This window comes from Triturus cristatus, chromosome 7, assembly GCF_964204655.1.
Source record: "Triturus cristatus chromosome 7, aTriCri1.1, whole genome shotgun sequence".
Lineage (NCBI taxonomy): Eukaryota > Metazoa > Chordata > Amphibia > Caudata > Salamandridae > Triturus > Triturus cristatus.
The window spans coordinates 480866946-481011124 of record NC_140590.1 but is presented as its reverse complement, the minus strand read 5'-3'; the positions used below and the strand labels follow the sequence as shown (position 1 = coordinate 481011124).

Genomic DNA, 144179 nt, shown 5'->3' with positions numbered 1-144179 from the left:
AAGGATGGCGCAGCGTGCTCCCATTCCCTACCAGAGGATCTGCTAATCTCCCTTGGGTAGGGTGGCACCAAAGAGGCAGATTCCAGTTTTGTGTTAATCCCTGGAAATACATTTTAAAATCCTGGTGACCTGAGCCTCTCCCCTCGCTCTAGCAAGCTACCTTAGTCAACCCCAAGCCTATCTTTGGCTTACCTATGCCAAGGCTAGTCAGGCAGTTAACACTTTCCTTTTTTGCTTAGAAGTTGGCAATACTTGCATCTTCTGCACTAAATGGCCATATGTTGCTATTTGGCAAGCAACACCTGCGGCATACACAAGATTTATAAGAGATGAATAATATCTCTAATCTTTCTCAACTCGAATGGGACATAGCTATGTGCCCATCCCAAGACTGCCCCAAAAGTATTGTCATATATTATTTGTTATGTGATTTGCCTTCATCTAGCCCACACACCTGTTGATGCAAATTTATTTAACACATCAGCAAAATTGTTTCCGATAAATGCTAACCAATTGGTTACAAGACCAAATCCTTTTGTGACAAAATAAATCCATGGGAAAAACAAATCTAAACACTGCCATGAAGATCGAATTGCAATAATGCCCAAATAATTTGCATTGAACAACTATCAAGACATGATAAAAAAATCAATTATGAGCAAAACACAGATTTGTAGCAAGAGTACATCATTTACTGGCAAAAAAGACACTTTGCTCCCTGAGTCACTCTGTTTTGTGACAAATATATTTTGGCTTGTATCCAAAATGAAAAGCCTTTTGACATAAAATGAACATGCAACCTGTAACTCGAAATATGGAAAAGATTACAGCCAAATTATTACGGCAAATTGACAATTTGTGGAGGCCTGGGCCCTATTTACAAATAATTTCCCCTCTACTAATAATCGGACAACATAGATTTATACTTTTGTGAGGCACCAAAACCTTCGCCATGAACTCCCTACTAGATTATGGCTGAATTAGGCCTGCGTAGCCAAGGTAGTGGCATACTCATACTGACTAACTCTCTGCGCATTGATTCTGCTGATCACAGGCGGCCACAGACCAGCTCTGGAGCAATGCTGCATGTGTGTGAAGTCTGCAGATGGACCAAAACTGCAAACTGAATGTGGGGATTAATATCAATATTATTTTGGGGAAACTTATAGTTTATAAAATAAAAAAATACTTAGCATATGAAGGATGCGGAAATAACACTAAAAGCTCACATTGGCATTCTGGCGAAAGAATATTTTTTTACATATACCCAGTGCAGCGTACGCTCTCTGTGTTTGCCACTGTGACGTTGTCGTACATGATGTTAGCGGACTAGCTCCGCGGGGACGAACGCAGTCTTTCCTCGCTGTTCGCCTGCCCTCCTGACGTCACAGCCAATCGCACTTCGAGGTCGGCCGTGACGTCAGCGGGGGCGCGGCGGATCGGCAGACGGGAGCTGAATTCTTCTCTAGCGGTTGTCTCCCCGCCTGCTCCTCGTGGGCCGCTGTACTGAGCACGAGTGGAATAAAGTGCTTTTCTCTCCAACTACACGTGTCTCGCCTCCCTCACTCTGCCACTACAAATGGCGACGAGGGTAATTTGATGCTGTGCGGCCCACGTGGGGTATCCGGTGCCCTGAGCCCCTCGTGCTCCTCCATTGCTGCGGTGCTGCCCCCTGCTGGTCCTCCTGCAACCACGTGGGCATCCTGACGACGCTTGGTCCGTTCTGCTGCTGGCTGGATGCTGCGTGTCCCTTCTGGTCCCCGGCGGTACAGTTTGCTGCTTGCTGAGGGGGCTGGAGTGCTGGCCCTGGCTGTCTCGTGTGCCCAGGAGGTGTGCTGTGAGGATCATCCTTCCCTGTCCCACCCAGTGTGCTCCGGTGGGCGTGGGGCCCTAATTGCAGGTTCTTCTGCAGGCGTGGTCCAGTCCTGCGTGCTGAGGTTCCAGGTCGTGCTGCCAGCCGTGCCTGTCCGGTGGCTGTACTTGTGGTCGTCGTCCTCCTGCTGCGGTCCCTGACCTCTGACGATGGCTCAGCCGGTCAACATCTGCGTACCTCCTCTGTTCCTTGATTCTCCTGGTTAGCCGTGCATGAAATGGAAGGGGTGGCTACGTGCGTTTGAGAACTATATCGTTTCCATAGACGGCGAGGGGTATAGCCCCGAGCGCAAGAAGGCGCTATTGTTCGGACTGCTGGGGAAGGCCGGCCAGGAAGTTTTTGACAGTCTGCCAGTGTTCGTGGACCCCCCCGGGGCTCCCGCTCCTCTGAATGTGTATCAGGAGGCGGTTAAGCGGCTTGAACTGCAATATGCCGAGGAAGGTAACATCATGGTGGGGCGCCATAAGTTTACTCTGCGGCGATAGGAGGAAGGAGAGACTATTGAGGAGTACATTGCCTGCTTACGCGTTCTGGCGCAAAACTGTGAATATGCGGAGATGACCGATACTTACATCAGAGATCAGGTGGTGTTCTATTGCCACTCTAAGAAGGTGCAGGAGAGATTGCTGTCATGTAGAAACCCTTCCCTTAAGGATGTGGTGGCCATTGCGAAGGCCGTTGAGCGCTCCATGGTGTCCACTAGGGAGCTTGCATGCGCAAGTCAGGCTTCGACGGTGTGCTACGTGCAGGACAAAAGTAAAAGTGTGTCAAGGACTCCCGACAAAGCAGCAAGTGATAGAGGGGGTGGCAGGAGGCCGTTCACCTGTTTTAGATGTGGGGCGCGGGACCACTTGGCTGATAGCAGGTCTTGCCCGGCTCTGACCAAGAGCTGCACGAAATGCAGGAAGGTGGGCCATTTTGCAGCTGTGTGCAAGACAAGGAAACCGGGTGGGGGCATGAAAGTGAGCTCGGTGAGTGATAGCGATGCGGAGGCGAGTGCGGACATAGTGTTGTCCATTGATGCCGAGATGGCAGAGTGAAGGGGCCTATTGGCTCCGTTCTGATTGGTGCTGTAGAGCTGCAGTTTACGGCTGATTCTGGTTCGCCTATAACCCTGATATCTGACACCACGTTTGATGCAAAGTGGCAGGGAGTGCGGTTGCGTGAGACTGATGTGAATCCCAAGGCCTTTGGGGAACAGGACATTGTGATGAAAGGGTTTTTCTGCGATACACTCACCTTTCGAGGGCGCACTGTGATGACGAAGGTCTATGTGGCTGAGAAAGGGAGAAGCCTTGTGGGGTGGAAGGACCTGGCGAAGCTGGGTGTGATGCTAGTCCCGTGAGCCGACGATCCCATTATTCTGCTTGATGACTGGGTCGGCTACATACAACCTGGCGAAGTGCATGGGGGATTGGCTGAGGTCATTGGCGAATTTGAGTCTGTTTTTAGGAATGAGGTGGGGCGTGTGAGAGGGTTTGTACACGCCATACAGTTGAAAGAAGGGGCAATACCGATAAAGCATAAGGTCTGGACGGTCCCTCTCTCTGTCAGAGGGGAACTGAAGAAGGTCCTCGATAAGTTAAAGCAGGAAGGCGTGATAGAGGAGGCAGGCGCATCAGAATGGGTGTCCGCGATAGTGGTGTCCAAGAAGAAGAGGACAGGGGACATTCGTCTATGTGTGGACCTGCGGTCCTTGAATAAGAATATCCTAGTGAACTGCCATCCGCTGCCCAACATCCAAGAAATTCTGTCGTCCACTTCAGGGTCCAAGTTCTTCACCCTGATAGACCTGAAGTCTGCATACCACCAGGTGTGTCTCACGGAGGAGTCCAAAAAACTGACCACCTTCATTACCCCGTTCGGAGCGTACAGGTACGTCCGGCTCCCCTTCGGCCTTGCATCAGCGTCGGGTGTCTTCCAGAAGTTGATGGACTTGCTTTTCTGCGACATGAAGGGCGTCAAAGCATTCCAGGATGACATCCTGATCCACACGGAGGATGAGAAGGGGCACCTGGAGCTGCTGGGCACGGTGCTGGAGATCCTGCGGGAGAAAGGGATGACGGTCTCCAAAGACAAGTGCAAGTTCATGGAGGGCAGAATAGAATATCTGGGGCACGTTCTGACTCTGGATGGTATTGCGCCCAAGGAGGACTTGGTGAAGGCCATTCGAGAGGCCCCATGTCCCGGAGATAAGGACGCCTTGCGGTCGTTCCTGGGGCTCAGCGAGTACTACTCGAAGTTCATGCAGGGTTACGCACTCACAGTGGAGCCTCTTAGGAAACTGCTGCGGAAGAACGAAAAGTACGTATGGGCGCAGGAACAACGAGCTGCCTTCGAATCAGTTAAGCTGGCCATTGTTGCGGCTCCAGTGTTACAGCCTTATAACAAGGATCACCGGAATGTCATCACTGTCGATGCCAGCGCCAAAGGCATCGGGGCAGTGTTCTGCCAATTCCAGGGGAAGAAGGAAAGCACCATCGCGTTCATATCCCGGTCGCTGAGCGACGCGGAGAAACACTATAGCACTATCGAGCGGGAGACGCTCGCGTGCGTCTGGGCAGTGGAGAAACTGAAGAACTATTTGTGGGGCAAAGAGTTCGAGCTAGTCACGGATCACAAACCGTTGATTTATATGATGGACGGCGAAGGCCACGGTAATGGAAAAGCCAGCTCGAGACTCCTGCGCTTGCTGTCCAAATTGCAGGAATACCACTTCACCATCAGACACATCAAGTGGGGCCTCAACAGCAGGGCGGATTGCCTATCGCGCTTGCCTATCGCCGGCGAGGAAGAAGGTTCCCTGGACGACACGGAGTGTGTGGTGGCGATGGTAGACGCGACGGCCATCTGCGAGGGGCTATCTCTGAGGAAGAGTGGCTGGCTGCCCAGGAAAAAGACGTGACCATCCGAAGGGTAGTGGACCACATGACGACTCATTGGCCTCCAGTCCGGAACTTGCACGGAGCACTCAGGTGTTTCCAGCAGATAAGCGCGGAACTTACGATTGAAGATGGTTTCCTGAAGAGGCATGAACTGTTTGTGCCCCCGAAAGGTCTGAGGGACAAGCTGATCAGGATTGCTCACAGGGGGCACCCGGGGAGTACAGCCACCAAAAACCTCCTCAAGCAGTACTACTGGTGGCCGGGGATGTGCAGCGACGTCTGTGGCTTCATTGACAGATGCGGGCCGTGTTTGAGAGCCGACAAGCATTGGAAGACGGCCAAGGGGGAACTGCAGATGGTGGACATTCCGGTCGGACCATGGTGCAAGATTGCCATAGATTTCGCAGGCCCGTTTACCATACTGCCGGATGACTGCAGGCATCTCATTGTCCTTACGGACTACTTCTCAAAGTGGATCCACTACAAGTTTGTTAGGGAGGTTACTACTGACCGGGTGATCAAGGTGCTGAAGAAAATCTTCGCGACGGAGGGGCAGCCGAAGATCATGGTTTCCGACAATGGTACCCAGTTGGTATCCCGGCAGATGACGGATTTCCTGGCCAAGCTAGGAATCAAGCAGGAGAAGACCCCACTGTACAGTCCGAAGAGCAATGGGCAGGTCGAGCGGATGAACAGGTTCCTTAAAGAAGGTATCCAACAGGCTGTTGCGTCTCAAATGAACGTGAAGGCGTTTTTGGCTGATAAGGTGCACACTTTCCATAACACGCCTAATGAAGTCACAGGACATACGCCGTTCTATTTGATGAGAGGGAGACGGTGCATGAGCGAGCTTACCCCCAAATTCAACAAGTGGTATGACATGAGGGATGGAACGGAGGATATACAGGAAGAGGGGTTGAGAGTCAAGGAGCGCATAGTGGCTAAGCAAGAGAGCAACAAACTGTATGCTGACATGGTTAACAGAGCCAAACCGAAGGAAATTGCGCAGGGAGATTGGGTACTGGTGAAGAAGCCCTACAAAGTAATGAAGGGGGAATCTGTATTTCAAACCCCATTGCGGGTACACGGAGCAACCAGAGGGGCCGTGTGTCTGGAAGGTGGGGGATGGCGTAGCAAGGACGACATAGTTAAGCTCAAAGCTGGGCAAGAGGAAATCATCATGAAAAGTGGTCACATGCGTGAGTCCGAGAGCGATGATAGTGTGCTTGAATGGCAAGACAATGAGGTCACTGGCGGAAGTATGTGCGATGATGAGGTTGGGGGCAATTCCCCCGCACAGGGCTGGGCCGGATGCAGAAGCGCACTTACGAGCGGGAGCACATGGCATGGCACGGGAGGTGTTGAGAGGCAGATGGGCGCAGGCCCCAGACCAGGGAGGTGTGACAGTCGCAGCATGGGGAGCCCGGGCCAAAGCGGTACAGGTGTTGGTGGGGTGGCACAAATCCCGTATGTTACCCCTTGCAGGCCGACACGGCATGTCAAAGCACCCCGGAGATTTGATGACTTTGTTATGAGATGATAATGTGTTCTATTCATTTTTTCTGTTGATAAGGGAGATGTCGTACATGATGTTAGCGGACTAGCTCCACGGGGACGAACGCAGTCTTTCCTCGCTGTTCGCCTGCCCTCCTGACATCACGGCCAATCGCACTTCGAGGTCGTCCGTGACGTCAGCGGGGGCGCGGCGGATCGGCAGACGGGAGCTGAATTCTTCTCTAGCGGTTGTCTCCCCGCCTGCTCCTCGTGGGCCGCTGTACTGAGCACGAGTGGAATAAAGTGCTTTTCTCTCCAACTACACGTGTCTCGCCTCCCTCACTCTGTCACTACAGACGTGCAGCGGAGATAGGTCCACAATCAACTCTTGCCTGCGCTACTTTCCAAATTAAGCAGTGGCAAACACACATTATTATTACTTGAGTAGCCCGGCAATCGGGATTGTACGGCAGGTCACTTACATGAAGACAAGAGCGCGCAACAAATGAAAGGTGCCCTTTTCCGCGCACGCTGCTTCATACTACAGTACTAGCGCATGTTACAATGAAAACAGTACTTACTTTGCCTTTTGGATTTAATAAGAGGCCTGCTGCTTGTTAGAGTCATCGGACACACGCTGCTTACTTCTTGAGATGACTCAACTGATTAGCCTACTGCAGCTGCGCAGTACGCTCTGGCGGGCGAAAAGTGAAGACATTTGTGTGATCTGTGTTCGTCCGACTCCGAGAGGAAAGACAATTCAATGCTAAGGAGGCATGGAAGGGGCCTCACCCAGACAGTTTAAAGTGGAAGGCCGCGATTTCAAATTTAAATATTTTAGGCGCAAATCCATATTGCGTGTAGACCCGGCCCTATGAAATAAGTGCCAGTGCTAAGCACCGGAAAGCACCGGCACAAATTAAGCACTTGACTCTACGTACTAACACTATTGTCCCAGTGATTTACGTATGAGGAATGCCAAAGCTGATCTAGCCAAGTCACTATTACAGTCATAAACTCAACTTTTAATAGTGAAGAATAAAGTAATAGTGAATTTCAGTCTTAAAAAACTGATGCCAATACTTTTTGACAAGAACTATTTTCCCCCAATCCCACTCCTTGAATTTTGTAATGTTTCAGAAAGGTGTGAGGAGTTTCATAGGTTCCTGCTGGACAGATCTCTGATAGGATACCACTTTAAAGTTAGTCAAAGGGGCAACTACACGTCTTGTGGACCTAGTCTTAATATTCATCTGTGAAGTAACAAGTTTTGCGACACACCACAGAATAACACAGTACGATATTTGATCAGTATACAAGCACAGCATGGTAGCAAAATTCAGACATCATTAGTGTATAACATTGCTTTGCCAAATTGATAGGCCATAATATTCACACCATTTCCCCCATATACGCTCATGTTTCTTTGGACAGCTACGGGCCTCAAAAATTGGCTACTCTTGATGGGCACACCAGTCCACCCCCGCACACAAGCCTCTAACAGTCGGTGGCTTTTGTTGTTTCCAGACTCGTGTCACATCCTGCTTGGCAACCAAACAAGCTGTCCCTAAAAAGGCACACTCAGCCCTAGGAGCCACCACCTCTGCCATGAGCCATAGTAACACAACACTGGGCTTCAACTCCAGGGGCCAGCCTAAGACAGCAGATAGTATTAGACCCACCTCCTCCCAAAAAGTCCTCCGCACCGGACACTCCCAATCAACGTGGAAAACATCTACCATGGGAAGTGCGCAGCCAGTGCACACAGCTTGCGCATCGGAGCATACATGTTGTAAGCATCTCAGGGTGAGGTACGTCACGTGTAAGTAGTTGAACTGTACCCTACGCAGCCGTGCCGAAATCGCCAGTTCCCTAGGCACCATGCAAGCCTCCCTCAAGTTGTCCTCATTCATGTCTCCCGCCCGGGAGCTTGTGAGCTAACAAGGCATGGCACATTTGGATATTTTGAAAGAACTGCGAATTAGACAGTGAGTATTTAGCTTTTAATTCCTGAAATGACATAATGTCCCCCCCACTCGTAGATATCTCCCAGGTATGAGACCTCAATGCGATCCCAAGGCAGGAAACCCTCCAGCGTTGAAAGGTGACCATCCATGTTCCGCGCCATAAATAGGTCATCTCGGTTAGGTGACGGTCCCAACAAGTGAGGCGAAGGTCCGCCCTCCAGCAGATGAAGGATACCCTTGTGCAGGAAGATAATATACCTAGCAAATGTGCCCCCTATTGGAGATCGAACAAACCATCTATACACAGTGAGTATATTTACAACTGATATGCTGGGTCATCCCAATTCCCAGTGAACCAGTCATTAATCAGCACCATGTGTGCTGCAAGATAGTATAGGTATAGATCTGATAAACCCAATGCGCTGTTGAAAGATTTACGCAGTGAATGAAATGCCACCTTGTGCCAACCCCGAGCCCACACAAAGTTAGTAATTTTAGTGGTCACAGAGTGAAACCATTAGCAGGGAATGCAATACGGATAATTGCCCAACACAAACAAATAACGTGGGAGGCACAATATTTTGAAAAGGGCTGTGCGCCCAATAGGATTCAATGGCAGAGTGGACCAGTGGCCATGATCCTGATCAAGGAAATTTAGGGCCCAGGCCAGATCCGGCATGAGAGACACGTGTACCCATAAATATTTAAAGGAGTTTTGCCGATTAAGAATGTTGGGGCACCAGAGCTGCCCTAGAGCATCCCCCTTAACTGCCACCAAACAGGACTTGCCTTCATTAACCTGGAGGGCAGATGCCTTGCCATACAGCCGAAGGAGTGTCAGGCAGGCGGGCCTGAACGTTGTTGATCTCTTAAGAACAGGAGCATGTTGTCCTCATATAGTGCCACGCGGCCTTCAAAGTCAGTCCCCCATTGCCAGCCTGCAATCTGAGCATCACAGTGTATCAGCCATGCCAGAGGTCCCATCACCAATGCAAAGAGCATTGGGAACAGTGGGCACCCCTGGGACGTGACCCGCTCAGTGAGAAATACAGGAGACGACCCCATTCACCCGAACTTGAGCAGTCGGAGAATGGTAGAGAAGCTGCACCATACGACGGAACCCCTCCCCCATGCCAGCCCGACAAAGAAATCCATCCATAAAGGCCCATGACACTGTATCAAATGCTTTTGTGAAATTGGCTAGCAAGAGGGACAGCGTGCAATCAGGCTCTAATGCCCGGGACAGCCCTACATGGACCCTCCTAATACAGTGACGTGTGCTACGGCCTAACATGAATCCACAAGGTGAGGTAAGGCCTGACCCAGCCGCTCAGCTAACACTTTTGCATAGATCTTGATATCAGTGTTGATCAGCGAAATTGGGCGATAGGTGGAACATTGGCCCCTTAGGAGACCTTCCTTGGGCAGGACGACGGTGGTGGTGCAGTCTTATTCTGGTGGAAAGGACCCCTGCTGCAAGGCAGTTGTATAGTGATTCAGAAGGTGGGGACATATGAGCTCATGGAAGCATTTGTAATACTTAATAGGATACTCGTCTGGGCCGGACGTTCTCCCAGCTTGCAAACTTGATAACGTGGCACTCCATTTCTCAAGCATTAGGGCTTGGTCCAACTCTTGGGTCAAGACATGGGTATAGTCGGCAGCGGTATGGTATCCAAAAGGGGGTTGGTGACCTCAGCCAGTGGAAGAGGACACCATGAGTATAACCCCCAGTAAAAATCAGCAAAGGTCTGGGCAATGACGGGAAGCTCCCCTTTGAGACAACCCATTAAGTCCCGAAACACCGGAACCACTCGAGCAGAGACACCGCAGGTGGCCAGCCAGTACAATAATTTGCCAGATGTGTCCCCCGAGGCATATACCCTCTGTGCGGAGGTTCTCCAACACTGTTGTGCTTCCTCCAAGGAAACCTGCTGCAATTCAGTGTGGGCTATGGCTAGGAGATGATGGGAATGCTCTGTGTCCTGGCGGCAAAGAGCTGCTTCCATATTGTGAGAAGTTGGCCTGGCATATCCTGGTCACTAGTTAAAGTGGCCACCTTGCACCAGTCCAATTCGACTCTCATGGTAGATAGGTTTAAGACAACCTTTTAAAGAAAGCTATCCTAGTGGTAGATGTGGAGAGCAGCCTTCAGGCTAAGTCTCAGAGGAATGTAAAGCAGCTTGTTTTACCTAATAATCTCTTGAATTACCAAATGAAAGGACACCACACAGGTATATATATCAAATATATATGTATTTATTACTACACACACTCTACTAATCTCTTTATGAGATTAGAAGTCAGGAACATATGCAAATTTCAACGTTTCACAATAAGTTAAGCACAAATATGGCTGGGGCCCTAGGGGCGTACCAGACCATATGCAAAAAAAGAGGTTTGGGAATGTCAACTTGCAAGGGGACAAGGCCTAGGGCCTGTAGAATCGCTGGGGCCTCACTAATCCACCCACGGGAGACGCGTGCAGTGTGAGAACACAGCCGCGGGTTCCCTATTGATTTCAATGGAGCAAGTCGCGGATGGAATTTTAAAGTTTTACGGTACTTCTAGAGAGTCTACAAGCAAGCCACTTACAAGGTAAGTGGTTCAAGGGCCAACACCCACAGGAGCACCGGAGTGCACGAGTTACCTCACCCAGGGAAGCCGGGTGCATAGGTGTCTTTTGGTGTCGGGTGGCGTCATCGTTTTCAATGGAAGCCGAAGAAGTTTTGCTGCTTGTGAAGACTGGAGAAGTGTCCGGTGGAATCCAAGGCTGGATTCAGGATGAAGAAGACCTGAAAGCAGAAGGGACAGTGTTCACAGTCACTTGCCAGTGACCCGGGCCAGGAAGATGGATGCCCACGGAAGTCGGGTGATTTCAGGTGATCAAGGGTGTTTTGACTCTTCAGCCACGAGGTCCAGGAGGCGTCGACGATGACCAGGAGCTGGATTCGGAGTGTCCAATGAAGTCTGCAGCTTACTGAGGTGTCGGCAACCGGATTGGAGCCAACAAGCCTTGGCAACAGCAAGTCTCGTGGAAAGTGAAGAAAGTCAGCGGTGCAGACCAGCAAGGTCTGAGGGACTCACCCAGCAAGGGTAAGTCAGGGCAGACCTGGGGTAACTAGGGGAGCCCTTTGGTTTGATGAAGAAGTCTTCAGGGGATCCACAAGCCAACCGGCAAGGGATCGCAAAGACGCCTCATGAGGATTTGCTTCACAGGAGCCCACGGTCACTCAGGACGAGGTAGGCCTCTGATTTTCGAGGGAAATTTGCAGGAGGCTTGGACCACACGTGGTCCAATGCACAAGTTCGTAGAACGTCGTGAAGGGGTTGCACTCGACAATAGTGCACGGTACCCGGGTATTGCTGTTCCTTGTCACTCGTGGGGTTCACTCGCCTCAGGTTTGCTGGGGACTCACAATGGCTGTCGAGAAGTCAGGAAATCTGCTTCCGGGGCTGCAGGGACTTCGGACTCCAGCAGGAGCGGGAACTTTTGCGACCGCTGATTCAAAGATTTGGTGCCTGCCAAGCAGGGAAGTCACTCCTTGACTCCAAGGGAGATTCTTCAGCCTTCCAAAGGTAGTGGAACGTCGAAGGTCCAGGATTCTTCTTGTAGAGCGTTGTCCAGAGATATATGATTTGCAATGGCAAGGTTTCCCTATCTTATACTAAAGGAAAGGGAGGGACTAGCTCTATGACCACTCCTATGGGGGGGTCAGGGGAGTGGGTGGTTACACCCACTTCCCTTTGTCCAGTTTCACGCCAGAGCAGGGGTAGGTAGCCCCTGAACCGGTTTGAGCTGGTATATGCACAGAGGAGCCCACTGCTCCCCAGTGCAGGACTTCAAAGCACTCTAGGAGTGCACCCACCCAGCCCCAATACACTAATTCCTGTCTGGAAGGTGGTTACACCTCCCTGTGACAGGATGCCTATTGTTGGGCCTCCTCCACTGCGAGTTTCAGTCAGCAGCAGGAGGGCAGCCCAGTGTCTGTGCTGGTGGCATCCATTTTGTGATGCCAGGGCTCTTTCAGATTTCCACAGTAGGTACATGTCTTCCCCTCTAGAAGGGTGGGATCATACTTCCACACCAGTTACTGGTGTGGGGGCATGATTCCAAGTTGTTTGACACCAAACACAACATGTTTTGATGCAGTCATTCCAAAGTTAGCATTTACCGCTAGGTTATAATGCACTTAAGAGTATATGGTTTAACCGCATCCACAAACAGCCACAGAGAATAGACTCTGCCAGCTGCAGAGGGGCCCTGCTCAGGCAGAGGCACCCCCTCACATTGTAAACCAAGCACTCTGCCCTCAGGATTGATAGGGCCTGCGTTAGGGGTGACTGATAGGTTTATATGTGTGTGTAAGGTGAGATATAGGGAACCTATACCTCAGTGAGGAGTGCCAACACTACCTCACCCAGGCTGCAGTAGCAGGCTTGTGGTGTCAGATTTAGTCTGCTTCCCAGGGGTGGCATAATACATGCTTCAGCCCCTGGTAGGCTTGTGAAGTACCTATGCCCTTGGTACCTAAGGTACCATATACTAGGGGCTCCTAAGGTACCACAGTATCCAATCACTAGTGCATCTAATATGCACTGCACGTTGTTTAGAGAGAACAGAGAGACTGGGGCCCTGATTAGCAGGGACCCAGCCAGACTATAGCCAGAAACCATTGTTAACATCAGAAAAAAAGTGGGGGCAACATAAGTACAGATCCTACTCTCCTACACATATGCAATATATGGGTTTGCAAGTCGGTCAGCCGTGCCAGACAGAGTGCCTCGGCCTGCCAAATTTAACCTTTAATGTGGCCTCTTAAAAAGGCTTACTTGCTGCCCATAGCGTCGCCACCGATAACACAGAGCATACATTCAGCTTGAAAAACTGACGTAATTCCTCCTCGACAAAGGTCTCACACTCAGAGCTCTGCAAGTGCCATGCATTGAATCTCCAGGCCGGCAGCAAGACAGTGGATTGAGTTCCCTATGATAACAGCAACAAAGCATGATATGAGATACCGCGCGAAAGGAAAGCACAATAATTGCGCAGCCGGTAACCACATCAAGCCTATGCGGAATTCTGCTGCATGCGAGGCAGACTGATTTAGGCTAACCATTGTTATCTGCCTCATTGCCACTATTAATCAGGAGGAAAAAAACACTGGTATACCAAAACAGTCAGAGAAATAAACTAGACTTGAGAGCCCAGTTAAATTACCCTACCCCAACATCCCCCCTCCCCACACTTCACCCCAGGAAGCATCTGCCGCCCTAACTAATTACCCCCAAACCTCCAACTAGGGGGAGTGATAACCTCTGTGGTTCATAGGCGCCCATGCAACAGGATCCAACGCCTGACAATGAAATATACCACATCGGAGTGAATTTGCCTTCATTACCCGGCAGAAGTAATACCCAGAGCAAAAAGAGAGCCATATGGGCCAAGACCCCCAACAAGAAGGGGGGGAGCAAGCACACACACCCTCTTCAGCAAACATTCCTAGCCCACCCCCGCAACTTAACCAGCATTAGAACTAGAGAGGAAGCATCCAGGTCAGGGCGGACCAGAGAGCTGAGATGAGGAGCTCAAGTCAACCTTCACAGAACGGAAAACCAGTGGAGTATCCGAGAGGTTCTCGACCTCCCTCGGTGACGCCAGGTCCAGGGAAAGTTCCTCTCGAGCAAAGCCCGAGCCCTCCTCATCGGCCCCACGCTCGGTCCGGGGCTTCTGAGAGCTGGAGCACCCCCCCCCCCCCCCCCCTGCCGCCGACGAAAAAGTGACCCAGTACGCTCCTTTGTACTCCCGATCGGTTTAGTTCAGGCGGCTTTGCAGCAGCCGGCTCTCGGCTGCCCACTCCCAGGCCTGATCCAGTGTATCGAAGAAAAAAGTACGAGACTGGAAAAAGACCTAGAAACGGGCGGGAAACAGCGGCATGTAGTGTAGTCTAAGGCTCGGAGCTTCTGCTTCACTTCGACAAATGAGCGCCGCTGCACCACCTTTGAGTAGTCTGGAAATAAGAGAACCTTTACGTTGTCAAACCGCCGAAGAGGATGAGTACAAGCCTCTTGAAGTATTGTGTCTCGGACTCTCGGTCCTTAAAATTACACAGCCTCAGGATCAAAGGCCGCAGGGAGGCCCCAGGCCAAGGAGTGGTGTGCTCTTTCAATGACAAACAAGCATTGAAAATGCAATAGGGCTCGCCTTTGATTAAGTTAAAGCCATTTGCTTTGCTAATGGTATTGTATAGCAAAGCAAATGGCTTTAACTTAATGAAAGGCAAGACCTATTGCATTTCATCTCGCTATGGTTACTGCATCTGTGTTTTGTAGGGGTGGTGGGGCGGGCAAGTAGTATTGTGGGAGGGATAGGAGGTGGGGAGAGAGAGGGCACAGCCAATCAGTTAGCCCTTTTCCACTGTATCCTCCCTGCAAGCTGTGGACTTGGGAGATGGAGATCCGTGTTTGAGCCTCAGTCCGCGCTCCAATAAATGGACTGCTGTTCATGTTTTTGTTTTCAAGGACGTCTGAATATTTAATCCCGTTGAAATCATAACATCTCAAAATAACAACTTTTCACAGTCCCCACACACATTATACTTGTTTTGCAATAAAAACTAAAACAAATTATCACAGAAGTTTGCTCACGCACAGCGGTTTTCAAGGACGTCTGAATATTTGATCCTGTCGAAAGCATAACATCTCCCACAAGCAACTTTTCACAGTCCTCACACGCATCATACTTGTTCTGGAATAAAAACGAAAATAAATGATGAAAGAAGTTTGCTCACGCGCAGCAGTTTGGAAATCAGCAGCCCCACAGGCGGTTACGTTTTGAACATGCCTTTGTATGTCGAAGGGGTTAAATGAGAAGGTGCTGTCGGGGGTAAGAAGAGGTGTAAAATCTGTCTTACCGGTGCGAAGGACGTCCAATTGCATTCTCTTGGAGAGGGGCCGCATTGCTAGGTGGCCGCCCGGCTCGGCTTTAGAGGAGTCCCCATGAAGCAGGATCTGACAGAGCTGAAGCGGCAGCCCGTGCAGCGGCGGCGGCGTCAGCAGCAGCCCCAGACACTGTCCTCGCATAACCCTTCTCAGCTGCCGCATGGAGTGCAGTAACGGCGAGGAAAGAGCTCACGCTCTCTCAGATCCAAGAGCGGACCCTTGGAGCCAGACTCCCACCGCTGGCCATCAGGAAAAGTGCAGCCGTGCCCTCTTTCTGCTGCCCCTCACTACCCGACCCCACCCACTCGCTTCTCGGTCTACGATTTTGGAACACTGCTGACCAAACCCTGCGAATTTAATTCAAGAAGTCTTTCACACAACACGCGATGAAACTTAAAAAAAATAACAAATATAGTGCTTGCGGCCCCGAAAATGAGTAACTTACAAATAATAACAAATATAGTGCTCGCGGTCCCAAAAATGAAAGCGGACCGCGCATGTAACTTACAAAAAATACAAAATATAGTGCTTACCGTGTAATTGAGGGAGGCCGTGTCCCTCCGCAAGTAAAAGATCCAGTCCTGGTGGGCGGGGCTTACAGCGGACAGAGCGGTAACAAGGAGGGATTAAAAAGCATCCTTCACAATAGAAAGGCTGCGTTTAGCATAAGCTATGACGCAAGCCAATGGAAAGAAGGGGCGAGGCTTCAAGTCCCCTTCGGAAACCGTATTGATTCCAAGAGGCCTTCGCATGGCGAGGGTAGCGCATGCGTGCTGCTAACGCCAGGTGAGACCTAAAAAAGGGGGACAGTTTATCTTCAGGCACCCATGTTTTAAACCAGTCCTCAAGCACTCTGGCAAGCCAACGAGTCGGAGATTATTGCGCCAAGACCTATTTTCAGCGTCTTCTGCCCTCTCTGTTAGGGAGTATACTGAGGCGGACTGCTTGGACATCTGGCTCTTGAGGGATGAAATTTCATCCTCGGCAGAAGAGACGCTGTTTTCAAACTCTGTGGTTCTGTCTACCACATTGGACTGATCTTGGCGCAGCAGGGAGAGATCAACTCGTAGGTCATCTACTTTAGAATCTACAATGTCCCGTGAGTCCTGTATGGCCTTAAAGATCACTCCCAAGTCCGCAGCCCCCTGCCGCCCAGATTCAGGCGTCTGATCAGTCGATCCCTCTCCATGCTCATGGGAGGTGGTCGCGGTACTGTATAATCATCCATCTTCATTTGGGATGGGATTTGCGGTGGTACATTCCCCGTCCCATCCTCCACAGTTGGAAGCCTGCGATGTAGATAAGCAGGGAGCAAGAGTACCTCCAGAGGCAAGGCCGAGGGCACCTCAAGGGACAAGGCAACCAATCGGGCCCCAGACAGCGGGTCTCCAGAAAGCAAATATCAGAGAGGCTGTGGAAGCATGCTGGGGAGGGGCAAATAATGTCCATGAAGTCTGCAGATGGTGGCGTTGTAAAAGTAGCCCCAGGCTCAGGTCACCAGTCTGAGCCTTAATCACCAGAGCTCCTCAACACCCCCCAACAGCCAAAAGGCAACTGTCCACACACTTCCACCCCAAGCCCCACACCTGGGCTCCCAAGTCAAGCTGAAGGCGAGGGGTCACCAACACTCGCAGTCACCGCAGGCACCGGAGGCCAAGCAGCATGCCACTATTACAGGGCCCACGCGCAACCTCCCAGGACCCAGGAGAGGGGGCTCCCCAGCTGTAAAGGATCCAGACAAGCTGGAGCTATTACCCTTGCCACTACCTCAAAACTGACTGTCAGTAAAGCGTCCTGCCAGTCACCGATGCCGCTGCCTCAGCCTCGGCACACCGTTTTGCGAGATTTGCCCTCCACTCTCCAAGGGTAGGTTCAGGCCCAGCGGCCAAATTCAGCAGGCCGACAGCGCTGCTCCTCCCCCGATGCCTCACGATCCTCTATACCGCTGATCCCCTCTACCGAGGTGCCCAGGCAGCCACGCGTATTGGCCAGGCTGGACCCGGGTGAAAATGGGCGGTAGAAAAGAGAGAAGAAGTGCAAGACCTTCTGCCAGGCGGCAACGGGAACAGGCAGCCCTCACCTGCGGGCCGGGGTGCCCTCCAATGTATCACCGCCTCCTTCCAACACGACTACACAGGGCGCCGTGGTGATCAGCTCCACCATTCCGGGAGGCATCCCCGCTACAAATCAATAAAGGGGGATCCTCCACCCCTTCGTATGTCTCCGGCTCTCAGGGCTGACCCTCACCCCCGGATCCACGACACGCCGCTTGTCACCGCTGAGCCTCAAGTCTCATTCGCCCACCAGGCTAAGGCCAGCGCCAGGACAAAGCTCTTCCCCGTGGCCACTCTAGCTCTCTACATCCACCAGGTACCGTGGGGAGCGATCCGGGAGACCCCGCCAGCCCCAGGAGCTCCGCGTGTAGGCTGCGTCCCCAAAGTGACTCTGCAGTGCGGCAGGTCTCCTCTGCACCGCAGCGATCCAATGGCCCAGACTGGAGCACAAAAGGGGGTTTATTAGGAGCCACAGAGCCCCGTGAAGAGCCCTGGTGCCCCGAGGTTCAAGAGGGATGTCCCTGTCAGACAGGATGGCGACAGATGTCTCTCGGGCTACGGGGGCACCAGTAAGGCTCAATCGCCATCTTGGCTGCCCAGCCCATGCCCCCTCGATGAAGAAACATTTGAAGACTCATAAGCTATTGAAATAGCTTATCAAATCCACCTACTTATAGTAATGCTAGAAGTTTTACATCCCTGGTTGACACTTCCAAAGGTAGCAAAAACGTATCTATTTTCCTGAAGCTCTTGGTAAAAGTTACGTAGACCAAGATCGCCCTCTTCACATCCAGAGAATAAAGAAGGGTTTTAACATGTGAAGAGGGGTTAGGAAAAAAATGAAGGAAGAAAAATGTCCTGGTCCGTGTGGCCCAAAGAGGGCATCTTTGATAGGAAACCTGGGTCAGTCTCAAAATTATTCCATCTTCCAAAGCCCTCAAACCTGGAGGTATACACAAGAAGGCCCCTAATTCACCAATCCTCCTGGCTGATGAGGCTACCACCAGAAATACCACCTTTAATGTGGGCCATTTAAGCTCTACCATAGATAAAGGTTTGAAAGGGAAACTTTGCAAGGCTTTACGGACCAAGGGTAAATCCCAAGGAGGAACAAGCATTGGCATAGCCAATAGGTCTCGCCTTTGGGACCTTATAAGTGTTTAGCCATGCAACAGTTAGTGTTGTTGCACCAAGGATATTGTGCTGCATAACTAAATACTTATAAGGTTCCTAAAGCGAGACCTATTGGCTATGCCAATGCTTTTGGTACATTATGGAAACATTTGGGGTGCCCTTGGGGCACACCATTTCTGAATGCAGAGATGTGGCACGCTTGAAGTATGTCGCATGTTGTTCCAAATACTGGAGAAATGTAGAAAGAAAGTCCAATCATAGGGGAAGTGGTGGAACACCAGTGAGATGAACCGAGAGACCAGGTATTCGTTCTACGTGCTTATTTTTAGTTTTGAAGTTTTGCTGACAATTTTGTGCATTATAGTTTTTGAAGCTCCATGCATGTTTTGATGGATGTTACTGTAGTGCTTAATGTGCTCCGCTGGCTGCAGGAGGGACTCACTGGCGCTCATTTTTCGGGACACGGGTTTACTTTTCATCATCGGACTGACTCTAAGCAAGAGAAAAAGGCAGAGAAGTGGAAAAGAAGTAGAAGAAAGTGAAAGGAAAACAGTCACAAAGGCAGAGAGCAGGGGGTATAAAACATGCAAGATTGAGATGTGGGGGCCGAGAGTGTTTGGCGATGGATAAAAGAGGAGACTGGACTAGACAGCCTTGGAATTCAGCAACACCAATATTTGGCAGCGGCAGATTTCTGGAGAAACTTTGGGCTCTGGCATTTATGCTTCTGCAAATTATGCACTGAGTTGAAGGGTATAGTTCTTTTCTCTGGTGGGGATCGTTTTCAAGGGTCATATAAATGTAAACATTTACCATTTATCCGTAATTTGGAAGTGTTACAACCCTTTTCCACTCTGAAAACGGATGCATATGATGAAATAAATGGCAAAATTATTTTCTGCTGCAAAAAGGTTTGCGAACTCCCACAAACGTCCAAGTACATTTGCAGGTGCCCCGACCCTTGCTGTGCCCACAACATGCAACTGTGAGTACATTTACTGACACACATCATAACATCCTCCTGATGTTACTTACCATGAGTAAAGTCATGTAGGAGTGCAAATCTGACTTGCATGCCTAAATGTTGCTATGTGCATATCTAAATGCCACAAAGGTGTGAAATCGTAAACCATAGTAAATAGATACAACAGATCTGTGAACTTGTGCAGTTTAATTTGGCTCTGGGCTCAATTTGCTACTAGCAGAGTGTGGTGGCTGAATGGAATGATGCATCCTGTTGAGGAATTGGTGCTCGACCTCATGGACGCAGGTCTGAATCTCGATAGGTCTACTCAGCCTTTCATTCTGCCGAGGCTGATAAAACGAGTACTGTTAAGTTGGGTAACAAACATCTGTTATTCAGCGCCAAGATGCTCTACAAAGTGAATGGTATGTTGTGACTTTATATGAGCTTTTCATATCCCTAAATGCAGCAGTCACTTTTCCAGCCACAAGAATCTAATGAAATAACTGTTTTATCACTTCCGGCAACGAGGACATCCACAAAAATAACATTACATTTGAATTACAAACTATTTTTCAGCTTACAAGCATCTCAAAGCTACAAAGTAAGAGTTTCATACAAGCACAGAAAACAAGGATACAAGTGGAGAAGGTGTTAGGTGCAAAACTAGGATTATATTTACTATTTTAAGAACCAAGTTCTGCACATAGGCAGAGATGGGCCCCGGCTCGCTGTGTTTATCCAGGGACAGCTGCTGCTTGTTTAGGCTGTCGGCTTCTGGCAGAACTTTCTCGCAAGACACCTGCACAAGCTGAAAAGATGTCCGAGGTCTGAATTACACTTGCTCGAAACAAAGGGACGGGTTTTTATAAGTAAATTGTAGTCTTACGTCAGTATTAGAGACGTGGGAACTTGTCAAACTGTTGACTAAAAATGGGGGTGAAGTCGGGCGTTTAAGATGTGATACCAATACCGTTAAGGTGAACGGAGAATCCGTTTTTCGGAGAGCGATGGAAAGAAGGCGACTTCTTATGGGGCATTTTGTGTGACCGGAGAGTGAGCATAAGTGAGAAAAAAATTACACCTGCCGAATGACGGCGAGTTGACAGACAGGTGTGCATGTTGTGTTCCATGGAAGACATGCTGGGGTAGCAGAAGGGTTCAGGGGTTTTCAGGACTTACGTTTTTAATATGCCTTCTTGTACTGAAGGACGGTGTAAGTGAAATAGTACATACCAGAAATAGCAAGGTATCGGAGGCATAACAGTTTTACAGCAACAAAAAAGCCACTTTTAGTTTATTTTTATATTATTTTGTGAAACTGGGCTCTAACGTTCAGTAGACTGTATTGTGTTATATTGAACAACATCAAGGCAGCAAAATAATGACAAAATTATGCAGGAAAGTACAGACTGGCATGGTTAAACAAGCATTGAAAGCGTGCGTCATCGCGATCGCTCTGAAAGCGAAAGTGATCGCGATCGCGCACGAGTTTTCAAAGTGCTGCTGAAGGCAAGCGGTTCGCGCGTGCACGGTCGCGTGAACGCCAGCACTAGGCCAGCCAGCAGCACTTTGAAAACTCATATACAAAATGTCTCTTCGAGCCAGCGCATGCACTGGGCTCAGCGAGACCTAAAAAAGGAGGAATCACAGGCCTACAGATGGAGAAACTTCTCAGACGTCTAACACCTAAGACTCTTTAGAAAACCCTCCTCGAGTTCTTTTAAGGCTTTCATAGCCGCCTACTGTGTTCTCAACGTTACCACTGATAAACCCTTATTAAAACCATCAAACAGAAAGTTCTGTGCTAATCTCACAATCCATTGCAGAGCTCTGACTCTATAAACACCAGTTTTGGAAATTCCTCCAATGTCTAGGATATGATGACCAGGGCCAGCTTTACGGTAGAGAGACCTGTGCGGCTGCACAGGGTGCTGACCTGGAAGGGGGGCACTGACCTCAGGGGGGCGTTGTGTTTAGCAATAACATACAATTTAAAAGCACCTGCTGCAGAGCTCCTTGTACGTCCAGCTTTCAGCAATCATAAAAATTTCATGATAACTCCTATGATTATTGTTCCTGCTAAAGAGAGAGCGGTCAGAGTTTTGCCTAGTGGCAGTTTTAACTGGCCATAAAATAGCTCAGAGGGTTAATATGCCTACTGCAAAGCACAGAGCTGCATTTTATAGCTGAGTGGAAAAATAAAGCCAGCTCTTACCAGCGCTTTATAAGATATGAAATGTATTTGAGAGTGGGGCTGATGAGGTGCACTTTTGCCTACGTGGTAATGAGCTAAAGCCAGCCCTGATGATGACAATATTGAAGGGCATCTATACTGCTGAATTACTGAGTCTAAAGGAACACATCTACTCTTTAGCCGCCCCTCTCCTTTTAACCTCCAAACTGAAAGAGATAAGGAGCTAGTGGAAGGGATCATTGGTTCACTAGAGGAGGAGGAGGAGACATTTGAATTTTCCAATGAGGAACTGAGACATTGAGAGAAGCAGAAGGATCCAGGAGCTTCTTGACCAGAAAGGAACCACCACCACTGCTCTCTCTAAATTCTCAGTAGCAAGAGGAAAGGCATATAAAAGTTGTGGGGCCAATATATAGTTAGAGCATCCACCCCCTAACCGTCGGAGTTGGAGTATGAGTGTAAAACCTCTTCAGCTTTTTGTTATTGGGGGGTGAAAATAGGTCTAAAAATGTTTCCAAGAATCTGCAGCATATCTCCTTGGATGTCTATTGTGAAAGGCACAGGTCCTAAAAGAGTACAAACTGTCGACTCATGTAGTTCGCTTCATGGTTGTTTTCCACCCTTGATAACTGGTTGTCAGGAATAAAACAAATTCTCTTGCCAAATCCCTATTCTCACTGCTACCAGATTCAAGGAGGTTAATTTTAACTTCTCCTCCCCCAAGCCTGTTGATGTACTTCATTGCCTCTCAATTGCAATACATGGTTCTGTTTGAGATTGCTGTGGAAAGTTTTCAAGGCTTTCCAGAATAGCTGGATTTTCTCTCCAATTCGAAGAAGGGTAGTTCTGTTTCTATGACCATCTTCTTTGCGCTATGAAACTTCCCTGTATTACTCCCTGTCTTGCTAGACTGGCATTCATCATTAGAATGAGAGGGTGATTGGGATTCAATGGAAATCCTTTGTTCAAAGAGGAGCTCTTGAGCCGCCACACATCATGCATCGAGACTTTTTTTGAAAGATGAACCTTCTTCTCGAAATTCAATGAAGTTGGTCTTCAGAATTTGAACAGATGTGCCAATAGAGGTCTCATATGCATATGCAATCCTGGCCAGGGAGCTAGGAAGGCACATGAGACCATGTGACCTTGAACCCTTAATCAAAGCCTCGCTTAGGGTTGTCCTCTTTGAGCAGCTGGCATAAGGTCTGTGGAAACCTCTCCTCTCGGTCTTGTGGAAGACTGACCACACCCCCTAGAGTATGAAAGAGAGCTCCTATGAAAATCTTCTTTAGGGAAGAAATACATTTGCACTTTCATAATTCAAGACAAGACGATGATATTTTAGACACTTCTCTAGGAGTTTGAATCCCTTTAGAGTCTCCTGCTGTGTTTGGGCCACCAGAAGCCAATCCTCCAGATATGGAAAAATAAGCTGAACTTGAAGATGTAGAGAGGGTACTAGGGGAGGCAATCTTTGTGGAATACCCTGGGAAAGATTTGTTTCCAAACTGAAACTGATAGTTTATGCCAAAAACAGAAAGGCCCAGATGTACGACCCTCAGTGTTTGCGATTCACAATTTGCATTATTTTGCGAGTCACAAACACTGATGTACAACAGGATTTGAGACACTGTTTGTGATTGCCATAAGGGTCGCAAAGGACCTGCCTCATGTTTATGAGGCAGGTCGCCTTTTGCGACCCAAGAGAAATGGCCGGCACTCACAAAGATGGTGGCCTGCTTGGATTAGCAGACCACCATGTCTGTGACTGCTTTTTCAATAAAGAAGTTGTTTGTAAAAATGCAGCCCGTTTTCTTTAAATAAAAAAATGGTGCATGTAAAAAACTAAAAAACAAACGTTTCAGTTTCATTTTTTAAGAGCAGGCGGTGGTCCGTGGGATCACTGCCTGATTTTAAAAACATTTTCGCTGCCACTCACAAAGTTTGCGACTGGCTTATAAGCAATTTGAAATTAGTGGTAAATGTGATTGTTTTGCGACTGCATTTGTGGTCACAAAATAATCTTACATCCTACTGCAACTCGCTATTAGGAATGGACGTTCTAGTCACGCCCCTTCCTAATAGCGACTCGCAAAATCTATTGTGTAAGTCAGTAACAGGTTACCGACTCCAAAATAGGTTTGGTACATGCTACAACCCTTTTTAGCGGTCACAAACGGCTCGATTTCCCATTTGTAATCGCTAACAACGGTCGTACATCTGGTCCAAAGTCTTTAACATTTCTAGTTCTTGACTACTAGAGGAATGCAGAAATAAGCATCCATAAGTATATAGTAATCATGCAGGGAACCATAGGAATTATCTTTTGGGTTGTTTCCATCTTGAAATATATATTTTTTATCCATTTGTTTATGATTTTGAGGTCTATCCCTAGATGATGGTCCCCCATCACCTTTGGAATCAGAAATATTCTAGAATAGCTTCCTTTGACTTGTTGATGACCTGGAACCAGATTTATGGCATACCTGGTGAGTGATGATTTCAACTTGTCCACATCCTATGGATTTCGAGTATGTATGGTCCCAGTGTATGCTGGAGTAGAAAGGAATTCTATCCTGTTACCATATTCCCCTATTTGAAGGACCCATACGTTAGAAGTGGATTGCTTCCATGTTTCCAGGAAATGAACACTCCTTCCTACTAATGGCCCGTCTCGGCCATTTACTGCATAGTCATGACCTCTGTCTCTAACTTCCTGAAGGCGACCCTGCATTGGTATCAACTTGTGGGTCGAAAGATTTCTTTTTGTACTCTGATAATATTGATGCCACAAAGGTTTTCTAAAAGATGTATTTGTTTTTGTTCCCGTCACTGAAGTTTGAGATGGCCTGCATGAAGGTGAATGTTTTTCACTTTAAACATTTGATGCAGTCGCTCATCCAATTCAGGACCAAAAAGTTTAGTACCCTCAAACGGCATTTAAAAGCTGCATATTTCAGAGCATTTTCAGTACGCAAGTCTCTGAGAAAAACGTTCCTTTCTAGCAGCAATTGCTGCCCCTTCTAGCAAATCTGCTACTTTCGCAACATTGAAAGAGATGTCAGATAAATCTCAGTTTGTTTTTCCAGACTCTCAATATAAACCGAAAACTACTTCTCCTCCTGGACAGTTTTAAATACTTCCCTGAAATCAGCAAGCATAGACTGACTGGTGTAAGCTCCATATATTCCTGCACACTTTGTTAAATTGTCACCTGCATAAGCTTTCTTTAGTGCAGAATCAGTCTTTTTATCTGTAGGAATGTGAGACTGTGGTGAAGTTTGACAATGTATTTTATCTTACTCTATTTCGAATGCACAACAACATTTTGCGCTCTCATTTTGTGCCTTTTTGCTGTTTCAGAGTACGATGTTTTAATTTCTTCTTAGCACAGAGAAAAACAGCCTTGCTGGAACAGAACGTGTGGGATGTGCGTTTGAAAGTGTGAGACTCTGCCTCAAGTCAAAACAGGGAGGGCTGGCCAGCTTCCGTCTTGATCTTGAAACAGACCAGTATGGTCAGCCTTGGTTTTGCAATAGATGAAGGGAGGGGGAACGTCTAGAAGTCTCTCTCCGTGTTAGTAAAGGTATTAAAGAAAGGAAGTTTTTGCGCTCCCACAGAAGCTCACTTGTGAGGTGGACGCATCATCATGAGAACATTTTGTTGTCCCATTTAGACTTCTGGCGGCTGAAAGGGCTTCCCAGTCAAGCTGACCAGAATGTTGTGCTGTCCTCAATGGTGATGTATGAGCTATGAGTTTCTGTGATGTTTTCATGTTGGGTATATATATTCTTTATATTTGTGTCTTTCATTTGACAGTGCTTGTTTCTTGCATTGGACATCCATTATTATCTGCTTCCATTATCATTATCTTCCTATGTTTTGCTCCTTTGCATTTTACTTGTGAATGTTCTATTATTATTTGACTTGTGAGTGTTTCATTATTATTATTATTTGCGTGTGTTTTACCATTATTATCTGCTTGTGTTTTATCTCATGCATTTGAACTTATGAGTATTTTATTATTATTTGTTCGCACATATATACATCTATATACATTTGTATATTGTTTTACCTGTGTCATTTGACATCTGGGAAAGTCTTTCTGTTAGAGAGTGTTGCATTAATAAAACCCCACGCTTTATTTGGAACTTGCCTTTTTAATTTGCCTCATTTGGTGAGTGTCCTTGCCAGGTGTTTTTTCTTGTTTTACCAAGTGCCTCTTCTTGGGAGTGCTGAATTTATTTATTTGGGAGTATAAAGCAAGACACCAACTAAACTGGTGTTGCAGCAGGATTTGCATAGTGCAGATCTTCGGTGCAAACTCAAGTACAAGCTGCACTCGAGTGAATGTACCTTTCTTCCCACACTGAGGCATGGCTTAAAAAATCAACAATACTTGAAGTACATGAAGGTTTATTAGCAGATTAACAACGTTACAAAGACAAATCATTTAATGTTGTAAAAAATCGGTAGTCAATGCATGAATATACCAGTTATTGTAATTCAAATCAATTCAAAATAACAAATACAAAATGTTCCAAGTTGTCATAAAGCAAATCAAGCAAACTCAGCTTTACATGAAGGGAAAGAGATAAGCTAAAGAAAATACGAACATTTGTGAGAAGTCAAGCAGGAGGTGTCAGCAGGTAAAGCCTCTAAAAGGCAGAATCAAATAAAGATTCAGTCAAGTAAGTGACCATGGATTTGCCCAGGAGTCTAACTATTTCAAGCAGGAGCAAAGGAGCTTCTCCTCAAAGAAGAATGGACAGGGCATCTGAAACCAACTAACTCAGCAATGCACAATTAAATCTAGTCTCTAGTGCTGACAGCTTGGGTGCAGGCCACATGTCTGTTGGGCACCCTGTGGGCCATCTTTTCCCTTCTTAATGTATCTACCCCCCTCTTTTCGCTTATGGGGGTCGTTTGGCAGCAGCTGCGTTGTCCTGAGGTCACCTTTAAAAATCTTTCAGTGCAATGAATATCTGTTGTACTAGTGAAACAGTCCCAAAAGTTAAAGAAATATCCTTTTTTTAAATTTTGAAGACTTAGCCTTTATCAAAGTTTTAAATGATGGTTTTTGTACGATTTACACATACATGCCAACAGACTCGATTTAGGCGGGAGACTCCCAATAATTTTTAAGACAAATATGGCTTTTATTTAGCTGACTACTGCCAGACGTTTTCTTTCCTTGAATAGACGGCAAAGGGGAAATTACATTTGTTTTCAAGATCTGCCACTTTCCTGTTTTAAAAAGTTGGCATGTATGGATTTACATGGCACACATTTTCAGAGCTTGACTCGTGCATGGGCTCTTAAGAGCCAAGCCAGAGACCCATGCCTGGCTCTCCCGGTTAATTTCATGGGTCGAACACCTCTAATGTAATTTCTTGTGACATGACATAAAATACACATTACAGGGGTTACGTACATTCTCATTCTGCCTGGTGCTCCAAAAAATCCTAGAACTGTCCTTGTTAGGTGGGCTATTACTAACACTCGGTAGAAAAATAGGCAGATAAGACAAAGCTATCTTAATAACATGCCAATATTTGTACCAGAGTCATCATTAGAAAGCTGCAACGTACCTGGCTCAAAACAAATGCCAAACAAGACAAACTTCACCTACAGAAAATTAACAGATTATAATAGTCAGCTTACAAAAAAGCTAAGAAAAGGTACTATTCAGACAGAATTCAAAATGCTAAATATGCAAATAAAGAATTCCATAAAATACTTAATGAATGCAAACCAAATTGCCTAGAAGGAACTCATCCTGTTACTCAAGATTTCACAGACAAACTGGCAAATCATTACATGGACAAAGCAGACTCATTGGACTCGTACTTAAAACAGAAACAAAGCGCCAGCACTAACCCTTGTACAAAACAACAATCCAAGCATACTCTAACCCAGCCTCTCCGTTCCTTCCAATATATCTCACACAATGAATTTATGGACCTGGTCAAAGCACTGCTGGCAGCCCTTCTGACCCCTGTCCACCACAAACTTTCAAGACAATTCTTTTAACAACCTCTGCTGCCACTCGAGTAAGAAGAATCATCAATGATTCCTTAACTACCAGAATATTACCAGAAGAACTCAAAAAGTCACTCATACGCCCTTTACTGAAGAAAACAAACTTGGACCAGCTGAACCCTGATGACTACAGACCCATTACAAATGGACCTTTCCTGGGCAACCTGATAGAAAGAGCAGCGTTCGCCCAGATGTCACAATTCATTGAAGAGAATGACATACTTTCAGACTTCGAAACAGGATTCCGTCCAGGAAGAGGCACTGAATCTGCCCTCCGTGCCATCTGGGATGACCTGAAGAATACAGTAGACCGCAACAGGGTTGCTGCGTTACTTCACTTGGACCTCTCGGCTGCCTTTGACACGGTTGACCATGACACTCTGAAGCAAAGACTCTATGAAGCCGGCATAGAGGGAACTGCCCTAGACTGGATCGCGTCTTCCTTCGAAACAGAACTAATGTCATTCATACCCTACCTTTCTCGTCCAAGCCATACTCCACAAAAGCAGGGGTCCCTCAAGGCTCTATCATCTCACCCATGTTTTTCAACATCTACATGAAGTCATTACCGGTACTGATCAATCAATTTCACCTCACGTGCTATGACTATGCAGATGACACACAAATACTCCTTCAACTGGAATGCCCCAAAGACATTGGAAAATCCCCAATCTTCAGTTGTCTCAGAGCCGTGGATCAGTGGACGACTTGGAGTCATCTCAAATTGAATACTCCCAAAACGGAAATACTAACGTGTGGCGATTGGAAACATTATGACATGCTTGCCGCCTGGCCTGATAAACTGCGATCACCGCCTAATTGAAGGAAATAAGAAACCTCGGAAGGACCATGGACTCCAAGCTGTCGATGAATGCCCAAGTGGACAAACTAGCAAGATCAAGCTTTGTCACTATAAAAACGCTGCAACTAATTTTTCCTCAATTGGGATTTCCACACAAGGTCCAAGCTACTATCTCCCTTGTTCCGTTCAAACTCGATTATGCCAATAGCCTCTACCACGGATCACCTTTAACAACCATGAAAAGACTACAACGGATTCTTAACTCGGCTGCCAGACTACTCTTGCATATCAAACCGCGAGACCACATCTCACCGGCCTTGAAAGCCCTGCATTGGTTACCAGTTGCCAGTAGATCCATATTCAAGCTGCTTTGTATCACCCACAAAGCAATACATGGAATGGTACTGCTCTTCATCCGGAATAAAATCACCAAACACATTCAACAAAGGAACCTCCGCTCTAAAGGGGCATCTCGCCTCAAAATACCACGATACAAGAAAAACAAGCATTTGCAATGCAATAGGTCTCGCATTTGCAAAATTTTAAGCTATTGGCATTGTCAAAGACAATGCCTTTTATTTATGTTTTCAAAACCAACACATACATAAAAGGTTTGTGATTTACAATGCCAGTAGCTCAAAGCCTCGCAAAGGCGAGACCTATTGCATTGCAAATGCTTGTTTGCTAATGCTGTGCAGTATCGGTTGGTAACAATGTGCAGCATATTTTTATAAATAATTTTTTTTAATTGTGACGCGCCCGCCGAGCCACATCATTTTGCAGCTGTGCGCAATGCCGTATGCACACACCTTTTGAAATTACTAATTATATTTTATTTTTTATGTGTATCGAATTGAGATGGTTAGGTATATGTAAAGAAAATAGAAATAATACCGCGAAAGCGCTTTATGTTGTTTGGGGGGGCAGAGAGTGGATTGGGGAGGAGGGAGCAACACGGAGTGGGGATGAGCCAACAGTACCACACCGGAAAACATTAAAATAAATTTAGAAATGTATCTGTCACAACGTGAGCAGTGGAGAGACGACGGTGGACAGAGAAATAGAAATCATAGCATTAAGCGCTTTGTGTTGTGTGGGGGACAGGAACCGGATTGGGGGGTAGCAACATTGGGTGGAACGGAGGATGGGGCAACAGTGCCACTGCGGAAAACAGTAAAAATAAATGAACAAGGGAAAGTGGGGGAGCGCCATGCACGCGTTGTAGGCGCGCTGTGAGCGTGCACATCGGCGTGGCCTGCGGCTCGTGGCCAGTGGTGGCGCCTGCAGAGTTCGCCGTACTGGAATGGGTGCTGTGCAGCTCGTGCGGCCCAGGGAGGGGGCCGCCAGGGCGCCCAAGGCGGGGACACATGGCAGCTGAGTTGGAATTGCTAGCTGCTCTTGCGCTGGATCACGGGGAGCTGTCACCTGTATTACCGTCATAACCGCTCCGCCGAACCCAGACGCCTTTCTTCCACCCTGCGCACCAGCTAGGCTCGGGGACATGGAGAATATGAAGCTTGAGTTTCCACCCCTGCCGCGGTTTGAAGAGGACTCGGAGGTAAGAACACCAGAGGTGATGCTGCTGATCAGGGGTGTTGTGGGTACTTGCGAATGATGCCAAGGTGTGCTGTGATTGCCGGAGAGGAGCACTACCTTCGGTGTACGTTGACGGGCCTGCAACGGGAGGCTACCATAGCCTCGGTCATTGACCCCTGTTACGTTTGACACTTTCAGCAGACATTGACGCGTGCTTTGTATATGTTTAACATGTAGGTACAAGAATCTCCTGGGAGTACTTAAGACTTGTAGGCACTGAGTTATGGTCTTCATATTACAGAGACCAATTTGAAAAGCTGTCTCCGTGGAGCCGACGGGGGAAGGGAAAGTGAAAGTAACGCCTGAAAGTGATGCTGCATGAGGCTTGCGAGTACGGAAGGGGGACAGGAGATATGCACACCGCGTGACTGAACGTGCGCGTACACAAGCTCCAATCCCCTGTGCGTGCCCATCTCCTGTCCCACTTCCGAGGCAAGTCAGCAACAATAGATCTCGCTGGCAACAGCGCTTTCACGCTGCGTTCGCCAGGCAAGACCTAAAAACAAAAACAGCTTGTGGGGTTTGGAGGTTTTGAACCAACATGAGGGTGGAGGGTGGGAAAGCACTATAGGGTGGGGGTTGGGTGAAGCATTTAAGTGTCGTGCATGCGTGTCTAGAATACATCTGCATAGCCTGTCTTGGTTCGCAGTGCTTAATAATTTGAAGAAATGTGAGCTACGGTCTTTGTTCGTAGTTATTAATAGCTTGAAGAAAAGTGAGCAACGGAGTGTGCACACTTTACATTTAGTAGTTTTGAGTCACTGCTGAATTACCAGTTGAGTCCTTGTCACTCATTTACCACACCCTGGTTTTCCTTTTAATAATCATCACTTTTGTTGGTTCGATTGTGCCTAAGACTACAATTCCCAGAATGCAATGCTTCATCAAAAAAGTTAATGTTATGAAGCTAAATTTCCTGTTATCAGTAGTTCTATGTACAGGTACCACATTAGCCCAGCCTGTACACAGCATATTGGACTCCTTGCTCTACAATATTTACAACATTGAATTGCTGAAGAGGTAAGCAGTCTACAACATTGTGTGGGCATCGCAAAGAGTTGCGGTCGGGTTAAGTATCTAAAACGTAGTCTACATGAAGGATTTCTTCCACTTTATTTAGTTTGTCAATCTATATTAGGCACATTGGTAATGACAGACATGTGGTTGCAGTTGCAGCCCATCTTAACCTACCCCTTAGATACTCTCACCGTGCTCAAATTTATATCCCTTTGCCTGATGTCTGAGCTAACGAAAGGTGGCAAACATGTGGTAAGGCGTGATGATTATAAGGACATGACACAGTTCAGGTCCTTACTCTTGGTGTTCTCTTTGAATTATTGATTGGAATTTATAAAACATTTGATTGTCTCAACGGACATCTTGGGGCTCAGATTGACAAAGCTCAATGACATGAGAAATTAAGGCAAGTAAGCAAAAAACAAAGTAATCAAACCCACGTGGACTAGGAACTCGTCATACCTATGAAAAGAAGGGAAAAGGTTCCAGTATTTAGTAGCCAAATAAAAAAAAGCGCACCTGCCAACCTGGGGTTTCTGAATCCTTGGTCGACATACCAACTTGGAATTAGTCGGCCACAAGGAATTGGGAGCCATCTCAAAGACAAAATATCCCCCAAAAATTAGGACAGGTGGTAAGCAAGTCTAGATCTTCTATACCTTACCTATGTGTTACATCTTTCGTCTTGTGTCTGTGGAGTTATAAATAGTACATTTATACTTCTCTTATGCACTTACCTTTCGATATTTTACCCCTCAAAATTCTGTCCTCTATATTTGTATATCACTATATTCTGGGGGTCGATATTCAGAGGTACAGTCGGCTGAGAAAGGCAATAGCTTGCACTATTGTTTTTCAGTAAGAGGTTAGCAATGGAATTATTTTTTGTAAAGCATTTGCGTACTGAAAGTCAGCAAAAAGACACTTTTTTTTAGTGGTTAAAGACTCTAGTCAAAATAAAAGGCAGTGTTTTTGATGCAAGTGGGAGGAGTCTGAGGAGAACCGACCTCAGATGGTCGCCACAGTTAGGATGGAAAGGAGAGCCACTACAGGAAAGACCATATGGAAGGAGAGCTTGCAGTAATCTTAATCTACATTTTGCAGAGTTCACCTAAAGCAAATTTGTTTGCTTTCATCTCGCTAGATCCGATAGACTGGCATGGAAGTGAAATTGTGCCTGTCCAGATTGTCTTTATGATAACAATCTGATTATTCGCCAAAGCCATGCGGGGCAAGCCATCGGATCACATGGTATCCGTAAATGGGGTGAAATTATTTTTTTTAAAAAGAGCTTGGCTCAATGTGGAGGGTTGGGAAAATCGAAGTGATAAACTTAATAGCAGGAAAATTGGAAAGATTAACTCCCTGATTGCGACCACAAATATTTCAACCAGTTATATGCTTGGCTAGTACAGCTAACCGATTTAAGCTTTGGGATGTTATGCAGTGTTTAATGCTGCAGAGAGATCTATCAGGACCACAGCTGTTATGCTGTCCTGATTTACTATCCCATTGGGCCGACCAACACTGCTAACAATACCCAAAACCAGATTCGACCTGATTAAGAAGATTATTTGAATGAATGTAACCAGAAAGTTGCATGTTGAATGCCTTTCCAGGACCTTAGATTGCAGGGACAAGAGTAAAATAAGGGTAAATTTAGTCCGAGTTGAGGCGCATGCCAACATTTTAAGAATGTATCATTAGGGCCCGCTTATATACCGAAGTAATGGTGCCCAAAGTAATATAGAAATGTTATTGAAAACTTGATGAAATTGGAAACTTCAGTGAAAATATGCGCAGAGCAAGTATCCAGAAGTTAATTTATTTATTTTTATTTATTTATTTAAACTTATAACGCGCAACAGCTACCCGCAATGGGTTTCCCGGCGCAAGGGATAGACTCAAGAAGAAAACAAACCTCTCGAAACAGCACCGTGAATCATCTAAGGCGGCATGATTTAATTGTAGAAAAAGAGAGTAAGGATTTGTTTGTCTGTAGTTGGAGGAGTGCATTCCAACTGAGGTTTATGAGGGACAGTCCGAGAATACAAAGAGAAATACCTTTAGACTTAAGGTGCAGAAATGAAAATGAGGGAATGTTAACTATTTTGAAACGAAAAAATGTCGACTGAGAGCAATATAGGGCTGAACAGACAACTGCTAATCGAGGGATGGATAAGTCCCTGAACAATGTTGAAGACTGCAGAAGAGGATAGCTTGACATTAATAAACGCGATGGCATAGTAAGTGGTGGCAGCTGGTTGAATGCTTTTTTTTATTAATAAACCTTACGGTAAAGAATTTAAGATGAGCTGCAATATTTGGAGTGACTTTCTGAGGTTTTACAGTTGGGCTCAGTGACTATTAGGTGAGGCAAGTAACAATGGCCAGAAGAATGAGCAGGGTGAGAGTGAGCAAGTGTAAACTAAGCCAAACAATCTATTGCAGCTGACATCCAAGAGAGGTATTATCAATGCCACCATTTACACCCTTTCCTAAAATGCAAGAAATGGCAGTAAAAGTGAGAATGGCTGAAAAGTGCTGGGTAGTGTTTTTGGCACCTATAAAGGATGAGGAAGGCGTGTAACTGAGAGAAGTCGTTTGAGACTACATTTGCACCGAGACACGCACTATCCGAGTGTAGTCTCTATTTTTATTTTATGTTGAGGTTCCTGCAGTGAAGTGTAGTTATAGTAACGTTGGTTAGGAAACAAGCGTGCCCAAGAACATGAAGGAAAATGAGAACCCTACTAGTAAAGCAGGGTGAGATCAATGCAGACTCCCACCGCACCCTGGGTAGGTGCTAGCAGGGGTATTGGTGGGGCTGTGGCGACCCTGGGGCTCCCAGGCAGCCCACAATGTTAACAAGCATTGGCCGTAAACGCGCGGCCGCGAAAGTGAAAGTGATCGCGTTCGCGATCAAGCGCGGCGAGCGATGCGCTTAATGAGCATGAGGAAGAAAGCCTCTGCTCGTACGTGCGCGCCTGTGCACATGCACTGTAGCTCTAGGCCGGCCATGGCAGCATTTTTTTAAGCCCTCACAAAAAGTCTCGCCAGACCAGTGCATGCGCTGGGTCAGGTGAGACCTAAAAACCATGGGTGGCACATCCTTCTCTGTTCAAGCAGCCAAACTATGGAACTCTTTTCCCCCAACATAAGATCTACCGACAACCACTTTATCTTCAGGAAACTACTCAAGAATTGGCTCATCCCCACATAAGTACCATACGCAAACAGAACTTTACAGCATATCCCTCTGTATATAACCATTTATTTTCACTATAGATATGTACCAATCTTTGTGTATTGTTTTGTATAAAATAATGCACTACCCTGTCTCTCACCCTATACATCCATCAATATATCCTCTACATCCACGCTCTCATGTATCCCAAACCCCATAACCACTACTATGAACCCCAAAATAACCCTTTCTAGATTCTCTCCTACTCTACCCCTCCTTGCATCATCTGACACCTCTTTTACTATACTGATCCCCCAAACAAACCTTTCTAAACTCTTCCCTCTGAGTCTTCCCCTCCAAAAACCCTTTTTACTCATCCAAAAGCCTCGTCCTACTCCTATGACCTCAAGAAAAACCACCCTAAAAAACAAATCCTTCACTCTTTTATCCCTCCACTATCCTTTTCAATCAAAATAACAGACTAACATGTTCACTTCTCAAATTCCACATTCCACTATACTAATTCACCACTAATCCTTTATGGGTTCAAGAGTAGCATGCTACTCGTCAATAAAGCGTTTCAACACCCCATCAGGGTTACAAGCGCTATATAAATGCAAACCTTTTTCTCTTTTCTACCCCTCCCTAACCCTTCTCAATCCAAATAACTGACTGACAGATCCACCACTCAAATTAATTTCATGTTTCACCTTACTAATTCAACACTAATCCTTATGGGTTCCAGAGTAGCGTGCTACTCGCCAAAAAAGCGCTTCAAAACCCCAACAGGGGTAGCAAGCGCTATATAAATACAAACCTCTTTCCCTCTTCTATCCCGCCACCTACCCTTCTCTATCCAAATAACTGAATAACATATCCACCACTCAATTTACTTCTTATTTAACTATACTAATTTTCAACACTAATCCTTTATGGGGTCTGGAGTAGCGTGCTACTCGCCAGAAAAGGGCTTAAACACCCATCAGGGGTAACAGGTGCTATATGAATGCAAACCTTTCTTCCCCTTCTATCCCTCCGCTGTCCTTCTCATTCCAAATAACTGACTATATCCACAACTCAAATTACTTTCATATTTCACCATACTAATTCACCACTAATCCTTTATGGGTTTCTGGAGTAGCGTGCTTCAACCCCGCATCAGGGGTAACAAGTGCTACATAAATACAAACCTATTTTTCCTCTTCTATCCTGCTGCTATCCTTCCGAATCCAAATAACTAACCTATCCACCTCTTAAAATGTACTTGCATGTTTCACTATACTAATTCAACACTAATCCTCTATGAGTCCCGTAGTAGCGTGCTACCCACCGAAAAAGCGCTTCGACGCCTCGTCAGGGGTAGTTAGCGCTATATAAATGCAATTACGATGACAATCATTATAAGGTTGGCGATAATTTTCACAAGGCATTTTATAGCGACAGAGACAGGTTGAGCCTGCTAATATTTTGAAGCGGCCATATTTAAATGTCAAAATGTATACCGTGATCAATGCGTTTCTCTTCAATATACACGTTTTATCATGTGTTAATAATTGTGGCAAACAGAGACTGCCTTCTTACATTTTACATGCATAGTATCATAATACTGTTTTAGTCATGCTTGCAATAATTTTTTTTAGGACCATCCTTAAACATAATCCTCTTTGTTATAATTTTAGTGATCAATTCTAGCAGTCGTAGTATACATCATAAAGGGAGCTATTTCACGCAGCCTTCTTGAATAGGTATTTGACCCTGTTAAAAATGCGGGTTCATACAAAAAGAGTTTACTAACGTAACAGAGAATAGGTCGTAGCGGTGCTTGTCTTTTTTCTATTTCTATTATGCCGGAGCTGCTCGAGTTGACAAGGGGAAAAGCCGGAAGTGAATGCGTGGAGCAGAAGTGACGTGCGACTCCATCGCGATGTTGCAGCGCCAAGTAAGTGGGTTAGAGCTGAGGGGCTTTGGGAATAAATAGGTGGTCTCTTTATTGAAGTGTAGTACCCCAGCCTGAGTAGTAATAGCTTCGTTTGATTGACGCAACGTCCTTAAAGTCCTTGCAAGTTAGAATTTAATAGTTTTGAGTCTGTCAAAGTTGTATATGCGGTCCTCTGTCATACAAATGATAATAGTTAACAGTTTATTGGCGTTCAATGCACTGGGCAAACCGCATTCAGTATCACTACAGAAAACTGCACTTTAAATAAAGGTCGTAGATTCAAAATGAGGCGCTATTGAGAGTTAGGGTAACTTCTGTAATGCCGTACTGCTGGAACGCCCGAATTGATCCTTGAGTTCCCCACTTGTTACATTAGCAAAACGAGACAACATTCTCACATAGTATAACTCATGTTCTGAACTTGGAGCAACTGTATTGATTCATCCCTGTATGTTATATTCATCTTACCATTGTCTTCAGATTCTCCTCCCTTCACCAGCCGTGGTTCATTCCACCTGTGGAATGTTCAAGTGTGAACATTCCAAGTTGACAGTTAGTTAGTTAGTCAGATGGTAATTTATGAATGTGGCATTCACACTTCTTGCAGTCTTGCTCCAAATTTAACGAACAATAACCTGGCTAGTTACAGTGGCTGAAAATGTTTTCTGCTATATTATTTGTCGCTACATTTTTAAGTGTATTCTTCGGGTTCTAGGTCGGTTAGTTATCAAATGACGGGTATGGAATTCAGTAAAATACTTATTTGTCCATGGGACAGGTTGCTTCTTAAATCTACTTGTCCTGTAAAAAAAAATCCACTTGTTCCTTTAGTGCCATGTAGTATGCCGACTAATTATGGCAGCAATCTCATTACCTAAAAGTTTTGATAATAGCCTGTTTGGTTATGCCAGGGCTCACTCTATAGTAGGGTTTGAATACTAGAAATTCCATTATTTTGCCACTTTTCTGCAGAGCTACATATTGGGGCTGGAGGTAGTGGTGAGCAATAGTTTCAGGGTTGCAATGCCCTTTTGAGTATGTGCAAACCTGGTAACTTGCCTGTTTTAGGGAATTTCATCAGCTCTTTAATCATTTCCCATACTGCGAAAGGCTGGAAATTTACTCCTGACAAGGGCAGAGGTAAATCTCTTTCCAGGGTTGGGGGGGAAAAAGTGGTTGGAGGGAAAAATAACTTGCAAACTCTTAACAGATTTTCAAAAGAGTAAATCTACACAAGCATATTTGCTTATGCTAAAATGTAGTTCATAAATAATTTCTAGAAGTAAGATTACCTGGCTTCTGTAAATTCTGGTGAATTCATGAAAGCCGTAAATCAGCACTAATGCAAGGACATATACTATGGGTGCACTTTGAGACTTTATTTAAGAATTGGGTCCCTAATTAGATCTGGCGTTAACAAAGACCTTTTTTGTTTTTATTGTCTGGCTTCATTATGAGTTACAGCATTCTGCTCTTTTACAAGGAGCATATCAGCACAAAAAGTAGTTTTGTTCAGTGCCAGGAACTACTGTGGCTATGTGGGCTTTTTGACACCAAAAATATTTTTGCCAATTTTTGTTATAATTGTAAGGGCCCTGCAGCTCCCACAATAATAAAGTTGTACAAAAATGATGTCAAAACAAGACGCGCATTGACAAAACCAAAAGGCTGACCACCAATGTCCGACCTATTGACTTTTCCAGTACTTGTTTATTTTTATGCTTCCTACAATCTTGTCCAAACTGGTTACACTGATTTTCCATTTTGAATATTTTTTTAAAGTATTGGCATGCATGAACACATTTTACTAAATGATGCTTCAAAGAAACGGTACTTAAAGTTTCACAGCAGTTTAGCAGAACGTTTTGTCCTAGTTGCATTTTTTTGTGTGAACATTTTATTTGGAAAGCAAATAAAAATCAATCTTTCTTTCAAGCTTCTGCAAATATTTGCATCTAATCATAGAGCCTTCTGTGAACATTTTACGCAGCCTCGTATTGTTAAACTTTGTAAACATGTGTACACATTTTTTATACTGGAACCTCTGTCAGTGTCAGTCCAAGCTTATAACATTTTCTTAGAGTGATCACCCTAATAATGAAGGCTTGGCATTAATGAACCATAAACACAAGTTCGAACAGCATTAACATATGGACCCAAATATTACCTTAACTGCAGATAAGGTCGTTCCATAATGTGGTACTATAAATTGCCAGACAGAGTTTGTGCTGCAGAGGGATGTGCTTACTGGTCACAAGGACAAAATAAGTATGAAAACTTGTTGTCCTTGACCCCAAACAATGTGTTCTGGGCATCGGGCTATAATAACTACATTCCTGAAATGAGTAATTGTTGTTTCAGAGACTGAGGCACGATTGCCTAGCTCAGTAGCAAAGGTTCCTAGTTAAGTTTTGACGTGTTAGTGGCAAGTCCCAATACACATTTTAAAGTGGATGTATTTTACTTACTACTTTTGGAAGCTGCGAGGAAAACTATTTTGCTAGGAGCAAAAAAGCTAATTCTCATTTTAAATGTCAATAGTTTTAAGCAAGTAAAAAATAATTCCATCCCGATGTATATCTTTAGCTAAAATTCATGTGTGTTATGGTATATGTACCCATTCCCTGTCTGAATTGGTGTCTGGAGTGCGGAGTTAAGAATGCTGAAAGTGAATGATGTAATAGTGTTTGTGTGTAGTCTGCAGTGGCAGCCAGGAGATACGGACAGTTGGAGGGAGGATGGAAGACTGACAGGACTTATCTGCTGTTGCTCTAAAATAAGGGCTAATATGAAATAAAGAACATACATTCTATCTGAGTGACTCCTTCTCTTGTGTGGAGACCCTACCTTCCAACTACAACAGTTTGGCCTTAAGTTGGTAAGGACTTGCATGAAAATGCAGTAACACATTGGTGGTAGTTAGGAGCCATTTCTGGCAAAAGAAGTGGAGGCCTGTGAGAAGGAAGATGGCCTTGTGACTGTGGAGGACTTGTATCTACCCTCAAATCCCAGTGAAGAGGGTGAGAAAGCTCTGGTAAGGACAATGAGCAAACTGTGGGGAGTTACAAACTGAGGAAATGTGTCCCAGTGAATAATCCTATGCTTAAGGACAATGCTGTGAAGACAGTGTAATAAGGGCAGTGCTGCTGAAACAGTGGGAAGGGGCTGGAATCTCCTTTACGCTAAGCAGAACTGTGAAATGCCTCATGGAGCATCAGGCAGTAATCCATTCAGCTGTGACATAAGGAGCAGTGTTCGTGTGTGTGCAGTATGATTTTTCAATTAAGTTGACTAAGGCACTGGCATGGACTAGGCTTTGTCTCAGTAAACATAATTGAAAAATCATATGGTACCCTCTCCAACACAGTTGTGTGGAGGGTCCTGTGGGCATTCACATATTTATGGTGCCCTGTCCAGATTGACCATAGGAGATGTCACGACTCCAACTGACGCTGTGGTTGAGGCGTTCGTCAAATGTTTGTGACAGTGTAGGCAAAAGATGAATGGGGTCTTTCCTATCTGGCACAATTCAGTCGGGCTGGAAGAAAACAATGTCATCTTTGGGGATTAGTACAACTTGCTCATGCGAGCGACGCAAGTGTCGGAGTGGAGGCGCTGGCTATACAGACTTTGACATCATGATGGAAGGTAGTAAGCAGATGTTTAATTGAGACAGGTCTGCAAACTTTGAAGAAAGACTACCTGAGGCCTCCTTGTGAATTTGGAAAGGAAGCAGGATTATCTCCAAGGACATCGCAGATAGAAATTAAACTGTTGTCTGAGGGTATACTGTGTTCTAAAGTCATGGGAAGTCGAAACATCACCTGCCATGCAATTTGAAAATTGCCCTGTTAAAATATAACATTCAGTTAATTAATCTCCAGGTTTATTTGGTATTCATTGAGTTTATATTATTTTATGTACTTCTCTTAAGAAATGTGCCTTGTTTCCCTCTAAGTGTGAAGCGTATTCGGTTGGAAACATGTTAGTAATAATTCTTATGTTTTGATGTATTCCATACACGTTGCTTTTGATGCGTATCAGGTTTAGTATGTTTAAGTGTGAGTTAGGGCTCTGTTTGTTTGGGAATTACAGTTTTTGATAATGTTTGTGGTGTGTTGAATGCTTAGTACTGCAAGACAGATTTGGAAGTTTAAATTATCCACCTATTGCTTGCTTTGAGAGCAGAGTGTGAAAAGTTGCTTTCAACTCCATATGCAGTCCAGTTAGTAGTTAGGAGAAGAGGTTGTAGTACTCATCCGTATGTTGTGTAGATACATGCGAGTTGTGTGCGCTCAAGTGTTGCAGATATGGGGTAGAGTAGTATCTCATCACAAGAATTACGAGTGTAGTACTCTTGTGTTTCTGTTCGGGAACGTGCAGTACCCTGTTACTACAGGTTGTATGGCGGAGTACACGATTGTGTGCCTAGTTATTTGAAGAGTAGTACCATGTTGTGAGAAGTTGCATGAGAGAGTACCCTATGGATGTGATGTGGGAGAAGGGAACTACCATGTTGCAGTGGGAAGTATCCATGAAGTGAAAATGTGGCAAGGGTAGTACTCCATGGTGTCCTAGGTGGTAGCGACAAGTTTAGCCTGATGTGGGTTATTGCCACAAATTTCGCCCGAGTCGTCATTCTGTACCAAAGAAAGAATTTAAAGGTGTGTTGTACAGGAGTGATTGATTGTTTTGTGGTGCATTTTATTCAGTTTACACATATTGGAGCCAGTCATCGTTATGCTTGAATAGAGGTTTTTGATGTAGATCTAGTGTTTTGTAGATGAGTACTTCTTTACATGTTGATGTGGTCTGGAGTCAATAATTGCACTACCGGAGTGCTCTAGTGTTTGATTATTGTGTTGTATCAATAATGTTTTCTCTATGCATCTACTGGATGCTGTCCTGCTTGTGTTCGGAAGACGTCCCTACTTTTCCCTGTGTAATTTCCAGAGGGCCTAGTTCTGAGTTTAGATCAAGTGCTTTCTTTGGACTGACTGTTGATGACTTTGATCTGGGCAGCTAGTGAAACTTAGTGTTCCGTGTGTTGGAGTGCTGGGCTGCACTTTTGTGTGTGAATGTTTGGCAGTGTTTGTTGCCCATCTAGAGGGGTGTGTTCTGAATTTGGAAGATGGAGAAAGTGTGACTGTTTGTTGTGTCTGTGTCATCTTTGTCGTTGTGTGATTTGGAAGTCTGGGGACTTGTGAATGAGTGTTGACAGGTTTTGTGTTGGAGTGTGGTCAGGGGAGTTTACCTTAAGGTGCTTTATGTTTAAATGTTTCGTTTTTATTTTGTTTGTGTCTTGAATGTGCAAACTTAGAGATGACGGAGAAACCCTTTGTCGAATGATACTCTGTCACGTGATGGGGTGTCCGTGACTACATATCCTGTGTGCATAAATGTTGTACGTGTCATTGTAAGTGTGCAGACGTGGTGGGGCCTCATATCCAAAGAGCCCTCCAGACCTGCTTATCTTGGACCATTATGCAATGGTAGTCATAACCTAGTTGCCTTGTTTCTTTGTTTTACATGAGGTGGGAAAAGCCTCAAGTCTTGAACTGTCGTATCGTTTCTGCGACTTTTATTTGTCATGTTTTTGTGTCTTTGTGGGTACTGGGGAGTTTGTAAAAAGGTTTTTATTGATTAAATGTGTAAAGTAGACATATTGATTGTTCAGGATTGTCCCTGTACTTTATTTTATTTGCATGGGAACAACGGTTCTTTGTTCTGTTGTTTGTGAGAAAGGGAGGTGTGTAGTATCCCCTGTTTTCCCATTTCTTGTGTCCCTAAGCTGGTTTCTGGAATGTTGTGAGGGAACGATCTAATAGAATGCATGTGTGGTCTGCAGTGAAAGCTAGAAGATACGGAGAGTTGGAGGGAGAATGGAGGCCTGCCGTTGCTGTAACCTAAGGGCCTGACATGATGGTGTCTCCAGACTTCTTTATGAAATTCCGGCCTAGAGCATCATATTTTCTTTGTAGCTGGAAATTCGTACACATAAAAGATGTATCTTTTGTCCTAAAGTCCACCCTGCAGAAAAGGCAGCTAATGATCTGGACACATCACCAGGTCATTGCTGGCGAAAGCTTCCATTAACATCTGTGTTTCCTGTACTCCCCGTTTTTAGGTGCGAATTTTAACAGAACAGCTGTCAACTATAGCTGTTGCTAACAATACACATATAAATACAGTGGCCCCTAGGGTCGCCCCTTGCATCCATTGACTTTCTTCGACCAGCTTCTTTTAGTCATTTACTTGAGACTTTGTCTATCACATCTTGCTAAGCCCAGTGAAGTATGCATCTCTCACCTAATATTATTTAGCTGTTTAGAGTGTATCCTTCTGCCTCCAGTAGAGTGCTTGCACTTTACCACCCAAGAGACTACTTGCAACTTTACTTTAAAACTATACTGCTCTCTGTCCTCTTCTGCTGACTTTTGTCTCTCTAATGTGTGTAATGTGCTAAAGCTAGATATGCGCATACATGAAACCCAGACCTCTTGACTTTGCCAATGCCTGTACTTGAGTGAGATTTAGCCATCTTGCCAGATCCATGTAATGAGTAAGCATTGGCCAAGGCAACAGGTCTAGACTTGGCAAGTTGGTGCAATATTTTTTTTAATTTTCCTTCATTGCAAGGGAATGACATAACAGTAAAAAGAAGCCCATAGGTTTTGTTTCTTTTTAGAGAGTAGTGGAATTCACATTTTCATGGAATTCAAAAGCTTCAATCTGCACTTTTCAGAGGCAGGCTACAGAACCATAGGCTATTTCTAGAGATCACCGAGTTAGACAAATGTTATCTCTGTAGCATACGGCAGTACGTTTACCCATTACTATAAGTCCAAGAGGCATAATGTGCCCCTTTGAATTTTTTATCTCAAAGATTCATTGTATATAGAAAGCAATGGATTTTTTAATCGGTTTTTTTCACTGCAGCGGGCTTTAACTCAAAATGTAAGCCATGTCGATTTGCTATGCCAGTGCTTGTTAATTTTCCTGGGCAAATGCAAAATACTCCCTCGTCCAATAATAAAAGCTTTAAAAAAATCTAAATGACGGATACAAGTTTCCATAATGATTGTGCTACATGATTGATGCCTCATCAGTTGTAGTATCAACTTATAATTAAACCTACACATTCGTGCATCAACGTTTATGAATGTTTTAATAGTGTCCAGGTATGGTGCACAATTGCTCAGTCTCTGTAGCAACTGCCTATGTCTTATAGGTTCCGAAAGTTGTACTGGCACATGTGGTTGTTGGAAACCATTGCTTTCCACTTTCTCTGTGGTCCCAAAGGCCTAATCTGCACAGTCAAATGTTTTAGAAGCAATAACATTTTGAGGGCTTCTCTTTGCTTATGGAAGTTTGTGGTTCCAGTTAGTCTATTATCGTCATCAACTTTGTATTTATTGGTTATGTTTAATTGCAAAAAATTCATTATGCACAGCAGGTATAATTTGATTGAGGCATGTGTGGCTGTAGATACACATGCTCTGGATACTCCTGCTATTCAGTGTTGGGCGCAGTGCAAGTTGATTTTCTTCAAAGAATTCTTCTCGAGTTACGATGTAGTGTGACTTCACCTCTTGCTTGCAATGCGCATGGTCATCATGTCCATTGTTCGAGATAGAGATATATAATATATATTTTTTTCTTCCTTCGAGTTCAGTCCTGTTCTTCCTTGCTCCAGATCAATGGTGTTGCAGTGTTTACTTTTGATGATTCTCTTGTTTCTCTTTCGGTATCATTTACGATGGCATGTGTCCCCTTCTCTTTCGTACCATGTCGACGCTTCCAGTTAGGACATTGTGCCAACTGACTCTAGCCCCCCATGGGGTATTGCCCATCGGGCCTCTGTTTCCTTCTGTGCGATCTGCTCTCAACATGTCTCGTCTGTGATGGAACAGACGTCCTTTCAATACTGCTCTTGGTATTGTTCAAAGTACCCCAGGGCCGATCTCCACCAGGTCTGCAATCTCTGCCTCTCTCCCGAGCACGTCAAGGCGTCCTGCAATGCATGCTCTCCTTTTGTTCGTAGTAGACCCTTCCACACCGTCGGGTCCATTGACTCGAGATGTCGTGCAGATGATACCCCTTACCTCTTCAGCATCCAGGACCTCGAGGGGGAACATCATCCCAAACCTTCGTCTGTTGGCGAGGTGGCTTTCTCTTCCGAAGAAAGTTCCAGCTCAGACCCCGAAATCAAAGACCTCCTGCCGCCTCAATGGTATGTAAGTACAGCTTTTCTTCCCCTCAACACTTCTCTGAGCTGCTACTCCACAAGGAGTATTCAGCTGCTGTGGACCCACAGAAGCAGGCTTCTGGGCCGCCTCTGCCTTCTGGTCATGGTCGGCACCGACTGTCCACTTTGGACACCACGCCCAGCTTTGGTTTGGCACCAAAGAAAATAATAAAAACGCCACCCTCATTGCCGCCTGCTCCTGGCTTTGTGCCAACCCAGCCGTCTGATTCGAAACCATCAGCCGCGAAGCACAAGTCGGTGCCAGCACCGAAACAATCGCCTCTGACCGGAAGACCAGCCAGCGACCCAGTCCTCCAGAAATTACATTCACTCCCAAATTGTTCGTATACTAACACAGCCTCCGATGCTGGTTCCTCTGCCTTCTAAGCGACTGCTTGGTTTTGAAGAAGCTCTATCTTCCTCCAAAGTAGCGGAAAAAGTAGCATAACGCCACCAGTCCCCTTTCAGACACCAGACTGCCTCCACCATCTTGCACTGCACCCAGTCCCCCACCATCACCTTACCCTCCACCTTTTTCACCTGACCCACTATCTTGCATTCCACAGGGTCGCCACATTCTGACACTGGTGGACACGCTGGGGGAGAGGGGACACTTATGATGTACCCCCACAGGAGACCCATGGACCTGTTACTATGTAGATCTATTTGTGGCTACTGACCCCGACGTCTACAAGGCCCGGCTACCTCCTCTTAACATGAGGGTCTATGTAGGGCTGATGTTAATTGCAATGTGGAAATGCATAAAGAGCCAGTCAAGTCTACTCCTCTGCAGGCCCGCCTGGCTCCATGTCTCCAGCTTCAAGCCGGATGTTCAACTGTATCTCCTCAACCTGCCCTTTGATGGGGAACATCTCTTTGGGACTCAGGTTTATGAGATGCAGGAGAAAAGTAAAAAGGATACAGAAACAGTGAAAGCCATTGGCGCCCTATAGAAGCCTTTGTCGTGGGGATCCTTTCACTGTTCTACATATCGCGGCAGCTCCAAAACCACCTCTCCGGAAGCCTCTACGTTTTTGCAACGCCAGTCTGCCAACCATCTTCCACCAGGAGCTACTTCAGGGATGCCTACAGAGGAAATCGCGCCGAAGTAGAAATAGAGGTAGATCTCCCCAAGGGAGCCATCCCAGCCAAGCAGTGACATGCCACTCCTTTCCCTGATCTCACATCATCTGTCGGGATACAGCTAGAGATGTTCTTTCTAACTCGGCAACACGTCATCTAAGAACAGTACACAGTGGCTTTTAGACATCACTCAACATGCTTACTGCATAGAGCTCACCTCCACTCTGCTCAACATACCACCCTGCAGACATGTCCACTCCCCAGACCACTAACCTCTGCTTCAAGAAGAGGTCCAAGAACTCCTCCTCAAGGGGGCCATAGAGCTACTCCTCATTCCCAAAAAAGACAGGTCCCTCAGACCCATTATGGACCTCAGACCTCTAAACGAGTACATCATATCAGAACACTTCCACATAGTCACCCTTCAGGATGTCATACCTCTGTTACAGCAAGACAACTTCATGGTCGCTCTCGAGCTTAAAGATGCATAGGCGCTACCTCCGGTTTGTGATAATTGATCAGCATTACTAGCTCAAAGTGCTGCCTTTGGGGTTACCACTCCACCTTGAGTTTTTACGAAATGTTTTGCAGTAGTAGAAGCGCAAGTGTGAAGAGAGGGCATCCTCTTATTCCTCTATCTGGACAATTGGCTGATAAAGAGTGCAATGCAACAGCATTGCTGTGCACACACTCTAGCCACAATTGATTTACTGCACCAACTGGGCTTTACCATCAATGCTGTAAAGTTCAATCTCCAGCCGCTTCAAATTCAATCCTCCTTTGAGAGTCCTCCTCAATGCAGTGGTCTGAAAAGCATATCCCAGTCCAGCAAGACTCTAGTCTTTCCAAGCATTGCTGCTTCTTTTTCTGCCATATCACAGAAAGGCATGATGGCCTCCTGTATCTCCATGGTACCCCACGTAAGATTGCACATGCATTTGGTGCAGGAATGCATAACATGTCATTGGTCTCAAAAGGCGAGTCACTGAGAAGATCTAATGTTAATCAGCCCCCACAGTCATATTCTCTGCAATGGTGGATTACCAACAATTTGTTGCGGGGGGCCTTTTCTCAACCTGGTTCCATGGATCGATTTCATGATGGACACTTTCTTCGGTGGGTGGGTGGGGGTGCATTTGCAAGATATGATTGTCCAGGATCAGTGGGGTTCCACTCACTTGAATCTCCACATGAACTATCTGGAGCTGCTAGCTGTCCATCTAGCCCTCAAGGCCTTCCTTACCCATATAGTGGGTAAAATAGTCCTTGTATGGACCGACTACATGACAGCAATGTATTACATTCAGAAGCACGGGCGCACCCTCTCCCCTCCACTTTCTCTGTTAGCTCAGTCCATCTGATGCTGGGCTCTCCACCACAGAATCCACCTGTTGGTGGAATACCTCCTGGAAGTGGACAACGACTTCACCAACCTTCTCAGCAGGATGTGGCAACAAGTCCACAAGTACATTGCTCGGCAGACCTCCTTCGCTATTTATGGCGATGAGGTTTTCTGGAAATGGACCTCTTTGCCACAGCAGAAAACGCAATATGCCAAACCTTCGCCTCCAGATTCCCACAGCCCATGGGCAGTACACTGTGGAGGAACTGGTCAGGGATATTTGCCTATGTTTTTCCACCTTTCAACCTCATTCCATTTGTGGTTGGAAGCTATGGCAGACTCCCCCCCCCACCCTCGTCCTAGTGGCTCCCACGTGGGCCAAACAGCCCTGTTTCACCACTGTTTGCACTTTTGGTGGATCCGCACAAGAGGCTCCTCAACAGGCCAGACCTTCTCACGCAGAACCATGAAGAAATCGGACACCCCGTCCCAAGAAGTCTCAACCTTGCGATTTGCCTTTTGAGGTCTTATAATTTGGTTTCCTAAATTTACCTCCAGGGTACATGAATATTCTTAAGGAAGCACGCAGGCTAACTACTGATGTTGGCTAGATTGCCAAATGGAAAAGATTTGTCTACTACTGTCTCTCAAACTACATTGACCCGTTGTCAGCCACAGTTCAGAACATAGTTTGTTGCCTCCAAGGCATACAAACGTGTGGCCGTACCGTCAAATCCAGTCGGCTACACCTGGCAGCTGTGGCTGCATATCTCCAGAATAGGCTACATGTATCGCTCTTCAGAATCCCAGTCATAAAAGCGTTTATGAGGGACTCAAGTTGTTCCTCCCAGGGTGCCTCCAGCCCTGGTGTGAAATCTTAATATTGTCCTTACAAGACTTATGGGTCTCCCGTTCAAGCCCTTCTAGTCATGTCCTTTACAGTTTCTTTCTTAAAAAAATATCTTTTCCGTTATCTATCAGTTCACTAAAGCTTGTTAGTGAGCTCCAGGCTTTAACCTTGGAAGAACCTCGCTTTTAGGTTCATTGAGATAGGGTCGTCCTTCATACCACCCCTAAATTAATTACAAAGGTGGTCTTCTCTTTCCACCTTAACCAGTCTATAGAAATTTCAGTCGCCTTTCCGAAACCCGATTTGAATGCAGAAAGGGTCCTTCATTCCTTTTCAAGCCCTAATGCACAATATAGATAGGACAAAGACACTTTGAAAGACCCAGCAACTGTTTGTTTCTTTTTCTCAACAACGTACAGGAAAGGCATTATCAAAATCAGGCATAGCCAAATAGCATCCAAACCTGTAAAAAAGCTAAAGGAGTTTTACCTGTTCCCTCAGGGCCTATTTCAACAGAAGGAAAGGTGCTTTGATGGCCATTCTTGGGAACATTCCAGTAGCTGACATTTGTAACACAGCTACACCCCACGCTTTCACAAAGAACTACTGTGTAGACGTATTAGCGTAATGTTGGCCAGGCTGTACAACGTACGCTTTTTCAGTCTTATGCACCATCCACAGGCTAGCCACTGCGTAGGGGAGGACTGCTCTACAGCCTATGCACAGCAAGTTTATCTATAGCCACACATGCTCAAATGGAAAATTATACTTACCCTATAAGCATCTGTTTGTGGCGTGTAGTGCTGTAGATTCACTTGCGCCCACCCTCCTCTCGGGATGCCTCTGGCTGTTGCAGTTACCATTCTTTCCTGCTCCCCTTACATGGTCATCTCTTTCCTGTGTCGCGCTGCTACGGTGATTCTCATCCGTTGTGTGGAAAACTATCAAATAGTGGAGCCGATGACCATGTGAATTGCAAGCAAGAGGCAGAGTCACACTACCTAGTGACTCAAAAAGAATTCTTCGAAGAAAAACAACTTGCAAACATCCGAGCCCAACACTAGATGATAGGAAAATGCACAGCATGTGAATCCACAACACTCTGTCATTAACAGGTGCTTACAGGGTAAGTAACATTTTCCTTTTTTAATAAGTCTTTTGAAAATTAGTGTTCCTCTTCCATTGCTCACAGAGCTACACTCTAGAATTCCTCAAATATATGAGGGTCCTGACTAATAAAGTTATGTAAGATTTGATTTTTGCCCACAAGTTTAAATTGGAAGTCTGCTGCTGGTCTTTTACTGTAATATTTTATATTGCTTTACAAAGCGAAAAAAGCTAAAGTACATTAGTTTGCTCCATTGCAGTGCATGAACTGATTTAGTAAAAGACAGTACACTTCATCTGAAATACAAAGTGGCTGTCATGTCTGTTCTGGAGTGCCATGTTTATTGCTGGTCCTTTGGTGAAGGTGTTTAAATATATTGTTTTTACCCCCTCCCTAGGAGAGCAGTGATGACACGGAAGATGTGTCGTTGTTTGATGCAGATGAGGGAAGTTCTAGGAAACCGAAAAAATCAAAGATAAGGTAATTGGCCACTGCAAAAATATAAATAAAATGAAGCAAGTGCGATCTAATTGTGTCATTTAAGTAGTGGTGCCCTTCAAGTTGATGATCAGACATGCATTTACAGTCTTAAGGAGTAGGCTATTTTGACCAATGGGAACGCAGCAATTTGCAGTTCTATTAAAAACCAAAGTAAAGTATCGTAAGATTCTTTGGTTTTACATTTGTGAATATACATGACCTTTATCTAATCCTCACCAAATTGTAACAGTGGATAAATGTACCCTTGTGTGTCAACTTTGCCATTATTTATTAAACAAAGAAAACACAGCCAGAGTTCGGTAGTCTTCTGTGGAAAAGTGCAGCCTATGATTTAAGTAATATATGGAAACAACTTTAAACATCAATGGCTTGAAGTAAATGCTCTCTGTAAGAGTTTCAGTGGACCTGACCTTAAAGTTCAGACTGGATTGTTCCTGTTAGAGCAGGACCAAGGCTGATTTGCATATAGCTGATTCTTGGCTGAGGTGGAATGGTTGGGGCTAAAAAAGATGGACTGGAATGCGGCGCGAGTAATTACCAGTGGCTGCGATTATTTCAGGTATTTCACTTATCACGGATTATTTTTTGTTTTGATTTCAAAGTAATTTTATTATAGACTATAGGTGTATTTTGCATCATTGTTCTTTTGCATGGTCCACTTTATCTGTTAGATGTAGGGTCTTCTGTTTGGTTCTGGTATAGAGAGGAACTCACCGTGGATTCAATGCATGTGGGGTGTCAAGATCCTGCAGCTTCAAAGTGGGCTCAAATTCTCACCCTTCCACGACTGTATTTGATAGATTCTATGAGTTTTTTTGTGGTGATATGTGATGCGTTTACGTAACATGTTGTTGTGCATAACAGTCAAACACCGCCGCTTTTGTCTCATCTCTCCCTTGAACTTTTCTCTAGACGTTTTGTGATTCATTCAGATGCTGTTTTCGAAACAAAAGCCAAGCCGTGCCTCATTTTGAGAGAATATGTTTTATCCTGGCTGCTTTTCCACCAAAATCGTGCTTGTTCAGTCTTTTCATAGTGGTAAAATAATTCAATGTGATATTTACCTTATTGATAGATTTGTTGGTCCCTGGATGTTGCTTTGGGGTTCTTTGGGATCTCAAGGAGCCTTTGGAGTGAATTTCAAAGGACACCCTCTCTTGTGGAGATAGGTCGCTGTCATAAACTTTATCTGTTTGAAAATTACTCTTCTTACTGTGGAATGTTAGATTTTATATTGTTTGGGAATTGTGTTAGTCTTTCTCAGACTTGTAAGCAGCAGCAATTGTTTCTCTGAGACCCTCATCTATATCTTTTGACCTAGAAATGATGTTGCCTCAGATCTGAGTGCTACAGCCCAATTGTTCTGATTTTGTTATATAAAACGAAGAGTAAACAAGCACTAACCGGATTTTTTCTATAATGAAGATGTTACCATTTCCCCTCCTGCCCATGGACAAGACTATTGGGCGGCATTACATATCCTTTGTAACTTTCTTCGATGACACTAAATATTTTACAATGACCATTCAGAATCAAGACTCTACGTACGTGAACCTACGTCCGTACTTGTACTCCCTTTTGCTCTTCTCCCGCAAATGTATATTCCTATGTGTTTAGTTTTCCTAATGTATAACGCTTTGGGTCCCGAAAGAGTCACTTGTATATGCTTATCTGTTTGCCTCTATGTTGTACAGCACTCTAATACCCGAAAGGGTCATGTTCGCTCTATATAAAACTCAATAAATAAATACAATAAAAGTGGAAACACTTCCTGGTGATGAGGTAACCATTTGCACGTGTTTAGCAGCAGCTAATTCGAATTTCAGTGAAAGGAAACCGTAAGGCTCCACTTTTCTCACAAGGCTTCGGAGTATTGCATAATTAGTTTGTTTAATGAATGATGACAAAAGTGAAATTTTTGGGTCACATTTGTCATGTGAGGGTAGATGTATTTACTGTAATGATTTACTGAGGGCCAAATATCCAGTGTATAGTAATATGTAAAATCATTAAAGGCAGAACTTTCTCTTTTACATCACTGTATAGTGTATATTTTTTATTTTTGCCACAACTATTTCACCAGATTTCACAACACTTAATGTGAGCGGACTAAAAAGAAAATCGTAGCAGCTAACCCCACACCAATTCATGTTACGTACTTTTAATTAATGCTTGAACAGCCTCTCCTCAATACCCCATGGAAGGTAGGCACGTCTGTTTCCTAGGGGTGGTGGGAATAGAGCTCCATATTGTAGAATATTAAACAGCAATAGCACAGCCTCCTGTGAAGACCGTGAGGAATTTCTGAGCATGCAGAGCTACTCATTTGAGGACTGTAGTTTTGAGTCATGAGGCTTCAATTTGAACTGTGGAGCTGGTAAAAAAAAAAAACTTCATAAAGTGATTGGACTTGCTTCTTTTGCAGACTATGACAATACCACAAATTTGTTGTTCATTGTATGATCCTCTTTGACCACAGGCCAATTGTACGTGTTGGTTAAGCAGCGTCATTTTTTGGACTAGAGGACATTACTGTTGGATCAACAAGCAGGGTTGCTACGAGAGAGGCACGGAGGTGGCAGTGAACTTCATCTGAGATGATTTGATCTCATCAGCTGATGGAATCTGTAGTAGCACTACTATTCCTCTGCTGCATTTTACACTGTCCACCATGGAAAACTCTTCTGCAGGCAAAATAACATAATCATAAAATACTTGACTGGGCTCCCCCATAGTTCACAGACAAAGTGAGCTTTATCTTAATACATGCATACAGATCCACATCACACAGCAACAAGGCAGGATTTTGCTAAATCGCCAGAAGATCCCCTTTTAAAATTCAGTTTCCTCAAAACTAACACTAAATTAACTTTAAGCACATGGAATCTGCTAAACTGTATAAATCTGCATGTGAAAATATATAAATTGTATGGCACTAAATCTAAGCATATCTATACATATCTCCATACACTTGACTGCACCACTAATGCTTGGTCTCCATGCAGTAGCTTGCTACCCTTCCACCAAGCGCTTCAGCGCCTCTTTAGGCACTTTAGTGTCCACTGCCTTACTTGGCTGCAGCACGGCCTGGTCATTGTGGCTCACAGTAGTCTGTAGGTTAAACTTTCAAAGAGCGGGACCTACTGATTGTGGATTTGAGTAATCGGACAACACAGAAGTATGAGCTCTTCGTGTCTGGCAGCTACTGTTTAATTTGTGTAATGTGCTGATCTGTTATCTGTTTTGCTTTATATTTTAGACACCCTGTGGCCTCGTTTTTCCATTTGTTCTTCCGCGTCAGTGCAATAATCGTGTATCTCCTCTGTGATCTGATAAGCGGCAGCTTCATCGCCTGCATGGTGACAATAATTTTGTTGCTGTCCTGTGACTTCTGGGCAGTGAAGGTGAGTTTGTCTGCTTTCATTACAGTAAAGAACCATTAATATTTAAAAGATGAAGATATCCAACACTTAGGAACTTTTGTCTGTGACATATACTGACAATTGGAAAATGCCAAAATATGCTGCAGATTCAATTGATTTGGTTGTTTACACACTATTCTTTAATACTACTCAGTGTTGTCTTAGTTATTGCAAGTGAAGAAGTATTTCTCTGCAATTTGTGAGATTATCAATAAGGCCTACAACTGCAAAATCCGTGATGTTCCTTTTGGGCTGGTATAATGAGAAAACTCTTTTTACATTTGCTGCATGTGCATGGCTGAAGCTGGATGTATAATAGGGTCTGCAGCTAAAGTGGTAAACCTAGATACCTTTCTCTGCCATTAACCTTTCTGCTCATAATTGTGATGCTGCTCTGTTGATAGTGACATCTGTTCAGTGACGCTTACAGTGGTTTTGATTTAATTTTTTTCTTTTAGTTGACTTGGGCTCTCATTTAGAGATTGGCAGGCTGTAGTTTGTTCCTTTGCCATGGTGGACTACAGCCCACCTTATTTAGATAGCTTTGCCAGGTATGGAGAGTCCAGTGCCTCTGAGGAGCCACCCCCATGCAAGCTCCCCTGAAGGAAGTGAAGCTTGCTTTGGTGGGGCACCATGTTCAGATTGCCTACACAGAAAAGATTTTAGTTATTCAAAATTTAAAAGCAGTAGTTTTTTTTTTGACAAACTAGAAAGAAATATCCCTGGCATGCAAGGATATTTTCATCAATGTGTAGGGTTCATTAATCTTGTATACTGTTGCACCTTCCAGGCTTACTCCAGCGGTCATGGAGAGGAAATAGTGACTTCAGTATATCTGCCTTCAATAGGGCAGACAGTCCCACATCCTTTGACTGGCCCTGTTGTGGTCTGCATGCTTAGTAAGGTGTTTAGTAAGATGGATAGAATGTAAAGTTTTGTAAAGTGGGTTAGGTTTAGATTCTGGAATGTGAGGCAGGTTGAGGAGAGATTGAATTGCGACAGTTGCTTTCTGCTGGGTGATTGCTCTGCATAGAGCTGCTCTCTGCTTCTGGGTGCCACTCTTTTACTAAATAAAAAACTTATCAAAACTCTGGCTGCAGTATCTCCATTGGAATCAGTCTTTACACCAATGTCAGTTGGGCCATTGGTTAGAGGTTTCCGTCGGCCTAAATATGGCAGTTCTCCGACTCTAAATATAATGGAGAATCATGCATTTGGTGGACTGGTCACTCCACCACAATTCTGTGGAGTACCCCATCCGTCAACCTCTAAATATGCCCCTTGAACTTTACCAGTGCACACATTTATTGAGTGTGTTTATCTGTTAAGGAGTGGTTTGGGGAAAAATATGGTGTTTTACTTGAATCTTTACTGAATTTGGAGGTGTATAGATGAATTGCTTTAACTGCATCTACTGTTTCTGCCCAGCACAAGTGGATCTGTTTCTAGTTTGTTCAATGTAGCATATTTTGTGAGTCACCCTTAAATAAACAGAGTTCTTGAGCCTTGCTTGGGGAAGCAAAGTATTCACATCGGGTATAAAGATGGGTAACATCGACTAATCGGTATGTTTTTCGACAAAGGGTTTTAAGTGACATCATATACCCTACAGAATTGCTGCAGAAAGCTTAACATTTTAATGTTCAAAAGTAGAAATGTACACTCTACAATAAAATGGCAAAGCCTTGAATACAATCTCTAATGTAGAGCAATACAAGTTGCTTATTGTCCTAGTCTACAATTATTTTGACTGGCAAAAGGGCATAAAGTAACTTTTGTAGGTGTTATACAATTTCTCGATCTCATTGACTTCAATAGAAAAACATGTTGTACCATGTATATGTACTGCTGCTGTGCAAAAATAAATACAGTTGCAGCATCTGAATGGGTATAAAGTACTACACAGTGCGGTATTTTCATTCTTATTCAAATTGTGTATCTGCACCCTTGCGAAGTACAACTCGGTGCTGACAAGCTGTAACCTCGTACCCAGGATTTTGACACTACTTAACCAGTTTTATCTTGTATGCAGTTTGTTTCATTCAGTACCACAGATTTGGAGTGGACAGAGTTAAAGTAATTGCCAACTCCACACACTATGAATGGAGAGAGTTAATGTTCACTTTTTGAACTCCCAATTTACTCTTCTTCAATGAGAACCCATTACAGACTCCATGCTAAGTAAGATTCAGTTTAATATGTGAAAATATAGAAATTTCCACACCAAAAGATTACGCTACTAATGTTAAAGCCCCGAGGAAGTTGTGGAGCAGATTGCCCAGTAGACAAAACATGTCGCCTGAAGGATAAGCACTTAAGTCAAATGAATGTTCTGTACTTTATATCGGAAGAAGCTTTTAATTATGAATGCTTTTTTACTACTACTTCAAATAATGGAGAGTCTGCTTATGGTGAACAAAACTGTATGTATTATTTTCTGAGTGTTTTCTACATAAGCACAGTGGATGACATTATATTGTCTCTGATGTTTTACCATCAAATAACATTTTATGATAAAGCTTTATTGTCCATGTTACAGTTGTTGGGGTGTTAGTGAAGAAGTTAGGGTTGGTTAAAATGATGGTGTTCTAGATGTGTGAAGATTGTGTGGCTTTGATTAGGATGACGTGGCCTCGATATCACTCTGTTGTGCAGCCAGTGGTGTGACACCTGAGCTCAGAGCCAACTGGGGCAGAGTTGCACTGGCTGCTTCTATGGAGCAGTTCATGCTAGTTATCGGATTTCTTTGCTCTCATTTCTGTTAGGAAAAGATGGGGATAAGTTGAATGCCGTCCTCCTCCTCTGCTGTCATGTAGCAAGTTTACATACGCTATTAATAAACATTGGCAATGCAAATAGGTCTTGCTTATGAATTAAACCTGTCTTCTGTGTCATGATGGGTTTAGGCACTCAAGAAGTAATCAAACATGCACATTGCCACTCATCTTTGCACTTATCTATTTATTCGTCCCTTGCCTCATTCTAGCAGTCACCCTCTGACTAAACCACAAAAAACACACACAAGCTCAACAACATATACAAAATAAATTAAAAGTGTGCAAGTAGAAAGAAAAAACATGCTGCCATCTAAACACAGTAGACCTTTGCTTACAATAATGAAACTACAGATAGCAGCGGTTGTCTGTCTTGCTGTATTGTACATAGTCTATTGTTTTAAAGTTCCAGTATGGCTGCCACGTTTAGAACCAACATGTTGGCCATCTTGGAACTGTACAAGTCTACATTATAAGCACTAGCATTTCATAATGGTCGCCTGAATTGGAGGAAGTGGCCATGTGGGATGTGCCACTCTGTCAGTAGAAGGAGTGGAAAGCAAGCAGCACATTAGTACTGCCTGGTGATCTGTAGTATCCTCTTAAGAAAAATAAAAAGAGAAGTAAAGAATTGAAAGGGGAACTATAAAAGGAGGCAAATGAAAACTAAAGTACTGGGCAAGCATCCCTAACACTGAAGCACACTCCCTTTCAGGTGGCTTTGCACATGTGATCAGAAAATGCTGTCATTAACATGGCAAGTAAGTCGGGGACTGATCTGCACTTATCTATATTTCCATTTCCGAATGCAGTGCACTGTCATTGATAGAAGTAGAGTGTAAAAAGACAATCCACCCTTTAAAGGCCTATTAGCTTTAACATGTGTATTTAACACTGGAAAGGAAGAGCAGGAACTTGACTATGCGCCCCCTCCCCTGTCAACCACATGATACAAGGGTTGTAGCTCCCATTGGTAGATTCTGTGTCCCAGTGTGAGGAGGGGCCATATGATGAAGCATGCCTCCTATGGGTGGGTAAGGGCTTTCGTATTTTAAAAAGAAATATGTTCACTCCATTGAGAGTCCTTCTGTATTTCCTTTTAGGACTTTCCCATAGGCACCGGTGTGTTATTTATCATATGTGTTACTTAGTTAATAAATCAGGCTTATTGCCTTTGTTGTAACCATTCATAATAAACCGGTCAGACCTGTGGCATCTGGCACAACGTTTCCCAGCTCATCAATCAGACCTGTCTGTAGCTGTCATTGTTGGCTTGTCACCAACTGAGGCCTACTTTTTTTGAGCATATGCTTTCCCACAAGGCAACCTTCAGGCAGACGATCCTAAAATTACAAATGTATACAAAATTACAGTTGGCAAAGCAAAATAGTGTCTCTCCTAGGAGGGCTTGACAAGGATTCTCATGGTGCAAATCTTCTATACCCACGGGGGGGGGAGGGGGTTAACCAACACCAAAACCCTTCCTTACTATGGTAATCTGTGAGATTCCACGTAACAAAACCCCTATCAGTAGGCTTTAATACAAAGTAATACCAATCCACCATTTAATGCTTGATGACTTTAACATATGCTTTTCACAATCCAATGTCAGCTCTTCTGCTTTTATGATATCTTTTAATACTAAACAATCAGGCCTATAAACGTTATCATTGTGTTGTCACCATAAGCAACTCAAATCTCCTGTGTTGAGTATATGCTTTCCCACAAGGCAAACATCAGGTATACCATAATAAAATTGCAAATATGTATAGAATTACAGTTCTCAAAACAATATAAAATTCCACCTAATAGACCCTAATAAGGATTACCATAGTACAAAGTTGGGATCCCATGGTTTTTTCGAACTAGTCACCAACACCAAAACCCTTGCTACTACAATAATAGGCCAGGGTCTGTGTAACAAAGTTCTTACCTATAGGCTGCAGCACCGTAATAACAATTTACCCTTAAAAGCCTATTAAATTTAATACATGTTTTTTGCAATAAGTAAGTCAGGCCTACTTGCTTTTTTATTAAAAAACAAATGTATAACCTTTATTTAGGAAAGTTTTTCCAGTTTGACTGTGAACAACAATAACCTTAAGACATCCATGTTTAACAGTTGTTGACCGTGTTTATTCATAAACAGCAAAGACGATATAGCTAGTCCAGTACTGCATGATAGAACCATCTTAAGATGCTAGGATCTTCCTCCAAGCGTACCCATTTTAAGTTCTCATACATATCTGTTTCCCAAATATATTCTATTTTTTCCTTCCTCTTTAGGGGCTCATGTCCAGTTTCGCATTTATGCTTCCCCTCTCTATAAATCCATCCAACAGCGCTCTCCACGTTTGGAAATCATCCTGTGCTTTTTCATCCTTCCTAGTTAATTTCATGTGATTCTGCTCCACGGAGGCGCATTCCAAAACATGTCTGCCTCCCTCTCGACAGTTGAGGTGTGTGAAGCAGTTCCTGCTGTGTTGCTGCAGGAAATCCAGCCTGAAAGTATGTCTTGTAATGCTCCTTCCAGTCAACCTTTTGGTTGCCAGTCAAAAGACAGGAGCGTTTCGTTGCCCTGTCTTTTGGATATTTAGAGGTAAAGCAGTTAGATTCCAGTGTGAGAGGCACCAGGACATGGGAGCCAAGAGTAGCGAGTAGGAGCACTGGTCTGCCACGCAGCAGGGACAGGAACTGTAGTGATCTAGGCTGGGAAAAGTAGCTTGCAGCTATTTTGTTTTGAGGTAGAAGTGGTGTATAAACTTTCTCTGCAACCCATGCGCAGTGGCATTCAGAGTCACTGAACTGTCACTAAGACTGATGAAATGCTTTATAACCTCATCCTACATAAAGAACTAGAGCCACATCAATTAGAGCAGAGACCAAATCCATTAAATTGACAGCGGCTCACCTTTCTATATGGTCCTCTTCGACAGGGCAGCTGTCGCCAGACAATTATGTGAGCATCACTGGAGACGTTCTTTGGCTCCACATACACGTTGTCTCTTCTCTGGCATGCTTCAAAAAAGATGCCAAAACTTCCCTCATGGGTAAATTCCTCGCCTAATCTCTGCCTTCAACCACCACAGAGAGTCCGATTAATTTACGACTATCGCCTTTCCCTCAGATTACCTACTCACTCCACTAAGAAACTGTGGGGCCTTGTACTGATTAACTGTAATTGTAAGCTGTACACACGTGTCCCTCTATCCCCTATGTACCCTGCACCCCTGTCCCTCTCCAATCGTTTGTATACTTCTGTATTTCTTAGCCTTTTTGTTCACTTCTGTAAACCTTGTAAAGTGCTCTGATACCCTTCCGAGTCAAGTTCGCGCTCTATAAAACACTAAAAATAAATAAATAGGAGTACATGGTTGGGTTTGGTAGCAGTTATGTGCTTCCTCAAAAAAAAAAGTGCTTCCCCTCCACACAGCTATCATCATTTTGTTTATTTATCCAGCTGCTTGAACTTTCAGGGACACACTTGACAATGTAATGCTATTGAAGTGTCTTAGATAACTAGATCATTCATGGTGTTTTTTACTAACAGCAGCACAGACTAAGAGGAGGGCAGTCATTAGCCTACATGGATCGTTAGGTCTAACTTGACAGTACGGTCTCCTGACTTTTTAACCTACACCGCTATTATTCTACAGTTCTTTGCTTTCACACAAATGCATATCCTCTCCCATGCAATTTACCTGTAATGTTTCACATTACCATACAACATTCCTTTAAAGTCAGACCTAGTGGCATTGCCAATGCTTATTTTTTAATTTCTCTCAGATGGTAAAGGCTTCCATTCGTAATTCTCATGCACACTAAAAAACTGTCTGCAAGCACGCTGATGCTCCTATTCAAGTTTGCTTTGTTTTCTGTGCTTTGGCTGGACCCAGTAATGATAGGCACACAGGGTAATGAGTAGCAGTCTGTGCATAGAAACGATAAGCATTTGCAATGCAATAGGTCTTGCATTTACCCGAGTTTGAGCTATTTGCATTTTAAATGACAATGCCTTTTATTTATGTGCTGTTTTTAAAACGGATAAAAAAAGGCATTGCCATTTACAATGCTAAGAGCTTAAACTCTCGTAAATGCGAGACCTATTGCTTTGCGTCCGGTTAGAGCATGCAAACCTATTTAAGAAAATAGTGCTCGGAGGCTGTAATTAAAGCCTACTGAGCAACAACACATGCAACAGAGGGTGTCGCCATGGGAGGTTACACAATGAGACAAGGCGGTACTAAGGAGGGACTACCACACCTATTAACCAATGAACAGCTACTGTTTACAGTATGAAATTTCTGAATTTGAGGTGATTGCATTTAAATCTGGGACCTGATAACAGATAGAGGTAAGCAATTGTTGCCAAAATATTTGGAACTCTGAGGGAATGTTTTCAGATTTCATTCGACCAAACAAGTTAAGATCTGCACACAAAAAAGAAGAAATCTGCAACTATCGTTGGCAAAGACAATAAATCTGGCGTTCGTTACAGTATATTTATTCCTTTTTGCAATGTGTGCATGTTCTACAGTGGTATTGTTGGATTTACAAAAATAAAACCCACAGAGACGAGCCCCATGCACACAGGCAAAACCCAGCGGCTTATACATGCAGGTAGACGCATGCCATCACACAACACATACGTTGGCACACGTAGACACCGGTGTACATTGGGTGGATGATGTATTGAGAGCTGTGTATGTGTACACAATGAAAAGACTGGTGGATACGGTGCTTAATATGAGCCGTGGATGCCAGTTGGGGTCACAGGTAGTCATTTTTGGAGACCAAAAGCACACAAAACAGAAAAGTGGACAAAGAGAAGACTGAGAAACCATCAGAAAGGGAGAAAGCAGAAACTTACAAGAGTGGGATAAAGAACAGGAAGTGACTGGTGGTAGATTAAAGAGGTATCGGGTGGATTTAAGACTATGCAGCTTTGGTACTCAACACACCAACATTCGGTTGCACCAGCCGCAGGCTCCTGAGCAGAACCCTGGACACTGGCACTTATTCTTTCATAAGTTAGGCATGGGTGGATACAAAAAGTAGGTGGCTACAAGGATGGGTGCCATTCCATAGCAGGATGGATGCAAGGGTTGCTGGATCAATGAATGTACCTGAATAGGGTGGATGGATGTATACGTGCGGGTACTTGTGTGTGGAGGGGTGCACGAATGTTCAGATACAAGAATAACTATGAGTGCCTCTGAGGGAAAGTGTGAGTACAAGGGTAGATGAACTGATGACTTGGTGGGTAAGTGGACGCAAAAAAGAATGCATAGGTGTTGTTAGTACAAGCTTTCCCATTACAGCAATCTGTTAATTAACAATTCGTATTTTATGAACAAGAATTCTAAATGTGATGTGACACTCTGATTGACAAACACAAGCACAGGGTCACTCCCTGAACAGTAATCCAGGCATTATAGCCTGTGGACTGATTGTTCCAACTGGAAGCGATGCACTTTACGCCTTCAGCCGGTAGTTACATATAAACAAAAGCTAAAATCAGCTGGTGAGCTAAGAGCATGCCTTCTTATAAGTTTAGAAAGCATGATTGTTGCAGAATTATTTGTTCAGCCATCTTGTGGCACATATTATTACATTCAAAGCAGCAGTTTTTTGGACATTCATAATAATTTATAAATAAATTCCCATTGTGTCTAATTAAGCAGTGTATGGTTCCATTTGATTTTTTTATTGCCGATATATATTCTCACCAAGTTACACTCTGATTAGAATTAAATGTACAGCATCGCTACCAGATATGAAGGATGAACGATAAGGATCAAATTAGTTCCTTTGGAAATTCTGTGACTTTCATACATACATCACCCAGGTTGCCTTGAGGAATATAGACTAGATATGAGTGTTATCATGCAATAAGATGAAGAAACTAATCCGCACTTTAAAGCAGGCAGAGAAGAAAGTGATAACATCGCTCCATGTAATACGGTAATGTGTGAAGCTAATTTAATAATGATAAAAAGTGACACTATAAGTCCCAACAGAAGTAATGCTGCTGAAATAAAACAAAAAAAGGGACTGAAAGAAGGTTACACGTATGACATGGATTCAAAGGACAGTGCTGGCTCCAAAGTGAAGAGAAAACAGACGGCTCTGGTAGCACTCGACTGTGAAGAGTGTCTCTGTGGTTATACATTTTAATCCGGGCCTATTTAAAGCTTGCTGCGGACGTGCTTGTGCACAATGATGCAGATGGTGTTTGTTTTAGTAATACATGGCCATTTAGTCACACTGTATGCTGGGGTCCTCCTTTCGCTACCACCGTTCTGCTGTTTAGTGAGCTTGCCAGGCTGCTGGGACATACCACCTGCGATTGCTTAACGACTGATGGTCCACATCAGGAGGCAGGTTGCAGCGACCTTGAGCCCTGAGTTCAAGAGGGCTGGAAAAGGGTGAGTTATTTATTGGGTGAAGTAAATCTCTCAAATTCAGAAATCGCCTCTTGAAAATGAGGAATTACATGCAAACTTTTATAATAACTGCGCCATATTTCGCATACATCTGAATGAATTTCACGGTTCTCCCTAGGTAAATTTCACTAAGTTTGATCTGCCAAAACTTAGCAAGAGAAAGTTGCAGGGCGAGGTGTTCGCCACGAAGCTTGACATTCTAATCACTGCACAAACAGGAATTTACCACCCACTCGGGACCAGGCCCTACGTGTTTTGCTCTCTTGTGCTCCAATTATTTCATGGTGAACTTGTACAATTAGCAAACCACACCATACCCCAGATGACCAAATCCTCCCCTTCAGTGCCCAAACTGCACACCCAATCCTCCATGCTTCCCGATGCAATTGCCTAACCCGTTCGGCCACAAACTATGCACGGGCTGGCAGTGCCCAAGAGAGGAGTAGATACCGCAATCCTAAATCATGCACACGAAATACATGAATAACAGCGAGTGGTGCCCTTTCCTTTAGCATGCCCTGTAATATTTAAAGAAACAATTTGGGGGACCCAAGATTATCTGTAAAACTACAGCAGTCTGGTAAACATACTTTTATGTTCCTGTTCAGAATTTAATTTGAACTTCAAAACCGAGGAAGGGGAAAATAAGTGTATGAGCATTTTAATTTTATATGTGAAGGAATGGGCCGTGTAACATACTTGCTTAGTGCCACCCTATATTGTACAAGATTTGTCTTAAGAGAGAAAAGGAAAGCATGTGACTGGCAAGTCAACGCTCAGTGCAGGTGAGCTCCTACTGCCTCTTCTAGTACTGCAACCACCTCATCTGCCACCGGAAGATGACTGGGGGCTCGAAAGCTGTACTCTGCCCATGCTCAACTAAGACTAACCACAAAGACTATCAGAATAGGCGATCATGTCGCGAGGCCAAAGTAAACGTGAACAGCACATCTAAAGTCCCCACCCACATGTACACAAGGGTGCCACTGAGATGACCTACGTAGAACTAGCATCACTACAAAGAGCCACATATGTGCAAGTAAACATGCCCCATTCCCCGGAAAGTAGCTTGTTGCGTGCACATGCAACACAGACCAAGTTGTAGGATCATGAGACAAAAGGATGGCTACGCCCAGTATCAAAGTTGGCAGCTGTGGCCTGTGCTGCCAAAAAACTCTTCGACGCCACGTCCGGGGTATTAAGCGCAATTTAAATGCAGTTATAATTACATCCTAACCTCCAAATTTAATCTTTTCAGCATGCCGAGGCTAAAGGATAGTTCCTGCAAAAACTTTAACTCTGCAATCGCACCATCTGTCACTGCTTTTGATGTAACTTCATGGAGACTCATTTCTCAGTTTTCTATAATGCAAACTTGGAGCGGTTAACATGAGCACCAGTTACACCACGCATTTGTTGAATCACAGGATATTAAGCAGACGTCCGGCTCGAACCTGCTTTCTCAGCTCGGAAGCGTGCAGCTCTAGCCTTGCCCCTTGCGCGTATATGGTGCAAACTCAACAAGGATGGGTTCAAACTTAACGGAGAGGGGTTGTGAAAGCACGTAATCATTTTGTTCTAAATAGGCAATGGGAGATTAAGGTTACATGATAAAGATACCACCATAGTCCCCGAACTGGAAAACATTAGACCGATAGCTCAATTACCTAATGAAACTCAAAATTGAGACTGTACTCTTTTCAATCCAATGCTACTGCATTTTGGGACACACAGTTTTACCATTCACAGTTACAACTCTACGCATGCAATGTGCCGTTAGCAAAATAACCCAAACGAATTGAATAGAAATCACTTTCACCTGGCTGCACTATGTAGCCCTCCACCTTCCCCCATCTTAAGCTACCGAGCTCACCCATGTTGAGTGAAGTCCCTTGCAGCGTGTTAAATAAGCCCCAACGCCTTTCAAAAGAGGCCTGAACTGAACTGGCGCCCATACAAAGATGTAGATAGGTTAATGAAGTTACCTTCTCACATGGAGGACAAACAAGCTACCAAAACAAAGATGGCGTGGGCCAGTCGCCATGGACCGTCCCAAAAGGCGAAAGGGCGGTAACAACAAAGCCCGATATCCAGTCACGCACCACCGTTTACCATAACGGATGAAGCAAGCCAATCGGAAAGAGGGGCGGGGATTCAAGTCCCTTTCTAAAAGTTGTTTTATTATAGCTCTCTCAGGCGAGGAGCGCATGTGCGCTCCAAGGTCAGGCGAGACCTAAAAAAGTATGGGAACTGTGATGCTGTGTATAATGGGGTGGGGTCAGACATTTCACTAAAAAGAACAAAATGTTTTGTAACCTCCTGGTAACTTTATATAAAATATAACGAGCAAGCACCTTAAATGAAAAATAAATGCAAATTAATTTCTCTTGGGGAAATGTTGTGTTCAGGTATGAAAGCATAGTATATTAATGCGATCACTTGACATGTTTGTGTGTGTGTAACCTCAGGATTTGAATCCTGGATGATGCATTGGGGAATGGTAATGTGTTTTGGGGATCCCTTGCCTGTGATAGAAAGCAGCGTAAATATGTAAATCATTAGTTTAAAAAAATGTAATAATCACAATATAATAGACTGCTACAGTTTGAAAAATCTGTAACGTACAGCATTCGATAGTCTATACACAATATAAGGTAAGCTGTATGCTTGCAAAAGTAACATTTTTACAAATACGCAATCAGACTGTGCAAAGTTTTTATAGGTTTCCATTTAAAAGACGCATCCCAGAACTGGTAACAACCTTACAGTAGTTACTCTAAGAGGAAAAAAAATTGTCACTATGATGCTCAAGATTATTTTATCAATTTAATTCTGTTCTGCTTCCCAAGCAGAATTAAAATCGCTAATTAACCAATTGCACTCATTTGCATTTCTTTCATGTAGCATCCAGCCCCCTGAAGAGAAGCATTGTTTGTTCTTTAGCTGTGTGTCCTTTATCTCACTTTACATTACAGATGAGTCCCCTGCTTCCCTTTCAGCATGTGGCAACTCACGGTCCGTATTAATCTTGGAGGAACTGTGTTTTTTTTTTTTTTTTTTTTTAGTACAGTTTGCGAACCGTTTTTTTGAAAAAGCTTGTGAACATTGTTCCCAATAGATTCTGCCCAGTTTGACATCTGTGGATATCTTTTGCAGACGCTGTCGTCTTTTAATGGGATTGCAGAGGCTGCATGGACCCAACGGTCCCTCGAGCCCATTCACTCTCCACCTGCATGTCATCTTGGTGGCGATCCGTTGAGCCCAAGGGGGTGGGAGTCTGGATAAAACAATAAATTAAACTAATACGGTAAAATAACAAAAGATGGAGAGATGCAGCTCGTCTTCCTTTGGGAAGGAAAGAGAGCAGGATTATTACCAACTGGGTCTATACAGAGCCTCTTTCCCCTTTTTTTCCTTTTTGCGTGGTAAACACAAACCCCTTTCCCTTCCTGACAAGTTGTGGATAAGGGGCCAAGACCGCGATCCAGCTCCAGTCATTGCGTTGTGGGATGCAGAAAATTGCCATTCAAAGTTATTCATGCTTGCTGTTGTGAACGAGAGGAGAATGTTAATAATAGGAACCTTTACTTCGCCATCCCACATTATGCGTGGCATGGAAATCACCCAGATCCGATCTCGGTGGCGCTTTCATTTTCAAAACAAGCATTGGCATAGCCAGTAGGTCTCGCATTTGGTAGGTGTAAGTCGTTTTGCTGTGTATGAGGTTTTTATAAGTATTAATTTGCAAAGTGCCCTGTAAATGAAATTTAAGTACATACCTGTTGTAGTGCAGGTGAAGCTGTAGTAAGGCGGTAGTAGGGGTGTTAGATCATGGAAAGAGACGAGGCCCTCTCCTGGGAAATGGGGGCAGCTGGGGAGACAACTATGGAAACGTGAAATAATAAACAGAGTATGAAAGAAGGAAAAAAGAGATCTGGCTCCCCTCTCTGCCTGGTGTCCCGGCAGATGCACCGGTGGCTATGCCGCCTAGGGCCCCATCTACGCGTTCCTACATCTGGCGTTCCTAAATGCAGTCGAGACGTGCATTTAGTTTTGCAGCGCTTAAACGACTAGTCGGGGGTAGTAAACGCTTCATAAATACAATTACAATTCTGCTATTTGCAGACCTACGCGATGTTCATTTTTCTTTACTACCAGGTCGAGACCTGGACGGACATGGCCCAATTAAATCCCTGAAGTTTGTATTAATAAAGGAATGTTGGTATGTTATGATGACAGGAACCTCATCCTTTGCGCACATCAAATGTAATTCTGACAGAGCTGTAAAACATATGGAATTCATGAGAATAGCAGAGCCAGGGGTCTGGCTTAGTTGTCAAAGCTGAGCTAGAAAGCTAAAACATAATTTCAAACCTGAAATACATCCGATATCTGCCACATAATATAACAAAGGCAAAAGTGGTGCAGATAAGCCTGATAATGCTTCAATCCATGGCGGTACAGCACCCAGGATAATATACTGCACGACTAACCACTTATAAGGTCCCAAAGGCGAGACCTATTGCCTATGCCAATGCTTGTTATACATGCGGATGGTTTATTTTCCAGTGAGCACCCTGGCTCCGACATGGCGGGTATTGGGTTCCCTCCCGCTCCTCCGTTTCTCTATCCATCACATTTAACACTCGTGACAGTAACAGTCTATAATGTTTCTATTCTACAAAACCGCTCTGTCAATTCCAGGCTTCCAGAGCAGCGACTGAGGAAAATAAATAACAGCAGTGCCACAACCGTCAGTGTCGGGGCTACCACCAATCACGAAGGAACTTTCCATCGCCCCTGTACGAGAGCTTTGTGTAGTGGCAAAATCACGTGTTGTGCGCTTCTATTTGTTCTTGTAAACGACTACCATTTCTATGTGTGTCTGCTTGTGTGCATATCCAATTGTCCTTTTATGTGCCGTGTGCACATGTACTTGTTCTTATTAAAGAGTGTGTGTGTGTATATATGTCCCATTGTTCTCGTGTGTGTGTGCGTGTCTATTTGTTCTTATGAGTGTTTGTGTGCATGACCAATTGTTCTTGTATGTGTGCATGTCTACTTGTTCTTCTGTGTATGTGTGCATATGCACATTTTCTTGTATGTGTGTGTCCGTGTGCATGTCTTTTTGTTGTATGAGAGTGCATGTCTGTTCTTGTGTGCATCTTGTGTCTGTGGGCATGCCTATTTGTTCTTGTGTATATGTATGTGTCCGTCAGTCTAGTCTTGTAAAATTGTCTGTGTGTCTGTGTGCAAGTCTATTTGTTCTTCTATGTGCATGTGTTGCACTTGTTTTGATAGCCAAAGACTGGGTTCTCAGAGCAAAAACAGCCAATATAAACATTGATTGAGTCGTGTAATTGCTGAAACACTTGGTTCGAGGCATATGAGCTGCAGATCACACACTAGGGATAAGATCGCCATCTGGTGTTGGGCTCGGATGATTGCAGGTTGTTGTTGTCTTCGGAAGAAGTCTTTGGTCACGAGATTGGTGACTCCTCCCCTGGACAACAGTGCGCATGGGCATCCACTCCATCCTCAGATTGTTTTTTTCCGCCATTGGGTTCGGATGAACTTTTTTTCGCTCCAGCAGAAAACTTATAGCAATCACTACAACTCTCATAACTTCAAAACTCGACGTCGAAAACCATATCGGACCGACTCCGGACGCGGCTGATGGAAAGGACACCTTTTAAAAAATGCCCCCAATGTGGAGCAAAGTTCCCTCAAAGCGATCACCACGAGGTCTGTAATTTGTGCCTTTCACCAGACCACAACGAATCCAGCTGTCCAGCCTGCGCCGCATTCCGTTCGAAGAAAACCATCCGGGACCGAAGAGCTCGACGCCATATCATGGCCAAGCCGGTTCCGGAACCAGAAGACCTCTTTGCACAGGACGTCCCTGACGATGACTCCGAAGATCTCCAAATCGTGTCCGAGGCCGACGATTCAGATCCGGGGCAGCCTGTGAGTACTAGCCCCCTACCCCAACACCACCCAAAAAGACATTGGTCAAGACTCTGCCAACTGGGCCCAGTCGCGATCCAAAAACATCTTCTGAAGCCCCAACCTCGGGCCCGGCTCCGAAGAAAAGTAAGCCTGCAGGTGGCTCGGGCTCGAGCAAACCTCATGTCATTGTGCCTATAATACCTTCGGCACCAAAGCAGGCTTCGGGACCGAAATCTCCATCGGGCCCGAAACGTCACTCGGTCCCGACATCTCCACCGGCACCGAAACGTTCTTCGGCACCGAGGTCTCCACCGACACCAAAAGGCTCGTCGGCACCGAAAGGCTCGTGGGCACCGAAAAGCTCATCGGCACCAAAAGGTTCTTTGGCACCGAAAAATCCACCGGAACCGAAAAGTTCTTCGGCACCCAAAACATCTTCGGTGCCAAAACACGTCCATAAAGATCCAAAAAAGTCGGCGCCACAGCCGCCTTTGGACACTGAGGAACTCTTTCGACCCGATCCTAAGCAAAAACGGATTTACATAAATCCGAAAACTGGACATGTCACAGCGGTGCCCTACAAGAAAAGGAAGCTGGACTCACCACCTCCTCCAGCACCTTCAAAGTAGGACTGTGCACCTTCACCCATACGTCCTTCCTCTCCTACATTACCTCCTCGGTGATGAGGCCGGGTCTCCGAGGCCATCTGAAATACTGTACTAACTCATCCGTTCCGCTAGTAACTTCCTGCCCCGCTGTACTCCCCCTGCTCCTCCCCGGGGGTGTACGGCTGTTCCGAGACTTTCTGAACCCTGAGGAGGAAGGATCCCTGCTGGCGGAGCTTGAGCGCCCTCTGGCAAAGGGGCGATACCAGGACGGTCACTGGGATCAGGCGATCCACGGCTTCCGGGAAATTGAGAAAGCCCACTGGACGGAGCAGAACACACAGACCTTGCAGCGAGTGCGCGATGTGGCTTTCTCATCAGGTGTCCCACAGCTGTCCTTGGTGCATGTCCTGGACCTGAAGGCAGATGGTTACATCAAACCACACATCGACAGCGTAAAGGTATCTGGTAAAGAGAGTACCTATATTAGTAAGGGTTCTGCCAGTGATATTTCTTCGAGGCGGCTGGGATTACTTGGACTTCTGCTCTTCCCTTTTGCATTTCTCCACGACTCGCGGCCCCCGCTTCGCGGGAGCCGCTCGAGGTACTGGGATTCTGCTGTTTGCTCCCGGGGTGACAGCGGCGATTGGATCCTGCGCTGTCTGCTGTGACTCAATCCACTGAGGGGCTGCTGCTGGACAACTGATTTCTGGGTGTGCTCGGGACTGCGAGGACCAGGGTGCTGAGCGAGACGCAGAACAGCCGCACCTGGTCCTCTTCCCGACTCCTCCCCCAATACCTTTACCTGCTGGTGCAGCCTTCGCCTTGCGGGTTCTGCCAGTGATATTTCTTCGAGGCGGCTGGGATTACTTGGACTTCTGCTCTTCCCTTTTGCATTTCTCCACGACTCGCGGCCCCCGCTTCGCGGGAGCCGCTCGAGGTACTGGGATTCTGCTGTTTGCTCCCGGGGTGACAGCGGCGATTGGATCCTGCGCTGTCTGCTGTGACTCAATCCACTGAGGGGCTGCTGCTGGACAACTGATTTCTGGGTGTGCTCGGGACTGCGAGGACCAGGGTGCTGAGCGAGACGCAGAACAGCCGCACCTGGTCCTCTTACCGACTCCTCCCCCAATTCCACGTTCCCACACCTTACAACTGGCCCGACGCCCACACGCGCCAGCGGGACGCGCGCGGGTCTTAGCACGGGGCTAAGACCGGGCAAAGAGCGGGCCGTTTGAGGCCGTTCGAGGACATAGAGGACTGGCCTGGCCCACCCCCCTTGGTTCTTGTTATCTGACTCGTCCCTTTTTCACCAGCAAGTACATTGTGGGTACTGCAATTCAAATATATCATGAGTACACTGGGTAGTCGCAGTAAAACTGCAATGGGGCTGAGTAAGCCCAGCGGGACATTGGATGATTTCCTTGTCAAGACTAACCTAGCAATTGATGCTGAAATCACTAAAATGCAGAAGAGGGTGTCAGTTGAGCTTGATGCGGCACGTAGGCTTTCCCAGACCTTTGCTAATTCTAAAAAATCTTCCCTAGGGAAAATCGCGTCTGCTGCCTCACCACAACATGCTCCTTGCCCTCCCCCACTGATAATCCATGCCGATGTTCACCATGCTTCCCCACCTCTTTCCCTTCCATTAGAGTCTATACCCACCTTCACTACTGTGCCCCCCAAAACTTTCGAGGGAATCGCACCCACTGGACTTGGAACTGCCATTGTCTTGTCGGATAGCCCTGACCCCCCCCGACCTTTTTCCCCCAGTAGTAAAAAATAAAAACAAAGATGGCCCAACCCTAAAAAAGAAAAACCATGCAAGATCTGCTTATGCCCGCAAAAAAGAAAAAATTGCAAGGTTGCAGTTCTTTAATAATAGGCGAACACTACCCACCACTGGGGAGACCATACAAGCGCCAAATTTGGATAACCATCTAATAGGGGGGGACAGGGAACACAGCAATCTTAACGTAGCCCTTGACCCTATTCAAGGGCCTCTCCCCACATATGATGAGCAACCCAAAGAGGGAGGGCAAAGTGAGTCAGGGAGGGATAGAGACAAGGGGGGTGATGACGAAGATTTTCTTAAGATAGTCTGGGGTACATTAAAACAATTACTGTCACCTCTGGAACTCAGACTCTCTCGTATCGAGAATAATCTCCTCGAGATGGATAAGACCTTAGTCTCCCTGGCCACCCTTAGCCTTAAACAACTGGAAGCAACTTATCCTCATATTGCTGAGAGTACTCCTCAGGAGAATGACGATGGTATTTACCCGGCTCCAGAAATTAACGTCAGTTCCCCTGCCCCTGAAATGCTACCTCCGGTCTTGTCCCTACCCCCATCAAAGCCAACCCCAATACCCAAACCCCGCTCTAAGCCAATCGTTCCCCTTCCCCTAATACCAAAAATCCCAATATCAGTGGTAAAAGGCCCCGAGAACCAGACCTTACCCAACCCTATCCCTAAGGCCGCCCATAAGCCCAATAAGACTAATATCCCCCCTACTGCGCGCATAACCAACCAGTACCATGGCCGCCAGAACTTTCGTGGGGGCTACATTGATCTTCCTCCTGACGCCGGGCCCTATGTCGTCATACTGGCTGGTGTACCACCACTTGACCCGCTTTCTATGGAGACCCAGTGGTCCCTAAAGAATAAGGTGATTCACTGGCTCAACATCAATAGACAGCTCCCCAATACTGCTAGGACTAGAGTTCTAATGGTTAGGAGAGTACCATGGGTGGGTCGTACCCATAAATCCATCCCTGGAGACTGCATAGTGGTCTCATTTGAAGACCCTCATACAGCCCAGCACATCACTATATGGGATTCACAGGATACTGACCAATCTATTGTCACCAGACCCCTTACCTTTTTCTATCCTCCAAAACAGACTTTTGAGCCACCTGGGGCTTGGTCAATAGCCCACAATCGCAGATGGAAAGGACATGGGGATGGTTGGCAACCCTTTAACAACGGGTGGGAAGGAGCACCCACCATGAACAGGTTTGAATGTCTGGATCAGGTGGATTGACTGGGAATTACTGTCACCCCAATCCTTACCAACGCCCAAAATCCCCTAATGGAAACTGTCCAGAGTGAAAAATTAACGCCCATACCCCAAGTTCCAAGCCACATTGGGATAGGCCTAAACCCCCTTGAACAGCACCCTTTTACTGCACAGGTCAAACTACAGGCAGACCCTGCACACCTGCAAGTTCGGATAGGCACAACGGGGAATGCAGGGCATCATCCACAGGAAATTAGAAACCCAATGCACTCTCTCCTTTCTTGGAATGTTGCCGGCCTCGGTAGTAAGATCACCCACAAACCTTGGCTAGAGATTGTGCAGAAGCATGGCATCCTATGCCTACAAGAAACCTGGCTTATAGAGGAAGTGCACATGTTGGGCTACCGAACCTTCCATTCCCCAGCTGTGCCATCAGCCCAGGGTCGCAACAAGGGGGGCTTGTGCACATATATATCTAACGTAGCGGACGTAAAAGCTTGCGATTTCCAATCCAATCAGTACTTCCAAATCATTCTACTTAAATGGGGCACTTCGCATAAGGTGATTCTCGTGAATTTTTATAATAATTTGCCAATTGGTGAGGTGGAATCAAATTTGAATATTATGATCCATCATATTCACAAACTGAGAGATCAAGGTTCGGGGGATCACATAGTGTTGTGGGTGGGTGACTTCAATTGTTCCGTCTGTCCGTCTTCTGAGCTAGGTTTGTGCGGCCTGTCAGATCTCGGGGAGGACGGTCCTCTGCACTTCTCCCACACCAATATGGGGTCTCTTCTTAACAATGTCATATTTACCTTTGACCTCACCTTCATTAACCAGGCATGCTCCACCCCGGTTCCCTTTGCCCCAACGTACAATGGAAGAGGTTGTAAATCCACAATCGATTTCGCCTTGATATCACCCACCTATTCTGACTTTATAACCTTCTGGGAAACGGGGGATGACCCCATGAGCGATCATTATCCCATTACCTTCGGGGTAAATCTCATGGAGGGTAAAGTAAAGGAACCTAGTAGGGTTCTATATCCATTTGAGGTTACCCTATCTAAGACCAATGGGTATGTAATTAAATGGGAGAAAATGAACCCAACATCCTTCTTTCAAAACTTCCTATCCTCTTGCTCCACGGACATACTTGCCTGCTTAGAGGAAGATACTGACCCAAAGAGTATCATGGTTGCTTTTTCTAACATTCAGCACCACATAAAAAATGCACTGACTAGGAACTGCAAAGACAAGGGGAGGCATACTCGTGGGTGGTTTGACTCTAGATGTACATCTACACTGAAAATCTTAAAGAAAGTTTTGTCTGCCGACCCAAAAGATAGAGTTCAAATTCGTCAAGCGAGACACGATTATAAGCTGGCAATTAAACAGCGGAGGGCGAAACTGAAGCAGGAGGCCTGGGAAGCTTTGGGGGAAGCCGCCAGGAATAAGGACAGTAATGCCTTCTGGAAAGTCATAAGATCTGTTTATAACTCAAAAGACAGAGATAATTCTGTAGAAGTGGCTATAACGGCTGAGCTCTGGGTAGAACATTATGGTAATCTTTATTCCAACAACACACAGGGTAAAGTCCCGAACCCATGCAAGGTGAATTCACCCCCAGATAGCATAATTCAGGATAACCACCCAACTGTCTCCCCAGCACCTCCTTACCCCATTGAACTGGTATTCACCACACTAGAAGTGGAAGATGCCCTTAGAGAAAGTCCTTCAGGTAAAGCCCCCGGCCCTGACCACACCCCAGTGGATCTCTATAAATCAGAACCGGACTTTTGGGTTCCCTTGTTAACCAATGTATTAAATATGGGAAATAAATGCGGTTTTATTTCCACCTGGTCGGACGCAATCGTAGTCCCCATATATAAAAAAGGGAATAGGGACGACCCGGCTTGTTACCGTCCAATATCGCTATTGGACGGACTCATGAAAGTTGCTGGCAGGATTGTCCTTAAGAGGATACAACACTGGGAAGAAGAGAAGAAGGTTATCTCGGAGTTCCAATATGGGTTCCGAAAGGGACTAGGGATATTGGAGCAATCCCTAAATTTGTCCCTATTAGTCTCTAAATATACGCAGGCCAAAAAAGGGGACCTATTTGTTACCTTTGTCGACCTCAGCTCCGCATTCGATTGCGTGGACCATGCGATGCTCTGGTCGACACTGGAAGACATCGGGGTGGACTCAGCGATCCTCACATTTATCAAAGAACTATATAGAGAAGCGGGGGCCAGAGTAAGATTTGGGACCCAGGGGCAATGCTCACAAAAATTCGCCATAAACAGAGGGGTGAGGCAAGGCTGCATACTTGCGCCCTTGCTTTTCACTTTTTACATAAACTCTATCGCTGAAAGCTTAATAACTCTGTCAAGCGATTATCCGGCTGTTAATGGTAGGCCTGTACCCATTCTTCTATATGCCGATGACGCGGCAATTATGTCTAGGACAAAAGTAGGTTTGCAGAGAGCTGTAAATGAATTTTCATCCTACATGGGTAAAAGAAATTTAAAGGTGAACATTTCCAAAACTTTCTCCATGCCCTGCTCCCAAAAGAACAACAGACCATCATGCTCAATATATTTAGATCAGCAAAAGATTGCCATTACAGACACTTTTTGCTATTTGGGCATTGTGTTTGACAGGAGGGGAAGGTGGAAACACGCAGTGTCAGCTAGGAAACTCGCCTTTAGCCGTGCCATAGGTGCTTTAAGAACCTTTGCAGCCAAAATTGGGGGTAAACCCATTCATGAAATGTTACAGATTTACCGGGCAAAGTGTATAGCTACGGCCACATATGGCGCAGGTCTCTGGGGTTTCGAGAACGTGTCCTCATTACAAACTAGCGAGAATATTTTCATCTGTTACTTACTAGGTGTGTCCAAAACCACGTCGACTTTTAGGACTCATATTGAGACCGGCGTCAAATACCTTAGCGACATCATAAAAATATCACCTTGTTTGCTTTGGCATAAGATTTGGACCACAGAGGAGTGCAAATTGAATAGAAACCTCATGAAAGACTGCATGGCTTTGGACGGTGTAGCAAAAATCAAGTGGCTGCGATATGTACAAACGATGTTCTCTAACATTGGACACTCTGAATTTTACCACGAACCAGAGACCCTTCAAACCTTGACTAGACCGGCCCTCAAAAAACTATTATCTATACACTTAGAGAGTGCTAGATGGGACACTGAGAAACTTAAAGGCACAACCCTGAGTTATCAGCAAATCACCCCTACTGAAGGCCTACAATCTTACCTTGGGCTTGAAAAAGCACCCTATGCTCGCATGCTTTTAACTAGGCTGCGCCTAGGGTTTTTCTTCCGCTTGGTCACTTTGCCGAAACAGAATGACTGGGCCTCACTGAAATTAATATGTCCATGCGACGACCATTCAACACAAAGTAACATTCACATCATGTTCTTTTGTAATCTGTATACCAGCCCGAGGAAATTATTTCTTCTACCCTTACTTAAACGCTGGGGAATAAGAACATGTAAACCTGCATATTTAAAACTTTTGCTTTTAGAAGATGTGGATGTCATCTTTGCTGTTTCTCGCTTTTTAATGTCAGTGATGAAATTTAGAAACTCAATGAGTTAACTAATACTCGTTAATATTGACTGATTAGTGTAAAACGAGGCCCCTCATCCAAATGACTGCTGTAGATTTTAACTTTTGGAGAAATGTTTTATCCATTTTTGTAATTTTGTTCATATGAAAACTGTTCTTAAATTATCCGCATGAATTGTATTTGTATGCTTTTATGATTTATTGATAAATCGAATAAAGCTTATTTGAATTTGAATTTGAATACCTCCTATTCCATCCCCCCAACCCCCACCGCCCGCACCTCTACCATCTCCTTCTCATACACCACCTCCACAGGATGATGATGATTTTGGGGCAGGGGGGAGACCCAGATTTCTTTACTTATCCCACTGATCCTACTGATCCCTTTACACTCCCGGACACAGCACCAGTAGATGACTGGACTTACCCTATGCCTGATGTGCCTGACCCCGCTCCATACCCCTCAAAACCCTCCCCTCCTGATGACCATTTAGGGTTCGGTCAGCTTATGAACAGAGCAGCATCGTTTCATGGTGTCACCATGCACACCGACACTCCTGAGGAGGACTTTCTACTCGACACTTTTGAGCAGTCCCAGACAACAGTCCACATTCTACCCATGATTAAGGGAGTGATAAAGCATGCCACTGAGGTTTTTAAAGACCCTGTCAGGGCCAGGGTTCTCAACCCCAGAATAGAAAAAAAATACAGACCAGCGCCACAAGATCCTGCGTACATCAAGGCGCAACTCCCCCTAGACTCACTAGTCGTCTCCAATGCCAGAAAACGGGCTAACTCCCAAACAACCGGAGACACGCCGCCCCCAGACAAGGAGTCTAAACTCCTGGAGGCTTCCGGCAAAAGGGTTGCCGCTCAAGCGGCTTACCACTGGCGTATCGCAAATACACAAGCCCTATTGGCTCGTTATGATAGAGCCCATTATGATCAACTGGAGGATCTCTTGCAACACCTGCCTGAACCTTTTAAAACAATGGCCACTGACCTCATACAAGAGGGCAAACTAATATCCAATGCCTCCATTAAATGTGCATTAGACTCAGCGGACACCGCCTCTAGGGCAGTCAACACAAGCGTATTGCTTAGACGCCACGCATGGCTGCGCATCTCCGGCTTCAAGCCGGAAGTACAAACCTCCATTCTTGCTCAACCCTTTTAATCAGGAGCAACTATTCGGCCCTGCAGTAGACACTGCCCTAGAAAAAATGAAGAAAGATAATGAAACTGCAAAATCTATGGGAGCATTGCAGTCTACTCAACCCAGAGGCTCCTTTCGTCACTCCTTTTATAGAGGAGCTTCCAAAAATGTGGGAACGGACAACTCTTCCACCTTCAAAGCATCAGGTCAAACATCCCCTAACAAAGGATATTTTAGAGGAGGGTATCGGGGAAACAATATTAAAGGCCGGGGACGGGGCAACAACAACAACACCCGTTCCTCTACAGCCACCAAACAGTGACTTCCCACCACTCCCCCCAGACCATTCCACTCCGGTCGGGGGCAGGCTTCAACAGTTCCTACCTGTCTGGAATACCATCACTACAGACAGGTGGGTAAGACAAATTATCCAATATGGCTACTGCCTCAAACTCATAAACCCGCCCCCAAACATACCACCCAGACACCGTCCCATGACGTCTCACCACCTCACGCTCCTCAAACAGGAAATACAGTCTTTGCTTCAGAAAAATGCAATAAAACCTGTTCCACTACAACATCAGGGCACAGGAGTATATTCTCTATACTTCCTTATTCCCAAAAAGGACAAAACCTTAAGACCAATACTGGACCTCAGACTACTGAACCAGTACATACAATCGGATCATTTCCACATGATCACTTTCCAACCGGTCCTTCCATTACTTCAACAAGGAGACTTCCTTGCCACATTAGACCTCAAGGACGCATATTTTCACATCCCTATGCATCCCGCTCACAGGAAGTATCTACGATTCGTGGTAGACGGTCAGCACTATCAGTTTACAGTTCTCCCATTCGGAGTAACAACTGCACCAAGGGTGTTCACCAAGTGCTTGGCAGTTGTGGCAGCATATCTCAGGAGACAACAAATCCATGTCTTCCCCTATCTGGACGACTGGCTCATAAAAGCCAATACTCTAGACAAATGCGTTCACCACACCCACCGCACTATTCAAACCCTGCACAACTTGGGATTTACCATCAACTATCCCAAATCTCAACTACAACCCTCCCAAGTACAACAATACCTGGGAGCCACCATAGACACAGCCAAAGCCGTAGCTTATCCCACCATAGCCAGGATAGCCAACATACAAAGTCTGATCAAAACATTTCAAACACAACACTCTCTCCCCGCAAGAGTGTTCATGCAACTCTTAGGCATGATGGCGTCATGCATCTCCATAGTACCCTACGCACGCCTTCAAATGCGTCCCTTACAGGAATGTCTAGCACAACAGTGGAATCAGGCCCACGGACAACTTACCGATCTGGTGTTGGTGGACAGCCGCTCACTTCGCTCACTGAAGTGGTGGAACACCATCAACCTGTCCAAAGGGCGGCCGTTCTTGGAGCCCCTTCCACAAGTTGTGCTGACCACCGATGCATCTCTCACAGGGTGGGGAGCCCACCTCCTTCAACACACCACTCAGGGACGGTGGACCACTCAACAAAAACAGTTCCACATCAATCACCTAGAACTTCTAGCGGTGTTCCTAGCACTGAAATCCTTCCAAGTGCATCTCCAAAACAAAACTGTCCTCATCCGCACGGACAACATGACCACAATGTATTACATACAGAAGCAAGGAGGGACACATTCTCTACAACTGTCCCAACTGGCGCAACAAATTTGGAGATGGGCAATTCCCCGGAACATCTACCTGCTAGCAGAACACCTCCCAGGGGTTCAGAACCAGGTGGCCGACCTCTTAAGTCGCCACACACAGCAGATACACGAATGGGAACTACACCCCAAAGTCTTACTCCCATTCTTCCAAAAGTGGGGACAACCAGACATAGACCTGTTCGCCACACCAGAAAACGCAAAATGCCCAACCTTCGCCGCCAGGTTCCCACACCCACGATCAAAGGGCAATGCAATATGGATGAACTGGTCAGGCAGATTTGCGTACGCTTTTCCGCCTCTCCCTCTCATTCCATTTGTGGTACGCAAACTGAAACAACAGTCGCTGACACTCATCCTAGTGGCTCCCACTTGGGCACGTCAACCCTGGTTCACCACACTTTTGGAACTATCGCTAGTTCCACATCAAAAACTGCATCTCTCCCCGGATCTCTTAACCCAGAACCATGGAGAAATCGGACACCCAGATCCTCAAACACTGAACTTGGCAATCTGGCTCCTGAAGTCTTAGAGTTCGGGTACCTCAACCTTCCTCCAGACTGTATGAATATCATTAAAGAAGCCAGGAGACCTACTACTAGGGCATGCTATGCTGCAAAATGGAAACGATTTGTCATTTACTGCGCTAAAAATGACATACAACCACTGGATGCTTCCATCCAGAACATCATTTGCTATTTATTGCACTTGCGTATTCCTCTATACGTCTACATCTAGCGGCATTAGCAGCCTATTTGCAAAATAGACAACACCTGTCACTCTTTAAGGTACCAGCTATTAAAGCATTTATGGAGGGTCTTAAAAGAATCATTCCTCCAAGGTTACCGCCTTCCCCGGTGTGGAACCTTCTAACAAGGCTCATGGGTCCACCATTTGAACCAATGCACAAATGCGAACTGCAGTTCCTAACATGGAAAGTGGCTTTCCTCATCGCAATCACATCCCTGCGAAGAGTAAGTGAAATACAAGCCTTAACTCTCGAAGAACCCTTCCTACAACTACATCGGAACAAAGTGGTTCATAGGACGAATCCAAAATTCCTCCCTAAAGTCATTTCCCCTTTCCATCTAAACCAGTCTGTGGAACTGCCAGTCTTCTTCCCTAATCCAGACTCAGTAGCCGAGAGGGCACTTCATACCTTAGATGTTAAAAGAGCCTTGCTCTATTACATCGACAGAACCAAACCTTTTCGGAAAACCAATGCACAAATGCGAACTGCAGTTCCTAACATGGAAAGTGGCTTTCCTCATCGCAATCACATCCCTGCGAAGAGTAAGTGAAATACAAGCCTTAACTCTCGAAGAACCCTTCCTACAACTACATCGGAACAAAGTGGTTCATAGGACGAATCCAAAATTCCTCCCTAAAGTCATTTCCCCTTTCCATCTAAACCAGTCTGTGGAACTGCCTGTCTTCTTCCCTAATCCAGACTCAGTAGCTGAGAGGGCACTTCATACCTTAGATGTTAAAAGAGCCTTGCTCTATTACATCGACAGAACCAAACCTTTTCGGAAAACCAAGCAACTGTTTGTTGCTTTCGCTCCACCACACAAAGGCAACCCCATTTCCAAATCGGGTATCGCCAGATGGATAGTCAAATGTATCCAAATATGTTACCAAAAAGCTAAACGTACTCTTACGCGTAAAATAGGGGCCTCTATGGCATTCTTAGGGAACATCCCCTTAGACATTTGCAAAGCAGCCACATGGTCTACTACACACATCTTCACTAAGCATTACTGTGTTGATGTGCAATCCAAACAACAAGCTTCAGTAGGCCAAGCTGTCCTAAAAACTCTATTCCAAACTGCTGCAACTGATACAGGTGACCACCGCTAGGGGAGACACTGCTATATAGTCTATCCTTAGTGTGTGATCTGCAGCTCATATGCCTCGAACGGAATATGCTACTTACCAGTATGCATCTGTTCTTGGCATGTAGAGCTGCAGATCCACACACGCCCACCCGCCTCCCCGGGACCTGTATCTGTTCCAGCATTGTCTTAATTAGACACTACACATGGACATCCTTTCTCTTTACTTCTTACACACTCCATCATTTCCCATCATGGCGAAAAACAATCTGAGGATGGAGTGGATGCCCATGCGCACTGTTGTCCAGGGGAGGAGTCACCAATCTCGTGACCAAAGATTTCTTCCTAAGACAACAACAACCTGCAATCATCCGAGCCCAACACCAGATGGCGATCTTATCCCTAGTGTGTGGCTCTGCAGCTCTACATGCCAAGAACAGATGCATACTGGTAAGTAGCATATTCCCTATTACACGTTGGCTTCCTACAAAGTATTTTTTGCAACGGCATGATGATAATTTTGGTGGAAGACTTCATTGGAAGGAGCCACTTGCCCACAACAAACCATGTCACCCAAACCAAAGAGCTCCATCCTGTACTTTCTACCGTCACTTTGACAGAAATCTGAATTACAGAGACACCCGCTGACAGACCACAGCGAAACATGGGTACAATATTTCACAGCGGCAGTCAGAATGAATTCAGGCTTGGTGAGTTCGCCTGCTAATTTTTGCAACTTTCCCTGAATGGCAGTTCTCTGTTCTGATTATTCAACCCTAGGTAAACTTTACGAGAAGGTTGGGACCCAAGTCATTCACTTCAGAAGCATGAAACGTGAAAACTACAAATGAACCAGCACAGGCAAGGAAAATACTGTAATCGTTATTCTTCTTGACCCGAACTTCACTTCGCTGACCCCTCGTATCTTCAAAATACATTTCATATATGGACAACCAGAATACCCCAATACCAATATTGTTGGTTTAGCACTACGTAAATTTAGAGACCTAGAGGAGTGCATAATACATTGATGAGCAAAAGCTTTGGAAGAAAGATATTTTCTGCAAATAAATGTGTCAAAACGCACGAAATCAACATGGCAATTCTTTGGTCTCAGACCTAAAAGCCGGCATCCACCTCCTAATTGTGTGTGCACGGGGTAGTGTCTGTAACTATGTGTATCTGTGTGTGTGTGTGTGTGTGTGTGTGTGTCTGCATTTTGGTTTATGGGCATATGCATGTACGTGTCTGCTTTTTCCTCCATGTATGTGAGGGAGGGGGTAGGACGCTTGGATCTCGAATGTTTGTTTGTGCATGAGAATCTATTTGTTCCTGCGTGTACAACTGTGATGTGTGTGTGTGTACGCGCGTGTGCTGCATGCTCATAAGTGCGGGTGTGAAAGCGCGCCTTTTCACAGGCGTGTACACCAGTTCGTGCTTCCGAAGTGGCGTTGGCATGTGCGTGCGCACCATTGTTTGTGCGCGTGCCCTAATGTTTAGTTTGACGATGTTTGAAACCTGTGGTCAGTCCATACCTGGTACGTTATTGGATCTATAAAGCCCTTCCACTGTCGAATGCTATCCGGGCAGCCAAGCCCCGAAAAACAAAACACTGTATAAATAAGCCCATTCACTGTGTCACAGTAGGCCTTGGGTGGATACATTTCCTGGGAAAGGTGGCACCCACCTTTGCCCAATTGCGTGTTGTCTTTTTAGAAAGACGCACGCAAAGCCCAATAGAAAAAATGCTAAAAAGTGATACCAAGAGGTAGTTTTCCTAGTGCAGCGCATGTGCGCAACGCTAGGCTCGACCTAAACAGCAGGGGAGTCTGGGCTCCGGTTCTCAAAATGTTTGAGGTTCCCTCTGGATCAAAAATGGGGGGTTAATAGTGCTTGTAAGTTTTAGAAGTCCCATTGTCAAACAAACCGTGAAATACATTATCATATTACAATATATTTATTTCTAGATCTTTCTTGGGCCATTAGCCTGCAGTGTTCATCCGCAATTCAGCGCAGCACTTTTCTCAAGATAAAACTTGTTGCTGCTGGCTGTAATCGTTGCACAAACCTGGAACGGCCAGATCTCCTTGGGAGCAGTGAGGTGATCTGACTGTTGCTTCAGCACAGTGGCTCCACCACCTCCCAGTCATACTCCAGAGTCTGAGGGGCGCATTCATTATAGATGTGGTGTAAAGATTGCCACTGAGACTTTAAAATCTCTCTGGAATTTCACTTTTCGTGGGATTTGATAGCACAAGAACTCTTACTTATTAATGCTCACTCTTACTTTCAAAAGGTGTTGCCCTATCCGATGGTCGTCAATTTTACATTTAATAAGGAAAAGTTCTTACTTGAATTTCATAGTATATAACTACAATCGTAATGTTCCATTATTGGTTTCTGGTCATTGGTGCCATAAAAGTGACCCTTGTAAACAGACACCTTCAAAGCCCCAGCCCTCGCCTCCTGACCCCTCCCAGGAGCGCACATAAGAGTTCTTCTGACCTTTATTAGGAGAGCTATTTTTTGGATGCTGAACTCTGACTGACAATGGTAGTGCTAATAACTCTTAATCTGGGCTAGTTAATAGAAATCTGCTGTCTCTAGTGCCACCGTTGCATCTAGTGATAAACCATATACAAAACCTCTTTATTTTTTTTACATTCAGGGAAATTTGGAATTCTAAAAGTGAATTGCAATAATTGTGCACTAATCAGGTGAAATTAGTTCAGGGAAAACATTTTATTTTTTTGTAATTCACCTTTCTGTATAGAGAGAGCTGTGTTATAGTTTCATTAACAACTGACACTTATTGGTCAGCACCTGATACCCCTTTAGATTTATTAAAGTTAATCCTCTACCTGCTTAGCTGTTGGTCCCAAAAACAGGTGCTGGAAGAAAGGGAGTTGCTAGTCACCCAATACAATGTTTCCCCCTGTTTTAAGGCTGGTTTAAATAGGTGCATGTAAACTCTGAGTGAATGAGCTGATAAGAAGCTGCTTCTGTTAATGAGTTTTCTTGTATGCTTGCAAGATATCTTAGGAGGCTCATGCAACTGCTGCATGATCTACCATCATGGTCGCAGGTTTCCTCTTATGTTTCTGAAGAAACCTTGGTCGTCTCAATTTCTTTATACCTGTACATCTTGAGACATCTTGCGTATGAACTACTTGTTTTGTACCTCTTTTTGTTTATGTAAGCAGGCCTGCTGTTTATCTGCCCATATTTGTAAGTCTATTTTCCACAGAGAGATAGCTGTTATGCCTAAGTAGATTCTTAACTGTACTGTATGCAGTAAGTGATAATCTGCTTCGAAAGAACTTTGATAATAAATTTGGAACTATGAAAATGGCTTCATACATTTTGATAAAGATTGGAGCCCATGTATTTCCCAATTCACAAACCTTTCTTCCACCAATAGAATGACTTCTGTAAAGTTAGGAAGACGTTGAGCGCAAGTCACACCTTCTTGCAGAAACGTCTCTAGAATTGAGTCTTTAGTTTTAGGTTCACATCTTTTGATTGAGAATTCAACCATCTAGACAGGAACATGTCTTACCAAAGCAATGCTGACTCAAAATACTCCTTTTTATGCAAAACAGTCTCAGCTGGGGAAATTACTTAAACACAAGCAAAACCATAATTTAGAAGATAGGCATTAACCGAATAGGATGATCACAAAGATTAACTGAGCTATTGTTAAGTGAGAGCAAGGGAAAATCGTGTGGGGGGGAAAAAAGCGAAATATAATTCTTATTTTTTTTTTATGGGGGAAACGTCACTGTCCCCTCCAGACCAGCATCCAGTGGTAACTAAATTCTCTCCATACCCTGCGGGTGCAGGCTGCCTGTTGAAGGACCCACATTTTCCAGGAAGGCTTTGTCAGAATCCACCTGTGAAAATAGCGATTTCTTTCCCCGATAGTCAAACGTCAATCTCACACAGATGCCATAACACCTCCATTCATGAGCTCCTGCCTGTTATTCATTAGCTCTTTCTTCTTGGCAAACATTTGTGGGCTCAAGTCCCAAAATATCCGCAAACTTTCATCTCTCGTTTGACTGCATTCTGTTGAACTGCCATGCGCTGGATTCGACCCAGTATCTCAGCTGACCACCACCACAGTGGTACCAGAATTCCCCTTTGATTATTTTGAGTTAGGTGTAGCATCTGGAAGACTTTGGTCGCAATGCTGCAACTTTCATAACGTTGCATAGCTAGTAACTTAGCCAGTATCTTTTGAAAGTTTGCTTACAATAACCTCTCCAGGCATTTCAGTTCATTCTACTGGGTTTCACAGAAAGAACCCTGCCAGTCAGATCCTTCAGTTTACTTCCAACATCTTTTAGCGATGTCTTGATGCTGTCCGCTTCTTCCTCTAAGCCACTGTGTTGGGCGTTAATGGATTTAAGGAAGGTTTTCTCACTTTGTGTCCTCCTAAATGTAAAGAGAGCAAATATTTCCCTATTGCTTTTCAGCGGTTCTCTTTGTGTCACAAAAAAGCGCTTCTTGCCTTGATGTAAACTCCAATGATCGATAGTCCCAAAGCCAGGACAAAAACGTAAAAATTCTATCATTTTGTCTCGACAGCAGGTATTGTTAGGCAGACAATGACGCATGAAGCAGTTAGTCAAATCTGCAGCCCCAATAGAATGGCCTCCGGTGGGTACTCTCCATTCTCCCCTTGTTCACATCCAGGCCCGTCTGTACCTTCCGTAGGGCTGACATCCGCCTCATCCACCACATCTAAACTTTGCTGAAATGTTCAGGGTGAATGCTGATTCCTCCAACTGTGCATACGCTGTGCCAGTTTCTCAAGAAAACATTGCAGCTAAATAGGCCTGAAATGAGGAGCTTATGCCAGCGCTTCCTCAAAAAGTAGCCGACCTGGAGCTCTGAATTCTTGGTCAATAGTATGTAGGCTGTTTTGTAAAGTGAATTTTTTGGGTAGGGAGTTTTAGGCAAGAGGATTGGTCTCATTTGACAGACCTTTAAACTACTTTCAAATGTAATTTGCACTTAAAGGGCATAATTGGACATCTGTTTTTTATTTTAATACATTTTTGTGAGAAAATTGGTTTTGTTGACGTTGCACTCACTATAAGCAAATAATATAATTTGTTTGCATTCGGGTCCTTAGCACCCTTGCCACGCTACTGTTGGGAAGTAGTTTTGTGTCATACGTATTCCACGATTCTGCTACATCTCTGCAATGTCACATGATTTTTATGTAAACCGCCTTTTAACAGAGATTGAAAGTTTCTTACTTGTATAAATTGTTGAAGCTCTCAAGGGCGTACAGCTATAATTGATTTCAGAGTTGATGAAGGGTTACAGGCATCGCGACACAGAAAGGTAACTAACTATATCCGCAAGAGGGTGACCAGTTTCTTGGCTGTAATGCCGTAACTTTTGGTGCACTATTGACAGGATCTTGAGTTGACTACAGGCTTAGTTGATTGAAGGTGGATGGGTCCTTTGTCCCCTTACCTGCTACAAATGTTATTCTAAGGTGAACGGAAAGGTTAAAAGGAAATGATGGAGTTTGCTGGAATACGTATTGGAGAAAAATGTTGACTAGTATTCACCTTTGTTGAAGAAAACAGTTTTACTCTCACATGACCATACTGGAATCCTGAATGGAACACTAGTAGTGTGTTTTGCCTAGATCTCTGACCTTATTGTGCTTGACTTTCAGACAGAGGGCTTGAATGTGCACATTCAAAACTCTTTTCTTTGTTTTGTCTCCTATTTAGAATGTCACAGGTCGGCTCATGGTTGGCCTTCGTTGGTGGAACCAGGTGGATGATGATGGGAAGAGTCACTGGGTCTTCGAATCCAGGAAGGTAAATTAATGTTAAATAGTGGATTTTTTTTACCAAAAGCACTTGTTTACAGTATTTGTTTCATAAGATAGTTTCTTGAATGTGCACTCTTGATGGCATCTCCACAGATAAAAGAATGCTTAGGGGTTCATATGAAAAAAACAAAACGTAATATGGGGAAGATATTCCAAGAAAAGCTTTTTCACAGTCTGATAGCAGGGACAGTTAGACTGTTCTGCTTATGTAGGTATGTTGCGGAGGTAAATGTCACAACGGGTTGATTGAGAAAAGACTAGCTTAAATCTGTGGGTTTGACCATTTTTCAGTGGTGCATAGATGGTTGTTGCAAACTTGTGTTGGCACGCGAGTTGAGTACGTTGGAGGGGATGAGTCTCAACAGATTCCCTTAAGCTCGGTCAGTACATGGGCCATTGTGGCTTGCCATTGTTTTCTGAATGCACATGGTTAGATCTGAAGTCTAAAGCACTGGTGAGGATATTCAATATTAAATGGTTATTTATTCAAGCTATTTTCAAGTTTTCATGAAGCCTGCTTGACATGCAGAGCTCAAAAACAGAATCTTAAGCACCCTTGGTCAATGACGGCAGTCTACTTCCATGGTGGAATACTTGTATTCCAAAGCAGCCCATAGTTGTTGGCTAACTGGTGTTAGATGGTAAGGCTATTGAAATTGTGACGTGCGTGCTTGAGATCTTTCATAGATTGATATTCTTTTAATTATTTCCAGTTGACAGGGTGGGAATCTTTGATAAAAAGAATTCATTAGCATAGTGTTAAATTCAGTTTCTCCTTCAATGTTATAATCTAAGGTATATTGTTCACTAAAATGGCCAGCCTATTTAAACTTTGTGGCATCAAGGCACATCACCAACTCATAATCTCAAAATTGTGTGTGGGTGTGTGTGTGGGGGGGGGGGGTGTGTGTGTGGGGGAGGAGGGGTGTGTGTGTGTGTGTGTGTGTGTGTGTGTGTGTTTCGTGTCTCCCTGTGGATTGCCTATTAGTGGGGATTTAGGCAGTTCATGGGGGAGTCCCATACTACACAAACTGAATTAAAGACTATTTGTAACAACCGAAATTTTCAGTCAGTGGCATAAAAAGTTGTTTGATGATCCACATTCTTCCGTACTACATACCAGAAGCATGTAATATTTAAAAGAACTTCTCCTTAAGACTTTCAAATGCTCTTACATTGAGGTGAAGGCTATTGGTCAGGTTATTACATTAGAGGGCCACTGCTGGCAATGATTCTACTCCGGGTTCAGCTCTTGCATTTTGGGTTCTGGGAAAGTTTCTAAAGTGGAAAGGCCACCACTGATATTCACTGAGGCAAATCCTGTACCTTCAAACAATCTTCAATGCCATCTCCTCATGAGGAGGCTCAAAAATCCAAGTGGACTCTGTTTGCTGTTTCAAGAACTATGCAATCTAAAAATGTCTAAGTGTAGGATTTCTCGTCAATCGTGGTCTTTTTGCCTTTATTGTTAACCACATCCTTGTTAATGACAAAGTCCTTGTCAATGATGCCATCATTGGCCACTGTTCTATCTGCTCGGGAATTGGCATTCAAGTCTCTATGCACCAGGAATCTGTTAAAAAGCACATCTGTGTCCACGTGCTATACGGGTTATAAAATCATTTTGGGACTGGTACTCCAGGAGATTGGGGTCAGGAGCCTTGTACTCCCCTGACCTGACACTATGGTATGCGTCACTACATTGTCCCCCATTTCCATCCAGGTGAGGAAAAGCATACCACGTCATTGGAATGTACTAAATGCAGATCAGCTCTCTCTAGAATGACCAATTTTCGCATTTTGTAAAAACAAAAGCATTAAGGATGATATGGTGCGAGCAAGTCTACCTTCCTACAAAACAAACTGTGATCTCAATGATCTATGGGGTCTCACTCCCCTTTGTGGCCACCATAAATGTGGGAACTGCAGTGTATGTGAGTTTCCTGTCAATACCAAAGAATTTGTACATAAAAATGTGAAAGTGACATTGCCATATTTTACAAATTACAATGCTACAAATGTAATTAACGCTATTACTTGTCCATGCAATCTGATTTTTATTGGCCGAACTACGCAGAAAGTCAGAATGTGAATACACCAGCACAGGAGCCACCTCCACTTCAAAGTTGCTAATGCTCCTTTGGTGGAACACTTTCGAACTTTCAACCACAGCAAAAATGACATCCAATGGCAAGTCATAGCAGTCGTGATAGTGCCAGAACGTAGTGGTGACATCGCATCATTACTTAACAAGGAAGAACTAAAATGGCTTCTAAGACTGGACATCCTTCACACTGGAATGAACAGGATGGAGGATTGGACATCTTTGATTTGAGCTCATTAACTCGAATTGATGTGAAGACCCCAACTGTCTTCATACTGGAGTATACTAAATGCGGGACAGGACACTTTGAAGTTATAGTGAGCCCCACAGATAAGGAATAGTACTTGGTTGCTACTCTCTGGTTCTTTTGATACAGTTCATTTGTTTCTCCTGGTTATGTCGTCTGACAAGCATTTTATTTAATCCTCCTTTCTCATGTTTTATATATGGTGATTAACTAAACTCTCTCTATTCGGGCTACTGTTTGTGTTTACATATACACGACCTCGGTTTAACATCACTTATGTAATTCTGTTAAGTTCATTTGCTGCCTATTTATTTCCTGGTTTCCTTGCTATTCCAATATGGACGATTTTGATTTTAGTATATACCTATTTAACATGCTACATGCGGGTCTTTTGTCTATTTCTCTGGCCCAGCCATGACAATACTCCACACCAGGACCCGGCCGACAGCTCTCTTACTGGTCTCGCACTGCTGAGACTCGGGTGAGCACCTCCCTTGGCAGTCCCTAACTGTTGGCTTTCTTAATGTTCTTTTTAGGACGTCCTTAGCTTTCCCACTCTCTGGCCAACCAATTACTTTATGTTGGAGTACACTGTGGTGTTTACACTGGCCCACGAGTTCCGCACTAATCAATGCTCTGGCCCATAGACTGACTGCTTTCTGGCCTGTTGAACTTTTATTAGCAGGTCATTTTTACAGTGCCTCCTGCCTTCCGTACCTAAGCTTTTGCATAATCGATGTCACGAACGTTGGAGAGGATGAGTCTCAACAGATCTGTCAGTACATGGGCCATTGTGGCTTGCCCGCGTGTTTTGAATGCACATGGTTAGATCTGAAGACTAAAACACTGGTGAGGATATTCAATATAAAATGATTATTTATTCAAGCTTTTTCCAAGTTTGCATGAAACTTGCTTGTCATGCAGAGCTCAAAAACAGAATTTTAAGCACCCTTGGTCAATGACTGCAGTCTACCTCCATGGTGGAATACTTGCATTCCAGAGCAGCTCATAGTTGTTGGCTAACTGGTGTTAGATGGCTATTGAAATTGTGACATGTGCATGCTTTGGATCTTTCATAGATTGATATTCTTTTAATTATTCCCAGTTGATAGGGTGGGAATCTTTGATAAAAAGAATTCATTAGCATAGTGTTAATTTCAGTTTCTCCTTCAATGTTATAATCTAAGGTATATAGTTTACTAAAATTGCCCTGCCTATTTAAACTTTGTGGCATCAAGGCACATCACCAACTCATAATCTCAAAATTGATACCTCTCCAATCACATTTGCTCCGAAGTTGATCAAAGAAAATGTGTAATTTAAATGGACTCTCTTGTATTGTATTGTGTGTGCGTGTGTGTGCGTGCGTGTGTGTGTGTGTGTGTGTGTGTGTGTTTCGGGTCTCATTATGGATTGCCTATAAGTGGGGATTTAGGCAGTTTGCGGGACGCCACATACTACACAAACTGAATTAAAGACTATTTTAAACTGAGATAATCTATATAAATTCAGACAAATTCTGATTAAAGCAGCAGAAAATGAGTGAATCTAAAAGCTTACTCAGGTGAGCTCCCCTCTTGTTGCCCACTGTTAGCACCTCCATTGGCAGTCCCTAACTATTAGCTTTCTTAATGTTACTTTTAGGACACCCTTGGCTTTCCCACGCTCTGGCCGACCAATAACTTCATGTCGGAGTACACTGTGGCATTTACACTGGCCCACGTGTTCCGCGCTAAATAATGCTCTGGCCCATAGACTCTGACTGCTTTCTGGCCTGTTGAACTTTTATTAGCAGGTAATTTTTACAGTGCCTCCTGCCTTCCGTACCTAAGCTTTTGCATAATCGATGTCACGAACGTTGGAGAGGATGAGTCTCAACAGATCTGTCAGTACATGGGCCATTGTGGCTTGCCCGCGTGTTTTGAATGTACATGGTTAGATCTGAAGACTAAAACACTGGTGAGGATATTCAATATAAAATGATTATTTATTCAAGCTTTTTCCAAGTTTGCATGAAACTTGCTTGTCATGCAGAGCTCACAAACAGAATTTTAAGCACCCTTGGTCAATGACTGCAGTCTACTTCCATGGTGGAATACTTGCATTCCAGAGCAGCTCATAGTTGTTGGCTAACTGGTTTTAGATGGCTATTGAAATTGTGACATGTGCATGCTTTGGATCTTTCATAGATTGATATTCTTTTAATTATTCCCAGTTGATAGGGTGGGAATCTTTGATAAAAAGAATTCATTAGCATAGTGTTAATTTCAGTTTCTCCTTCAATGTTATAATCTAAGGTATATAGTTTACTAAAATTGCCCTGCCTATTTAAACTTTGTGGCATCAAGGCACATCACCAACTCATAATCTCAAAATTGATACCTCTCCAATCACATTTGCTCCGAAGTTGATCAAAGAAAATGTGTAATTTAAATGGACTCTCTTGTATTGTGTGTGTGTGTGTGTGTGTGTGTGTGTGTGTGTGTGTGTGTGTGTGTGTGTGTTTCGGGTCTCATTGTGGATTGCCTATAAGTGGGGATTTAGGCAGTTTGCGGGACGCCACATACTACACAAACTGAATTAAAGACTATTTTAAACTGAGATAATCTATATAAATTCAGACAAATTCTGATTAAAGCAGCAGAAAATTAGTGAATCTAAAAGCTTACTCAGGTGAGCTCCCCTCTTGTTGCCCACTGTTAGCACCTCCATTGGCAGTCCCTAACTATTAGCTTTCTTAATGTTATTTGTAGGACACCCTTGGCTTTCCCACGCTCTGGCCGACCAATAACTTCATGTCGGAGTACACTGTGGCATTTACACTGGCCCACGTGTTCCGCGCTAAATAATGCTCTGGCCCATACACTCTGACTGCTTTCTGGCCTGTTGACCTTTTATTAGCAGGTAATTTTTAGAGCGCCTCCTGCCTTCCATACCTAAGCTTTTGCATAATCCTAGTCACTAACCCCGGACCACTGTACCTTTTCTAAGTATGTCCTGGAATTGGTCAGCAAGCGCTGACTGCTCTACATTGGCATCGTTTCCCGATAGCTACATTGACCGCAGACCTTGTGCTTAAAGGTAATCCATATGGCCCTCACTCTGATAGTATAGTTCCCACTGACGTATGCACCACTTTTTAATGTAGTTGTTTCTGGTACACTCTAATGTGTTTGTATGTTTTTTCCACCCACTAGATTTTATCCATAATACTGCTTTCACCGTTCCTATTAGAGCTTGGTTCCATTTCATCTTGTTTCCTACCTTGATTACGAAGTGTAGTCCTTGTGCCTAAAGGTATATTGCATGGTTCTTACCTCCTCCTTGAGATTACATAATTAGCAGTCATCACTATTTTAATCATCTAAGCTGACTCATTACTCCTATATACTTTATTGGATCTTGATAGCCTTGGGCGCCTATTGCTCTAATTGCTGTTAAATCAACCTCACTTGTTTGGTTAGCCACCTTCGTGACTTCTTGCGCTGTCATTGACCCCTGGAGGCCCTGTAGGCACCTTAACTGTACTTTGTACTGTATAGCTTTCTGGCTGCCCTCTTCTTGCTGATTAGTAGATAGTTTGTGCATGTCTATGCTTCGTATATACCTGATCGGCCACTCATTCTTCTCTTTTTTTTCCCTTTCTTCTCTTCCTTATTCTAGCTAACTCTTTGACGATATGTGTATTTAATCTCAGGCATGAATTTGAATGTCCTGATGATCATCTAATTCTGTGTGGATCGAAACGTTGTTGACTCTGACACACTAACCCTACTTATTTTTAGGTCTCGCTAGCGTAAGGCTGCGTGCATGCGCAGTCTCGCTGGCGAGATTTAATGTCGATAGGTATTTTCTGTAAGGGGCTTTAAGCCCCGACCCTCTTTTCCATTGGCTGGCGTCACCGTTTATGCTAAACGGTGGCCAGCCATTGGAAAAGAGGTGTCGGTGACGTATTTGCTTGGCTTTCCGAGCCGTCCTATTTGTACGGACCCGCTTGCTTTGCGTTGGTCGCAAAAGGTTTCTTATCTTTATGGGGCCAAACACATGGCCCCATAAAGACAAGAAACCTTTTGGCAGGCGAGAGCCGTCCAAGTGGGGCGGCTCAGCAAGCCGACCAAATACGTCCCGTCCCCCCCTCCTCCCCCCCCTTCCCTCCCCCCCCCCCTCCCCCTCCCTCCCTCCCCCCCCCCCTCCCCCTCCTGCCGCGTGAGTTCTCTTTCGTTTCTGAATGCGCGTTAGGATGGACGTGGGTCTGCGTGGCCTGTTCGAAATCGGTATGTGGCAGCATGTTATCAGCATGTTACCTGCCGGCCGTGTCAAGGCCGGCAGATAACCAGCCCGGAAGACTGGGTATGCCGCCCCTTGCAAATGCAAGGAGGGGGGCAGGTGAAGCGTGCAGGTGCCCTCTGAGCAGAGGCCGTTCAGCGCGTGCACTACTGTGTGTTTATTAACTCGTGTTTTGCAAGGGCAGTCTCTGAGCCAGCCAGCACGTGGGTATGGAGTACAGGTCAAGACTAGTCCGGGGGAGAGCATTACCCATACCAAGATGGCCGCCGGCATAATGCTGACCGTAAGTCGGCTGAGTAGTTCCTGTCCAGTTAGCATGTTTACCAGCGAAGGTTGAGTGGCATAGTACAAAGACGGGATGTGTCGGAATTTTCAGGCATTTATCTATCTACTAGTTAGGAATATTTGTAACGCATATTACAGTCCCTCAAAACGAGTGGATTTGTAAATATGTCGTTGCCATCGCATCTTAACAGATTTGCGGGGCCTTCCGAATGCACGTATAATCGGCTGGCGCTTTTTTTGTCTTATCAGAGTCTGAAAAGATACATATGCCACAAGGGATTCGCGCAGTTCCCCTCATGGGTCTGCGAGTGTAGCGTCATATTCTTTTGTCATTGGGCACAACTTTTAAGTGAGAATTTGGGAAAAGTTGGGTGACTTTATTTATACTGTTGGCTTGAACTGAATTAAGCGGAAGGAAGTACAGTGTTTGCAGATCAATGTACTTTTATTTATTTACAGTGTTTTATATAGCTTGACACGAATCAGGTATCAGAGCGCCTTACATATCACCAGTTGCATTATATGAGAACACATTCATTTTTGTGAGGCACAGGGAGATTAAGCGATTTGCCCAGAATCACAGGATGTTCAGCGTCATTGCCGATTTGAACCCAGTTCCCCACATTCGAGGTCGAGGGCCCTAGCCGTTAAACCAACTCCTTTCCTATACTGTTTCCTAGTTCTGTCGCGTTGGCGAAAGCCATTGCGTGATCTCCCTTAACGGCTGGCGTTCAAGAATTTCTTATCCATAGGGGGCGTGTAGTGGCGGATCATGTTTCCGACAGCTTGTATTTAATTGCATCCTGGGTTTCATTCAAGTTTATCTTTCGGTAAATGCGTCTGTATGCATGTTTACTAGTTTGAAAGCTGAGCGCGGAAGGGTAGTTAACAGTGAAAGAGGCTTTTTTCAGTCGCTTTTGGCAAGGGCAACCGCGTGTTTATTTTTGCATCGCGCTTTCACTTAAAGTGAAAGCCGATGCAAATATAAACCAGCGGTTGCCCTTGCACAACGGCGAGAGCTTGTTATCTAATTCTTCACACTGCTGATCGGCCTGTTTGTATGTACTCCCAACTGTGGCACACAATGGAAGTGCAGAGATTGCTATGATAAATGACTTTTCATTAATAAATGCTGCACGCGTAATTTAAAATCTATAATAATACGTTAGGACGAGCGTGTGGACCGCGGAAGGGCAGTTAACAGTGAAAGAGGCTTTTTTCAGTCGCCTTTAGCAAGGGCGACCGCGTGTTTATTTTTGCATTGCGCTTTCACTTCTCGTGAAAACGCGATGCAAATATAAACAAGCGGCTGCCTTTGCGCAATGGTGAGAGCTTGTTTAATTTCCTACCGCGGCGTTCACTTCAGTGTACAGACACCTTTACGTCAGTGCCTGCAATCAATAAATATATTTTTTATTATGTTGGATTGCTCGGTACGCGATTTCTAAAGGGCTCTTCTGGAGCGGTTCTTAAAACTCGAGTGAGAAGTGAAACGTGAAAATCCATTGCCTGCTGCTGCATTTCGTGTTAATGTCACACTGTCCAGAACTGTGAAGTGTGGGTGAGATTTATTTCAACTGCTTTTTTTTTTTATACAATTGTGCCGCACTAGTGTGATGTTTACTCGCTCTGAGACTCTATCTCTTAAACACAAGCACACACAAGCGAAGTAATCCTTTTAATATGTTTTTTTTTAAAATAGAGCCTGGTTGTAACAAAATATTTGACTATAACCCGTTTCGTGCAGTTGTTTTTAATGCCGACGCTTTAAATTTGTTGATACTAACACCCCTTATTTAGAGCGCTAAAAACAACAATGCTGTGGCAAGCGCTACAAAAACAAATCACATTATTGGGTACAGAACCCTGCTGAGTAATTTCACGTTGCATAAAATTACATTAAAGTATACGCAAAGAGAGGAGTGAGATGTTTTGTTTGAGAAGTGGGGGTGGTGGCCATTACACTCAAGGCCAACACAGGAATTAGATTTGGGGACCCCCGCTGCGCTGAGGAGTGGATAATAGAGCACATCTCTCAGTGTATTACTACTCCAGAACTGACGGCTGTACATAGGGAAGTGTTTGATTGTGTTTTGCGGGATAAACCTACCTCCCCACCACGTACACAATCTCCTCAGATTATACTGCGTTAATCCGGTGAGTATCAGGGTTTTCACCGGTATGCACAGCGCCCTCCCTTGCCAGGGAGCCGTGACCCCCGGAGCCGGTGACTGAGGGTCGCAGGCGCCTCCCTGCACAGGCATGGGTGGACTGGACGCTAACAGGGACCCCACGGGTGGAAGGACGCAGCTCTCTGGGTTTTGTGGGCTATCAGTGCAAAACAAAACGCAGAGGCTCACAACCCAGGCAAGTAAAATGGCACAGGACAGAATACAAATATTATAAGCTTTTATTCTTGGGCAAACTGGAAGAGTGAGGAAAACTAGTGTGCCCAACGCAATGTACGTGTTGTGCCCATGTGCTGATATTTCCGCATTTCAGAGATTAAGAAATGCACAGAAAAGCATGCAACGTGCAGCGCAGCACAACATACGCATTGCACATATTTAGCAGAACCCTTAACGAGCACACACATGAAATGTCCAGATAGAAGTCTCTGAGACACACATGTGACTGTTCTTCTTCCGTATCCAGTAATGCCAATGAGGGGTTCCTGTGGCACAAAGTAAAATCAAAGGGAGACTTCAACAGAACACAAAGATTGCAATTTTGGACTATAAAATAAAGGCCAATAGTTTTGTACATTTTATATGAAATGAAACATGCAATGGCCATCTTCCTATTGGTTTAGTGATGTAAATCTAAAGCCGCGAACTTCACTACACACCACATACACTCCATAACACATGTATATAAGACATTGTCATTTACAAAGCCATTTACAACGCCAATAGCTCTAATTTAGGCAATTGCACGACCTATTGCATTTCCAATGCTTGTTTTTCTTTGCAATGCTGCTGTAAAGCACAGATTGAATCGGTCATCTATTCAGACTTAAGGCACTACTACTGCTAACTCTAATGACTGTAAGCACCAATGATAAAATAATACATTTAATAAACCGTAGGAGATGGAACATTTTAAGGATAAAGCAAATGAAGAAAGCTGAGCAAGAAACTAAGTGTCTTGAATTTCCATGCATTGTTTCCAAGGGAGGATTTTTTGTCCTGCAAGGCCCAAGATGGCTGCTTCATGTGGCAACCAAAGCACATACTTTCTGCTTCACTGCCTGCCTTCCTTTTGGGATGTTAATGTGTAGTTGAAGATTTTGGTGCTTTTGGAATGTTTCTGCTATGGCAGTGTTGGACTTGGCCCTTATTGTCCAAAAACTTTTTGCTTTTCCCCCTAGCCTTTTTTACCATGTGTGAAATAATATCTGCTGCGCAATGGCGTGCGCAGATTTATTTGTACTATTAAGCAATGTTACTTTTAAAATGGAAGCCATTTCTGTCTGCTTGTGCCGCCTGCCTGAGGTGGGTTGCCAGTCTAGTCGTTTGTTTCGCAGCACCCCCAGCTTTTGGAGGGAAGCCTGACACCCAGGGTGCTCTACACCTCCCCCTTAACCAGTTGGGACCGGTTTCCCAGGGAATCATCTGGAAGTTTCTAACCCTTTCTGGTAGGTGGGGTGAGGTGTGTATAAATAACGGAGCTGGGATGCCATGTGCTCAGACTGAGCGTGGACTTGATTGAGAGGAGACACTCTGCCAGGAGGTATCGCCGCAAGGGCCTGTGTGCTGGCTTCTGAGTCCATCTGTACCCCTCTACTGTCCCCACGGCTGGTGTGAGCCTTTGCTGGAGTGAAGACTGCTACGTCCGGAGGAGTGCCACTTTATGGGAGATGACGGCTTGTAAGATCTGCGGTTCTGTACTGATGAGTGCCCACTGACTGCTGATCTGGCCCAGCATTGCCTGCCTGCTCTCCTGCCCCAGCGCCTCGTGAGCGCTACAGTTTTATTTTGTGGGACCTAGCGCCTTGGGAGCGCTATATTGGGCTTGACGGTACTCCCAGAGGTGAGGAGCGTGAGCGCTACTTGCTGTGTGGGATTGTGTGCCTCTGGGCCTCTGGGCCTTAGCACCTCGTGAGCGCTGTATCTTACCCCCTCCCCCACCAAGAAGAAGAAGGAGGTGAGGAGCGTGTGATTCCTGCGGCGCCATGAGGCCTGGGAGAACTGCTTAATTAAAAAGAGCGGAGCCCACCCCGCATGTGTGGCCTTTGCGGGAGCCTACCACGTGTTATTGCGGCACTTTTGCTGAGTTGAAATTAGCGGGAGACCACCCCGCGTGTGTGCCGCGTCTCGTGCTTATTTAAAACAGCGGGAGCCCACCCCGCATTTGCAGCCTGTTGCGGGTGCCTACTCTGCATGTGTGCCGCGTTCCTGCATATTTAAAAACCAGCGGGAGCCCATCCCGCGGTTTTGGCGCCTCTGAAATTATTTAAAACTAAGCGGGATCCTACCCCGCGCTGGCGCCAACTGAACAGCAATCACCGCCGCAACCCGGGTATTAACTGAGGGCTGCCCGCGGTGACACGGAAGGAGAAGGAGCGACCCGGAAGTCAGGCAGGGGCCCCCGTGAGCTGGTGGGAGCACAAGCCTTTCCTTACTTTAAAACCGGAGCGGGAGTCCACCCTGCCGGTTCGTGCCCCCGCAGGAAGAGAAGCTGCTGTAGTTGGCGGGGCTCCCGTGAGTAGAGGAGAGCCCCCCGCCTGCTGAGCCTGTGGAAAGGAGACGTCGTCCGGAGCCTCACGGGCTCCGCATCAGAGTCCCGGGTCCCAGTAGGGGGCCCGGGTGAAGCTGGAAGAAGCGCTGCGTTGGTGGGGCTCCCACGAGAGGGGAGCCCCGCGTGCTGAGCCTGCCACAGGAGAGGTGCCACCCTCCCCCCCCCCCTCCCCCCGAGGCACACTGTCTGTGCCTGGGACCGTCGCGGAAGTTGCCAGGAGAGTCCTCGACGAACCGGTGAGTCTGCCGGCTGCCGCAACAGGGAAGAGCCGATTCCACAAGAGGAGCCCGATGAGTGGGGCTCAGGCTTTACTCGTGGGGGTGGTGTCGGGGCACATTGTCTGTGCTCGCCTCCCCCCTATGATGCTCTGAGGGACTCCAGCCGTGCCAGTGATCTTGTGGGGACAGTTTTGAGTTTAGCTGCCCCCGAGTGGGGTTCCTAGTGGCTTGGGGGCCTCATTGTACTCAGCTGCCCCGCCAGATAGTGGGCAGCTGCAGCGTCCGTGACCTTATAGCTGTGGAAATCCTGGAGTGGGGCCTCAGGGGGCACTTTGAGTCTCCGAGTCCCGGTAGAGGGGCTCCAACCGTCCTAGTACGGGATTGACTTTGTTTAGCATACCTGCCCCGCTGGACAGTGGGCAGTTGCAATGTAGGGAGCACTTATGATTCGCGCAGCTGCTCTCTATTACATTTATGCTGGTGGTTTAGTACCTGCTATGTCCCTGCTAATCTGATTATGCCTAATGACCCGGCACCTATGCTAATGAGGTTTTATGCCCACTTAATGCTGTGGTGGTTTTCATGCCTAAGGTGCATGCCTGAGATGAGGTACTGATTTCATGCCTACTGATGCCTAATGCATATGAAGTTGCCTAATGTCAGGTTTTGATGTTCTAGGTTATGCCTCATGCTAAAGCGATGTATGTAAATGTACTTGTATATGGTTATGCAAATGTGCTTATGCTCATGGTATAGGCCCCATCTGAATATGGTTGCAGAATGCATTTGTACCTAGGATGATGCCGAATGTTTTTCCCCTCAGGATTGCAGTGTTGATCTTAGGCCTAATGTGTTCATGCTAATGCAGGTCCTGGGTCTAGTGTTTTCATGCTACGGAGATGCCGCATGCTAATGCTGTTCCTTCAATGTTCATATGATGTATGCCTAATGGCCTTGCAGTTAATGCCTACATGGCTGGTTTTATGTTTAGGCCTAATGGTTTAGTGCTAATGTGATTTCCACTTGCATGTTTTTGCCAATGCTAATGTGATTTATGCTAAGTGCATGACCTAGCCAGTAGTTACTGGCTGTTTCTCATCGAAAGCTGATGGACTTTACATTTATTTTTTACACTTACCTTTATCCTAATTGTACGGGTGATGGTTCTGGCAGCGGCCTGCTTGGCCCTGCCCTGTAAATAATTCCCCCTGTATATGATTACCAGTGCTGGTTGGCACAATGTTTATGCAACTGTGATTACATGCTGACGTGTTTATTTCACAATACACAACTTATTTTCATATCACCTGGTGTGGTCTCGTTTTGTAGTGTGCTTGGTGTGTCGCCTGTGAGTGCTGCGTGGATGCTTCACACATTTCTTCTGGAGTTTGGACCACCCGCTCTGTACCACGCTACCCGTTTTGAACAGGCAGTGTTAACTAGTATTTTGCCTAATAATGGCTCTTGTCTTACAGTAGTCTGTGGACTTTTACAGGTGCCACCATTCAGGTAAAGAGAATAACTTTTGTTCAGTAAAGACTGTGATTTCCAAAATAATGTGCTCGTATTGGCTACCATGATGAAGTGGGAGAGATATGGTATTCTGCCCAAATATAGAGATCAAAAAAGTTATTTATGGAAGTTCCTAAATGAATCTGACCCTGTGGTATTACTGTGGCTGTATACCGGACCTTTATTTTTAGGTAGCCTTTACCATTAAACAACTGTACCAACCTTGTGCAGGTCATCGTTGGTCCTGTATGCATATGAACAGTACAGCCCAAAGTACTAGGCCTCGTCGCTTCTGGCTTCCTTGGCAACGAAGGCAGAACTCGTCCTGGACTGACTGCATGTGTTTTTGGTCAGAGGGGATGTGAATTAGAATTTGAGACTGACTGTCCATTTTGGTGGTGTGCCTAGACTGATTTGCACAGTGGCATGTAGGGCGGCCTGCTTAATTACCGGTGGACAAAAGTAATTGTTGTTCCATGCATCACTTTTTCTGTTGCTCTTTTGAACAGTGGACTATTCCACTTGGTCAGTATTTTTCCCATTGCCAGTATTTCTCTTTGAGTTATTCTGTGTGTGTTTTGGCTTAAAGCAATCGTATCTGTAAGCGTGCTACTTTCTCTGTGGAATCAGAGTGGGTCTAGAGTGAAAACTTAGTTGTAGGTTTGAAAATTCTTAGACATTTTTTATTGAGTGCAGTTGATTGTTTTTGTCCAGGAGATAAAGAACGGCCCTGATGTTAAATGTTAGATTTTTTTTCATTGACATTATGTCTGAAGTAACCTTCGTACTAAGCCATGTCCAACGTGTATGTGGTATTTTTGCATAGTACATATAGCTGACAGGCGGTGCAGGGGTCTACTGTATCAAAGGCTAACAAGCGATTTGAGGGGTAGCTAAGCATTTGGCTGATGGTTTACCTTTTGAGTTGTAGACACTTTTTTTCTACGTCATGTTTTTTTAAAGCTACGTGGGACTCTTCTTTTTTACAGTTTTGAATGTTTTCTCTTGGCGGGTTTCAGTAGTGATACCTTCCACTTAAGTTTTTGATGGCTAAAACCCCAAGTAAGGAGGATGTCGTTTAGCATTTTGCCATTGTTGTCATCAATTTATACCAGCATTTTACAGTGGTTACTCTGTTATGGTGCATGCAGTTTGCTTCACATCTGGCACAAGTCATGCTATCCCCAACTGGGTGCTCATTTGTGTGTACGCTGTCAGGAAAACGAGGAATACATTTTACTTCTTTGAGCATTTTAATGAACATAGTTCCGAAATGGCACATTTATTGCTATTCACATTGTCTTTGGAAGTGTACTTTGGAAGGATCCATTGAAATTAACTTCTTAAATTGCAGGCACCTGCTCAAGGAAAAAAAGTTTCTTCAGATTCTGAATCCCGGATCTTCTGGTTGGGGCTGGTAACCTGTCCCATCTTCTGGGTGATCTTTGCCTTTATTACGCTGTTTTCATTGAATATCAAATGGCTGGTAAGTTTTATTTTTTTTTCTTACTGAATTTTGGTTAAGCATGGGCCACGTTCAAATGGAGTAAGAATGCCATGTATCTATGTAGGAATGGTAATATAGGGCTTAATTTCAACTTTTTAGTTGATGTTGGTTAATGAAGATTACAGACACTACTGTTCATGTAAGGAATTTCTCATTTATACATAGTATTCTTGTTGTTTTGCTTTGCAGTCCACTTGGAGGTTATGACCAGCTTCTTTAGATGGCTGTGTTTTTGTCTTGCACTTGAACTATTTTCCTTGGTTGCCTGATTTCTTTATAATAGCCTAGCATTGTCATACTTTACAGGAATTTGAGCAATAGATCACACTGTACAGACATGAGGGCTTATTGCTACATATCGAGAGTGCACATATGACTCCACAGCTTAAGCTTCATGGATTTGTGCTGAACTTTATCCCAAGCTAACTAAATGCCTTGAGACGTAGCCTGTCGGCCACTGCTTGGCAGTTGTGAGGTATTTTAATGGGAAAGCAGGGAGGGCAGGGAGCTGGTGAGAAGTGCAACTGCAGAGATTGTTTTGAGTAGGGAAGGTTTTGAGTATTACCCTTTAAGTTCTAAAGGGGGACACATCTATGTGTGGTAAAACTAGATGTGGTGAGGGTCTGATGGGTGGCTAATACTGGTGTTGAGGACAACCTTAGCCGCAATATTTTCTCTTTTTGCATGGTTATAATGGGATGTTGGTGTGTTTGTAGATGGTTTTGTTTAGTTTGGTGCATGATACTTTCGTAACTGAAGCCATTTTAACTCTCACATAATTTCTGTGGAATGTTTTATCACAGCCTGCTGGTTTGTGGGGATGTTTCCTTATATGTTAACTTTCTAGACTTATTACAACAGAGGACTATCTCCTTTCTCCTGGACCCAAGAAATCCTAACCAGATTGGACTTGTTAACACTGACAAATCACTGTGATTTTCCAGTGTTCACAAGTTCAATCTGGCTAGAATTTCTTGGGTCCAGGAGAAAGGAGATAGTGTTCTGTATTAAATGCCTTCTAGTGAGAGGTTGATTTTGGAGATTATGGCCTTTGAGTTGATTCTGAAGTAGAGTTGTCAGCTATGTTGATGCTTCGCAACTAGATTCAATGCAGTGATTTTATGTGGAAAGAGGGATCCCTGTTGTGTGATTCAACCATCTCTACATGTACACCTTGGCACTGCCTTACAAGAACAAGGTGAATTACTTTCGGTATATGCCATTATTGCCCACCCATGGAGTTAAGATATTGAGGAGCACTCGGAACTTGGTGTCAAATTGGTGATGGGTCTGTAATGCCACAAGAGCCAGGTTCCCAGCATGCAGAGCATATAGTAACTTGTCGACGGCTTCCAAAGTTGTGGTTTCTGTGATGCAACGTTGCTAAAGATAAGATTGTATTGAAATGCTGCCAAACGAGAGGAAGTGAAGTATCTTCTCTTTTGAAACTTTTGAGTCTTTGTCAGTTAGCATGTACCATTTTACCACATCTCCTGAAATTGGTACATGACTGACCATCAGTCAGAAGTTCTGATGCATTTGTTGTCCAGAGCACCATGACATTCATGTCGTCATCAATAGTTTAAGATGATCATACAGTCTGACATATGACTAGCATATTCCTGCATCCCTTCCTATTGGATTAATTCACATTTAATTACACAAGTACAGCCTTCACAGAAACATTAACTGCTCATTTGGTTGTAATCTTGTTTGAAAAAATTGCAGATTCATTTTACTCAATGGTGCACACATTTATATTGGCATGGTGCATGCATAGGAAAATTCATACTTTCAGCGCTGACCACTCCATACCTCAAACATGATGATTCTTCTAATGGGCCATTCAGTAGGCTCGGTGCTCAGGCCCTTCTCCCCAGTCACTGACACAAACTGAGTGCAACCATGGTGACCTCTTTGAGTCAGACTTGTGCTTCACACTGAAAATATATTTGCATACACCAAAAGAGCAAAGGAAATCCTGATAATAAACAAGAACATCCTAAAAACGCCTAATAGTGTTGAAATAATTTCTTATGTATAGCTTTTGCAGCATTATCCAAATTTGTTTTATCTTGTTTTGTTGGCGCCATTTTGAAAACATTTACAAGTTGTTGAACAGATAATTTAGTAAATATGATAATATTTATAGCAGTGAAAGCAAAGGGTCGGTTTTAGTGTTTGGCAGAAGGAAGTGAATCCATCAGTATGGCGAAGTAGACTTGACCTAAAGGTATTGGAGCGTTTTATATGAGCATGAGTTACACAAGACACATTCATTTTTATTTATTTATTTATTTATTTGTGATTTACCCAGAATCACAGGACAGTGACCAAACACTGAGATCCAAACCTAGTTCCCCAGTTCAATAATGTCCAGGTCTGGTTATTAAACACATCCTCTGCTCAATCTCCCATCCTTTACTTTACTCCTGCCATACGGAGTGTCCTCTGCCTGCCAAATTTAGAGATATCTGCCGGCCCAGCAGACATCTCTTAACATTGGTATGAGCCACCGTCACGGTGGGTCATGTCATTGTATTAAAAGTTTGATGGACAGTACTGTAAAAAAGACGGTACTGTTTTATCAAACTTAAAAAAAAAAAAAAAAAAAAAAGTCTTTTCAAAACTAAATCCCAATGTGGGATTTTGTTTTTGGAAAATACAAAAAACGAATTATTCCCACACCACGATAGATTTCTTTTTTGATGTTTTCACTGCCCCTTACCACCAGAATGTGCATGGTGGCAAGGGGCAGTAAAAACTGGTCATTCGACTACCCACTCTAAATTTGGTAGGCGGTCGAATGGCCAAACCTGTGGTGACCTTTACTCCTTCGGAGGAGTATGTCAGATATGGAGTAGCCCCTGTCACTGACGTACTTCAAGTCAAGCTGTCTGTAAATCTGGTGGGTGAACCCTCAGTTTGGCAGGGAGGGTACTCTGTTGCTGTTGCGTGGAGTACCCTCTTGGCCAAACTCTAAATCAGGCCCAAAGGATCGAAATGAAGGTTCTACAACATTGGTCTAAAATCCTGGACTGTGTAAATGCACAGAAAAACAAATTAGAAACCTGTTTTGGAGACCAGAAATAATCAAAAGTCTATATGTTGGAAAAACGCATTAACATAAATACAATTAATTCAAAAATAATACAAGAAAATACAAGGACTTTAATCGAATAAAAGCAACTTTTAGAAGAAAACAAGTTGTGGACCTGTGAGAAAGTGAATTACTATTTGGGGTGGATGGTAGATCAACTCAAGTAACAAAGTCTAAAACCTGTCAAAGGTTTCAGTAATTTAAATCTAAGCTCAGCCCCTCTTAGCTATGGCTCAGAGGAGACGGGCCTAACTTGGAGAAAATATCTACAGCATTTAGAAGTAACAAAACAGTTAAAGTTGAAAACACAACACAATAAAAAAATCCCACTCCAATTTATAATCTAATAAGCAAAATGACACAATAAAAACAAAAAAGTAACATGCCAATAAAAAGTACTGTTCACGTGTGATTAGGATCTAGGCGTGATTTCAGGGCGACTGTGATGGGAGCATGGGTCGGATAAACCAAGCAGGTTCATGCTGGTCAAATATTTTACTGTAGACTTAGTCTAAAAAAAATGGAAGTCAAAATTCTCCAGCAGGACAAGACTGCATGCTATATCTGAAAAAGTTCTCCTGAAGCCTGATACCCGATGGATACGGTCCCGCTCATCAGCCAGGTACTTTTTGCCCAATTAAGATTTCTATATTTGGACTCAGTCTCATTTTTTGGAGCTCAGAATTCTTCAGCTTGTCAAGGCTCCATGCTGCATCCAGTGATAGCTTCCAGAAGGACCGGTTCCTTCTCATTAATTGTGTCGGACTTGGCCCTCTCTGCAAGGTCATCCCCAGACCTTTTGCCTTAACCCTCCTGTTTTCTGAACCTGTTTTTGTTAGATTTTAGGACTGAACACCTCAACGTTGCTAACCTGTGCTTAAGCTCTCTTCTTTAATCATGGTAAAATTGGCTTACTCCCAATTGGCACATTTAAATTATTTTTAAGTCCCTAGTAAAGTGGTACTACATGGAACGGGCAGGTAAAGGAAATGCTACTAGTGAGCCTGCAGCATTGTGCCACCTACTGAAGTAGCCCTTTAAACATCTCGGGCCTGCCATTACAGCCTGTGTGCAGGTTAAACTGCCATTTCAACATGCTAAATAAACATTTTGACAGGCCTGAATCTTACATATCTTGGTTGTGAAAAACTCTTAAATTAGGTTTTCACTGCTGCAAGGTCTGCCTATCCCGTAGAATAACACTGGCTTACCTTATTACATTTAATAAGTCATAACTTTCAGTTGGGAGCAGGTAGGCATGTTGAGCTTGGTCTCTAGAGAATTGTAATTTAAAACCCTCTTTAATGATAAAGTAGGATTTTAAGTCACAATTCTTAAAATGGCACTCATAGAAAGTTTGCATTTTCTTGTCCCAACCATTTAGTGCCTGTATTGTGGGTCACATGACTCTGTGTAGCTGGCAGTTGGTCTTTGTGTATTGCTCTCAGACAATGAGATAAAGGGCGAATAGGTGTTGGCTGGATGGGCTATCTCTGACTTGAATGGGGGTGGAGCTCTCAGCTATCAATATAGCACATCACAAAAACTCTGCCTCAGCAACTCGCAAAGGTTTTCACTCTAGTCTTTCGTGTCACCAGACAACTTGGGGCTAGGGCAGGGAGGCAGGGAATTCCAAACACCTTTTCGGGGTGGAACCCTCCAGAAACTTTTCCTACTTCAAACCTGACACCAAATATAACTAGTGGACCCTCAGACCCAGCTCTTCAGTACAACTGTGGACCTGTGGAAGACTCAGAAGGGCTGATGTGCTGCACTGCTGCAAGGAGAACTGCCACTTTGCTGCCCTCCTGCCTGAGTGAAAACGACTGGTCCTGCATCTTGAACCCAGGACCACCAGAGTGACTCCAAAGTGCTAGTTCACTGGCCTCCTGCTCGGAGCCTCCGATACAGAAGAGGCTCCAACCACCTTGAACCCAGCACCTGACCTCTAGCTTTTGTGCATCTTGCCCCCCAATTGTTGTCACCACAGTCCTGCACCCTTGGAAGTGAGCTTGAAGGTGCTCTGCCACTCCAGATGTGGTCCAAGCAGAACTGACACATCTTGACTCATCAGAACTGCCACTGTGCGAAGCTTCCCTAATGCAGGACTTCGCACCTTGTCGATCCTCCACTGTGCCCGCAGCCTCAACACAAGACCGTGCATCGAAGCCCTGCGGCTCCTCGGAACCGCTGCTGGGCAATGCATCCTTGACGCAGGACCTCGCATCACAGCTTTGCAGCTCTTTGGTACCACCACTGCACGACGCATCCTCCATGCACGATCACGCAGCGCAGCCCGAAACACCTCTGCTCAGTGCCTCCTCGATTCGGGACCTTGCAATGCTCCTCAACCAGGATTTAAGGTACTTTACCTAACTTAAAGGCCTAACTGTGTCTCTGTAGTGCCTGCGCTCCATCAGGGTCTGGCGCGACCAGATAACTACAGTTCGCGCTTTGTGCTTTCATGCACTATTTTTACCTAAATCTTTAAAATTGCATATCTCCAATTCTAATGATTAAATTATTTGCCACCAAAAAAACAAAAATCCAAAGTTTACAATATTTTTCTAAATTGGTGTGGGATTTTTCTTGTATTGTGTTTTGAAGTTCTACATAAATACACATTGCCTCTAAATTAAGCCAGACTGCTTTTGTGCTAAGCTACCAGAGGGTTAAGCACAGGTTTATTTGGGGTTTACTTGTGTTTCACCCTGACCAGAATTGTGGTTGCTTCTTGAGTAGGGTTAATCTCCCTCAGTCTGTAACCCAATTTCCTACAGAGGGCCTGCTGAAACAGATTTGCTGTTGTTGAGAATCTAAAAGCGGGAGGAACTGTTATATTTTTTTTTTTTTTTTTTTTTTTTTTAAGTTCAGCGGTCGCACCTTGGCTGGATCGGCCCAGATAATTTGGTCCTCTTCCTCCAGCGGCTGGAAGTCCAAAAATGTTCTAAGCCACAACCTTTGACGCAACCAAGCGTCCCAGGCCTACTGGGCCAGCATGTAGAGATTAAGTGTTGCTCCAGAAGAGGCCGCCAGCAGGGTCCAGTCCAGTCCAGGTCAGGGAAAAGACCTCCTGCAGCTTGTGTCCCTGTAGCCACACAGGTTGTCAACCAGCTGACCCTTGAAGACCATTTCTTTGTCCTGGGTACAAGTGTGAATAGTCCAGCCCTTCACATCTCCTCACAGGTCTCAAACAGCAGCTGCAGCTCTTCTGTTGTTCCACTGGGCCAGAAAATGTTCTGAGAAGTGCGCCTTTGGGTGCTACATTTATGGTTGGCACTAGGTAGTGGGTGGGGTGACTCCTGGCTCCTCCCTAACCAATGGGGCTGAAGTTCCCAGGGTGAACCCTATCCACGTTTTCAGCCCTTCCTGTTTGCTCTACTGCAAACCATCTCACAGTACAGTACACTACACGGGAATGCCTGATGCCATGTTTCCCTTGTCACACTGATGGATGTCACAATAGGTGCTGCAGGCCACGGTGACGTTTAATGTCCCATGCCAGGGGTGTAGTTTCTATACCATATACTATGGCTGTACAGGATAGGTATATCTGCCAATCAGGATTTAGCCAATTTTCCATATTTTAGGGGTCAGAGCACATACACTGGGCACTGGACAGAAGGGCCCCAATGTGCAAAGTCTAAATAGCAGTAATACATTTCAGGAAAGAAATGGGGTTGGCCAAGCAAAAAGGGGCCTTGTCTCTTAGGACTCAATGTAAATCCTAGATTGGTAACATTTAAATTTTGAAGCAGAAACAAGAATTAAGACAACAAAGACAAAGTGAAGCGTGGGTAGAGTGACAGGTCAAGGTGAGAGATAAAGTATGGAATACACCCTCCCCCTCATCCTCTAAAAAAGTGGAAAACGCAGAGAAAATTAAACACTTTTAAAAATAGGTGAAGGAGAGTGGTTGTGCTTTTCCTCCGTGTGACCTCCTCCAAAGCAGATAAAGAACAGGGCAGGTAGAAAAAGATAAAGGAGGGAGTGAAATGTTACTTAGAAGGGAAACGGAGTAGGGAGAAGAGGGAAGTTCCAGTAGTTTAAAAAAAAAAAAAATAATGAAATGCTTCTACTTAATAGGACTTGTGAATGTAAGAAGGGAAAAGGGTCTGAGAGAAGTATGTTGAAAAACAGGCACAGAACAGTTTCAAGATTAATAGCAATTACACCTGAAAATAAAATGTAGGCCGTTTTGATTTAAAAACATATTCATATTTTTTTTCTTTTCACTGAAAAAAACAAAGGCCAGAGTGATATTATAGTTGGATGGAAATTTCAATTCCAACGTAAGTTTGAACTAAAAACACTCTGCACACAATTTATGACATCACTGACGATATCATTGATGACATCAGCCAAACTACTTTTTTACACATTACTCTAGAAAGCAGTCTGGCATAATAGGTATGAAAGGAAGTAGAAAATACCAAATTTGGTGTAGTATATATACACATATATTGACTTCTTTTAAGCACTGGGTCTTGTTTGGTGTCTTAATGTCACCGCTACCGCCCACATGTTTTGTTCGATATAGGATGTGCATATTGTGAGACTGCACTGGATAGTCCTACGGCTATCTATTTCAGAACTGACCGTTAGAAGCATGTCATGCCCAAAAATAAAGTAGAAACTCTGAGATCATAGTCAAGAATTGAAAACTAAAGAAATGAATTAAAATACCCTGGAAAACATCATTGCAATTGTATCCAAGCAAGTCTAAAAATGCACATAACTGTGTTTAAGCCTTGAAAAACTGGTTTTCCATGAAAAACGTGTCTGCTGTAGCAGTGAAATTATAACACCTTATCCAAGCCTATTTTTAAGACAAACTGCACAACAAGCTATGTCTGATTAAATTCAAGTAATCATTATGGGAGATTATCAATGAATCCATAGTGATCCACCTAAATGTTATGCAAAGCCAATACGTTTTATTATATTGTATGATGAATATTCAAATTGTTTTACATTTTTGTTGAAGAAAACCTCTTAAACCTCATAAAAATTCATAAAGTTGGGCATATTTTCCAGATGTGGCTGGTATTGGAGGCTTCGAGTCAAGTGATATTTTTTATCCCACACTTTTAATGATACCTGTTACTGGTCATTGTCCTTCAGCTTGAACATTTTGAAGTACTCCACGTAGAATTAAAGGAAGACTGTCCAAACGACTTTGAAGAGTTTCTCCTTCTCCCATTGGATGCCCCTCTTTCCTTGGTAGATAAATTACATATTTCAGACATCCAGCCTTCAGTTTTTGCAGCGTTTGCTGGCGTCCAATGTTTCAATGTTAGTGTTTATCCTGTTCACTAAGATTTCTTAATCCATAGCTGGATTCTTAGTGTGATCTTGTCCTCATTTTCTACATAGTCAAACAGTTCACACTTGAGTATTTGATCTCCTCAAACCAATTGGATCTTTTTTATTTTCTTTCTATTTTTCTTGCTAGTTGGCACTCCTCACCAAGGAGCAGTCTGTTTGTTAGGCGTGCTTGACAAAGTGCTTTACCACTTCTGTACCACAGGTGCCATCACCAGGGTTCGTCCAATCAACATCCTTCAGGAAATTTGAAGTGTGCGGATGGGAGCACATTGCCTGCTAGCTTCACCAGTCCACCTACCTCATTCTTGTGGATGCAGTCCTCAGTAGTGTTTATACTCGCAGTTAATCAACTGTATGCCACCCAGTGTTGACACTGCAGTGCTGGATATACTCACTAACTATTTTCAACATACATATGCTATTTGGAGTCAAATATATTCTGCAAAAGACCTTCTGTTGCAGTTGTCTGGGGTGCAAAATGTGTATTTAAGGATATTTCTCCTAGAAGCATTCAAAATTTTGAAATCGAATCCCTTACCCAGTCCGATATATACTACTGAAACTGTTGAAGACTGCCCTTGCTGAATGGACCTACATATTTTGGAGTCATGTCTTTTTAAAAGTGGAAACAGTCTATTCAGGCTATTGGTCCTTAGTGCTCTGTGTCACCGGTCTCTGAGTAGGGCAACTAGAATATTTCTCCCAATCTGCCAAAAGCCACAGTCGTCTCATTTAGTAACTTGATCCAAGTCCGTGGCAGTCTTCCACCTTCCAACTAATTTCTTCCCATGTTATGCAAATATATCTGTTGCTAATAATCACATTATTGGTTTATTCAACTTCAAGTCCTAGCTCTTTTGTAATCTCATTAATCACAAGGAGTTTGTAACCTGTGCAGCAGGAACCCATATTTCAAAAACACAAAATGTGTGCTTCGGATCCTTGTAGAATCTTTGAACGCCAACCACTTTAGTACCTCATTGCTTGGAGACTATCCATTCTCTAGCCTTAGTCAAAATGACTTCTCCAAATCAGATCTGCACTATCAAGTATATTTCCAAACCTTCGGTTAAAGAGCTTGAACCTTTAGTCATAAAATAATAGTGACTTTTTGGAATGCTTAGAAATGTGGGGATACCTTTTGCTGTTAAATCGATGAAAGCATCACTGAACCGAAAATAGCAACAGCCGGTGTGCAAAGCGGTTGTAGCGCCAATTGTTTCAAAACTACTCTTAAAATACTTGTGTATTTATACTTTTGTGGTTTTAGCAACTAAACACACACTTAAACGGAACGGTTATGTATTTTCTAATTTTCATGACCAACAGGTAATGTGAGTGTCTGAAAGACACTGAAAATCCCATGTAGTGGACCAAATACTCTTAAAAATCGTCAAGCAATAACTGTTTACTAATCCAGGTTATTCTATCAGATAAAAAAAAAAAATCTGCAGCTAGAAATCTAAAGAAAATAGTGTAAAGTTGTAGAAATCGATTAAAACAAATATTGCTGACGGACTTCTCTTTAATGCTCCTTATCAAGCTTGCCACCTTGTGAATAATTCTCCGATTGGAACTAAAATAGCATCGTTTGAGAAACCCCGGCATGCATTTTCCCCAACAGCTTTAGTTTCCACATCGTCTATTATTAGTGAATTTAAGTTTTGCCATTTTCCTAATTTTATTTGATAGTGACAGATTGTGTTTAGAAGCCTTTAGGTCAGGAGGAATATTTATTAAGCAGATACAATCCCCATGAAACGAATGGTAACTTTTCACCACCAACTTAAACCTAGACTTGAGGAGAGCAGTGATTTGTGATCTCGCAGAAGAAGTAATTATTTAATTTAGAAAAGGTTCGTTTGGAAGTTTGGTCTCACCTAATGAAACGTAGTAAGGCATGTATCAAATAAAAGGCTCCTGATGTCTAATAGAAACCGAAATGCAAGCCATCTGTAAGAAAAAACAGTGGATTAGTGTATTTTTGACAAGCACACACATTATAAAATTCCAGATGTGTTTTCTGAATAAAGTGTAAATGTAGTTCCAGTATTCAAACACTGCTCACCAGTATACATTACTCTGTCAGAATAGAAAGGTATTGGTTCAGACCATGTATTGTGCTGAGACTGCAAAGGTCCAGGTTTATTCAGGTTTTGATGGTTTCCCCAAAGACCACGTAGATATAATACTTGTATATTGAAATGGAGATTGAGCAAGCAGGAGCACATCATAAACTAAATCCACTTTGGATCAGTGTTGTCTTTGCCGATACACCAAACAAACGTTACTATGCTAAATTACAGGCAAAAACGTTTATGTCCATCTCTAAGGTCTTTGCAAGTCAGGTCATGCCGTCCAGCTGTAATAGCCTTACTAAGAGGGGACCCATGCAGCTATCATGCAAGGCTGTGAGGTTCCTCAACCTCACTTCTAAGAAGCTGGAAGAGCATAGCATCTGATCTGACTCGCTCCTCCCACTTGATTTTTCAGTTGAGTGCTGCTTTTAGAGCAATTAACATTGCCCATCGGCTAACGAGGGCCTCATTCTGCACAATTCAAACATCGCAGCAGTCTTGCAAAGAGGGGCCCTAGTCCATCCACTGTGCCAAGCCAAAAGGACTCACAAGTTAGCCCTTAAGATGCTGGCAGAGCAGAGCACCTAAAATGAATTGTTTCTCCAAACTGCACTGCCAGTTCAGGGACTGCAGCAGCAGATCTTCAACATCGTTCTGGCAGCAACTCAGCGGGGTCTTAACCTGCCGTGGAGATGGCACTGCCAAATCTTCTGGTCTGGAGGGCACCACTACATTAATGCATTAAGCACCATGTACTTTACTCCCTCGGACATGCTCTTACACATCCATGTTCCATCAGCAGAACTCCAAACGATCTGGCAGCAACTCAGCTGGGCCTCAACCTGCCTTTTGCGAGGTTACTGCAAAATTTCTGGTCTGGCACGCGCCATCTCTGTAACGTACAAAGCACCATGCACTTGTCTACCTTGGACTGGCTCTCATACACCCAGGCTTCAGTCATGACCAATTCCTGGACTGGTTGGCGCCACTACATTAACGCACAAAGGCTTTAGTCCTCTATTGAGGTACAAATGAGGTTTTCATTTTTATGATCGTTGTTTGCCCACATATGCAACCTGATGCCTGGTCTGGTTTGTGCCATCACACTATCGCACAAAGCGCCATTAATTTTATTTCCTTGGTTTCAGTCCTCAATTGAGGAAGGAATTAGGTTTTTAATTTTCTAATCACTCTGTGCCCATAGATGCGTATTGATACCTCACTACCTTATATAGTGTTATAGTTGTGCTTGTCTGGCTCCAGTCCTCAATGTCTTATACATGCTTTTATGTTTTATCGATTGTTTGATCATGTATATTGAAATGATTTTAATTAATCTATCACCGAAGAATTACTTACTTCTGATGCTTAAAATATAACTGTTATAGCCTGATGTAAGGATGCTCATTTTATCGCAGTTTGAAAAATGTCTGAGTTGGCCCGCAGATACCTTTCTCTCTTGGACACAGACACACACACACACATGGTCGCTCTACCCGCTTTTGAACAAAGCGTAGTGTGATCTATACTAATGAATAATGCACACTTGATCGGTTCATGTTACACGCTAGAAAATCATACAGAACAAACAATGCGATATGAAATCTGTGGCCAAGATATCAAAGGGGGAACAGAAAATAGCCAAGAAGCAAAAACATACCCTAAGGAAAATAGAGCCCAAGGACAAACCATGGCAGATGGACCAAGCTAGCCTGATTAATTGAGATGAATTCGATCTTGGAAAATGGGCACAGGGTCTTTTTTTGTGGCCCCACTCTCTCTGGGCTTAGAGTTGGTCACACTAGAACCATTGAACAGTAGTAGGAAAGGAGATGAAACTTAAGCTTGCAATGATGCTGTCAATCCGGATACTGATTAATTAGTACTTATTCTTATACTCTCGCGTCTTTCTCACTCAGGCTGTGGTCATCATGGGTGTCGTTCTGCAGGGTGCAAACTTGTATGGCTACGTCAAGTGTAAAGTTGGCAGCAGGAAGAATTTAACCAGTCTTGCTACTGGTTACCTCGGAAGTCATTTCTTACGCCAGGTAAACATTGTTTTGGTGCCCATCAAAAGTTAATCCAGCTGTGTTTTTTTAACTCTGGTTTGTTTAAAGCAGGTCATGTAACTTCAAGGTGACTTGCAATATCATTTTAACGTACGGTAGAGGGTATTTTTCCAGATATGTGGTCGCACAGTCACGGTTTCCACAAACCGCTTAAATCCTTGTTGTCTTTCTGTTTCATATAACAGAGATAGTGTGGTTGCAGACATGAAGAATGATAGCAGAATGTTAATTGTGAAATTAAACATGCCAAAAAGCAGCTAGTATTTTCTTACAGAAAAAACATTAAAATATGTTTGTGAACCAGATTTAATAAATTAAATGCTCAGAATGTGTAGAAACATGTAAAGAAAAAAGCCAGTTCTCGTTTTTGTTGTTTACACTGAAGCTGTAATTATGTTCTGTGACCTGACTTTCATCTTGGCTGCTTGCAGCAGGCATTATGACAGCACAACTCCTCTGTAATAATTTTTACATATGAGCAGCTATGTCATTTTCTTATTGATAACTGGAGAAGTTATAATTCAACTGTAATAAATAAGTTAGAGATGGGCTTTTGTAACGGGATTTCACTCTCCTATTATAAATAGCAATCCTCATTTTAAAGGATATCTGGGTCCTGCACAAACTAAACAAAGCAATCGCCAAATCCGTAAAAAAGACTGACAATGACAAAAGTAAATTAATTTAACTATGCAATGCAGGCATCTATACGTTCTCCTGTATTGAGAAAAGTGATAACGCACCCACAAATTTGATAATCCGTCCTTTAGTGATAAATACTAGACCGCTTCTGTGTGTTTTTTTTCTTAATGCTTTGTGTTTTTTTTTTTTTCTTTTACGCCCTGAGTGGTGCTGTTGGCAGAGGTTACTTTTCTGAGTAAGCTTTCCTGATTCCCAGCGATCTGGGCCTGGCAAATTCTCACTGTTCAAGGAAGTACAACTGTGTATTGTTAATGCAACGGAGATAGCTTAAAAATGGCAACATTTGGTAACTGTTTTTGCATCTGCATTGCTGATGATGCAAGCCTTAATGTTGGCTTACATTTGTACAAAATGGTGCTGTGGAAATGGTGTGGCATTGACAAGCATGGCACATTTTTTTCTCTCTTTTGGGAGCACCGCATACCCTTGAATTCGTTTGCAAAATACACTGGTTTCACAAGTTATGAGGAGAGCACATACAGGCCATTTCTAACCCCGGCAGTCTGTGCCACGTTGTGTATTCAGTAATTTTACTGCAGACAGTTGGCTGCTACTCTCTGATATACGGCACATTCCCTGCTGAATAACCAGCACTGCAACGGAGCAAGGAAGGGATGTGCAGACATTTTTCCCCAAATCACCTTTATTTTGAAACTGAATTAGCAGCAGTGAAGAAGGCTGGAATCCAAACACCTCTAATACCCCAAGAAGATAAGGCGGAGGCAGCATTGAGACACCAAAGAGAAGATTTTAAATGTGATCCTTGTAGCCAATGGAGGGCCTCTTAATTTTTTACAAACCAAGTGAGACACCCGTATTTTAAATACTGTGGACCTGGACAAAGGAACTTTGAGGAAGACCTAAATTCAGGAAGTTCGAGTAACAGAGAGGGGAGTTAAAGCAGGACTCCTACTGTACTTTACAATTGGCCTAAACCTTTCATGGAAAGGAGTACAAGCAGCCCTCATCTGGTGAAGATGATAAAAAATTTCTTTGGTTGCTGCTTAGATTTGGGTAGGAGTTTGAGTCCAAGGTCAGAAAGTATCCCAGTATTCTCTATAGGGCCGTCCCCAGTAATTAATTAATGTGATGATAGATATGAAGGGAAAAGCATGGAGGATTTCTTCTTGACCCTTAGATTTTATGAATTGTGACTTTGATGGTATCAAGACTATCCTCTTGAATGCTGTGTTGGTGCGTACGGGCTGAGGAAAGAACTGTGAGTCAACATGAATACATAATATGAAATATGAATGTAAAAGATGTTATGGAACAGTGACTATATATGCATGTGTTGCCGAAAAACAGGGCAAGGAAAGTTGAGCTCTGTGAAACCCCACTCAAAAGTAAATACCTATTGAGGGGAGAATAAAGCAACTTGGGTGTGATGGGACGGATTCATCTGGTAGTTCTGGAACCAAAGTAAGGCAGCTTTGAACGTCTATCAGCTTCCTAATCCAATTTCCCTTGACCATTTTGTGAAACTGAGCTTTTGGCAATATTTACTCCAGAGGCATTCATATACACATCTTCTGAACGTTTACTAAATAATTTTTTTCTTTCCTTCTTTCTTTTTTTTCCCTTCTTTTTTGTTTGTCGGTTCCTTTCTCATTTTTTCTTTCTCTTTACATAGCTTTCTTATTTGTTATTCTGTTATTTTTGTTTCAAAAACACGGTTTCTTCTTTATTTCCTGCAGGTGTGTTGCTTTTAGGGTCTTCTATGTTTCTTCTGTTTACTTTAGGAGACTTTGTTCCTGTTCACTATCATACCACAGCAAATGTAAACCTGTTTGCCTGCCTGATATGGAACGGTGATGTTTACTTTTAATCTAAGTACTTTGTTAATGCTGATTTTATTTTACAGACCTTTGCAAAAGAAAATCAATCGGAACCGTGAAGAACTGATGAAGAGACCCAAATGGGCGTTGGACTCAATTTGTATCTATGAATAACAGAAACAAATTTCGAACTATGCATTACAGCAAAGATATGTGTTCTTTGCTCCGGTGTTTTTCTAAATGCTCTAAAATTCCAGTGTGTTTGGTAGTGCAATGCTGCATTAGGTCAAATGCATCCCTGCAGTCCGAATTAGGAACGTAATCCTCCTTTCTTGTAGAGGGTTACATTAAGTCTAGAGACTTTAGTTTTGGGTGCTGAACTCTACAGCATTAAACCTTTGTTTATGAAGTAAAATTAATTGTGGGATCCTTTCATTCCATTCGTTAGAAATGAATGATGATAGAAACAGCAAGCAATCTCCCAGTATCTCCCCAATAATAACTCCTCTATACATGGTTGTGACATTTTTTTTTCCAGACTTTGTTTTATTAACCTCCTAATATTTTGATGATGATCAAAAGAGTTTCAAAAGTTTAGCACAGCTAATCGGTATGTTTTCAAATAGCTAAGTGAGCATGTGCTAAAGGAAAGAAAAAGGGCAGTGACAATGTATGTATGGGTTCTGCAACCTTTTCTACCATATGCTGTAAGGAGGCTTTTTTTCCACAATGTTCATAATGGTATTGTGCTATGCCTTTGAGTTTTCAACATGCTCGATTCCTCATGCAAAAATGTTCACTGTTGTTATCTGAAAGCCAGTTATCTCCGTTAAAGATCTATGTGGTGGACTGAAGGAGAAAAGAAAGGACTGCTAATACAAACCTCGAATTCGACACATGAACAACATTGTGGTTGGATGATCGGGTAGGAACCAGTACAGTCCAGGGATGGTATTTCTATAGCTATACAGAATCCAGGATAGGCATGTCCATAATGCAAGTGTGCCCCGATCACATGTGTTTCATACTAAGAGATGATGACTCTGTGACCTTGGTGTGCTCCTCTTGTCCGTTGTTGCAACATTTCCCCAGCTTTGGGTGCAGGTGTCCAGTTCCGAATGTTCTGATTATGTAGTTGCGAGGCCAGCCGTTGCTAAATTGTACATTCTACAAATACTGGTCTTCACTTTTCTTTGCCCCTTGAAAGAGTTACTGTAGCTTCTAAATTGCTCACAGAAATGTAACTTACTGTGAACACAAACAACAACATTTTTTGCTCCGATTTGAAAACCTGTTATATTGACATCAGAGTTCTAAAACAGTTAGTAATATTTTCTCATCCTAAGACTATAAATCTGTTAGTTTTAGTTTGTGGCTCAGTCGTTTCTAGGGATTCAGTATGCTGCTGTTTCTCTAGAATCCCTACCTATTTTTTCACTTGTACCATGCTTAATGTGTTCTTGCACATTTGTTGTGAGAATAGTTTCTAAACTACGTAATTATTCTTGCACTTCCAAGTTGTTTTCCTCTCTTCTGCATCCAAACTAGCTAATAATAAAGGAGACTACAGCCTGGAAAGTTGCCACCGGTAGTGACAGCAGCACTTTTGATCAGGTTGGCAGCTATAACAAAAGATGCTAACTTGCGTTTGTTTTACAATTTAATGTGCTCCTGAACGGTCTATAAGATAAAGAGCTAATAGGTAAACTTTAAAATGATCAATATATAGATGTATTTAATATATAATAAGGAAATCCTTATAACACCAGAGTACCGGGTTACTAAATATATTAAAGAAAGGATACTGTGGTTCATGAGTAAAATAAAGCAAAAAGCACAACTAATTTGTGAAATGAGTAGATTTAACAGAAATGTTAAAACTTTAAAAATCTCTTTCTTAATGGGATAAGTCGATGATAGTTTAATTTGATTTGTTGCCTTCTTCAGGACTAGGTTTATTTAACTAACAGTCTTGGAAAATTAACAAATGTAGAAATACTGGTAGAAATACTGGTATAACTAATATTTTTAAGTACTGCAAAAGTGCTTTGCTGTTATTCACCTTAAAAAGAAAAATTGAGTTTTTTTAATGAATAATTACTGATTTTTAACAATTTACTTTCTTGTAACACTCAGATTTTATTGATTCTCAAACTTGCAACCTTAAATATTTAAAATGCATAAATTATTTAGCTTCGCAACTGAGTAGTAGTGGTACTTATGTCTCTGGAAGCAACCCATAACGAATATAGTTCTCTTCACAAGCAGTAGTCTTTTCTTTTACAATTTAGAGATGTATTCAAGATGTCTGCTCTTTGCGAAGCACTGCCATCGAAGATACTAGAACTGATTACATTGTTTACTTTGTGAAAGGTGTCCTTTGTCATTTACAAGGCCATTACTTCAGCTCTACCTCATAAACCAGATCAGGAGAGCGGTGTGGCAAAGTGAGTCACACTTACTAACTCTTGCTCCCCACCATCGACATTTCAGGGAATAATATCATTAAGGACATCCGCTAATGCATCATGTTCCAGAGTCCTTTAAACTAAGGACTCTTCCTGGGACCAGACAACACAACTTTATTACAAGAGAATGCTTGATTTAAGAGCTATCAGATTGGAGAAAAACAGTACTAATTCTGTGTTCGTTGGCACAGCTTCTGCTGCTGAGCCTTCCTTACTTTTGTTCAAATCAGACTACTGGTGGTTCTACAACAAGCTGGAGAGGGTGTTTATTAAACCACTAGTGATTTATGCTTACCAGGGGCTTGAAGCTAGATCGCCATATTTAGTGACTGGTAGCACTTGCTTCAGAAAGTCATAGTCTATGCCTACTATTAATGGGGGGAAAAGTCATGTCTTTATTAAAACTGATATGCTATTCAAAGCTTTTGGTATAGTGATGTATTTTATAACTTGGGCATAGTATATTTCAAGTATGCAATGGTGATGGAATGGGGCACCAAAATTCAGCTATATTTTTACCTTAAATGACCGGTCTGAAGGCATAAATAGGCATTGTTCTCAGTGACTGAATTGATGTTGTTCCTAAGGTTTCTTTGTAAATCTGCATTAAACTAGTCATGGCTTATGTTGGATATGCTCATTGGCGCAAGGCAATGTGCACACCAGGTCAGTTGCCCGGAGTTATCCATCATTATATTTCAGTGTAATCCCAAGCAAATATCAGTCCATAACATACATGCCTTTACCTCCCAGGCATTACAATGCGCTGACCTTTCCAACACCTTGTAATACCACGTTGCCTTTACCAGGCAATTCCGTGGTATTGACCAATATCTGTGTGTGTGTGTGAGAAACATTCCCAGATTTCCCCTTTAAAACAATATATACTTATATTTCGAGCCACCTATCCCCCAATCCCCTCCATTGAATATATATGTTTAATTTATAGGGAAACTCCTTTTTTATTCAAAATAAATGCATATTTTTTTAATATATATTTTTCTTCCCTGCTACACTTTTTCATTTACCCAATACTACTCCATACCCTTACTCATCCCTGAACCCTACTGACCCCTTATTACCCCATACCCCTATTACACTGAACCCTTACCCAGTCCATAAACCTGAAATGCCCTCCCCCTTTTTAAAATGACATAATAATTGTGTCATTAAAACAACATGCCTGTGTGTTCAGTACCAAAGAAGGCCTGCTTGGTACGTACCTGAATAATACCTTCTTGATAAAGTCCTGCAGGGAAAAGAGTGCAGGGTAAAGTCTGTATACCTTCCCAAGCTATTCCTCATTTCTCTTACGGTCTCTAATCAACTTTGGAGTGTTTACCATATTCCTAGGGCGATGCAAAGTAGATTTTGTTATGTGAGCACTTTATTTAATTTTTCTAGGTTATTGGCCTAGTAGGCGCTTGTAAATTTTCCTGCTTTGCCTATGTACTTGCATAGTCTAATCACACAAGATTTAGCTGATAGTCAGTAGCTCACAAGCATTTTGTGTGTGAATTCTCTCCTTTATCTTTTTCTTGGGAATGACCCGGGAAACGTCTAATTCGTGCAACATTAAAGCGTTTTGTATGTACCTTGGTTGCTTTTCCTGGCATGTGACTGAGCATAATTTAGACTTGCATACCAAATGTTTGCCAGTCTGTTTTTACTGAAAGCCCGCCACACAGAAATACTGGGTATGGAGAGTGTTTTTTGCAGTTTGGTGAGAATGTGCTCCCCTTAATATTTTTTCTAACTCCTGTGCATGCCCCTTTTGTCCCCCCCCTTTTCATATCTAGTTTCCTCTTCTGCGTGTGTATTGGATTTCTATCCCTACCCTCGATGTCCAATATATATTCTGCCTTTTTTTAAAATAATTTTCTAGCCCGCTTCACTGCCAATGTGTTGTATAATTTATTCTCTTCCTCTTTTATTACATCTATCAATTCAAATTTCCCAGTGTGCTATGTTTGCTTATTTGCTGGAGTCCTTTATTTGTTCCTGCCTAAATGTCTTGTTCCACGCACTGCTAAATTTCCTACACCTCTGATTGGCCAGCCCATTCTGTGTTTTAATGCCAGCAAGTCTTCCTCACCCCAAAATGCCAAGGAAGATAATGTGAAGTCCTTCAGTGCTGGGTCCATGCCATTATTTCATTACAATCAACTAGGTAAATGATCCCTATTTAGATTGTATGTGCATGTGTTACCTTTGAATATCCTGAAAAGCTGGCCTTCATGGACCAGTGGACGACATGCAGTACATAGACAATGGTCCGTAAATGCTATGAAGGCGTTAAAAAAACATGATTTAAAAAAAATACCAACACTTAGTGGATAACAAATATCACCAGAAGGTTTGTAATTACTTCATTATTCTACTATGCACATTATCTGTTAATTATTTTGTATATTGCGTATAAAGAAAAAACCAGGAATTCCAAATGGTTGGAATCCTTAGTTCACAGGGCTATTTGAGCAATAATAAATGCAAACATGTATTGTAAAACTATGTTTGGCTTGCAGATTCTCCTGCAATAACTTGTGAGTTGGTTGTTCTGCTCTAGAGCTGATAATACTGTATTGTATATTTGTCTTGTAAAGACTGTTTTTGGCTGTCTTTAATTTAAACTTCAGTTGTCCGCAAGTGCCAAGTGAATCTGCACAAACTTCCCATTGTAACATATCAAGAAGTGAAACTCCATCCAGACAATGCCCTATCACCAGTCTGAATGCATATATAATTTATAATGCACTCCCAGACTGACTCCAAATTCAGGATATTTTAATTCATGAGCGGTTCACTGACCATGAAGTGAAATAACTTTGTCTAGTTATGGAAGTCCACAGTGACTTGTCATTTTCAGTTTTTTGTACAAGATTCATGATACTTAAATGTATTGTGTGTTGTGGTCCTCGGAAACAATACTTGTGTCTTGCTATAATATGCATCAGTAAAAAGCATAAGGCAGATGAGTACCCTCCATACTTGTTCATTTAAAGGTTTTCACGCAATATGTTAGTCTAAAACTGTTCAGTGTTGTGGCTGAGTTCATATGCATATAGCAAATGTAAGTGAATGCTTTTAGAAAGGTGTCAAATACAAGGAAATCTTTTCCTCAGAAAAATGATGGAACACGTTTTAGTGGTGGTTTGGGGTGTTACATTGTATGTATTTTGTATTTAAAAAAAACTGACCTAGACTTGCACAGTGATTTGAACTAATCAGACCAATTTTTGAATATATTGATTGTGCTGGATTCTGGCCACATTATTGACAAACTGTCGAACACAATAATAGTTTGAAAAATGAGTATACTTATGATAAATGATCTGCTCAGTTGATTGGAGAGTTCTAGGGAATTGATTGGTGTGATAAAGGATTTTATCGGGAATCAGAGCGCAGTTTAGTGTAAACAATGCTGTATATTTTTCAGTTTTCCTTCATGCTTTTGATCCTTCTATGTAAATAAATATTTAATTGTTTTTTGTAAATGAGTGGAAATATTGTTTATTCTTCGTATTAAACAGTGCCATATCCACGCTATTGCATATGTTCAGTTTGTTAATTAAGCACATTGCAGATTCCTCTCCTTGTGATCCCTGGCAGCAGATCTGTTTTGCCCCGGATATGATGTTGGGACCTCCGTGTGCTGACGTCTGTTCCTTTCTTTCTGCGCCTTTTAATGTGGATCCAGAGCTTCTCGAATCCTGCTACCCTGACCGAATATTGTTCCTCAAATTTCTAGTGTGCAGACATATCTCTCCCCAATACTACAGGATTTAAGCCATGTTGAGGTTGTCATTGGCAGATGTTGATGACAAACATCCAGTTCATCTGTCTGTGGTGTCTTGGATCTAAACACGACTGCATTGTGTGAGTGTAGCAAGAAAATGAATCCCAAGGCTATCTGAGATCACAAAGCAAAACTCGCTGATGTGCTAATAGGCATCTAGGCAAAGCAAGGCTATTCCCCCCCCCCCCCTCTATGATCCAGACTTCATATTTAAGCACCCCACGCCAGAGTGGTACAAGCATCTATGAGTCTCCTGAAGCCCAATGCTTTTCTCACTACTTTGCCTGAAAAGGAATCTAAGCAAACAGAATTGTTTGTTAAACATGAATTCTCCTCTACCAGCCTTGCCCTCCGGTCCATGAACACGTCCGGTCTCCTGGGAAGATATTTGGTCACTCTATGGCACACAGTGGTGGACATCTTTCCAGCTGTCCCAGATGACATCCAGCAATGACTAATTAGAAATTGGCCAGGGCGCTGCAAAATGCTTGGCTAGGACGCTGCAAAATGCTCCCTCCATTCAGGCTTGGATATGACTAGGCTGTCCGGTTTTAGGTTTAAACCTATAATAACTGATAAAACCCCACTGATGGAGAAACAGCCCTCACCAGTGAAAACATATAAACACTGAAAAAACACCTGCACAACCACAAACTAAATGCCATTCAAAGAAAGGAAAGATAGAGTGAAAGAGTCATTTTTTTCTTCCCGAAGGGGCCAATATAATGTAACTTTGTTATTCAAGCTAGTAGTAAGAAAGTATGGGCTAACATTATTCAGCTTGAGTTTTGTTGTTTAGGGGTGCCACTAAAATATTGTTTCTTCTTCCTTTTGTTTTTTCAGTTTTGTGGTCTTTGGTCTAAAGATGCAGGGTTTAGAAGCATGTTTTAGGTCTTGATTAATTATTTTATAAACTGTAGAGGATCAGGAAACATCAAAATCATATTGGATATTTTGGCTGTGTTTGATTCTTTCACTGATAGGTAAAATAACTGGTTTCATAAGAATCTTTCCAAATATGTGTCATCACATTTACCCGCAGAGAATAGGTAAAAACCCTTAATACATCAGCCCCAAATTTTTAGTGAGTCAGTATTGATAGTAAGTGAATTGCCAACACCTCAGGCTTTAAACATTCAATGCAAGGTATAGTGACAAGAATATGTGAAAAGAGTGCTATCACCAAGCATCTGGGATAGTGGTAAAACATGACACCAGCCTTTTGGAAAACACGGAACGCAATGTCACTTGGAATGCACTGCATAAAAGGTTATTTCAAGTTCAACAAAGATTAGAGTCTGAAAACACCTGTGTCTGCCAAGTGTTCAGCGTAATTAGTGTAGATGTGAAACATCTTCTTGAGAGTAGGCTAGGCGACACCTTTAGTGACTTTGGCCCTGCAACATGTTCCATGTTAGAGTGCTTGCCACTTGGTAAGCAAAGCAATGGTGAAGAGCAATTCAGGAACTTTTATTTTATAATGTATGAGAAATGGCTTACAGTGAAGCATAGAAATGTCCCTCACCACCAATGGCAAGTGAAGTCAATGAAACCTCACTATGGTACTCTGTTCTAGATCCCTTCCGTAAAGGGGAATTTCTTCCATAGTTTCAAAAGTGCTGCTTCATTTTTGACAGCTTCAATATCTCTGAGTGCACAAGCGCCCAGATCAGCGCAAAAGTTGCAGAACCTGCCCTGAGAATCGCAATCTTCAAATGAACGAGTCTTGGCATGGAAAACTATGTCAGTAGACAGAGTTAACATATTGTGTACCGGCTGGTTGAGGGTTGCACATCTCAAGTGCCAATGTTGAGAGGGCCTTTTCACAGACGTTTACATGGGAAGGAAAGAGAGAGCACACTTGACCAAAGACTCACTGAAGAAGTATTGTATGGTGTACTACAATAAGTTTAATTTGCAAAAATCTATTTGGACATCATATACACTATACTTACACTGTCTATATACCTACGCTATCCTTACAGAAAGCAAGCAATAAAAGTAAAATATTCCATAAACACCGGAAAAACACTGCTTCTGCAGTTTTTAATGGCACGAAAATGTGTAACCACTGATAACTACTGTTTTTTAAAAGTATTGAAATCACTTAAAAACACTGAAAAAACCCCACCAGAATTGACCAAAAATAGAAACTGAAAACAGGAAAGCCTAGATATGACTAACTGCGGGGGGTAGGGCGGTTGGGACCAGCATGGTGCTGAGGCACCACGTCTGGATTTGCTCCTTGGGCTTTTCATCAGACGTCCAATAGTCTCCTATAGACATTCCCTTCGGCTCTAGGCTGTTAGGAGCGAAGGAAAATTCATACCTGGAAATATTTAAAGAGACCAACGCCATTGATCGATCTCTGGGCATAGTTTCACTTTTTCGACAGACCCCACAGCAACCATTCCTCTTTCGAATTTTTGCCCAGGATCTCAGCAAAGCCAGCGTCAATATGCCCCTCAACAGCAAAAGGTTCCCAGTTGGTTTGGGCTAAAGGCCAGGGATCCAGCTGGCAGCGTCCAATCTCCCAGGGGCAACATCCTACCTAACCCTTAGCCCTCCCTCCTGCAAATACACTTTAGACCAGCCTTGGTGGTGCTCCAGATTGTGGAGCATGGTTACTCCTTACCCTTCCTGTCTCAACCACCAGTTATGCCTCTCTCACTGAAGCACCTCCCAGAGAATTTCTTGTCCATTCTCTGTGGAGATGTTCAAGCTCTCTTGAGCAAGGGACCAATAGAGAGGTTGCCTGCATCAGAGGTTGGGACTTATTTTTATTCCCGTTATTTCCTGGTGCTTTCGCCCTATCCTCAAACTCTTCCTTCAGAATGATAAGTTTAAAATGCTCACCCTGGCCCAAGTCCTGTCTGCCCTAGATCCAGTAGACTGGATGTTGGCATTCGATTTGCAGGACCCCTATTTCCACATCCCTGTCTTGCAGTCCCATAAATGCTACCTGTGAGTTCAGGTGGTCCACAAGCACTTTTAGTTCACTGTGCCCACCTTTGGCCTTACAAGTGCTCCTAGGTAATTCACAAAGGAGATGGTTGAGGTTAGGAATACCAACCTTCATGTTCCTGGATGACTGGCTACTGAAAGTGATCTCTCCTCAAGCAGTCGCAAACCACCTCCCGACAACTTGCTGACATTGTTTTTGCAGCAGACATTGGTTCCCTTTATTAGAGTCATCCTGAACCCAGCGCTATTCTGAGCCTTTCATCTGCCTGAACGAGACCAGAACATTTGGGCTGATGTTTCAACCCTTGACCTGGGTCTCAGTGAGAGCGGCTCTTATGCTTCTAAATCTCTTGGCCTCTTGCATGCTGTTTGTGGATCACCAGGTGGTACATGAAGTCGCTGCAGTGGTATCTAAATTCTCAGTGGGCTCAGTACCAAGGGGACCTGTCAGAGTTCATCCAAGTGGCAAAGGAGGCTGAACGATGTGCAGTGGTGGCTGCCCTACTGCTGTTAAACCAGCAGCAGAACCGTCTTTCTATCTCAACCAGAGTTAACAGTCGTGATGGATGCTTTGTTGCTGGGTTTGGAAGGACACCCAGGAGAGATGGAGATCAAAAGACTCTGGTCTGTAGTGGAGGCTCACCTCCACATCAATTGTTTGGAGTTGAGAGTGATTTGCTTAGTACTGAAGTTATTCTTCCCGGCCATCAAGGTGGAATGGGTACAGGGTCACAGACAATTTGACCACCATGTGATATTGCAACATACAGGATCTCATGGAGTCTAGGGTCGTGTACCAGGAGGTTCTACATCTCTGGGAGTGAATGAATGTTCAGGGCATATCCCTGATCACCCAGCACCTGGCAAATCTTTAAATACCAGGGTGGCCAAATTCAGGTGACTTTGCTTAGGGCATACTGAATGGCAGCTACAATTGTGGGTTGTTCAGGGCACCTTCCAGCACTGTGTAGAAAACTAGCTCAATCTATTCGCCACCGCAGAGGACACACAATGTCAATGATTTTGCACGTTGGAGTTCCCAAGGCAGTTCTCACTTAGAGATGCTTTCAGTCTGTTATGGGAATTGGAGTCCTGAACACCTTTCTACCCCAGCCTCACCAAACCAGAGCTGAAAAAGATCAAGAAAGAAAGGCCCAAGTCATCCTGGCGGCTCAGGACTGGACGATGAGTGTGTGGGACCTTGTATTTCTGGGCATAAGTACATGTCCTCCGATCTGGCTGCCCCTTCGGGATAATCTCCTGTCTCAGCAGCAAGGTCTGGTCCTGCACAATCTCCACTTCCATGCATGAAGATTGAGCAGTGACAATTGATGGCTTTTGATCTTTTTCCAAAGTGGTTGCTGTTATCTTGCCAACCAGGCGCCCATCCACCAAGAGTGTATACACAGGAGGCTGGAAGAAGTTTGTTGTTTGGTGTTCTTCCAAAAAATCAAACCGTCAAATGCAAAGTTATCTGATGTTCAGTCTTTCTTTAGCCCTGTAGTGCCTTGGTGTGTCAGCAGTTAAAGGTTACCTTTCTGCCTTTTTGGCCTTCTTACAGTTGCCGGACCAGCCATCCCTTTTCATATCACCAGTTGTGATGCAGCTTTTGAAAGGGTCTCATCCATTGTTTCCACTAACACGATTTATCAATCCGCTGTGGTACATTAATTTGGTCCTCGCCTACAAGACGTGCACTTCAAGCCCATGCACAGCTGGCCTCTTCATCTGCAAGCTGTCAAGATGTCATTTCTCATTGCCATAACATCTTTGAGGCGAGTTGGAGAACTGCAGGCGGTGTCTGTGGTACAGTCATTCACTTTCAATCGATCAACTTGCTAACCTTCTATGCAGTGTTCCATCCCTCCAAGAACGAAGAACTCCTCCACTCTCTGGAACCCAAGAGGGCCCTGGGTTGTTACATTCTCCGAACCAAATATTACCGACAGGAGGACCAACTTTTCGTCTGTTTCTCTGAAGTGAAAAAGGGTAAAGCGGTGCAAAAGAGAACCATCTGCTGATGGATTGTATTATGCATATGATATGGGCTAGCTAAAGAGCAACCCCCAGAAGAAAAGCTCACTAGTTTTCACCAGAGCGAAGGCTGCTTTTACTCCACTAGAGCACAGTGTGCCAGCTCTGGACATTTGCCAGGCAGCTATGTGGGCATCCCTCCACATGTTCATGAAGCAATATTGCCTTGATAGCCAGATCCGGTGGGATGGACACTTTGCCCAATCTGTCCTGTAGGATTTTCTTGCCTGAGCTATTCCACAAACCCTCCACCATGGAGATACTTCTTTAGAATCTGTTCACACGATGAGGAATATGCGGTTAGAAGTCTCTCAATGGAGCAAGTTACTTACCTTCGGTAACGTCTTTTCTAGTAGAGACAATCTTACTGGAGGCCCCCCACCCTCCTACACTTATCGTTCTGTGAAATGGTCTCATTCAGCCCATTAATAGGATCCCAAATCTTTAAGTCTGCACACTACCATATTCAGATTTTAATGGGTCCATGTGTGACGCCGAGGATAGAGATCAGAAATGAACTGTCTCCCGGTGGAGGTGGTGCATACATGGGGGCCTGAAGCCGTATCCAGGGCTGAATGGATCCGACGCACAAGGGAATTGCCAACAAAAATTTTACGAATCCAGTGTGATGCTTGGGGAAATTTAGGAAGTAAGGAATCTGCAATTAAATAGTTACCAGAAAAGGCGCTACTGAAGGTAAGTAATTTGCTCTTATTTCCACTTGAGGTACTTGCATAGTTTGAGGGTAAAATTGAGACACTTCTTTACCACTTTAATTTGTTTGCCTTAAAGATTAGGACATACAGAATGCTTAATTACAGACTCGAGTAATTTGATCTAGGGACTGTTTCTTTAACTACTGAGGGAGGCCCTTAGTTGGATTGACATACGTGCGATTTTAATTTGTCCAAGTTTATATGGCAATAAAAGCAGTTTATGTATTAACAGTGATATTGTAAATTTTGAAAGAATACTGTGAGTTCCATGGATTCGGTCCATTAGAGAGTGGCTGGTTGTGACGCGGTGGGGGTAGGGAGGAAGGGTATGGAGAGGGCTGACATTGGTTTTCACTTTATGGAACACCTCTAGGTTGATCATTTTAGGCATGCTAGAATTCTGCCCGTCAGAACAAAGGTAAGTCTGAACTGCTAGCCGAGTGTCATCGACAACATTTGAAAGTCAAAATCATTGTCACCTTCACAAGTATATGCATGTTTGTGTTGAAAGCTTGCGGGAATAATGATGAGCTCTGAGGTATTCTGCCAGATAATTATTTGCACAGTAGAGCAAGGATCTGCTCCAAGCAACTGAGTAGCAGTAGAGGAATTCATTCAGTAAAGCAATGACCGAGATGTAGTGAGTGACTCAAACTCCCAAACATCCAAAGGAGAATAGTGTTTTTGTCTTCTTTCCAAGTTCAGCTTGTTCTTGTTCCATTCATCTAGGATTCGAGGTTGGTTCAATGCATTGAATAGAACTGAATGAAGCAGACATAACAGATTGTGAAAAACAATGCCATGTAAGCAAGTTAACTGACGATACTCCAATACGACTATCAGTCAAAGCATACCAACTGGTAGTGGTAAGGGAAGGGACCATTAACTATAGTCAGTCGACTATTTGAGTTTACTAGCATTGTATGGAACAGCAGCAAATCAGTAACCCCTGCTAAAGTGCATAAAACTGAGTGGTTGGCCTCATTAATAGTATCTGCAAACACAGTAAGATAATGTTAATGGACACATATGCAGAAGTAAGGTGCAGCTAACGGTCAGAACTAGAAAATGACACTAAGGGCAAAGAAAAAAACACGAAGTGATTGGGTTGACAGTTTTACTAGCTCTTTAATGGTCCAACTCTAGAGGCTGGAATTTGAATTAATGCCATAGGATCAAGGGCGAAAGGAGTTTGGCTTTATTCAGCATCAGCATTTACAGGTGGTGACCCCTTGCCCAACCAGACAATAACTAACACAGGAGAACACAGGTTCCAAACATAATAAAGCTACAGCATGATTGTTAGTGGTGGGTAAACTTCTGTTGCCAATCCAGCCTTAACAAAAGATGTGTTCTTGTCTGGAAATGTATACCCATAATTGAGTTTATCATTGAAAAGCCTTTGGCCAAACTTGATGACTTGAAAAATGTACAGGTTATGTAGTAAGTACTTGGTGCACAAAAATTCTGTCACACAGCTTTTGAGCTCAGTCTCTTTCAGTCCCCTCTTCATGGTCCTTGCAATCTTGTTGTCTTGTATAACATGCATTGGCAAAGACCATTGTCAGCCGTGTTTTTTTAATAGAGGTGTTTCGTGATTGATCTGTTAATTTGTTTCTGTGAACGAATTGGTAAGATGCTTCTTGTAGAAGACTGCAATGTTAGTTTCAGAAAATTGTCTCCACTCTTGCAGTGGATGCTCACTCACCTCTGCTGTCTCCTATTAATCCATTCATGCATTAAAGTACTAATCAATCCACGCTCATCCACTCATTACCCACCCCATTCAGTGATGCACCTTTTCATATAATCCTTCACGAGCACATAAACCATCAGTTAAATTATTAATCACAAGAAAATAGCCTTAGCTGTTTCCTTTGCCAGTGTAGTGTTTTCTTCTTCAAGCTGTAGCTACGTAACGTAAAGCATGAAAAGGTCCACAAAATCAGCAAGAAGAAAAAAAAAAACTTTTACTGTTTAAAGATAAAATGTTTCTCATTATAGCATTCTTACTATATGCCAAACAACTGTTCTCGTAAACCACTAATGTGAACATGCTTACGGATAACAATTCAGTGTTAATCGCAACCAACCCTCCCAGTACAAACAGCAGTAATCTGTATTCTCTTCCTGGTGTGTGTTCACTGTGGACTAAATACAGTCTTTGGCGTAGACCCTAATCAACACAGGTTCTAGCAGAGGCCGCCCCCGGAAGTGAGCCTCTTGGGCCTGTGCCATAACAGCCGGGAACCCGTAAAGGCGGGTTTGTACCGCCTCCGCGTGCCCAACAACAAGGGGGCTTTGGAGTCTCCCCCTGGTCAAGAGAGTGCGCCAAAGGTGGCATGCAAATACCTGGCCGATAGTTGGACAGGTGATGTTTTGAACCCCTCCAATGTAGAGGGGGGGTGGGGGGGGGGGGAGAGACACCCCTGCATGCCAGTCGGGGCAATTGGGGGTTGGGGATTATTAGCGCACCGTCGTTCTGAATAGTGTATGCCTTCTTGTACCTACAAGTTCTGGAACCCTGAAGCGGCGTGCACACTGGCACCTTTGGCGTCCTGGCGGAAGCTGCCGTACAGAAGCTGAGAACACGGCAATCCGACCAGAGGAGGCGAGTGCCTCTGTAAACATCCTCTATGAATAAGATGCTGATCCACCCTCAAAGTATTATCAGTGAGAACTCCCGCCCACCTGAGAAGGCACCGTCTAGTGCCTACATCATGCCAATTTGTTCATCCCTGTTTATTATATATATGCTCAAGCAATCCGTCGCAGAACTCCACTTCACAGGCGCTGCACAAGAGACGGTACGGACCCAGATTTTCGTGCTAATTATTTTATTTCATTTCAAACCAGCACTGTCGCCATGACGCGTTTCGGCTTCAAAGAAGCCTTGATCACATGACGCCCAGAGGAGTGACCATGAAATTTAAAGTGCCAGTGCAACAATCATGTGATTATGGGTACATAGACATCGACAAAATACTTTGAAGTTTAACAAATGTGCAAATTGCTCTTTTTTTCTTCGTGCAAAGTTGCATATAATGACAAAAATGCCTCCGGAATCAAAATTATTGGCCTGTAGACATCTACAATAAAAGTTGACTAGTGCAAATACTGTTTAGAACATGTGCAAAATGCTGCTCTTATTTGTGCAAATTCGCATTTGGTTAAAATATCTGTCTATTGACTTCATAAACACGTTAAAAACCAAAACTTCAGAAGCCAAGACAATTGTATATTACTATCCTGAATATACATTGCATATAAGCAAATAACTATAAATTATGTGCAAAGTTGCAAGGATTTAAAACAGTGTCAATTAAAAAACACGTTAAAATCAATCCTTTGTCATAGCTTAAAAATAAGTTTGAAACCCCATTGTTCAATTAAACAATCATAGAATGCTCGTAATGACTTAAACGCAGATTAACATTCAATATTAACAACAATCATATACATTTATATAGTGTTGTGTCATCGTAATTGACAAAAAATGTTAATCTTTAAGGACGCCCTAGTGAGATGGACATCTCAAGTTAGAGAGGATACCAAAAATTAATATTGCTGTCATACAGCCCGAGTGGGCTATCTTGTTGTATCCCACTTGACCAATCGCCATGTGTTAAATATGCCATCCACCTAGGCGTCACTTCCCATGCATTCTACATATGGTATCCCCATATACTATATAATGATATTAAATAGAATATGTATCTTTTGTGTGTTTCAAAGCTTACAGTATGCAATTTAGCCACTCAATAGATAAATCATTTTCGAAGGAACCCATAATTTCAAAATTTCAAAATAAGTGCAAATGTGCAAAACTCTATTAATACAATTTTTAAAAGGCTATATGTTGACTCACTCGTTACATATAAAAAAAGGCATAGAGTTAAAATTTAGATAGTAGAGGAGGTGGTTGAAACTCATCTCAAAGTTGTTGTTTTAAATCAATAATCAATTATTACAGAAAGCATATATAGTCCCTTTATAGACAAGTGTAGAGATCTTCACTGGAATTAAGCCCATTGGGCACTTTGGAATCCAACTCCAGGATATACTTAGTCTCTAATTTTCTAAGAATTGCCTCTCGATTACCACCTCGTCTGAGTGGGAGTACCGTATCAATCACGTAGTAGCTGAGGTGGTCAAGACAGTTATTGTGGCATTCTTTGAAATGACGAGTGACAGGGTACGCCGCGTCACTGTTATTGATTGCCCTTATGTGCTGGAGTATCCGTTTGTGAACCTGCAACTTGGTACTCCCCACGTATTGCAGGCCACTTGAACACTCCAGCACATAAACGGCGTATTCTGTCTTGCAGGTTAATCTTTTCAGAATGGGGGTAGGAGTTGCATTGAATGGACTAATGAACGTAGTTTTATTTTTGCCATATTTGCAAGCTTTGCATATAGCACACTTGCGAAAACCTTTAATGTCCTGCAGCCATGTTCTAGAAGCTATTATTTCAGGGCTACTTTTGACCAACATGTCGCTCATTGAGCGTGCCTTGCTAAATGTGATAGCAGGTTTTTTAGGGCAAGATTCCCCTATGACTGGGTCATTGCGTACCACTACCCAGTTCTTGTTGATTAGTTTACGTACGGCCAAATGTTGCCTGTTGTAAGTTAAAATCAACCTGGGTGGATCATTGTTAGTAGTAAAGTTGTCACTAGGTTGGATGGACTTTTTAGGCGCAAGGGCTTCTGTTCTTGAAATATTCATAGTCTTATTCATTGCCTTCTCTAGAACGTTCCTAGAATATCCCCTGATCAAGAATCTTTTCATACTCTCAGCTTGTGCCAGTAGACACTCAGACTCAACACTACAGATTCTTCTGATTCGCAGCATTTCCCCATAGGGAATGCTGCGAATCAAGTGCTCAGGGTGGTGGCTAGAAGCTTGGAGTATTGTATTGCCCGCTGTTGGCTTGCGGTGTAGGGCAGTTTCCAAATTGCCATGTTTGGTATAAACCTCTACATCCAGGAAGTTGACTCTTTCCTTGCTCACATGTGCAACAAAATGTAAATTAAGTTAATTGTCATTGATGTTGTTTATAAAAGTCAAGGCATCTTGTGCATTGCCTTTCCACACAAGGAATAAGTCATCTATGTAAATGTAAATGTCAAGGTACTTATAGAGCGCACTGTCACCAGACGGCCACCTTGCGGTGTCGCCTTTGCGGTTTCCTGGCGCTGATACTCATACTGCTGTGGAACCCCTCCTGGCTTTCCCTGTGAAGTGTCCACTCCTGGGCGCCCCCAGGGTGAAGCCAGGCATCCTTAGCGCTGTTGGGGCCGGTGTGGAGGCTAAGCAAGCTATTGCCCAGAGTTGCAGCGTGGGGCCCGTGATTAGAATAGGCACCGAGGCGAGAATAGACAGGTCCGAGGAAATTGAGCCCGAACCCCGCCGAGGCGGGAATCGAACCCTGGTCCCTGGCCAGAACTCTGCTTCAGGGTCTGCCGCTCTAACCATTGAGCCACACAGCGATACCATCTAATTACATTGTTGGCCATCACATTCGCAAATTTGTTATTGAGGACTTGCTCCTCCCAAAGGCCCATATGCAGGCAGGCATAGCTTGGGGAGAAGCAAGCCCCCATCGCAACACCTCTCATCTGTTGATAGAGCTGATTGTTGAATAAAAAGAAGTTATTGGTTAGGCAAAATAAAATCATATTCAACAACATCCTATTGTGGTTCAACATGCATAATGGTCTTTTGCTCAAGAAATAGTCCACTGCTTTGATGCCATCACGATGATGGATGCTGGTGTACAGCGTGCTAACATCTAAGGTGATAAGAAGATAGTCATCCTGCCACACAATGTCATGGACCTTTCGTAAGAAGTCACTGGTATCTTGTATGTATGATGCCAAGTTTTTAACATGATCTTGCAGAAAAAAATCCACATATCTGGACGTATTCTCTAGGATGCTGTTGCGGGCTGAAATTATCGGCCGCCCAGGAGACTTGTTGGCATCCTTGTGTATTTTAGGGATGAAGTAAATGACCGGCATCACTGGATAGTCATTTTTTAAAAACTTGAATTCATCCCCACTGAGTAAACCAGCGCTTTTCCAACCTAGCAGTTTGATATAAAAGTCACTCCAAGCCTGCTAGACTGTTTTTATATCACTGATTTTGTAACAGTCTCTGTCTTTTAGTTGACAATGGGCTTCCTCCAAGTACATCTCACATGGCCATAAGACCACGTTGCCGCCTTTGTCGGCCTGTCTGACAATTATGTTTTCTTTGGATTGTAGTTTGCGTACCAGTTGACCATAACAGTTATTGCCCCTTGATATTGTACGCCTTGATTTCAGCGTGGAGATATACAATTTTTTCAACTGATTAGTCATTAATTCATTGAAGACATCCAAGTTGTCATATAACCTAATTGGATTAAAGGTCGATTTAGCCTTGAAGTGTGTTAAACCCGCAACGTCAGCGGTTGCTGTCATGGGATTGCCACCGGTTTGGGAACACTGTGAGCTGGCACTTTCTTCACGCAGTTCTTGCAGATCTTGTAAGAGCTCCATATCTCTGACTGTCAGTATGGGTGGACTGGTTGCTTCCGGAATCGTGGATATTTCTTTGTTTGATTGACCCTTCTTTTGCAACAAGTGAAATTTGCGTAGTTTCAATTTCCTTGTGAATTTATAAATGTCAATGCGCATCTGCACGTAGTTGAAATCGCTGGCAGGGCTATGGGACAACCCCAGTGCTAGGATATTACGTTCATTGTCGTTTAGTTTCATATCTGTGAGATTGATGACTGATAGACGGTTGTTTTCCATGGATGCATCTACTTGCGGTTCCATTTCTTGTAGGGTTTTCTGTTGTTTGGTTTCCCACCATTTGTTGCTTCTGTGGCTTTGGCGTCGTTCCTTGCGCTTGTGGTTGCGTCTCTGCCGTCTTTGGATGATTTCTGTGTTCTTGGTCTTAGGGTCTGCCTTCTGTCCTGGCGCAGGCAATCCACCTCCTGCGCCAAGGACCTTTTTGTAAACCCCAAATTGGCTGATGCTGTTGTCAATTCCCCCTCAGATTCACTCCCAGGAACAGAGCTGAGATCGGATATGGACGTAGATGCTTGCATCAGGTCAATGGCTCTGTTAGTGCTGCCCAATTGTTCCTTTGCCCCTTTAAAAGATTGAAAATTTTGTGGCAAGGGTAAAGACTTGCCCATTCTGATAATCAAGCTTATCCCTCTGGAATTTGAAAGCCTTCCGATTTTTGAAGCGGCGTGCACACTGGCACCTTTGGCGTCCTGGCGGAAGCTGCTGTACAGAAGCTGAGAGCACGGCAATCCGACCAGAGGAGGCGAGTGCCTCCGTAAACATCCTCTATGAATAAGATGCTGATCCACCCTCAAAGTATTATCAGTGAGAACTCCCGCCCACCTGAGAAGGCACCTTCTAGTGCCTACATCATGCCAATTTGTTCATCCCTGTTTATTATATATATATATATATATATATATATATATATATTCATTTAAAAAACCATAGGTTTCACACAAGTTATAGTTAGCTGTACATTTCACTCGTAAAAAACCAATGAAATTCCACGTTATAGTTAGATCAGGTAACTATAACTTGCGCGCCCACAATAAACTGCTGATGACGTCACATATTACATCACTTATGACATGGTCAGTGACATCACTCATGACATCAATGATGACATCTGAAATGACATATTGTGCATTGCGGTCGCGCAAGTTATAGTTACCTGATCTAACTAGAACGTGGAATTTCATTGATTTTTTACGAGTGAAATGTACAGCTAACTATAACTTGTGTGAAACCTATGGTTTTTTAAGTGAATTTGCAAGGTTTTTTAAATGCTAATTCCTAACTAGAACGTGTGTGAAACCTATGGTTTTTTCAGTGAATTTGTACGGTTTTTTAAATGCTAAGTTATGTATTTATTTTTAATTTTTGTGCACACCTCGCCATTTTTTACAAAATATCAATTGTTTTTTTCTCCCTTGGGGGTCCTTAGATTTATATATTAAATGTGATTGTTAATTCTTTTTTATTTTTTTATTTTTTCTTACCGTACGCGTACGGTAAGCTTACCGTACGCGCACTCCGCGATTTTTTTTAAAAATTATTACATTTATTTTTCATACTTTTTGGTCCTTCGTGAACCCCCTGACGAACGCTAGGGGGTCTGCAACTCTCTTCGTTGCCCCCTTTTCATGTTATCAACCTTTGTTTTTCAGTGCGAGAGACAGAAAATGGCGGCCGATACATTCTGATTTCGACCGATTCGAATGTTTACAGTCATGTAACCACTAATCAGAATTGAGCTCGCGCACGGCACCGTACGCGTACGGTAAGCTTACCGTAAGCACACGGAGCGCGCCTATAGATATATATATTGATTTAAATGCTATTTTCTCAGGACCTACTGAACAGATTTACACCAGACCTGCAAAAGGCACATCCCTGACCTGAGGACTACCTCTCTGCCCAATTTCAAGTAATTCTGTTCAGCCGTTCGGGCTGTAGCTCGGACTAAAGGTCCTATGGGAAAATGCATGGGGAAAACGTGTTTTGGGACCCCCCTTTTTTCTCAGCCCCCGCTTGACGAATCCCCCCGAGACTTTCAGGGTAGGAGCGGAGCGTAGCGCCCCATTAGTTTTGAAAAATTCGCGAGGATTCGTCAACCGGCGCCAAAGTTATTCCAAATAGAATGTTGCGGATTTCCTATGGAAACACGGTCCTAACTATAACTATCTACTGGCGACCGCCAGTAGATAATATATATATATATATATATATATATATATATATGTTTGTATATGTAGGCTCTAATGTTCTCTGTACGTACGGAGAACTCCAGAGGTTCGTCGGTGACCGGGGGTCAAAGGGTCGAAGCTGCATGTTTGATCCTGTAGAAAGGTTAGCCAATTTAAGCATGACAGTCCTGAAGGAATCCCTGTTGGCATTACAGCTTGAGGAGGCTTGGCTCACCCCTGCAACGTACTCTGGATTCAAAGTGTGGTGAATAATGCCATCAAGTGGATCTCTGTCAACAGACAAAAATACCTTTGCAAAAAAACATGCTTGAGCTGTGATAGATTTATCCGAGGCTGAAGCCACAACCGTACCTGACTGAACATTTCTCACATCAGAAAAGGCACTATCTGACGTTGCTACGAATGGGTTCATTTCCCTCAAAGGATCTGATACCGAAAATGGAAACATACATGGCCATCCAAGGAATGTAGTCTCTGCGGTCAAGGGGACGAGTCTCGATTACACCTACTATGTACTTGCCTTTTCTTAGTGGAAACTGAAAACCATTCTTCGAGAGGCTCTAAGGAAGGAACAAATAACATGTAGAGCAGCAGTCATTAGGTGCCTTGGAGGGTTGTCGATTCCCATGTCATGCAGAGCCATACAATTCTGGAAAATCTTGCTTGCTGACACATACTCCTCACATGTACTGTTACACCAGTCAACATTCTAACCTAATTAATCACCCACTGTCTGCGGTCACGAACATAAAGCTTTTTAATATGTTTTTAAATGTACACCTAAAGTACCGTGTTTTATGATTGTTTTCCATCCTTTTATGATTTTCTAAGGAATCAAATAAAAGTATTTTTGATTGATTGATTGGATCCTGTAGTAAGAAAATGTGTTTAAGTCTGAGAACTGCCGTGAGGAACTTGCTTTTCCAGTTCCCTGTTTAAGCCACGCCCATAATTACATAGGCCAAGCCCCTTTGAGAGTCCCCCCAGCTTTATCGTGACACTTAAAACCCTGAGTAGGTGCGCATGCCGCCCTCCATCAAGGCCAGTGCTGTTCAGTCAATATAGCGTTCTATATCCTCTTGGTTGATGGTAGCGTTGGTACTGTGTAGGCTTGTGCGGTGTTTTTTTAAAGCTGCGTAGCTCGTTAGCAGTTCTAGTTATGGCTCCTGTGTCTGACTTCAGGGGTGGACTACAGTTTGCTAATGACCGTGTTTTATTTGTCATGCTAGGGTCCCACTTCACCATATTTCCTGGCTGTAAGTGGTTAGTTCCTTACCGAAAACTGCATTCTTCTTAGTTGCCTCTATGACACCAGAGCCCCTTTCAGTACCTCGAGGGTCTTGGGATCATGAGTCTTCTTAGCATGTTCTTGTTCCAAGTCTGACCGTGTTCGCTTAAATTTTTCCAATTGTGTTCTTAGTGTCATCTGTGCTCTAGAGCGTTTACCTATTGTGTATTCTCTTATATAAACTTTAAATGTTCCTCATACAGTAGATTGTTGAGGCGCTGAGCCCACGCTGAAATTGAAGAATGTGCATTTCTGAGAGGACTACCGTCTCTTTGGGCGCTCTGGTCCGGGAAGCCCCTCCTACCACCCACATTGATTACTTCATCTGTCAGAATAAATGGGTAATATATCCATATAATATCTAAGAAAGAGAAAAGTTATTGCCAACATGCAGCCACGCCGTCCGATCCCGTCCTCCAAAGTACAGATGGTTCTAATAATCAGCTCCAAGTGTTCACAATTTAAGCAGTGTGTTTATACCATCTGTAACAGCAGTGTAAAGCAAGGCAAGGCATCTATAGATCCATTGAGAAGTGTCCAAGTGCGGTGGGGACAGAACGAGGCAAGTATTGTGTCTGATACTGAATGGAAGGTTGAAAATCTTGCGAGGTTCAGCAAGGTGGCACTATTGGGCTTCATGACTTCAAGGCGGACCTCGGTCGATGGTTTACGTAAAGTACTTGTCTTTTATTATTCGTGTCGGTCGGGGGCGAGAGGCGTAGCATCAGCTTCTCGTTTCTTTTGTTATACAAGCTTCAAAGCGTCTGACAAGGGAAATGTCATGGATATGTGTTCCCTAGACCTCTCGGCGTCTGCGATCTCATGTCTTGCAGTCTCACGCCTATAAGATACAACTGGGCTCTCCCTGCTAAAACACTGTGAGACACATCACAAGTTCGCCGTTATCTTCTTGGAGAGGTACCTGGGCCAGAGTTAATGATTTTGTCCAGTAATCTGCCTGTGAAGTAACAGTTCATCTGTTAATTAAAGTTCCTAGAAAGGGGGATAAACTGCTGGATCCGGAATTACCAGGTCCTTTTGCGCACGTTTTCCCTAAATCCGGGAATTTTATAGCAGCTATTAACCAGCTGCTCAGACCAGGCAGTAACAACCTGAGGGCAGGACAGTGGGGGTTCATGGGGTACAGCGTAGTTGGTGGAGAGGATGTTGGCTTCCTGGGGAGACTGTAAGAGCTCTGGGTAGGGTGTTGGCATTTGCTCCCAAACTTCAAGGGGGCAGACAGGAGCTGGGCTCTGCCCTCCAGCCCCTGCATTGATTTTGCTAGGTGCAGATGATGACACCTGGTAAAACTGGTCCGGGGAAATTTCTGATTCTAGACACGCTACACACCTCTTAGAGTTGCTTCGCGAATACGACAACGGGTAGCTCGAAATGAAGTGTCATAAGACTGTGCCCGGCCTGATCACCTGATGTACTATTGCAGGAAGTTCGAGACGAGTGGGGTAACGGGCAGATGCGGTCCAGAGAGACCGCTAACATCTTGAACAATGCAAAACTTGCATCGGAATTTGGACTTACCCACTTGACCAAATTGTGTGACTCTGGGCAAATCACTTACTCTGACTTATTATTAGAAATATCTACAGTCAATGCATTTTGCGGTGTGTGTACATTAAAAATGAAAAATAAACCTCCAGTTACTAAAAAGCAGGGTCGGGAGCGCTTGCACAAAGAAAGATAGTAGAACACTAGTGAATGGTGAGCAGTTCTGAAGGGTGCTGCTGACAGTGTACTGCTGCTGAGTGGGCGCTGCTGCTGTGCGGGCGCTGCTGCTGTGCTTGATATATTATGAGTCATAATATAGCAAGCACAGCAGCAGCGCCCACTCAGCAGCAGGACACTGTTTTAGGACTGATGTGAAGATGTGGAATTTCAGACACCACAGTCTCAAGTCGCACCATGTGTTTATATGAATCACACGCAGTAGTACCCAAGACATTACAGAGACCACATTATTATATATCTCAACATGGGCATGTGGTTTAATTACTTTTTGTTCGAAATTAGAGTAGGAAGGCAGGCAGTAATGTGTCATTAAACCTAAATCTATAGTAGTTAGCTGATTGTATGAATACAGTTTTACCAAGCAGTATCAATCTGTCCCAACTTACAGAGAGCTCACGGTCATCACAGGCCTCTGGGACTGACCCTTGAGGCACTGGCTTCAAGGGGGTGCCATGGCTATGTGGTTGGTCTGGTCCTGATGCTGCTGGATCTGCACCCAACTGGGGAGCACAGGAGTTTAGGGGTTCTCAAGCGAGTGGATGTGTAAGGTCACATCTAAGGATTGCCAGCTCCTAAACATGAAATAATTCACCTTTATTTTACAACACTGCATATCAGCCTTTCGCCTTCTAGATCCATCTTCAACTGTCCCTCTATCCAAATCTTACCAACATTCTAACCCTTGACTCCATGACATCACAATGAGTGAGGTAGTGTAGAAAAGCAAGCAAACACTATACATATATCCCCCCTTCAAATAAAATAAACCATTAATTACAAATAAATTCGAATGAGTGTTGTTGTGACATTTATCCTTTGTAGTTTCCACACCTACATTTTCCTACAAGAGAAATGGAGATGCCTTCAATTTTGTCCCTTCCCTCACCTGTTCTTTCACGTCCGGCTAGATGACTTTAGTGCCATACCTTCCCATCACTCAGTCTAGCAGAAATTCTCAAACATTTTAAAACTTTCAAAGGTTCTGAGAATCTGCTTTCACCTTCAGGGAATTTTACAACTTTGTTCATACATACTTATACCCCATCCCTCAACTTTGTACTTGTAGCACCATATTTAGTATCACAGTGGTTATTGTAAACTTCTTGTTCCTTACTACTTTTGGAGACCATGCGATCTGCCTTGACTCACCGTCCAACCATGGTCATCTACTCATTAACTACTGTATACTTTTCATTAAGTCAAATTGGTAACCTGTGAGAGAAGGTGTTAACCGATATGCCCACAACATTTTCTTCACCCCAGCCATCCATCTTTCATTACAGCTAATTGGATAGCCCCTTTGATTAGTCTTAAACTGCTAAATAGCAGTTCAAGACAAATCAAAGGGGCTAGATGGATGGTACACTGAAGTAGTAAGGTGAGCAATGCCACTCCTCCCCAGATAGTCTTCAGAATCATAGGTTTAAACTAATGATCCTTCTTGGCAGATCCTCTCTTACAACAGCTTCATTTACTGCTCCCGAATCTGCCCCTGCAACTCCTTCCAGTTCCACCCCTTCATAACAATGATCCAGCAAAACAATAATGTACTTACACCATCCTCAGTCTGCACAGGACCATTGATAATCTTTTCTTTCTGTCTCAATGCATTGTAGGACACACTGTATAGATTAAAGCAGGAAGGAACTTATCCAAGGTTTTATCAGAATGACAACATTCTGAGCAATTTTGCACACGTCTTTCAATATCAACGTCCACCAAACCTTTAACCTTTTTATTTTTATTTTTGCATTTCACTATACCACAATGTCTGTCATGACCGCTGCAGAATCTTCTTTCTTCGACTCAAAGGAGGAAAAATCTTTCATCCTCTCATTATGAACTCTACAACCATGTTCAACATCGTCTTAACTTCCCCCAAATTTTTGAGAACATTGAGTTTGTTTACTTGGCCAAACCCTGTTCACAATCTTGTAACCTCATTTAAATTGTTATCTTCCATGTAGGCATTCACACTCTTCTTTTGACAATCTCTCATCCATTCCAATTGCCTCAACGTGTTTTCTCTGCAAAATCATGTACACATTTCGAATACTATTTAGTTAAATGCAGAAACGAATTTAATTTTTCTTTATTTGTAAGAGAGGGAGCATTCCTAACTGGTTTGACCAAGTCATTTTTAGGTTAATGCTTTCTGGACCAATCTCATGCCCCAGACATGTGACCTATTTAGTTTCAAATTTGCATTTCTGAAATTCACCTGTAAGGCTTTTTGCGTTTATTATATGTGGAACTTTCTTTATACAGTCATGTTCCACTCTGTGTCTGCCCATCTCTATCCCTATATATCCCTGGAAAAATGAATATGCCATTGATTCCCATGAAAATTTGATACGTAAGCCTCTGAAAAGTGGCTGATGCCAGGCCGAAAGATATCCTAAATTGAAAACAACCCACATGGGTAATAAATGCTGGCAATATTTTACTCTTCTTGTGAAGTGGCACTTCATGGTAGGCAGACAATAAGTCAATAGTTGGAAAACATTTATTCCACTTGGTTATGGCCAATAACTAGTTGATCCTTGGAAGAGGAAATTTATACATCAAAACATTTTTATTTAAGTTTTGCAGGCCAATGCAGCATCTAATTTTTCATTTGCCATTGCACCACAACCAAAGGGGAAATCCAGTCTGAGGGTTCCACTGAACCTTTTTAAGTTTTTGCTCCACTTCCTCCCTAACTTCATTGGAATATTCCTGACTTTACGGACCACAGGGCAAGCATCACCAATCCTGAAAATTATCTAGGGAATTATTTTCTTAATTTGCATTGTACCTCAACACTCTTGCCAACCGTCACAACCTGTTCTTGGCTGTTAGAGTCAAGTACTATATCTAAATATCTTTGATCTAGCCAACCTAAAACTGAAGGCCCACTCTCAGCTGTATAAAATTTCCCTTAAGCTGTTCCCTTAATTTCTAGTGCAACCCTCCTAAAACCCAGCATGGGAGTGTATTCTCCAGTAAGCTGTCTGGCTGAATGCCAGCTGGTTTCAGTTCTTCTCCAATACCATTCACAAATTTCTCCCTCCATACCGGTTTGTAAACAATTCTGTAAGGCAAACCTAAATTGACAATATTCATCTTAACACCAGGGATGGCCAAGATGGCACCCAGGATGGTCGTGAAGTAGAAGAGCTCGTCTTTGCAAGTCCACCCAGCAAAATCCTGATTGCTTTCCAACCATCTTCCGAGGCGAGTGGGACCAGCACTCTGGTCCTCCCAAGCCCATTCTGACAACACCTGACGGGGTGCTTCCTCGGTAAACCGGGCACAGTGCGAGACCATGACCTACTGCGCACTGGGGCCGCAGTGTCACGTAATTCCGCAGCCTGTTGGTGCTGCACAGAGTGCAGACTCCAGCCACGTCTTGGTGGACCAAGAATAGCACAACCCAAGAGGACACTGTGCAACCCTTCCTCCCAGCTGCTACAACATGCGTGGGGGAATCAAAAGCTTGATAAAACAAGAAGAGAGGGGCCCCGTACCACAAACTGGGTAGAGCACCAAATAGACAATAGTCAAAGAGAAAGTTCCCCTTTTGGCACAAATGAGCTTCTATCCACACATTCACAAATACAACCAATTTGTCACCAGGACAAGACACCAAAGACTATCCCCAGTCAAGTATTCATATGAAAAAAATCAATGTATTTTATTAATGATCATGTAGCTTCACACAGTTACAAATTCATGCAGCACAAAGTTAAAACAATTAAAAACATAAGAAAATGTTCGTTATCATGAATGCTCAACAATACACAAAGGGAGAAACAGTAAGAAAAAATGTTTTCTTATCAACAGGAATAGGGAGACATATGATCAAGATCAACTCTTTTCCTAATTGATTATCTCAACATTCAATAGTTCGGAAAACAGATGTCATAACAATCTATAATCTCCCTCCTAAAATTGTGTCGACGCGTTTCGGTGGAAATCAAAAGATAAACGACCACCTTCTTCAGGACAAATGTTAAATTCTCCCATGGGATCTATATGCAATCAAAATCAAATAACAAAATATCAACATTAAAAACATATCCAACATTAGTTAATTCTATACACAATTAAAAAACAGCATTTTACGTCCCAAAATATTCGAACACTCTTCTATACACAGACATCTTAATCAAACCACATTGATTCTTGCCACTGAACCCATAATACCCATTAGAAAACTTTCTAATAACGAAGTGTTGTTCTCCTGGTGATTCCACAGACGGCTCACTCAGCCATAATTCATTAACAACGCAACCAATTCAGATTGTACCATACAGTTATACTTCTATTACGATGTAAAATTCAATTGTAACATCATCTATTTTTATACCTTCTATATGGGACGGTACGTTGTATAGTGGTGAATACTCAAGGGATCCTTGCCTCCTCGTGTCACCTCACCAACGTTATTCGATGGAGTCACACATAAATATAAATTGACCCATCTGTCTAAAGAAATTAAAACACTTATATTTTAGATAGAATCTTATTCTTCCAACATTTAGAAACTCTACAGCACCCGTCTTACTGCTAAGATTACCTGTCGTCCTGTGCTCATACAGTCACTAGGTTCAAGTATTAGAGACGAAATGTTCTGAAAAGAAGGTCCAAAACATATATTATTCTTTTACAATTCCGTTGGGCCCCTTATAATCAGTATTACTAATCTCAAATTTAATCATACAGTGCTTTTACCTTTATCGTTTCAAAGAGATTGTATTTTCTTTTTAACGAGACGCAATCATGGGGAGATTCTTTTCTTCCCTCAAAGTATCTCAACTCAATCCCGAGATTCTTTTGGTGCTGAAAGAACACGAATGCCAATGTGAGTG

General features: G+C 43.7%; 1 protein-coding gene across 2 annotated transcripts; it reads left to right on the top strand.

Moving 5' to 3' along the window:
- The first annotated feature begins 35980 nt into the window (after window positions 1-35980).
- TVP23C (trans-golgi network vesicle protein 23 homolog C) lies at window positions 35981-121554 on the top strand. Of its 2 annotated transcripts, XM_085616807.1 has the most exons (7): window positions 35981-36093; window positions 49122-49204; window positions 52485-52629; window positions 85482-85571; window positions 100333-100464; window positions 112911-113039; window positions 115627-121554. In XM_085616807.1, exons 1-7 carry the CDS (start codon window positions 36043-36045, stop codon window positions 115657-115659), a joined length of 663 nt encoding a protein of 220 aa, XP_085472933.1. In that variant the 5' UTR covers window positions 35981-36042; the 3' UTR covers window positions 115660-121554. The 2 variants fall into 2 exon arrangements, with proteins under 2 accessions (XP_085472933.1, XP_085472934.1); XM_085616808.1 differs by lacking the exon at window positions 112911-113039 and having other exon boundaries at window positions 115627-115809.
- The last annotated feature ends 22625 nt before the right edge of the window (window positions 121555-144179 follow it).

Bases quoted from the DNA above. Each gene is read 5' to 3' on its own strand.
- TVP23C (XM_085616807.1), top strand. From the start codon at position 36,043: ATGCGTGGAGCAGAAGTGACGTGCGACTCCATCGCGATGTTGCAGCGC. The intron at 52,630-85,481 runs GTGAGTTTGTCT...TCTCCTATTTAG, and splicing joins GTGACTTCTGGGCAGTGAAG to AATGTCACAGGTCGGCTCAT. The intron at 85,572-100,332 runs GTAAATTAATGT...CTTAAATTGCAG, and splicing joins GGGTCTTCGAATCCAGGAAG to GCACCTGCTCAAGGAAAAAA.